Source organism: Pseudorca crassidens, chromosome 21 (genome assembly GCF_039906515.1).
Source record: "Pseudorca crassidens isolate mPseCra1 chromosome 21, mPseCra1.hap1, whole genome shotgun sequence".
Classification (NCBI taxonomy): domain Eukaryota; kingdom Metazoa; phylum Chordata; class Mammalia; order Artiodactyla; family Delphinidae; genus Pseudorca; species Pseudorca crassidens.
Genome location: NC_090316.1, coordinates 31700128 through 31824867, shown reverse-complemented (window position 1 = coordinate 31824867; position 124740 = coordinate 31700128). Strand labels below are relative to the sequence as shown.

The 124740-nt window shown below is 46.5% G+C and overlaps 6 protein-coding genes and 1 long non-coding RNA gene across 14 annotated transcripts; 6 read left to right on the top strand and 1 right to left on the bottom strand.

The window, feature by feature from the left end:
• Positions 1-13711: 13711 nt before the first annotated feature.
• On the bottom strand, positions 13712-17762 carry LOC137215993 (sperm-associated antigen 11A-like). Of its 3 annotated transcripts, XM_067721623.1 has the most exons (4): positions 17637-17757; positions 15914-16000; positions 14163-14363; positions 13712-13978 (listed from the first exon to the last, which is right to left on the bottom strand). In XM_067721623.1, the coding sequence occupies exons 2-3, from the start codon at positions 15966-15968 to the stop codon at positions 14206-14208; spliced, it is 213 nt and encodes a 70-aa protein (XP_067577724.1). In that variant the 5' UTR covers positions 15969-16000; positions 17637-17757; the 3' UTR covers positions 13712-13978; positions 14163-14205. The 3 variants fall into 3 exon arrangements, 2 of the variants coding, with proteins under 2 accessions (XP_067577724.1, XP_067577723.1); XM_067721622.1 differs by lacking the exon at positions 13712-13978 and having other exon boundaries at positions 13987-14363; XR_010939528.1 differs by lacking the exons at positions 13712-13978; positions 15914-16000 and adding an exon at positions 15380-15635 and having other exon boundaries at positions 14224-14363; positions 17637-17762.
• Positions 17763-17852: 90 nt separating this feature from the next.
• Positions 17853-37074, top strand: LOC137216130 (zinc finger protein 705A-like). Of its 6 annotated transcripts, none has more exons than XM_067722006.1 (10): positions 17853-18059; positions 21027-21181; positions 25080-25150; positions 25402-25689; positions 25971-26032; positions 31593-31679; positions 33482-33608; positions 34329-34424; positions 34915-34991; positions 35452-37074. In XM_067722006.1, exons 6-10 carry the CDS (start codon positions 31668-31670, stop codon positions 36100-36102), a joined length of 963 nt encoding a protein of 320 aa, XP_067578107.1. In that variant the 5' UTR covers positions 17853-18059; positions 21027-21181; positions 25080-25150; positions 25402-25689; positions 25971-26032; positions 31593-31667; the 3' UTR covers positions 36103-37074. The 6 variants fall into 6 exon arrangements, with proteins under 6 accessions (XP_067578107.1, XP_067578105.1, XP_067578110.1 ...); XM_067722004.1 differs by having other exon boundaries at positions 17853-18156; XM_067722009.1 differs by lacking the exon at positions 35452-37074 and adding an exon at positions 35381-35407 and having other exon boundaries at positions 17853-18156.
• An 8717-nt stretch (positions 37075-45791) lies between these two features.
• Positions 45792-72418, top strand: LOC137216132 (uncharacterized). Its single transcript, XR_010939602.1, has 6 exons — positions 45792-45984; positions 55388-55546; positions 69123-69204; positions 70869-70995; positions 71717-71812; positions 72339-72418. It is a non-coding gene; the product is annotated as an uncharacterized lncRNA (long non-coding RNA).
• Positions 72419-72451: 33 nt separating this feature from the next.
• LOC137216218 (zinc finger protein 596-like) lies at positions 72452-74891 on the top strand. The gene is made up of 2 exons (XM_067722136.1): positions 72452-72466; positions 72874-74891. The coding sequence occupies exons 1-2, from the start codon at positions 72452-72454 to the stop codon at positions 73666-73668; spliced, it is 810 nt and encodes a 269-aa protein (XP_067578237.1). The 3' UTR covers positions 73669-74891.
• A 2393-nt stretch (positions 74892-77284) lies between these two features.
• LOC137216129 (putative protein FAM90A26) lies at positions 77285-85001 on the top strand. The gene is made up of 6 exons (XM_067722003.1): positions 77285-77366; positions 77493-78823; positions 82003-82171; positions 82600-82799; positions 83238-83343; positions 83943-85001. The coding sequence occupies exons 3-6, from the start codon at positions 82052-82054 to the stop codon at positions 84630-84632; spliced, it is 1116 nt and encodes a 371-aa protein (XP_067578104.1). The 5' UTR covers positions 77285-77366; positions 77493-78823; positions 82003-82051; the 3' UTR covers positions 84633-85001.
• A 9535-nt stretch (positions 85002-94536) lies between these two features.
• LOC137216217 (zinc finger protein 383-like) lies at positions 94537-96223 on the top strand. The gene has a single exon (XM_067722135.1). It carries the CDS (start codon positions 94537-94539, stop codon positions 95305-95307), a length of 771 nt encoding a protein of 256 aa, XP_067578236.1. The 3' UTR covers positions 95308-96223.
• A 3724-nt stretch (positions 96224-99947) lies between these two features.
• XKR5 (XK related 5) lies at positions 99948-124261 on the top strand. Its single transcript, XM_067722133.1, has 8 exons — positions 99948-100005; positions 100365-100616; positions 101861-102044; positions 109079-109263; positions 110026-110235; positions 112439-112608; positions 116841-116952; positions 120491-124261. Exons 1-8 carry the CDS (start codon positions 99948-99950, stop codon positions 121618-121620), a joined length of 2301 nt encoding a protein of 766 aa, XP_067578234.1. The 3' UTR covers positions 121621-124261.
• The last annotated feature ends 479 nt before the right edge of the window (positions 124262-124740 follow it).

Here is a 124740-nt window from a genome sequence, read left to right as displayed (position 1 = left end):
TCCTTAAGCTCTTTGAGCATCTGTACCTCAGCAGTAAAGCACAGAGAGTAATCAATGTCCTGTTTAGTCCACAGTGAAAGCCCTATGAGTTAATGATATAAAATTGACTTGTAAACTGCAAATTACCACGGATCACCCATGTGGTCTGGGGAAGAATAACCAATGAGGTCTGGTTACCAATAACAAGGTAGGGCAAAGGTTGTGGCACGGGTTCCCTTGCAGGATTTCCACTCTTCTTTATCTTCACAGAGTCTAAGTGTGACTCAGCCGCTCTCCTTTGCAGCCATTTTAATCTTGTCATGACCACTGTTATTTAAGTTATATGGGCAAGGATACGCATTATCCCATTTTACAGATGAGGAAACTGAGGCTCAGAGAGGTTGAGTGACTTTCCTTAGGCCAGCCAGCTAGTAAATGGCAGTGCCCTGAGCTGTAGGGAACTGTGTACATTTCCCAGCCACTCCTGACCTCCAGGTACCATGTAGATTTGCCAAAGGGATGCACTGGTAGAAGATGAGAAGGCAGGACTTGGTGAGAAGCCGGGATATTTATCTTCCTGAACTTCAGAAGGCATCTCCTCTGTGCTTTCAATTTTGGCCAGAAAGCTACTTCATCCGTGGGCCTGGCTTGCACAGGCAGGTCCACCACGACCCCAGCTTCTGCTGCACAGTCCATATCCCAGGCTTTGGGAAGGTTACCTCCTTCCTGTCTTTGTCGCTCTAGCCCCAGGGATAGTAGTGCCTTTCTGCTGTTGCAAATGCTGAAGTGACTCACCATAGGCTTGATTTCTCAGCCTATCACCTCTGTAACCAGTTGTCCATATTAAACTCCTCCCATTTGAGATTCTTATATTTACCTCAATTTCCCTTGTTGCATTTTGACCGTCTTCCAAGTCCATGCTGTAAATCATAACACTATGAAAGTTCTGTTCATTCTTCCCCTTCTGGTGCCAATACTACGTTGTCACCAGCTAGAATACTTTGCTACACACTGCCCTCCTGTCTACTTTATCAACATCTTAAGATTTAGCATAAAATGGGAGCTTTGAGATGATGGTATAGAGTTGCTGGTTGCTACCAACTAATTGTGGCCCTTCGTTTACACATTCTCACAGTTGTGTGCTTCCCATTGTAGGTGAGGCAGCTTCTAGAATTCCAAGATATCACTGTTATCTTAGCTTAATTATTTTTCTCCAGAAGAATGTAAGCAAGAAAACAGGAGAGGGCTTCCCTGGTGGCGCAGTGGTTGAGAGTCCGCCTGCCGATGCAGGGGACATGGGTTCGTGCCCCGGTCCGGGAAGATCCCACATGCCGCGGGGGCCCGTGAGCCATGGCCGCTGAGCCTGCACGTCCGGAGCCTGTGCTCCGCAACGGGAGAGGCCACAACAGTGAGAGGCCCGCGTAGCGCAAAAAAAAAAAAAAGAAAAAAGAAAACAGGAGAGACAAAACCTTGCCTTAACTATGTAACCACAGACTGCCTTTTCTTCTGGAAGGGTGGCAAACTGTAGGCTTTTAGTTTTGGAGGTATTTTGTTTTGTCTCCGTGGAGGTTTAGAAATTAGCCTACCACTTACTCTTATTCCCATGCTTCATACATTAATATATTTGCATATTTCCTATAGGCATCTGAGCCGTTACTCCTGCTTTAAAAGATACGGTCTTCCCTTCAAACCCAAGTCAGAAAAAGCTACATTTCAACATGGGGACGTGGACCGGGAAGGCAAAGGCTGTATTTCACACTAGGTGACTGAGCCGTCTCCACCAAACCCCCTGGGTGTGGACTAATACTTTACGTCATCTTCAGGCAGCAAGTATTCGTGGCATTTCGGCATCTCCCAGGCATGAGCAAACATGGTTGACCCTTTAGCTTCCTGAAAATACTCTTGAATTGTGAACATTTTATTTGACATTTTGCTCCATCCACTGTACAAAAAAAATAGAGGAAATATCAATAGAAAGGTGAAGGGAGGAAGTGTGAAGAACAGACAAGTGTGTTCTGTGAGGGATACCTGGCTCACCATGAGTCCTGGACTCCTATCTGCTTGACCAGGTGGAGCAGAGCCAGAGACACAACTGTTCACCCCAGGAGCCAGAGCACATGGTGGGGAGATGGGGCAAGTTAGGGAACAGTGAACCGTCTAGTCTAGCCAAGTGGACAAGCGTGGGGACAAGTCTGCATTGATTTGGTAGTGGGGGTGATGAGAAGAATTCATGAAAAATTAGATCTAAGGTTTTTTTTTTAACATCTTTATTGGAGTATAATTGCTTTACAATGGTGTGTTAGTTTCTGCTGTATAACAAAGTGAATCAGCTATACATATACATATGTCCCCATATCCCCTCCCTCTTGCGTCTCTCTATCCCACCCTTCTAGGTGGTCACAAAGCACCGAGCTGTAGATCTAAGATTTAAATGATCTAAAATGCTGAACTTGGATTTCCCTGGTGGTGCAGTGGTTAAGAATCCACCTGCCAACGCAGGGGACATGGGTTTGAGCCCTGGTCTGGGAAGATCCCACATTCCGCGGAGCAACAAATCCCGTGTGCCACAACTACCGAGCCTGTGCTCTAGAGCCCGTGAGCCACAACTACTAAAGCCCACGTGCCACAGCTACTAAAGCCCACGTGCCACAACTACTGAAGCCCACATGCCACAACTACTGAAGCCCACGCACCTAGAGCCCGTGCTCCACAAGGAAGAGTAGCCCCCACTCACCGCAACTAGAGAAAGCCCACTTGCAGCAACAAAGACCCAATGCAGCCAGCAATAAATAAATAAATAAATGTTAAAAATAAAAATAAATAAATAAATAAAATGCTGACCTCTCCAACATCTCCAATAAAGACCGAGGAGAAGGGCTGAGAAAGCCGTGCTTACAATTAGGCCAATGGGCCTGGTGGTAACTCTTCCAAAAATCTTTGTGTGTTAAAGACCATTTACATAATCTACCTCCAAGTGGTGTCTATCAATGGCTCTGGGAGTGTGGCCATTGTGAGACAGGCCACTGATGCCAGGGACCTTTGCTGGATCTCGGCCACTCTGTCCTATTCCTCCACACCTCAGCAGCAAGGTGGTTCTCAGCACAGCTAGACATAGACCAGAGGGAAGAGCTCTCAGTAGAGGCAGTGTGCCTGTTTTCTCCTCCCAGGAGCTTTTTTTTTTTTTGTGGTACGCGGGCCTCTCACTGTTATGGCCTTTCCTGTTGCTGAGCACAGGCTCCGGACGCGCAGGCTCAGCGGCCATGGCTCACGGGCCCCCGCGGCATGTGGGATCTTCCCGGACCGGGGCACGAACCGGTGTCCCCTGCATCGGCAGGCAGACTCTCAACCACTGCGCCACCAGGGAAGCCCCACCCAGGAGCTTTGAATTAAGATTCAAAGACTGTTGAGGAAGGCTGTGGGCATATCTTCTCAGTGGTCTCTCACTGAGAGTCACTAAGACTCTGTATTGTCCAAATACTAAAATCACCATACATTGCCATTTCTAGTCCTCATTTCTTCATATGAAAAATAAATTAATTTGAAGAGGTGATGCTTAAGATCCTCTTTGGCTACATCACTAAGGCTTCTTTTCAAGGTTCTCTGCACCCACCACGTCTTACCTTCATACAGCCATTTCCCACTCCTCTGAACGTGGACCACTCTAAGCAGCCAGACCCATTGATGCCTCACCATTGCCTTGATGACAGACTATCGCTCAGGATTTTACTCATGGGTCCAGCAGACACAGAGATACTTCTTAGCTTTGGGAAAGGGCGAATAAACTGGCGAAGTGATTCTGTGTCCATATTCTGCACCACCTCTGCATAGAGCACTCCTCTCAGGTGCTACTTGGGTCACAAGTCCAAATCCTCTCAAATTACCCTCCCTGACTTTGCTTCAAGTGAGGACCACACTTACTTGATGTTGCCTAAGAATGTTACAGGAACAGGAAAAAAAATGAGAGCCACTGCATGGGGAACAGAACCTCTCAGGAGGGAAGAGGAAGGAGCTTGTGTTGTCTTCAGTGGTGAACGCTTGGGCAGTGCCTACTTTGTGTCTGCTGGAAGGGAAGAGTTCACTGCAGAAGAGACCTTGGGTTCACTGTATGAACGTTCATATTATACTCAGGCTGGAGCTTAAAGGGTAGACTCTTCATTTCTGGACACACCCAGGTTGACTCCTGCCAGGGGGAGAAATGTCTCCTGAATTAATACAGCTTTAAAACATTTTGGGCTATTCCCTATATTTCTCTTTGTAGCTTAGACATCTGATGATATCTTTTTTTTTTTTGTGGAGGAAGATACCCTGATGGTTTAGAGTACACAAATTAAGCAAAGATGTAAAAGACATACGCAGGGCTCTAAAAATTAATTCTTTCTCTCACCAAGTATTTTTAACTTATGGGAATGGAGGGTACAGGAGCCAACTCTCCTCAGTGAATCTCCATGTTCCAGGTTCTCCCTCAAATTTGTATATTTTTCCTGTTCTCGGTTCTTTCTTTCTGTTTTAGAGGGAGTATTTCTCTTTTCCGAGGCTCTTCTTTCTATACCTTTAGAATCCACCTCTTTTAACCATATACCATTATTTATCCTCTTTCTCTCTCAAGCCACTTTCTTACCCCCTCTTTCTCTACCGGCTCCGTTGTTATGGCCCATAATCGCACTTAATTCTCTACTTAAAAATAATCTCTCCTTGACCCTTTTTTCCCCTCAAACCATTACTTCACTGTCTTTGCTCATTTATTATCAAATTTCTCAAGAGTGGTCTATACCAGTATATATTCCCTCAACCAACTGGTCCCAATTTATTGCTTCCCGGCATCTGTCTCAAGAAATACATCAGAAGCACTCTCTCCAAGTTCAACAATGACTTTGGCATCTCTAATCCAATGGCTTCTTTGCCAGTAATCATTTGATTTGATCTCTTTGCGACATGTGACTTGTGGGGCTACTTTCAATCTTGAAACCTGTCCCTCTACTTCAACTCAACATCCAAAAAACTTGTGGATAGTGACTCTATATTAGGACCTTGGGACCTGGTGCCTTGACAGATACATCGATAAACAATATTTAGTCTCTGGGCTCTGTGCCCTTCACTAATGGTGGAAAGACACAGGCATTTGACATGGTAACACATAATATAAAAGACATACACTTTCCAATTTCCTCCTATCATTTGATTGCTATCTTTGGTTTATTATGGAATTTTTCCTCTTTCTGTTCTCCAAGGCCATAAAAGCGAACATCTTCAAGAATTTAATATTATCGCAGCAATGATAATAACGATCGTCATTATCATGATAATTGACATTTATTGAGCACAGACTACATGCAGACACCATGCCGAGCAATCTATATGCATTTATTTTATTTGAATTGTGCAATAATTCAATAAGGTTAATATAATTATCTGCATTTCACAGTTGAGGAAGCCAAGACTTAGAGAAGCTAGATAAGGTATCCCATCATCTTTATATATTTAATTCTTTCTGATTCTTCTCTTTTCCTAATTACTCAAATTCAATCAGGGTGTCCAGTCAATTCATTCCACACAGCTGTTTGCACAATCTACACAGCCCTGCTCACATACCAGTTCCTCACGATGCTGACCACCCCGGCTGAAAGTGATGCTCTCTACTCTGCATTTATGCCGGGCATATTATGTACTACACTTGGAGCTATTGCCAAACTCCTTAGTAAATGTCATATACTATCACTATTTGTGAACATTTCTTATCACCTTTAATAGATGGTGTCTTTTTACTTGCGTCCTTGTGTTAATGAGAAAGTAGATATTCATGACCTACATTGCTTTCATCCTTTGAATAATCGGAGGTATTTTCAAACTAGGAAACTTAGAAAAAAATATATCATAAAGGAGAAATAATACCAGAAGAGTTAGGAAGTAGAGAACCTCAGCAGGCAATGCAAAGTCAACAAAGGACTTACAAAGGACAACAATCTGAATGAATTTATATTTTAGCAAAAAACTTACAGCAAATATAATATGGAGGTTGGGTTAGAGGATTATGAGGCTAAAGGTCAGGAGATCAAGAGCTGAACTGAGGGCTCTTTAGTTCCCAAAAACAATGGGATAAAGAGACAGACTTGAGAGCGAGAACCAGCCAGAAGGTAGAATCCAAAGTTGGTACGATTGAGCGTGAGAGAAGGAATTAAGAGTGAGAGGAAGCAGGCTAGGAAGACCGCCAGTGTTCTGTTCAGGGGACAGGTAGATGGTGGATCAATAGGGAGAGACAATCAAGGTGGTGACCCCCGGCAGGCATGAAGGGAGACATGCTCTCGAGAGAGAGCCAGGCTGAAGACGTGACACCTTCTAACAAGCTCAAGCTATTTGAGGAATTTGAAGCCTTAGCGGTAATGTGATGCTGTGCGCATTTTCCCAGAGTCTAAAATCACACCCAACAAGGTGGGGCTGATCTCTTGACTCCTGAGGGCAAAAATCAAGGCTATTACATCAAAAATTCATATAAGGTCACCCTGAAGACCTCCTACCTATCTGACAGCAATGCTTCCATCCCAAGAAGAATGAAGTGTGCATGGCGCTTTACTCTGTTTATACTTCTACACTTTAACCAGATTCTTTGACTGCATTTCACACTCAACCCCAGTGAAAGCTCACCAGACAGCAGCTCTTGGTGCTAGCCTACACGGTCCGCTGGCTGCTTCTCTGAGCGGAATTTTAGGGCATAGGTGGCTCTTAGAAAACAGCTATGTAGTAAACTCGTCAGTGGGCCAGGGGCTGGGGTGGAGGAAGTAATGTATCCAAAGGCAAGAGGACCCCAGGGAAAAGTTTTGAAAATGTAGGACTTCCGGCACTGTTACATAATCAGAGCTGATACTTGAAATGAACCTATTGGCTGTTGCTGAAATAAGCAATGGGAAACCATCAAATGCTTTACACATAATGACTGGCATCTCCTGAACTGTTATGTACCTAGCACTGTAACTGGTGCTATAAAGCTTTTTTTTTTTTTTGCGGTACGCGGGCCTCTCACCGCTGTGGCCGCTCCCGTCGCGGAGCACAGGCTCCGGACGCGCAGGCTCAGCGGCCATGGCTCATGGGCCCAGCCGCTCCGCGGCATGTGGGATCCTCCCGGACCGGGGCGCGAACCCGCGTCCCCTGCATCGGCAGGCGGACTCTCAACCACTGCGCCACCAGGGAAGCCCCGCTGCTTCTATTAATAAACCTTGCCGCCAAGCCCGGGAATGACTCGTCCTTTGAAGGTTCATGCGGAATGAGCTAACAGAGATAAGAATCAACCCGCATTTTCTGTGGGGAGAAGAGCTTGTCAAGGGGGGAGGGCTTCAAGTCTTATCGAGGACTAACCTTTCTCACATCCCCATGAGGTAGGCATAGGGCGGTGAGAGCGCCTTCCCTCCATAGGAGGAAATAGAACCGAGCTGAAATGGTCAAGCCCATGCTTCTAGGGGAGTTTATCCACTATTTAAAAGTGACTGTTTTCTTGCTTTGTTATCAGCAACAAGATCTCAAGAGTTAAAGGGATCTGCAAGGTCATGTAACAAAATGCCTCACGTGACGGTTGAATCCTGCCTCTTCTGCAACACTTCTAACGTTGGGGAACTCAGTGTTCCCAAAAGGATCCCACTTTACTTTCAGCTGCTATGCCTATCATTTTACTTTTCTCCTTATTGAGCCAAACGACGCTTCCCTAAAACTTGTCTCATTGTTCGTGTCTGGATTCCTGGTTCTCAGAAACCTCCCTCCCCTCTTTCTTCCTTTCTTCCCTTCCTGTTTTCTTTCTCTTTTAAATTAATTAGACCATGTCCTTTTTATTTTATTTTTGACTTTCTGATTTTTAAATTTGAGTTATAATCGACAAATAAAATTGTGAGGTCATGATGTGTACGTTGTAATGATTCAAAGCATGGGCACGGGCTTCCCTGGCGGCGCAGTGGTTGAGAGTCCGCCTGCCGATGCAGGGGACACGGGTTCGTGCCCCGGTCCGGGAAGATCCCACATGCCGCGGAGCGGCTGGGCCCGTGAGCCATGGCCGCTGAGCCTGCGTGTCCGGAGCCTGTGCTCTGCAACGGGAGAGGCCACAACAGTGAGAGGCCCGTGTACTGCAAAAAAACAAAAAAACTCAGAGCTTATACCCTTTTCTCAAATGGTGCTTCGGTAGTTGTTTGGATAGAGCACTGAAGAGCTGCTCCCAGAGCAGGGGGTGGGGGCCTGTGGAGGCATGCATCACTATGCCACCAGGAAGCGGGCAGCAAAGGGAAGGTGGGACCACGGACCCACGAGACCCTTACCCTCCATGGCGTGGTCAGGGTGGGCGCTGGCACCTGGAGAGGAAAATTGCTGGAGTGGAAGATCCTGGAACAAAGCTTTCTGTCATCATGGTGCTTCTTCATCCTTCTTTTCATGAATAGCTGTCTCTCCAGCAAATTCCTTTCCCAAGACTCATGGTGTCTTCCCTCCACATGAGCGGATGCCAGAATGACAGGGAGCAAAGGGGAAGGGCGAGCCAGGCACCAGGGGTGTGAAGTCTCACAGTGAGCCAGCCTGGGGCTCCCTGGCTTCACCTCTGCCCGACCAGCTGATGGCGGAGCCGTGGTGACTCGTGGAACAGGATGTTCAGGTGTGGCGCTTGACGCCAGGTGTGGTGCAGTCCCAGGCGAGCACCATGAAAAACTGGAAAAGCTGCACGTTTCACTTTACTGTTGTCACTGTGTTGTTCCAGGGAGGACGCTGGGGGAGCAGAGATGGGGCAGCTACCAGCCCAAGTCTGCGTCTCGAAGCCAGAGGAGTGTCTTCACCCTTCAGAAACCGTCTCCTTTAGCCCTGTGGTTCTCAGTACCATCTTGGCAGCATTTAAGAATTACATATGGCGCCCAAGGCACCACCTGTAGGGATGACTGATTGAGCAGTGTGGGTCCTTAGCTAATTCTGTAAAGGGACCTGAGTGAAACTACTGTGCATCCAGAGCTGAGAACCATGGCCTCAGGTGGAGAATCGTGGTTCCCTTACATCCTCTCCAGCAGCTTCACTATCTTTTCCCTGCAGTAACATGACTCTGGCCATCACCACATCCCCCCACTAAGTAAGGCTCCGAAGGAGTGGCAGACAGAGAGGAGCTGCAGTGGATGCTGGTCATTTCACACGATCCACAGACCCGCTAACGATCTGTGAGAGGGAAGGCTAGCCTTCCTCCTCAGAGACAGGGACAGCGCTCTCGGAGGAGACATGTCACATGATGCACTTCACGTCAGAGAGGGAGGCGTATTCTAGAGGGCAAACCTCACTCGGGGGCCCGCGTTTGTACCCGGAAAGATAGTGCTATACGAGGAGAGACGCCAGGTGGGCGACACCCCGTTTCAGACAGAGAGAGCATTCCCTGAGGAGAAACGTGGGATCCTGGGCCTTGACCTCAGAGAGGTCAGCAGCTCTCTTTGCAGACAAGGCCTGGTGGCTTGTCTTAACTTGTCTTAAAGTTAAGAGCTTTCTCTTAACTTCCTGTCTTTCTTTTTGTCTTTTCTCCTTCTTCTTCTGCCTCTGAAATGTACTGGACTTGAGCTACAAGCTCAAGACAAATGGTGGGCAGGCTTCAGGCCCTGGGCTTCCAAGGGCGCATCGGGCAAGCAGAGGAGCGTGGCTGCCGGCGGGGGATGGTGTTCGCCCCAGGTGTCCTCGGGCAGTGCAGCAGGGGCCCCAGGTCACTTGGGGGCGCTGTGCCGTGTCCCAGCAGGTGCCGTGTCAGCCTAGGCCTGAAGGGCAAAGACTGGACGTGGGCGAGCATCGCCAGGGCCTCGGAAGCAGAACGTACAAAATCCAGGAGGTAAAAGATCAAAGGAAGTCCCAGAGCTTCAGGCCGCCTGGGCGGGTTGGAGCTTAGCAAGGGGACAGCTGAAGCTGGGGTCACCTGGGTTTTGGTGTGAGGGGTCTCGTAGTCCGTGTTGGAGCGGCTCAGGGCCCCATGTGAGGACAGGCAATAGCCCTTGGAGACTTTGGGGCAGAAGTGAGGGTCGGGGCCTCGGAAGGTCTGGTCTGGCTGCAGACTCCCGAGTTTGGAGGATCCTTATTTCACCCCCAAGAGAGGGATGTAGCCCGGGACCATGGGTGGATTTCTGAGCTTCCGGGGCCTTGGTTTCCCTGACTCCTCCGTACGTGATCGGGCTCTACTAGGTTCTTTCGGAGGAGATGGCATCATTTGCGTTTCGTGGAGGCGGGTTCTGTCCCAGAAGAGGAAGTTGCCAGGCTGCGCTAGTGCAACACGATCGTCAACGTGTACAGCCTGTGGCCCACTTTGGAGAGTTTTCGTGTTGTTTTGTTAAAATTCCATCGCAGCCTTTTCCTGCTGCATCGCCTCCAAGGCCGGCGTGGGTTTCAGAAGGCAGAGGATTGCTCTGGAAGTGTGAGCAGGCGGGGCTTGGCCCGAGAGATGGCCCATCGTATTAGCACAGTCACCTCCACAGCACGCGGTTGTCGCAGGGTAGGACCTGGTGGCAACAATCTCCTTCAGAGGCAGGTGAGGGAGCAAGCTTGTCACCTCTCTCTGCAGTTTACCTGTGTTCAAAGACCCCAAGACATGGGGAGGGCAAACATGTTCGTCTGAAGAGTCCAGATGAACCTGACAAAGATTATCGACATTGAACTCGGCTGAGGGACTGTTGCACCCTTGAGGGGTTTAAAAATCCACTCAGGCTATAATTGTACAGGGAAAGACCTTGTGTAAATGGGTCCGTGTGTATGCATGTCTGTATTCTGATCACTAAATTACTCCACCCACTGGTATTCAAATGTGATGTGTACTATTTCCACGTTGAAAAGCAATCTCAAATCATTCTATGTCTTACTTGAATCGAGAAGTTTCCACCATTAACTAACAAAATTAATCACCCGTAGAGGCCCAATGCTCTATCATTCACAAGGAATTTGAACTCAGCGGATACAAATATATGCCCACATTTCAAATGAGGAGCCTGACAGGCATGACGGTTGCAGGACTGGAATTTGGGGTTTTGACTCCTCAGTCAAGAGTCTTTCCATGACACTGTGCTCCTTATCGGGAGAGGGTTTTGTTAAATGACCTCTTGGGCCCCTTTTCCGTCTGCGATTCTGTCTGAGGGGCAGGGCCAGGCAGGCGAATACTTGTTGTGGAGACTCAGGGTCCAGGAGGGCTCTTCAGGGCTTCTCCCAGCCTTGTTTCTCTAGTTCTGCTGCCTACGGTGGGGGAGCAGGGAGCCCCCGAAAATGAATGGGTCACGTGCTCAGCTGTGAGGCTATGTAATAGGGCAGAGCTAGTAAGGTCTTTGTCCCACTTTCTGACCAGTTGTGAGAGAAAAGGGGGGATGCAGGCTTTAGGCTGTGACAGGGATGCGGCAATCGTCACAGTGTGGTGTCCCCAGTCCCCTGGTGGCTCCCACGGCCTGTCCTTGGGGCAGAAAGGACAGCAGTGGTAGATTGAAGATTGGTGCTTGAGGCTTGGATTAATTGATTCATTTCTTCACCTCTTTCACCCTGACTGTGCTTGGCTGGTCACTGAAGTTCCATGGAGGAGTAAGACCCAGACCTGTCCTGAGGCTTTCACAGGCCAGCGAGGAAGCAGCCATGTAAATAAGTAACAGCAGCACAGTGACAGATCCTAACATGGAGGGCACCGAAGAGCCTGTGGGGGCACAGAGCTCCAGCAATAGATTCTGCTGTGCAGTGTGCGGGGGGGGGGGGGGGGGCCGGGAGGGTCCTGAGTGGAGGGACACTGGAGCCCGCTGGAGTGGAGGGAAGGACTGCTCTGTCCTTCCTAGCTGCTACTGGCCATCTCAGAAGAGGAAGCTGAGTCTTTGAGAGGCACAGTGGGAGATAGTTATACTTAGCTCAGAAAAGGGAGCCGTGGGGGATGTATAAAGACTTTCCAGGTATGAACACTGGACCCCTGTGGGACCCAGTTGGGCCCCTCTGTCTCTCACCGGCTGCCTGGGGCCCAGGATCTCGCCACCAGGAACAGTCCAGGCCCTCCTGGGGCCAGTAGAGGGTCCCGGCTCCCAGCTCCACTTCCACCCAGAGAAGAGACCAGCCAGAATCCCAGGCATGCCCCTGCCCCCCTGCCCCGGCCCCAGCTATCCCTGATCACCGATGAGGCACTGATTCTACACCCACATGCTAAGCTGTCATGGCTCTCAGAGGTCTAGACCAGCTACCTCATTTTATTTTTGAGGAAACTAAGGTCAAGTGAAGGGACTAGAGGCAGAACCAGACACAGGTTCCCCAGCATTCTGGGCCCTGGCCCATTCCTTTGTGTGTGTGTGTGTTTTTAGTTGTTAGTGGACAGAGAGATGCCCATGGAATGACAGGACTCTTGGCTGTGTATGTGTCTGCCTGTCCTGAAGCACGAAGACCTGTCGTGTTTCACCTGGGAGCAAAAGCTAAGCCTGTTTCAAATCCCTTCCCAGGCAGGCATTCCCTCCAAGGCCGGCACTGCTCCTCCATCCTTTGAAGGGACGACAAAGGGCTCCAGAGATGCCTGTGATTAAGAGACTCCACTCCATGCAGCCCCACGCGTCTGTCTGATTCCATTTAGAAAACAGCCACGAGTAAGTTTAGGAGAGCCTGGGGAGAGGCCGAGGCATTATACCAAATGTTCATTGAAACTTGAGCTGGGAATCAAGACAGGAACCAGAAGGAGATTTTCTTGGTGACTCTTAAAGTAAGTTCAGCTTATCTGTGAGCAAACTGGACTCGGGCAGTGAACAGAAATACGGAAAGAAGGTATCTTACCACGCTCTGTAATTAGCCTAGAAAGAGCTTGGCTCCTGGTCTCCGACATCAGGACATTTGCTTTTATTATTCTTTTACATTTCTTACTTGTAATGAATGTTCATTGCTCTTTGCATGACTGGTTCAACGATATGGTATGAGTGACAACTTCCAGCAGGATTTGGAGAAACGCAAAGGACCATGGGCTGAAGCGGCAAGGAATCTTCACGAACGAGAGCCCTGCCTTGCTTTGTTCACTCAGATATATGTTCTTCAGAGGTAACATAGAACAATGGGCACTTGATTGGTCAGGTATGCCAGGAATCCACTTAGGAACCGCTCACCTGGGGAAGTTCACTTAGCCTTCTGATTTTCAGGAATCCACTTAGGAACCGCTCACCTGGGGAAGTTCACTTAGCCTTCTGATTTTCAGGAATCCACTTAGGAACCGCTCACCTGGGGAAGTTCACTTAGCCTTCTGATTTTCAGGAATCCACTTAGGAACCGCTCACCTGGGGAAGTTCACGTAGCCTCTGATTTTCAGGAATCCACTTAGGAACCGCTCACCTGGGGAAGTTCACGTAGCCTCTGATTTTCAGGAATCTACTCACGAACCGCTCACCTGGGGAAGTTTACTTAGCCTCTGATTTTCATTTCCTTTCCATCCCTAAAATGGAACTGCCTCAACCTGACTATATTCTCCATTAGACTGTGTGTTAATCAGCTGAGATAACCTAAGACTAAATGTTTGAAAATTTTAAAAAATCCTATTTACATGTGACTTATTGTTATTATTTCTTGAGGAGTCTATGGAAAGGGGACAAGGCACATTATAGTCTGGGAAGAAGTAGGATGAAGCTGGGATTGGGTTTGATGAGAGGAAAGATGTCATTTGGTGGAAAAGAGACCAAAAGATTGGCTGCATTTCTGTCTCTCTGAAGGTGAGATCAGCTTGGTTTCTGGTCTACCCTATTTGTGGGTAGGTAAGAGACAGTCCCTGGACCAGGGAAAGGAGGTGGATATTATAAAATTCTGAGACTCTTTTTTTTTTTTTTTTTTTTTTATGCGGTACGTGGGCCTCTCACCACTGTGGCCCCTCCTGTTGCAGAGCACAGGCTCTGGACCCGCAGGCTCAGTGGCCATGGCTCACGGGCCCAGCTGCTCCGCAGCATGTGGGATCCTCCCAGACCGGGGCACGAACCCGTGTCCCCTACATCGGCAGGCAGACTCTCAACCACTGCACCACCAGGGAAGCCCCTCTGAGACTCTTTAAAAAAAAAACAAACAGAAAAAGACAAAGTAGGTAAGCTTTTAGGAAAAATCTTTTATAAGACCTTCATCACTGGTACTGGAGTCATTCAACAAATATTTATTGAGCACCTACTACAAGCCACACATTCTTCTAAGCCCTTAGGATACCTCAAGATCCCATCTGCCTTCTGGAAGCTTACATTTTAGGTGCTAGATCCGCCATCCATCTCTGGTTTATTGTATTTATTTATTTTTTTCTTCCTCTGTATGTGGTATGCAGCACCTATTCCAGGGATCAGAGCAGATTTCAGCTTTTTTCTCACCAGAATAGCAGAAAAAAAGTCTGCAGGGTCCATGTTGCATAAAACAGATAACATTTCTGATTGCAGGTGGAATGTCCCCTATTGATACAATAAATTAGAGCTGATATTTAGTTCATATAGCAAAAGAATAAAGCATGACCCCAGCCCACAGGCCAACTCCACACGGTTATTATATGCTTAAAAAAATGAAGTGTCTGGACAGGTTCCAGTTTAACTGGGCTTCAGTTTCTTAGCTTTAAAACAGGGATAATAATCCATATCTCAAAATTTTGTCAGGAAGATATATATAATACGTATATTTTTATATGTTATTGTACTGTATCAGGCTTCTCAAGCTTCCTGGTGATGGATGTGAGCTAATGCAACAGGGAGAAGCAGAGAGAGTTTTGGAGAACAGAGTCGAATGATTGGATGGGTGCGTCTTGGTCTCTAGGAAAATAGGAAATCGTTCTGATTCTCAGCTTGTGGCCTAATTTTCAGCTTTACAGCCTACAGTGAAAAAAAGAAAAGAAAACCGAGCTCTCCTCACCATAACTTGTGGACTTGTAGGTCAAGCACAACTACCCAACGTTCCCATAAGGAAAGCATTTTCTATTTGTCACAAGAAAAAAAAAATGGAACTACATGTGGTGATGGCTGTTGGCTAGACTTCTTATGGTAATTATTTTACAATATCTACAAATATTGAATCATTATGTTGTACACCTGAAACTAATGTAATATTATATGTTGATTATATCTCAATTTTAAAAAAGAAAGCATTTTTTATTTGGGAATGAGATGGTTGAAAGAAAGGTCTTATGTCAGGTCTGCAAATGCCAATCTATCATGACTCAGAAAACCAAAACACCCACCGTGTTGGTCTTACATGATTTAAAAAACAACCTTGCGCAATATCTCAGCTCCAAATGGGGTGTACTCTCTGATGCCATGTCATCTCAGCTCTGTCATGGCTTTTTGGGGAGGACAGCCGAGTGAAGAGATGGGCTGCACATCTAATGAAGATCAAAGAAGCACAGACTAGGGATCTGGAGACCTGGACTGGCCTTCCTTCTTCCGGTAACTAATGATTTCTCCTTGGACAACTCATTTACCTGGCTATGGCTCAGTTTTCCTCTGTAAAATCGGCTCTCTGTGAAAGCTGGAGGAATGCCAGTGTCAGGATGAATAACTGCTATGACTGTGATTGTCAATTGCACTGCAGGACAGTGGCGTTTCTTGGGAGCGTGGTTTCCTCTCTCTGTAAAGTGTGGGGTTTCCATAGAAAAGCATTCATTCCCTTCCAGCTCTGACATCTGTATGACTGTCATTTCTTTCCGCAAACTTTTCTCAGACTGTGATGAATGCTTTCTATTTGTATCGGAACAAAGTTGACCCTTTGACTTGGGTTATGACCCTGAAAACTCATACTTAGCTTTTAAAAACCTCTTTATAGGGAAGATCAAAATGGTCCAGAGCTGAGCCCCAAAGGGGTCCACCTGCACCCACCAACAACACACAGATACACACCCAATCCCCCCTCCACGGACACACAAATCAATGAAATTCCTGTACTGCCTTCCCTAGGCTCTCCCAGCTCATCCCTCCTGGCTGGGAGCAGCTTCCTACCTTAAGCAGGAGATATTTACCTGAGTTCATTTGGACCAAACAGAAGAGAACAGCGAACAGAAAGAGGACCTTCATGTTTTAAGGTTCCCTCAGGTCTCCCCGCCCTCCTGTGCAGAAAAGCAAATCTGATGAGAGAGCCAAGTGGAGTGGAGAGGAGAGGGACAAAAATAGGACATTTATAGGTTTTTGGGAACACTACTCAGGAATGAGCACATTTATCTGGTCTACTGACTAAGGCCGTGGGCAGAAGTTACTCAGATACCTAGATTCCTTGACCCCAAATCCTATACAGTCCTGGCTCCTTAATCTGTGTCCAGTTCCCACAGATCTGACAGGAGTGAGCTGAGCTCAGGTTACGTGATCGCAGCCCTGGAGAGCTGGAGGACCAATGGGCGGGGCTTCCCACCTCTTCCCCCCATATGAGCCCCAAGGTGTTCACTGTTCCCCTGCTTAAGAGAATGTTAGCTTCTAGAAGTTAAATCCACTTGAGTCCATATATCTAATATTAAAAACAAACAAACTTAAAAGTTGAAGAAACTTGTATTAGTCACAGGAGAACCAGATGGGTTTTTCTATGGAAATAATCTTTTGAGAAATTGCTGCAGCATGAATAACTGGAATTCAGTCTTGCCAAATTCCCTCCAGCGTGAACTTCGGAATTTTCAAAGAAAATAGAAGAGATTTTAACTCACATATTTCACATTAAAAATATTAAGGGTATAAATGAGGCAACTGAAATTTGAAAATACAGTTTTACTATGCTTTCTGATGTTCACATGAGAGAACAGATATTCCAGTCAAAGGTATCTGGGAGTAATAAAAATTGATTTTTCACTAGTTAAAAGCAAAATCCACATATCTCCTAAAAAGCACACTTTTTACAAGCCTCATTATCCATACTTGACACAAAGCATTCAGAAATAGAAAATGAGGGGACTTCCCTGGTGGCACAGTGGTTAAGAATCCGCCTGCCAATGCGGCGGGTTCGAGCCCTGGTCCGGGAAAATCCCACATGCTGCGGAGCAACTAAGCCCGGGCGCCACAACTACTGAGCCTGCACTCTAGAGCCCGTGAGCCACAACTCCTGAAGCCTTGGTGCCACAACTACTGAAGCCCGCCCGCCTAGAGCCCGTGCTCCACAATGAAGCCACCGCAATGAGAAGCACGCACAGTGTAATGAGGAGTAGCCGCCGCTCGCCGCAGCTAGAGAAAGCCCATGCACAGCAACGAAGACCCAGTGCAGCCAAAAATTTAAAAAAAGGAAATAGAAAACGAAAACATAGATTAAAAGATCTCATTTTAGGACTTCCCTGGTGGTCCAGTGGTAAAGACTCTGTCTTCCAATGCAGGGGATGCCACAACTACTGAGCTCGCATGCCTCAACTAGAGAGCCCACGCCGCAATGAATGGTCCCGCACGCTGCAACTAAGACCCAACGCAGCCAAAAATAACAATAAATATTTAATATAAAATATCTCATTTTTCAAATTAAAAATACTTTCAAAACAATAAATAAAAAATACTTTCAGGTAACTGCGGTAATAAAGAAAACTCTGAAATTACAATATATTAAGACAATAACGACTTAAGCAATCTGTAGGATGTCATTCACGTCTCAAAGGTATCACAGGACTCACAGGACACGCTCCCAAAAGGGATTTTTGACTTAAATCATTTTCTATTTTTTGAGAAGGAAAGGTCTCCGCATTCAGCACCAGTGGCCTCCCAACTCTAAGCTTTTACCTTGAAGCACCGTCAACATCTAACTTGAAGGAAGGTGTGCGCACCGCCCCTCGCCAGACGCGGGACGCCCTCCCGCCCACGCGGAGAGTCAGCTTCCGTAAGCGGCTGTACCCACTGACCGGAAACTCCCTGGGGGCGGGGCGGAGGGCGCAGGTCACGGCCCCACGCAAGCCCCTCCTCCCTGGCCCCGCCCCCCGATCTCGCAATTTCCGGCAGAGCCGGAAGCAGCTCTTCTGGCCCGAAGAACCGTTACCTGGCGTGTGTTTCAGTATTTCTCGTTCAAACTCTCTCGTGGATGCCCTCAGCGCCGCGTCCTCCACACCCGGAGTCCCGGGCCCCTCGACAGCTACCGTCCCCGCCCGCGGGGAGCCCCGCCTAGTCGGGGGGAGCTCAGCTGCCGGGGCCGGACCTGAATCTGTTCCGGTAAAATCGCTGCGCGGCTGGTCCTCGCCCGACCGTTCTGCCCCGGTTCTTCCCACCGTCTCCGCTCCCCACCCCGCGCCTTGTCAGGTCCCTCTCGGTGTGTATTCTCCGGCCTTGGAGGGCGGCGTCGGGCCGTCCCGCCTCCTCCCGACCCTGCGTCCTGCAGCCCCCTGTCCTCTCCTGAATCTGCGTCCCCATCCTGGCTCCATTCTGGGGCCCAGCCCTGCCGCTCTCCAGGCGTTCCCGTCACAGTCACCTCTTCAGAGAGGCCCCTGAGCCCAGCGCTGGGGGCGTTCACCCGTCCCCGCCCCGTGACACCCCGCGGTCTCGAATCCCATCCCACCCGGCCGTGCCTGCAGGGTGTGTTTACATTCCCGGGGCCGCCCTGGAAAGCGTGCTCTTGCTGTTCAGGGGCTGCTGCATTCAATTCCTGCGACTGCAGAGGTGCGGCAGGGGGATGACGAGAAAGGAGCGAGATCAAGGGAGAACCAGGGAGACAGAGTGAGATAGTAAAAGCAGGGGTGAATTGAGGTTGGGGGAGTGGGTCCCATGGGCTTGAAAAGACCCGCTAAGAGTGAAGGAGAATGACCTGGGCAGCAGGGGAATAAATGAAAATAGACCAAAAGAGGATCAGCAGAGATGGAAGAGGGCAGAGACGGGGAGGGAGTTACGAGCACCAGTAGCGGCGGGGGGCAAGAGAAAGGTAGATCCCGGATTCATTAGTTGTGTTTTTAAATTTCCAGCTTACAGTCCCGTTTACAGGTATTGTGTCAGATTCCGATGATGAGGTCTCAGTGGTTTTCCAGTCTTCATCACATGTTGAAAATATTCTATAGTGCTTAGCAAGTAATTTTACACTATTTCAGTGTGTTCTTACTAAGGATATCGGTAATTTTCTATGTGAACAGTCAAAACCTAGATTAACCACTTAGTCTGATATTCAACATCTTTATCCCCTTTTATGAGCTTTTAACTTACTGGGCTGTGAACTGAAGTTTCCAGCCAAGTATATATTCCCTTTGTCGTGTCTCTGAAAGTGATCAAGGGTGAGCTGGATTGTCCTCAGAAGTAGTTGGAAGAGAGCCCTTCTGTTCCTGGTGAATAAATCGCTGAGCTGTTTCCATTGCTGACCTCCTTTCGTGTTTTCCAGTGCTACCAATTAGGTCTTCTTAAGATCATAAATTTCTTTTTATATTTTATTTTTGGCTGCGTTGGGTCTTCATTGCTGCACGTGGGGTTTCTCTAGTTGCGGCGAGCGGGGGCTGCTCTTCATTGCCATGCGCAGGCTTCTCATCGCGGTGGTTTCTCGTTGCAGAGCACGGGCTCTAGGCACACGGGCTTCAGTAGTTGTGGCACACGGGCTCAGTAGTTGCGGCACATGGGCCCTAGAGTGTGCGGGCTTCAGTAGTTGTGGCTCGCGGGCTCTAGAGTGCAGGCTCAGTAGCTGTGGCTCACGGGCTTAGTTGCTCCGTGGCATGTGGGATCTTCCCGGACCAGGGCTTGAACCCGTGTCCCCTGCATTGGCAGGCGGATTCTCAACCGCTGCGCCACCAGGGAAGCCCCGTGTCATTTTTTGATGGTTTTAATGTGATGTTCTTCTGGAAAAGAGGAGTCAAATACTTGAGATTATTGTGATTAAAATCGTGAAAGGAAGTGGCTCTTGCTCAGGAATAGGAAATGTGATTTTTAGGGGCAGGCAGGGGTGAGAAGGGCAAACCCTGCACTGTCTCATCCAGGCCATGTCATTCCTGTGAGGACAGACCTGGTTCCTCTCCGCCGGCCTTTCCTGCTGACCCCCTTGCCTGCTCCAACCCAGCAGGGGGTCACGAGGCCACCCGACAAGGGAGGGCCCGGACTTCACAAACTAAGCGAAGATCAAAAGTCTCTCTCCAGTGAGGCGGGAGAAGAGGGCACTCGATTCTGAAGGGAGCCGGAAGAAAGAGCAAGAATGCTGTCGAGGGCCAAGGAGCCGGGGATGGGAGGGAGACTGAGAAGCTCGGGAACAAGAGGAAGGGAAACGTCTTCCCGTCCTCACCCGAGGTGACCCTGTGCTCAGCAGGTACGGAGGAGACCGTGGGAGAGCGCTCACACTCGCTGCTGCCATGGAGTATGTGGGCTTCCGTAGGATGGGAGGGCGTTACCCATCTGCCCGTCTCCTGTGTAACTCTCTGAGTCCCTGTGGTTTCACTGGCCGCAGGGGACGGTCTTTGCCACTTAGTGAGTCCCTTCCTGTGTGTGGCTGAGGCGTACGGAGCTGGTATGAGAGGCACACCCTCCGCACCGAGGGAGGATCTCAAGGCTGATTTTGGCTGGGAAAGAAGCTTTCCACGTGTCTTTATTAATTCCTTGATTTGACTGTCAAAACTTTCATTGATTTCTGTCAAATAATCTGTTTCTCCGTTTTCGTCTTTAATCTTTTATTTAAGCTTTTGTTTCTTTTAACTTTATCTTCTTAATTTGTAACAATTTGAAATGTCAACTCACTCTTGTTTCCTTTTACTTTCTCTTGGTTTATAAAGTTGAACAAGCCCTCTCTGCGTCTATTAAGTGTATTTAAAGTTAAACACTTTTTCCAGGTAACAACTGTGGCCCTATTCTATGGAGTTGATATGTTCATTCTTCATGGTGATGATGACTCGAATTGGCAATCGTCATTCGATTGTATTGTAACCCTGTTGTTTAAACTGTCATTGTCTTTCAGACTGTTAGTTTTGTTTGTACTACCTGATTATTGTTTATTTTCATTTTCATTTTACTGTGGTAAGCATATGTGGCCTATTTGATATATTCTCTTTTGCATTTAGCTAAAATTTTCTCTGTGGCTAATTACAAAGTCAAATTTGATGCGTGCACTGGATGTACTGAAGTCTCTACGCTGGAATAAGTGGGGATAAAAAGTCTCTACATTTTGGATGTACACGCATATACACACACGTTCATTAAAGTATGTGTGTATGTGTCTTCCAGGGAATCTGGCCTCCCGGGAAGAAGGCCAGACTCAGGGACCATGCCCTGCCCACTAGCCCTGCAAAGCTCCACCTGCTCTGAACAATAAGACTAGAGCGCTTTCTCAGCCCCGTGGCGCTGCGCTTTCTGCCACTGCCCCACCCTACAGCCTAGAGGTATGTATCATTACTTTGGGATCTTGCCTCTGAGCCTGGGACAGTTGGTGGGCAACTGGATGGTCCCTCCCTGCCCTCCTGTGCTTGCAGGACTGTAGCGGGCGTGAGCAGTTGCCTGGTTCTGGGCACACTCAGAAAATACCGCACAGCCTCCAGGCAGCAAGGACCTCCTCTTTAGCTTTCCACGCGTGTTCTCTTGTACCTGTTCCAGGGCCTCCGAGGGGTCTTAGGAAGTTGTTCATTGAGCCTGGCCAGCCATGGACTCCCTCCCCAGGCCTTGCAGGCAGGCTCAAATGGTTGCTGGTCCCCAAGATGACTTAGAATGTTTTCTAGAGGCTCAGGCAGGCCAGAATGTCCTCATCTAGTCTCTCCTGTCAAAATGGCCACTTCAGGCCTCCTGAGACAAACTTGGGAAATTTGTGGACACTCGTTTCCGGAAAGGGCACTGGGAATGACTTGAAAGCATCTGTGTGTTTGTATTTTGTGGAACCCTCTGTAGTCCGCTTCAGTAAACTCGATACCCTGCATGGATAGAGAAAGCTGATTCAGTGTTTTTTAACAAGAGTGATAAATCATAATTGTTGTAATAAGTACAATCACGGTGATTAACATCAATAATGAAAATGGTCCTTATGACAAGAGCAATAATAAGAAGAAACTGAAGGAGATGGGAGAATAGACTACAGACCTCAGTGAATGAGTGATCAGATACCCAGTAGGACTTGGGGTGGTTCGAATCAGAGTCCTAGGTCTGCTCCGTGAAACGTGTTCTCTGAAGGTGAAGGACAAGCAGCAAAAGAGAAAAAGAAACACCGGAAGTGGGGCATAGGTGAAAGCAAGGGCTCCTAGGAGATCATCTGCAGGTGAGACTTTCCAGGAAGAGGAGCCCAGGTCCAGGGCCTCCCTGCTGCCCCATCCCATCCCCTGGACATCTGGCAGGAGTGGGGGTCTCCCTGGAAGGCAGGGATCCCTGCTCCCCTACGAGGAATGTTAAGCCCCAGCACTCTCAGCCCTGAGTTCTGGCTGCCTGTCTGCCATCTGCTCTTCCTGGGTCCTTCAGTATCTGTGCACCTCTGTTCCAGTATCTCTGCCTGGGGCTGCTGGAAGGTGTCATCTCCCTTCCTCTGGCTGGCAGGAAGCATAGGAATAAAACACCAGATGAAAAAGGGGGCAATAACTATGAACAAATCAGAGGATGGGAAAGATTTTTAATCATATGAGTACTTATAAACTATAGACACTCAAAAAAATCCATTCAGAGCCAGAGCTAGATCCCGTTCTACCTGGAATAGACTTTATGAAGAACTCCGTGAGATCCTCCATGGTAGAAGGATGGTTTAAGGGAAGATGCAGTAACATGTGGCACTCTGTGGACAAGAAGATAAAGTTGAGCCAGAGACTCTTCTTAAAAATGCCATGAAATTTGGTGTAACTACAGAAAGCAGGAAATTCATATTAACTTGCTGTAAAAACTCCTCCAAAACAGGCATAGCATATGAACACTCATTGCCCAGAAGTGCTCAAAGAAATGGATGTACCTCTGTAAACATACGAAGGTGCACAGACATGTAGATATGGACACAGGGGAATAGCTGTCTATCTGACAGTGGGAGGGCAAAGTATTGAAACAATGATACAATTATGTAAACATGCCTTGCTTAATCTTCTCTGACTGGTAACATGAACAAAGTGAAAAATCCTACTTCATATGATGAAAGAAAACTGGATTCTCATACGTTGCAGATAGAACAAAAGTGTGCTACATTTGGGGGTTAGCAACCAGGCAATATCTGTTCACTTTTAAAATACACATGAGCCCACAACTAGAATGCATGTTCTGCCAGTCTCCCTCAAAGTAATAAACTCATTATTAATTAAGAATGCCAAGTATTCATTCATGTTGACATCACTAAGAGGCAGGAGAAGCCAACTTAAAATCAAGCAGTGAGCAAATGGTTGATTAATTTGAGGTTCATTCCTGTATTGGAACAATAGAGAAATTTAAGGAATAAATTCTGTCTCTGGCAGAACACTCAGAGAGCATTCCAGCCTAATTTTTTTTCAGTTTTTTTTTAATTATGATAAAATACACATAGCATTTACCATCTTAACCATTTTACGTGTACAGTTCAGTGGTGTTAGGTGGTATTACGTTTATTCATACTGTTGTCCAAACTATCACCACCATCCATATCTAGAACTCTTTTCATTTTGCAAAACTGAAACTAAATCCATTAAACAATAAATAGCTTCCTGTTCCCTCCTTCCCCGTCTCCTGTCAACCATCATTCTGCATTCTGTCTCTGTTATACTGTATTCTATGTATTCCTTTGTTGTATGTTTTAATACTTCTTTATTGAATTAAATCATAACATTATTTTGTCATATCATTTCCTTTGTTATCTTTACCATTAACATGGATTTTATAGGTTGACATGTCTTTCACATCTTTCAGTTTCTCTCTAAGCCTTTCAGTAGTTTTTACTTAATCCTTACTTACTTAATTCTTTTTTCTTTTGCTGATTTTAAAGCCTGTCATCCATGTAAATTAATGACTTTTTAGCATTGTCATTTTCCTTTCTCTTATCTCCCACTGTGGTCTTTTCTCTTAAATTATTAATAAATCTTAATTTATTTTACTTTGGAAGTTTTGGAGCTCTGTCAAGTCATTTTTCTTTCTTCTGTTGTCTTATAATCTCTTTCATCTTTGTAATTACGCTTTGAAGTTCTGTTAAGGTTTTTAATAGTTTGTAGTCCATTACTAAACTTATTGGATAGTTTTTTTTAAATTAATTAATTAATTTATTTTTGGCTGCATTGGGTCTTCGTTGCTGCGTGCAGGCTTTCTCTAGTTGCGGCGAGCAGGGGCTGCTCTTCGATGCGGTGCGCCGGCTTCTCATTGCAGTGGCTTCTCTTGTTGCGGAGCACGGGCTCTAGGCGTGCAGGCTTCAGGAGTTGTGGCTCGTGGGCTCAGTAGTTGTGGCTTGTGGGCTCTAGAGCGCAGGCTCAGTAGTTGTGGTGCGCGGGCTTCTCATCGCAGTGGCTTCTCTTGTTGCAGACACGGGCTCTAGGCGTGTGGGCTTCAGCATTTGTGGCTCGTGGGCTCAGTAGTTGTGGCTTGTGGGCTCTAGAGCGCAGGCTCAGTAATTGTGGTGCACGGGCTTAGTTGCCCCGCGGCATGTGGGATCTTCCCCGACCAGGGCTCGAACCCGTGTCCCCTGCATTGGCAGGTGGATTCTTTCTCTCTCTCTTTTTTTTTTTTTTTTTGCATTATGTGGGCCTCTCACTGTTGTGGCCTCTCCCGTTACGGAGCACAGGCTCCAGACGTGCAGGCTCAGCAGCCATGGCTCACGGGCCCAGCCGCTCCACGGCATGTGGGATCTTCCCGGACCGGGGCACAAACCCATGTCCCCTGCATCGGCAGGCGGACTCCCAACCACTGCGCCACCAGGGAAGCCCTGGCAGGTGGATTCTTAACCACTGCACCACCAGGGAAGCCCCTGGATAATTTTTAAATAATGTTTTGCTCCAAGGCATAGGGTTCCTTGAATATTAATATTCAATTTTTTTTTACCCCAACCTCTCTTATGCTTTAGTCTTTTAATAGTTACTGCTTTGGTTATTTTTTCCAAGTTATTTTCATTGAGTTGAGTTCTCCTTAAGCCACATCAGTTCATGGTAATAGTTTGGAGAGAATAGCAGGAACTCCTCCTGGCTCAAAGAAATGACTTTAACACAGGACATTTGGAAAGTTTGTGGGACCTGGTATTTATTTTTTTATAGTGAGGGGCTGCTTTTATTTACAGTTCTCATCCACTCATGACCTTCTTTGATGCCTTCTGTTTGGAAGTGTGGGCAAAGCACAGTGATACCTAGGTACATTCCTTCCCACTCACAGGGCTGTTCTGTTTCATGTGCATCGTGGTTCCCTGGATGTCCCTGTATGTCCTTAGAAGAAAAATCCTCAAGGTAAAAAAAATATTTTATGTTTCAATTTAAATCTGCCCTGAAGTCAAAACCTAACGTAATCCCATGGACAGTGCCTTATTAGTCTTCCTAGATTTTCCTTCCTTGTCCTTGGATTCTCCCATATGCTCTCGATAACTCAGTAGGTAAACTGTATTTATGGAGTATCTTCTGGAGATTGTGAACTGTCCTAGATATTGACTACCTTTCCCCAGTTATCAGATCCTTGCATTAATCTGGGGTTTTCCTTTCAGATCTGATTGAAAGTACTCTCCTCCCTGCTGGGTGACTCACAGAGGAAAATAAGAAGAAACAGTGCCCAGAATCCAGCTATCACGCCACCCACCCACCCACAGACATTTAAATAACCCTCTAGATCCTCAGTCCCCTCAACTCACCCTAGAAGGTTCCAGTTCCTCATCAGAGTGCATGCATACAACGGGCAGAGAGCAAAGCTCGAGAACCACCCTGGCACTACTTGTCTCTGTGATGCTGAAGACATTCTCCTTCCTGTGTGTTACAGAGAAGATTCACATTTCCAGGTATGGACCAATGTCTGGGGGAGGGGCGTCCTCACTATTCTGAAGATCAGGTACCTCAGAGCTTGGGGTAGAGGCAGGTGTTTGAGGGGTGTAGAACATAGGACCCAGTCCAAGTGCACTAAAACGGAAACACTGGGACAAGAGCTTAGGGCACAACTGGAGCAGGGCTTCCAACCACTCTCTGGCCTTGTGGTCACGGAGGAGGACAGCAGGGGCCTCGGAGGGGAAACCATGGGCTCGCGTCAGTTTCCGAGATCAATGTCAGTTTTCTCTCTCTGCAGAGTTTGGAAGATGCTAGTTGAACATTCTGCACTATGGAGATGTGTACCTGACACCTTACAAGGTATGTATGGCCTCTATTTGGGAAAATGCTTGAGGGTCTCTGCTGTAAACCGGGCATGGCAGTTCTTACACAAAACCCATGCTGGGCTCCTTGGAGCAGGTATATATGACGGCTCAGTGAGCTTTGATATTGTCCAGGGGCCCTGAATATCTGTCATTCCACTCCCTGATTCAGGTTGAACGCAGTTGATTTTTGTCCTTTGATCATCGGAATGCTTGGGTGTTGCAGGGAGAGGCCCCGGTTGTCAGGCATCTCTTCCAGAGACACGTGAGAGCAGGGTTCCAGTCACTGAGTGTGGGGCTCTACATGATCTGAAGCATAAAGCCTTCTGAAATCATTCCAGCTTTAATTAAGGAAGCTGGGAAGAGGTACCCTCACCAAACTGAACTCTAGTTGCATGTTCTATACTTGAGGAAATTCCCGATCACCAAACTTGCCCAGTCCTCACAAGTGTGGAACTATACAACTGTGAAATTTCAGAGTCACGGATCTTCAAGGAAAGTGACTTCTCTCCACTGCTTTTCTAACACAACCTTGTCCTGGACCCTCTTCTTACCTTCCAAGGCAGGCAGATGATGAACCTGCCCAGGCTGCAGGCTCTGTGTTTCCTGGAGTTGGTGGACATTCCCCTCGTGCCTGACTAGGGGTTCATGATGGCTGTCTCTGAAGTTGATTGACTCCACAGCCTAAAACTGGTGAACTCCTTCTCATCAGGTGGATTCCTGCAGGCAGTAGCCCAACATCTTCAGAAGCTCAGTATGAGAGTGGGCTCAACAACCAAAGTATTGTCTCAACTAGAAAGGATGGATTCCCTGCTATAACTGGAACTAAAATATTCCTCCCAGCACTGAAGACTTCCTCTCTGCTTCTAACATCCTCTCTGTTGGCCTCAGAATGCCAGATTCCAAGTCCTGCAGCTCCTGGAAGTCCACACCTCAGGCCAGGGGAGGGAGGATGCCGGGGCTCTTCTGCAGGAGGCGCTGCTACGCTGTGCGGTCACTTTCAATTCCAGGCCACACTCGCCTGCCAGGTGGTGGAAGCGACGCCCCCGTGTAACTCAGGCCTATCCTCACCGCCCTCACCTGCACACCGAACCATGAGAGGACATAACTCACATGAAACTGTGGTCAGGGAACAGACTTTTGAGCCAGATACACGTGAGCGTGAAACGTAGTTCAACCAATTATATGCTGCGTAGTTTTTGTTAAGTCACATGAATCCTTTCCAGGTCGGTTTCATGAAAGGAAAAGTGACAATAATAATGGCAAATGAGGGAATTCCCTGGCGGTCCAGTGGTTAGGACTCTGCACTCTCACTGCCAAGGGTCCAAGTTCGGTCCCTGGTCGGGGAACTGAGATCCCACAAGCCGCACGTGCCATGGCCAGAAGAAAAGAAAAAATAATAATAATAATGGCAAATGAATAAATGGCAAGATTATAAGAATACTCCTGTTACCTAATATGTGATCAATATTGATGACATGTTTGGGTAAAGAGCTTCTTAGATCTTCCATAAGAGTTATCCATAGACTTTGTTGTCTGTACTTTCTGCTCAGTTTGCTTGGAACCTAAAACAACTCTAAAAAAATAAAGCATTTTTAGAAAAAGAATGAAAGGATATCATCTGTTTTCCTTAATTCCATTTATGTGATTTACCTAATTAGTGAGAAAATATTTGATTAAAAAAGGCATGCCTTGGGCTTCCCTGGCCGTGCAGTGGTTGAGAGTCCGCCTGCCGATGCAGGGGACATGGGTTCGTGCCCCGGTCCGGGAGGATCCCACATGCCGCGGAGAGGCTGGGCCCGTGAGCCGTGGCCACTGAGCCTGCGCGTCCGGAGCTTGTGCTCCGCAACGGGAGAGGCCACAGCGGGGAGAGGCCACAGCGGGGAGGGGCCCGCGTATCGCAAAAAAAAAAAAAAAAAAAAAGGCATGCCTTGATTAGATCTACATTGACTTGGCATGCAGATTAATCAGGGTGTGTCTTTCGATTTACATGATTGATGAGATTATCAGCTGCTTACAAAGAGGGCTTGCCATGAAAAGCTGGTTTATCTAGAGAGAGAAAGAAACTCTGAGTTCGTTTGGGTGGTGACTGCATCCTCAATAAAGAGTTGACTTCTTTGGCTTTTCCATGGGTTTGGGTAAGTAGTAGAGAGAATTTTTGTCAGGAAAGACAACTCCGTTATTTCAGAAGAGTTTATAATCAGGAAATGATGGATCACATGAGTGCAGCCACTTGGGGGCAAGTTTCCTTACTGTGGACATAGAGTTTCTCTGTATTTATAATTCATATGTAATGGTCAGAGGTGAACTTGCCTAATCTTACCATGTATAGGTAGATTTAGACCACTGGGAGGGCAGAGCATATATAAATATCTAATGACTAATTAGGTGAATGGCCTCAAGGAGTGGTAGAGTTCTGTGTAAGTTAGGGCAGAGGGGAAGGGAAAGGTTTAACTTGGTTGGAGTTTAGTGAAAGTCTCCTGCTAGTTGAGATTTAAACTGATGCTGACATAAATTGTGTATGGGTGGGAAGGTTGTGTGTGTGGATTGGGTGGAAATGAAGGTTGATACCAGTCCCCCAGTGTAGAGATAACAGCAGTATGTGTGTGGGCTCAGCCAGGTCATGCACACATCAATGCCAGGATGTCTGGTGGAGCCGTTAACTAAGACTAAAGACTAGAGGAGGAGTGATTTTTGTATTTGGAGGGGCAGAGGTGTTGTCCTGAGAAATATTTCGTTTTAGGTGTATGTAAGTTTGCAAGGAGAGATGATAGCACAGAAATGGAATCCAGACAAGAAGCTGGTCATTTTCAACAGAGATAGCAGTAGAAGAAATGAGAGCAATTGAATAAATGTGTGAGAGGAGAACAGGAGCTCCCATTAAGTCTTGAGACACTCCAGTAGGACCGCGGAATTCTTTGCAGAGGACTGATGACAGAGTAGATCGAAGACAGGAGAATGAGGTGTCAGTTTAGGCTAGGAAAATGTTCCGGAAAGGAGGTCAAGTTTCAACTTTTGTTTTCAAGGAAGACTCTATCTGTGGGGAGATACTTGGTGATATTAACAATATGTATGCGTGAGATAAACATTGAGGGTCTTTGCAAGTCAAGGGAGAGGAGGACATGAGGGGCTGACGGCTGTACTTCCAGCTTGATGGTGAAGGGAGGATAGATGGGCAGGGACTTGAGAAAAAATAGGTTCAGAGGAGATTTTTGCTTCAAGTAAAAAGAGACATAATGAGCTTAACTGATGAGGGGACTGATGGACAGGTGTCCGGTAAAGGAGAACAAGAAAACAGGAGAGAAAGGAGTTCAGCTGGAGACGCTAGACTAGAGGCAGCATGACCCGTCAATTTGAAGGGAGAAAAGGAGTAACCCAGGGGTAGGAATGTAGGAATATCTGTAGCGATCATGATGGTGAACCGAGTTACTTTGTCACATCATGTAATCCGTCTGTGTTATGAACTGAATTGTGTGCCCCCAAAAGTCAAATATTGAAGCCATCCTCAGACCTCAGAGTGTGATGGTATTTGGAGATTAGGCCTTAAAAGCGGTGATTAAATTAAAATGAGGTTCTTAGGATGGGCCCTAATCCAATTCGGCTGGTGTCTTTGCAAGAAGAGGAGATTATGGCACAGACATGTCCAGTGGGAAGACACAGGGAGAAGACAGCCATCCGGAAGCTAAGAAGGGCGGCCTCGGAAGAGACCAACCCTGGCTTCACTTTGATTTCGGACTTAGAGCCTCCAGAATTGTGAGAAAATAAATCTGCTTAAGCCACCCAGTCTGTGATACTTTGTTCCAGCAGCCTTAGCAAACTAATACACTATGTGTAGTAGGAAATAACCTCATCTTTTGAAACGTGAAGAGTGCAGATTCAAAAGGCATGGTGACAATTTGAAATATTTATGGAGCAAATATTTGAAATATTTCTGTTTTACTTTGCCAGACATAGTAGAGTTGCCAGATATATTTGAAAACAACTAGGAGTAGGTGATTCTGTGTTAGGCAGGGGTCAACTTAGTAGTAGTGTGTGTCGGATGCAGTCATGGAAAAGGCAGGTACGAGGAGTCACCTGCTATTGGGATTTTGATGGGGAAATACGGTTAATAATCCAAGGGACATAGAAAATGTTCTGGTCTTGGTAAGTGCCTGTTGAAATGAGTAAGTGTGGATTAAACTGAGCAGGAAAAATGTAGAGAGATGTAGCTCGATGTTTGAGAAGTGAAACAAGTACATTGGGGGTCCCCATGTGGCAGAGGACCTGAGTTTGGGGTATCAGAAGGCAGAGGGGTTGTAGTTACAGGTTGGGGCTCCTGATTAATGTCAGAGGAAGTATTCCAGGTAAAACCTGGATATGATGTGTGTTGCATAAGGAATATGAGCATAGGAGACAGGCAGAACAAAATTAAAATTATAGACGCGTCATTTCTAGCTGTGACTTTGTTATATGATTAACTTTTTGGACCTCTTCTGTGTATGTCATTTGTTATATTGGTAAACAAACTAAAATCGCCAGGTTTATTTTAAGGCCTAAATGAGTGAATATACGTAAATATCCAAGCACTAAGTCATGTTTGATACAAACTTTTTTTTTTTTCTTTTTCTGGACCTCAGGTACAAATGGGTGAGTTAATCCTGCTTTTGTTTATGATGCATTATCATCATTTTCCTGTGAAATATATTTAGTTATTGGTATTTCAGGGGAGAATTTACACTTTATAAATGCTTTCTCTGTGTGTCTCTTGCACACATTTGTGTGCACATATATATATATATATATATATATGCATGTACACATACGTGTGTTCGTGTATAATGAAATGCAGGGATATTGCAGCTAATGAAGATTAATGCAGAACATGATTTCAAGGATTTCAGCTACCCCTTTACTAAGATGATCAGCTGGAGTTAGCCCAGCCATCCTCGACACAGAGGGCTCAAGACAGTCCACGACCGGAACACTATGGCTCGTGTACCTCTGCTCCCTTCTGGAGCAGCGGATGTTAAGGACGAGACCGGAAGGGTGGGTGCCACGGTTCCTCCAAGTGGAATAAGTCCTTAAGTTAACTCCCTCATAAAACAGACTTTTAGTTGATTGACTTCCAGGTCCGTGGGGGTCAGATCCAACAGAGTTAAGGGAGCACTGCCATGAATGCTGGGGAACCCCTGTCAGAATAATGAAATCTGAGAATTCCCAGTGTTTACCTGCAGGTGGGAACCAAAATCTACGTGCAGCGTGGGTCAGGGGTCACTGGTTTGGAGTCAGGGAGAGAACTGAATAACTCTGGGTACCACAGGCTAATTAACATATGAAGCTCAATACTTTCCATGTTCTTGTCTGTAAGTTATTTGTATTTCTACTTTTTAAATCAACAACCACAGTTAAAGTCTTCTTACTTTTGACCCTGGGAGAGGAGTAGAGGCCTCTGTGTGTTTCCAGTAGGGTGTGCACTGCATGTTTGTTGGTTAGACTGGGCGTCACATCCTGGTGAAGGTTTGGGGCTTCATGAAGGTGTGCACAGGACTGGAGTCTCACGGCTTCTTCTCCATCCGCAGCTCTGCCTGCTTAGTGCTTGGACTGTCTGTGAGTGAAAACCCAGAGAAAGACTGCTCGCAGCTGAGTTACTGACAATGCAGCCATTGGTGAGTAAGCAGTGCCTCTTTCTGCTGGAATTGCACACACTGCTGCTGACAGCAGATGGGCAGGATTCTCTTACTTGCATGGATGTTCTAAGTGCAGTCAAGAAACATTCAGGCATCTGAGCTCCAATGAAATTTCCCCAGGACTCTGGGATGGTTGTCATGGGTCAAGAACTCCTTAATAACTAGTATCCTTCCTAACATCACACTCTTTTATTCCAGCCTCTGCTAAGCTTGTGTATTTACAGAAGAGGTGAGAGAAGTTTTCTTTCTCTAATCTGTCCATGGTCTCATTGGGGAATAATTCAGTCGATAATCACGTTAGTGGCTATCGTGGTCTAAGGTTGTGGTGAATAGAGAGGAGGGAGGAGGAGAACATTACAGCCCAATGGGGAGGCCAGGGTCTCATGAGGTGGGTTCAGTCAGTCCTGTCTTCACAGGTCCTGGGTGCGGGCTGCGAGCTGTGAAGGGAGCACGAGAGAAGCTGAGGCCAAAGGAGGCATGAGGGATCATTCATTTATTTTTTTCTAATTTTAAAGTTTTGATAGAATATATTTGCTCTTTTAGGAACTTCTTAAAAAGAAAATTAACGCTTTTTTTCATTTTTGGTAACTGGAATTAATGTATAGGGAGTATTATTTCCTTAATTGTGGCTCCATATTGAGGAGGAATAGAGTAAAATTTAAGACCCTGTGGAAAGTTTTAAAGAACTAGATAGATCAAAACCAGTCAAGAGGCTTCTGTTATCCTTCAGCAGAGAGACAAGCTAAAGAAAGGCGACAGTAAGGACTGGTGTTTGAGGTCCCAGAAAACATTGAGAGTGGGGGTCCTCCCACCAGAGGGACGGGTCAGGCTGGGTCTGTCCTTCAGCACAGCCACCCCAGAGTCCCCCCGGCTTGTGCTGCTGGACCATCTGACCTCATACCTTCTTATGAACGCCCAAGTTCTGTAGAGTTCAGTGAGACCACGCCTGTTGATACCAAGTCCTGTATGAAACTTGTTCATTTCTGAATAATGCTGGAGACGGTTTCAAGGTTCTCGGACATTTTAATAAGTAATAGACTAAGGCTTGTATTTAATACATGTTTACTTAGGTAGGGAGAACTTCATTACTTCATTGGATCTTTCAATACTCATAACAGGTTATTAAACCATTTAATAGATGAGTCTGAAGTTCATTTAGGGGAATGATACAACTACAGTTATGGTTTAAAAGTGGCAAATCAGGGCTTCCCTGGTGGCGCGGTTGTTGAGAGTCCGCCTGCCAATGCGGGGGACGCGGGTTCGTGCCCTGGTCCGGGAGGGTCCCACGTGCCGCTGGGCCCATGGGCCATGGCCGCTGGGCCTGCGCATATGGAGCCTGTGCCACAGCAGTGAGAGGCCCGCGTACCGCAAAAAAAAAAAAAAAAAGTGGCAAATCATTTGCCTTGGATGTGTCAATAAGTTATTGGAAATTAATCAGGAAGAGTTTTATGAATTTTCAAATGCAGCTTTTAATCACATGTCTGAACTCACAATTACCAGTTTTTTGGGCAGATTTCCAGGGTTTTTTTTATTACACCACACTTCGTGTGATATTCCTTTATAATAAAGTTTTATTAATTCAAACTGTGCATATCTGTGTGATATATTGAAAAGCAGTTGCCAGCTCAGCACTGAGAAGGAACTGATGGGAACCCCAAACTCCGTTTGATCTTTCTGTACACCCAGCTTCTCCGCCCCTTTCCTTAGTGCTGCCACATCAACCCTCCTGCTCTGGACATTAGTAGGGGCTGCTCTGTCTGAACCACAATATCCATGTTTAGGAATCAGTGACATTTGAAGATGTAGCAATCAGCTTCACCCAGGAAGAGTGGGCCCTGCTGGACACATCCCAGAGAAAGCTGTTCAGAGATGTGATGCTGGAGAACATCAGTCATCTGGTCTCCGTGGGTGAGTCTGTCAACATTTATGTATGTATGCAGGTAGGTAGGTAAGTAGGTTGGTAGGTAGGTAGGTAGGTATTCATTGATTCAGTCGATAAGTATCTAGAACAGCTTCTGCATACTCACTCCACTCCCTGTCCTGATTCTTTCATAGACCTTATAACTACATGAGAGAAAGTTGTTTAATATATTACTTACATCTAGTTTGTCACCCCACTAAAATGTAGTCTTGACCACAATTTAATGTCTTTCTTGCTACTCAATCTCTCACACTCAGAACAGACCCAGGAACCCAATGAATGTTTTTGAATGCATAAATAAATTGAGTAAATATTTTCTAAATATTCTGCTCTAGTCACTATGCTGAGGCTTGACAGCAGACTAGAGAAAATAGCAAAACCTTGATTATTCTTGTGGGACTTATGTTTACTGGCGTCTGTTTGAAGATAATATTCAACCGACTGTGGAGACATTTAATTTCTCCATTTTTTAAAAGACTGAGGATTCTGTGTTCTGTCTTCGAACTTGGCCATGGACATCAGCATCCAGAGGTCTTCACTATTTTGGTCACATGATCTGTACTTCAGTGTTTCCTCTGCTCATGGTGTTGTTGCCTGGGCTGAACTTCAGTGGTCTCCTTGTTCTTCCTCAGTAGCGTGTCCTGAACTTGATGATAATGCCCTTTTATTAGCACAGAACTCAAAATCCACCTTTTTTCCATGAACAGGGTATCAGCATTGCAAATCAGATGTGATTTTCCAGCTGGACCAAGGTGAAGAGCTGTGGATTGAAGGAAGAGGATTTTTCCAAAGCCACAGTCCAGGTATGCAGCAGCAGCCTGTGCTTCAGTATGAGGAGGTGCCTAGTCAGTGAGTGAGTATGTACTTAGAAACATCAACTGAAGATTTTGTTAAGTGAGTGAGGTTTTCTAAAACGTAGGTGAACAACATTGGGGCAAAATTCTTTAGATGTTATTATTCCTTACATATTTCAGTCACATTCATGTGTACTCCTGCCATTATCTTTTTTGGGCTTTAGGGAAAGTTAAACTTTCACATAATAACTCTTGTTCTCATCCTCCCCTTTGAAGGTTTTCCCTCTCTCTACCCAACATCTCACCTCCATTTTAATATTTTCATATTTCAGTCCTGAAAATCTTTCCTAATTGTCAATGCCCTATAATGTGTTTCTGTTTCCTAGAGTATTCCCTATTGAAGTACCAATTTTTGAAACATACTCATAAAGGTCTTGGAGCTTTTCAACACTTTCATTCCCCTAATGGCATTCTAATTTTTTTTTTTCAATTATTTTAGGCAGGGAAACTGCCCTTAAAGAAATGTTAGCCACACAGCATATCAGCAGGAAAGACACATCTACAATCATCCCACTGGTAAGTTTCCTGAGTGTTAACCCTGGTCATCCAAATTAAAGACCTGGCAATGGAATGTTAGTAATTGAGCACAATAGCCTGATTTACATTAAGTTGGGGTTAAGCTATTTCTGAGCAAAAAGTTATGGGTGGTTTGAATTTAGTGCAGAGATTAACCTGAGCTCAAAACCATAACCTCAGATCTTAAAAAAAAGGGGCAACTGTATAAACATTGCTCATATGCCTAGTCTTTGAAACATATTGCAGTCTTCAAAATTAGCCTATAACCTCTGCAGCGGGGAGGCTATAAAGAGAAAGCCTTTGTGTATGCAGGGAGTAACACATCAGACGTATGCAGGTCATATCGGAAGGATTTTAAATGGAGACTCTCACTGAATGCTTTGTTTTAGATTCACGTGTAGAGAAAAGAATGTATGTATGTGGACAAACCGTTAATAGCCTTTTATCTCCTTCCCAAAAGCAAGTATCTCACACTCCAGAGGATCCCTTCGAATGTAATGATTTGGGAGAAGATTTCACTCATAGCTCCACACTGAGTCAACATTTGTTAACTCACACGGAAAAGACACCCTGTATCAACAAACAGTGTAAAAAATCCCTTAGTGACCAATCATACCTTAATCAACATAAGCAGATCCACACTAGAGGTAAATCGTGTGAGTGCCATCTGTGCGGGAAAGCCTTCAGTAATTGCTCTAGCCTTAGAAGACACGAGATGACTCACACTGGAGAGAAACCGTATGAATGCCACATCTGTGGGAATGCCTTTATTCAGAGCTCTGACCTTAGAAAACACAATCTAACTCACACCGGAGAGAAACCATATGAATGTCATCTCTGTGGGAAAGCCTTTAGTCAGTCCTCTAACCTCAGACAGCATGAGAGAACACACACTGGGGAGCAGCCGTATGAATGTCAACTCTGTGGGAAAGCATTCAGTAAATGTTCTGCTCTTAGACGACACGAGAGAACTCACACTGGAGAGAAACCGTATGAGTGTCATCTTTGTGGCAAATCCTTCAGCCAGTGTTCTGCCCTTAGACGACATGAGGGAACCCACAATGGAGAGAAAATTATGAATGCCTTCAGTAAGTATTCTGACCTCAGATGACATGGTATTATAAATGTAACAAACGTGGACAAGACTTCAACCGTAGCTTTAACATTTAAACACACCAGAGGACTCACATCGAAGAAAACGCTGTAATCAATGGGGAAGATCCTTCGGTTATCCTTATTCAACTTGACATATGCAAATTTATATGGAAGAGAGTCCATATGTGTGATATTTATGTGGCAAAACCTTCAGTCAGTGGTCTGACCGTAGATGACATGAGAGAACTCATACTGTCAATAATAACAACAGCTCTAAACTTTAAACACACTAGGGGACTTGCATCAGGGAGGATCCAGGTCTGCCATCAATGTGCAAATGCTTTCATTTATAATTCATGGTTAAACAACATGGGCAAACTCCATTTGGGAGAGCCCCTAGGTCTAATCACTGTGAACAAACATTCAGCCAAGCACAATCTTGATGTGCACGAGAAAACTCAGTGAAGGAATAAATACCCACTACAACAGGAAGTAAGAGGATGAAGGCTCTTAAGGAATACCAAGTCATGCATCCAGGAGAAGTGATTCAGTGTAAAATCATGAGAAATCCTTTATTCATAGAGCCACACTTGTGGTACCTGTGTGGATTCAGACTGTACAAAACACGCTCAGTGTCATGAAATAAGGATGACACTTCAGTGATCTCTCATTTCATAATCAACGTTAAGGTTCTCACACTGAGGAGACAGCAGTCCTAAAATCAGTGTGGCGAAAACTTCATCTAGACTTCACATTCAGAAAAGCTAAGTTGAGGGGGTGAAAAACCCTTTAAAAGAGCCTTTAACATACAATTCAGCAAATAATTCAGAACTTTGAGAGAACTATTTATGGGGAAAAACCTGACATATAAATGCAAACAGTAAGGTGATCTGGGAATACTGAATGCAGAATTTTGTAAGAAATTAAACTTTTTCCAACAGATTATTTGTAAATATTTAAACAATAAAGTTGGTTGCTGAAAAGTCTAGTCTGTTGGTGAAGTTGTAGTTTTCTCCATGCAGCTGCAAAGACACAGATCTGGGTCTGCACTCCATGGCGTGTCGGGGAGACTCGGCCCGATTCTCTGTCTTCCCTTTCTCCACAGCCCCTTCCACACAGCTCACCTCCACTCATTCCAGCTTCCCACCAACATCAGCTGTCTCATCTATGCACCGATGGTGACACAACAGGGGCCTTCACCCCACTGGCTGGTTTCTCAATGTGCCATGACCCTGGCCTACCAGGTGGACAGTATCATGGACGTCTAGTGTAAACCACGGGGTAGTCCCCAGCCTGTCTCTGCCCCTGGGCAGCTCCGTGGGGCCAGAGAGACGGGCAGCTCTGCTGTTCCAGGCCAAGAACACTCCTTGGATTTTTCCGTGAAGCCCCTGAGTTGAGCTAGCTGGGGGCAGGAGCTCATCGTATGACGCCATCCCACATCTTATTCAGGTGAGTCCTGCTTCCCAAACGGAGCCATTATTGTGCCCTCCCCGCCAACACACACACACAGAGCAGCCCTGAAAAGAAGACCCCAGCAATATAATATCCCCCAACCTATCAGACACCACACAAGCCTGTCTTATTAATGTTCTTTTCCCCAAGCAAAATGAAAGTTCTCTCAAAGCAGGTCCGTCCTGCTTTGCGCCTAGGGCTTGGAAATGTGCTGCCCTTCAGCAGACTTCCATGCTGAGCCTAAACCTCACTCAAGAGGACTCAGCTGATCGTGCTCTTCCCAAACTAGCACAGTCCCCAAATCACAGCCTGACAGGCTGATTAAATAAGCACATCTCGGGGTGAAACCAATACATCATCATTAAAAAAAAAGTGATTCTACTGTTCAGCTAGGGTGGAAACAGTCGTGTGCGAGGATGATGACCAACCAAAATTGAACATCTTGGTGCTGTGGCTGGAGGGGTATTGGCTGTGAGCAGGCAGGGACACATGGAAGTGTGAACAAGGGTCAAGTGGAACAAACTAGTCAGAAGTTCAGATCTGGAAGACAGACCCCCCCCCCCAATGGGTTATTTCCACTGTCACAGCCCATGAGACCTTGTTACTGAACCTTTCTGTGGTTCAGTTTCCTCCATTCTAAGGTAGAAGTAAGCTTCGTGCCTCTCTCTTGGAGTTGTAGTGAGTACTGCTGAGTTGATACTGTATACACCAAGTTGTTACTGCAGGTAGTAGGCACTTTGTGTTTGCAAATAGAGAATATTTTTTATAAATTGAGATCTGGAAACACCACTCTTCCTTACCTCATTTTTATATTGAAATATTTCACATCACTTAAAAATATAATAGATTTGTATTACTATTACATTTAATCTGCTTAGGACATACCTAATTTACCCTAAAGCTATAGTTGACTTTAGCTGTGATCCTGGGCCACAGCTGAATTTGAGACTTATTTGGTGGCTTAGTCAGAAATCACTTCCTTGCCTGTGTCTCCAGGAGGGAAGGGCCTGGTGCTGCTTGGGGCAGGGCCTGTGTAGGTGCTGGGACCCCCAGGAATGATGTGCACACTCCCTTCTCGGAGGAGCTCATGTTACACTGGAGTCTACACTGACCTATGCATATGAGTGTGCTGGGCATTTTCAGTGAGATCAAGGGATTTCAGGACTGATCACATAAAGTCATGACCACAGAGGGGTGGCATCACAAAATGAGATGTATTGGGTGGCACAAAGGTGCACCTTCCCTATCAAGGATAACTCCTTCCAGCGGCTAGAGTGCGGGACCACCACCAGGAAGGGGACGATAACAAGGGAACACCTGGGGGAGAAGGTGTTTGGAAAGGCGTGGTGGTTTCATTGTCCAGTTGGGGTCTCTCCGCCCAAAGATGGGGGTCTCTTGGTCAGAGGACTACAGAAGGCCAGCAGCAGCTTAGAGGCTTGCATACCCATGGGTTAGCTCATCTATGGTCAGCTGGTCAAATGTTGGGTGCATTTTCACAGGGTATGCACAGCAGGCAGGCTCTAAATGGTTAAAAATCTCATTTGAGCTATGTTATGTTTAAGACAATTCAGTATATAAAAATTTTAATTTGGCACTGATGGGCTTTTGAGCTAATGGGCCTAGTCTCTTGTGAAGACGTAAACAGGAGGCCCAATATACAAGGACCACCTTTGACTCATTTATAAAACACTACTTGATAATCTCAGTGGATTTTTTTCTTCATATTCACTGGTTATTTATTCTGCCTGCTCAAATCTGATGCTGCAGCCCTCTATTAGTATTTTATATAATATAAAACATAGAGGTAAAAACCCATAGCAATTCTCCACTCCAGAATTCCTAGTTGACTCCATTTTATAATTTCTGTCTCTTTACCGAAACTCTTGATTCGGTGAAGCGTCATTTGCCTGCTTCCTTTCGTTCTTTGAGCATCATTGAGACAGTTGTGTAAAGCCTTTGTCTCGTCTCTCGTCAAGTCCAATGTCTGTACTCCCTCAGGTACAGTATCTGTTAATTTTTCTTCTCCCTGAGGATGGGTTGTACTTTCTTGTTTCTTTGCATGACAATTTTTGTCGAATACTAGATATTTTGAACATTATAATGTACCTAGAAATCAGATTCTCCTGGCTTCCTGGGATTTGTTGACACTTTATGTGGTCTGGGCTTAGTTGTTTATTTACTGATTTTCTGAACTCTTCCTGTAAAAGGTTTTGTCATGAATGCCACTGAGGTCTCTGTTCTATTAGCTTAATGGTCACCTTGTGATTTGAGAGGTATCTCCTTAAACACTGGAGCCAGAAAAACCAAAACCAAAACGAAACAAATAAAAAACCCACACACACGGAATACTCTGCCAGTCTTAGCAAACCTTCTCTGTGTTGGTGCTTTTCTGAAAGCTTCGCAAGGCACTTTACAACTGTCTCACCCTTCAGTAAGCTGCTTGCGCCACTTACTCTCTTACCATCGTGCACCACTGCCATATTTGACGCGACTTGTGAGTATTGATACATTATTAACTAACGCCCACGTTATTCAGATTCCCCTAGGTTCACCCTTACTGTTTCAGAACCCCATCCAGTACACACACCACATCACGTTTATTCAGAATGGTTCCTTAAGCTTCTCTCGGCTGTGACGTTTGCTCAGACTTTTTTATTTGTGATGACTTTTGACAGTCTTCAGAAGAACCAGCCAGGCTGATCTGACATGAAAATGTTTGAAACACAGGCCTGCTCGATTTACTGGACTGCACTTTATTCGCTTCACAGATGCTGAGTTTGTCACAAATTGAAGGTTTGTGGCAACGCTGTGCATTGATCAAGTCTATTGGCGCCATTTTTTCAAGCGTCTTCTCACTTAATGTCTCTGGGTCACATTTTGGCAATTCTTGCAATATTTCAAACTTTTTCATTATTATTATATTGGTATGGTGCTCTGTGATCAGTGACCTTGATGTTACTGCAGGACTCACTGAAGTCTCAGATGATGTTTGGCATTCTTTAGCAGTAAAGCATTTTTAACTAAGGTCTGTACACTTTTTAGACAGACATAATGCTATTGCACATTTAAGAGGCTGCAGCATAGTGTAAACGTCACTTTTATATGCACTGGGAAACCAAAACTTTCATGTGACTTGCTTTATTGCAATGTTCACTTTTTGCTCTTGTCTGGAGCTGATCGCACAGTGTCTCCAAGGCAAGCCTGTATCATCGTCTTAAAACATTTTTGAGAGGGAGTAGTTCATGTAACAGCAGTAAAACAAATGTCTATCACAATGAACTTGTATGCACCTTATTTCTAGGTTTCGGTTCATGTTATTGGGGAGGGCTCTCACTGCTGTTTTCCATACAGGACATGAAAACCACTCTCTCTGTCACCTACCTCTGTGTCCTCAGATGGTGCATGGGAACCAGGTTTTTCTACCCCTGGTGTATTCCATCACCTCACACTACAGTTATACACGGACAATACCTCCCAGATAAGAAAGCAGGTCCTCAAATCCTTTGAGAAGTTCCTCCATAAGACATGCGTTAAGACCTGGAGATTACTAAGTTTAAATATATAAGATATTGAGTGACATGCAGAACTATCTCTACAGCTGGTTCTAGTGTTGCCAAATCATTCGCGTACACTGCTGTGTGGCCCTCCTCTCCACAGTGCCCAGAGCCCAGCCACGGTCCTCTGAGTAAATCAGCCGTAACTGCAGCAAGGAGAACAATCAGCTGGTTTCTAGTCTTCTCCATATGGGAAGGCAACCTCTGGGTGATAACTGCACTGTGTTTAGAAGATTAATATCCCCACTACATTTAATATTCAAAGGTATCCCTCACTCAGTTTATTAGTTCCTGAAGACAAACTGTACAGCTGCCCTTTGGGGAAAACTAGCCCCGAGAAAGGTTATCCAAACGGTGATTCACGATCACATGCATGTGGAAGCGTTCTGAAAAGCATCTTTGAATTGAATGAGAAGAGCTATAGCTAAATTCAAGTTCCACTGCATTTAATAAAGAGACTATTCTTAGGGGTTTTCACATTTTAAAAGTTTTAATTAAAATGTTAGAAATCAAATATGACTGAGGTGAAAACAAAGTTACATTTCTTCCTGCAGCGCCCAGGCAGTAAGAGCCCTCAGATTTAGAATAGCAGGATTCTATGATAGGTGGACTGCAGTCATATCTGGAATTCCAAAGAAAAACCAATGAGATTTTGAGTAGAAGGGTGAATTAAAATAATAATCATTGCAGTATTGATGATACAGTAATTAGTGAAAATATTAAGTCATAGCGGAATATTTTAATGGTAAACATAAATTTCAATTTCATTAACATATAACCTGTGCTTATACTATTAATACTGAATTATGCAGTAATTAAAAGTAATGATAATTTAATATCAAATTATGAATACTGTTAATATATTCTAGTTTACATTACTAATATTATGTTAGAATTTGAAAGATATGTGATGTTAATAAAATTTTTAAAGACAGTTTTTTAGAGGAGTTTTAGGTTTACAACAAAATTGAGAAGGTACAGAGATCTCCCATTTCCCTCTGTCCCCACCCACGCATGGCCTCCTGCATTATCGACACTACCACCAGATGGTACATTTTTCACTAGGGATGAACCTACACTGAGGCATCATAATCACCCACTGTGCATAGTTCACAGTTCACTCTGGGCGTTGTACATTCTGTGGGTTTGGACAATGTATAATGACATTTATCATCATTATAATGTCATACAGAGTATTTTCACTGCCCTAAAAATCCTCTGTGCTGATTAACTTTTTAAAAAGTGTATATTTGCAAAAGAATGGGTTATCTGAAATTATAGTTTAATGTCTTTTAATTTTCCACATAATGAAATTATTATTACCCCCTTATATTTATGAAGGATTCCCAGTATTGGTTAATGTTCTCATCTGAAATGTTAAGTGATTCACACTCTGGCATACTTTAAATATATCATTTCCTGGTAAAGAGCACTTTATTTGAACGTTCACATTACTATTAACTAGACTACCTTAATCTACAATATTTGACATGTGCTATAAAAAATATTTGTTAGTACTATTGATTTTAAATTTCATAACGGTTATATTTCAATGTACATTTTTCATTTTACATGATTTTTTAATTTCAGTTATTTTGGAAGAGCTTCTTCTGTACATCGACAGTGTTGTAGTGTGTGAATGAGCCTAGCATGAAATGTTGCTAGATGACAGACCCTAAGATAGAATGTAAAATAGACATTGTTTTAGTCTTTATATGCCTGGAACATATTATCACATGAATCAGCAATGTACATCATGCAAAACTAAAAAGGCACTTTAATTTTTCCACTCTGCTGATTCTCTAGAAAACAAGCTGTAGTAGATTTCTAAAATCAACTTCTGGGTATTCCCTGGTGGTCCAGTGGCTTTCACTGCCTCGGCCGGGGTTCAATCCCTGGTCGGGGAACTAAGGTCCCGCAAGCCACGCAGCATGGAGAAAATAAATCAATCAATTAACTTTTAATACGTATTCTAAATATGATAATCCAGATTTAATAGTGACAATAATAAAACAGCACCAAATTCCTGTACTATGTTAGAGGGATCATTCAGAAGCACTTAGTAATTACTCGTATGGTTCCTTGTTATTCTTCTCCTTAATCAAATTAAAACGCTAGAGAAGTTTGGGCAATAGAAAGTTCGCCTTCCTGGAGGAGAAAATGACCATTGGTCCCCCAAGAGCAGGAGTAAAAGTAGTTCCTGAGATAAACTGTAAACGCTTGAGGCCATTTTCCTCTAGGAGACTCAGCCCACTGGGCCCAGGTGACAGTGACACAGCGCCCAGAGCGTGTGGCATGAACATGCCCACTGGTGCACTCCTGTTGGATCCAATGTGCAGTGTCATTTCATTGTTACATCACATACAGTTTACGCATTAATTTTCGGGGTAAAAGCCAAAGGGTTTTTCTGTTTGTTTTCTTTTAGTTCAACTAGTTTTTCACTGTCATGAATGCTCCATACGAAATGATTTTTGTGGTAGACATTTCTATCTTGTATCAGTTCACCTACTATTTGGAATGTTCTCAAATGAGGCATAGGGAAGCCACTGTGGCACGTGAATTAGGTCACTGATCAGCCTTTGTACATCTCTCCGCTCTGAGCTGGCATCTGGAGTGAGAGAGGCTCAGCCCCGGATCCTGTGGGGCTGGCATTGAAGCGGCTTCCAGGACTGAGCTGAGTGCAATGGGTATGGGAGTGGGTGGAGCAGAGCTGGGGGCGTGGGTAGGGAGAAAACCGACATCTGTTCCCGATGCAAGGGAAGGCGGGGGACCAACATCCGGAGAGACTGGGGAGGCACCGGCCCTAAGGGGAATGAACCAGGGCTCACTGGCTGCCTGGACCCTGCCTCACCCCTTTGCTGAGGGTCGTTCTCACCACCAGCCCAGTTCCCTTCCTCCTCCAGTCAGGCTCACTGTGGCTCCAATATTTTCCATCAGGTTTCTACTCCACTTCTGTTCTTTCCTGGGCCTAGAGTCCAGAGCAGATGCCCTGAATGCGCCAGCTCCCCTTCTGCCCTCATCTTTGAATTGCATGAGAGGAAAGCAGACCTTGTCAGCCGCAAGCTGGTCTGGTACCCTCAGCTGGGTCACGGTTGTCCGGTGAACATAACAATTCCACAGAACATCAGCGTCACTCAAGGCCATTATACGACAATGATGAATCAAGACGAAAACAATTCCACCCTGGACACAGACAAAATATGGACGTCGTCCAAGCCAAAAAATAACCACCATCCCCCTGTCTCAGCATATACAAGTGACTGCTGCTTCTTTACAAATTATAGCTGTGGTGTTGCTTTCTTCAGACCTCCACAGAGAGATTTCACAAGACGTCAGTCATAGAATTACCCCCATGTGGGTTGTCTTTCAACTTTTATTTTCATTTTGATGAAGTCCAATTTATCAATTTTTCTTTGGTTGCATGCGCGTTTGACGTCATTATCTAAGAAATCATTGCCTAATCCAAGGGCACAAATATTTGCGTCTTTGTTTTCTCCTGAGAGTTTTGTGATATTAGCTCTTACATTTAGGTATTTATCCATTTTAGGTTTTTAAAAATATGTTAGATATGGGTACAGTTTCTTCCTTTGCATGTAGATGCCCACATAAAAAAGACTCACATCTCCCACTGAATGTTCTTGGTACCCTTGTCAAAAATAAATTGACCAGAAATGTGAGGGTTTATTTCTGAACTCTCAATTCTATTCCATCGATCTATAAATCTGTTCTTTTGCCAATATCACAGAGTCTTAATTAATGTACCTCCGTGGTAAGATCTGAAACCCAGAAGTATGAGGACTCAACTTATTTTTCCTTTCAAGGTTGTTTTGTCTATTCTGTGTCCTTGAATTTCCATGTGAATTTTATGGTCAGCTTGCTGATCTCAAAAATGCCAACTGGGGATTTTGATAAGAGATTACATTTCATCTGTAGGTCAGTTTGGGAGTATTGTCATCTAATATATAGTCACCCAATCCATAATCACTTTCATTTAGGGCATTGAGGTATTTCCTTTTTTCCTATATCTTTAATTTCTTTCAAAACATTCTGTAGTTTTCAGTGTACAAATCTATTATGATAAATATATTCTTAAGTATTTTATTATTTTTGGTGCTAATGTAAATGCTATTTGTTAATTTTCCACTCTCCAGGATCCAGTCCTGGATCACACACTGCTTTCTGCTTCTGCCAGCCCCTAAGTTCACTGAACGCTCCCTTCACTCTATCCCTGCTCCAGTGACGCCTTGTGCCTCAGATGCCAGCCGCGCACCTTAGGAACCGCTGCCCCCTCACCCACCTGTGCTTTCTCCTGATCACTTTTGTTTTTCTCCTACCCCACCTTGGCCCTGGTCTCCCATCCCCTCTCTCTTCTCCTCTGACCTGTTCAAGATAGGAATGATTGTGGCAGGACAGGTAGGAAAATGCAGAAAGGTTTGACATTTCCAAAAGAGAAGTATTACTTTAACATCAAGCTTTAGTCACAAACTATATGTTTATTCTTCCATGTTTGTATTAATTTTTACCATATACATTTTTAAACACTGATATGACAGATTACATTATTTTGTATTACATTTTTCAGTTTAGATTAAGACTGAACCAAGTCTCTGTAATTATGTTGAAAGCTGCATAAAAATATAAACTGAGCAACATAACAGATTTTTTTTTTTTTTTTTGCAGTACGCGGGCCTCTCACTGCTGTGGCCCCTCCCGTTGCGGAGCACAGGCTCCGGATGCGCAGGCTCAGCGGCCATGGCTCACGGGCCCAGCCGCTCCGCTGCATGTGGGATCTTCCCGGACCGGGGCACGAACCCATGTCCCCTGCATCGGCAGGCGGACTCTCCACCACTGCGCCACCAGGGAAGCCGCGTGACTTCTACTTTGACCATCATGTGAGTGTCTCCTGCTGAAATCTTCCCCATGTTGTTTACATATGCGTTGCGTGTTATCTTCCACAACACAAAGAGATTTCCTGTTTCATAACATTTCAACTGCAGGGCTATCAAACTTGTTAAAGATTTCACTAGTTTCAAAGACTTCAAGTATGAGCCATGTTTAGGCAATTGTTCTTTTATAAGAACTCAGGTTACGGTTTTGAGCACACATTAATTTTTCCCTAAATTGAAACTACCCACAACCTTCTGCTGGGACAGCACTTACATCCAACTCAAATAACCATCGTGTCCTGCATTCTAAAGCCTTTCAGTTCCCATGTCTTTAATATGGAGGAAAGGGTTTACCCCCTTGAAACTCACCACTGACATGCAATTAGATGGGTCCTTTCTGCAGATATCTTGTACGAATATTATTTCTTCTCCCATAAGGCCACTTTTCCTGTCTAAAGTACTGTTAAAAAATGCTAGTGTGGCATTGGAGAAAGAAACCTGCTGAAAGCATGCAAGGCCTGTGTGAGTATGTTTCAAATACTGACCCTGACACAGAGCAAGAATGTGAAAAGGAAGTAAAGTGAGTTGAAACACATTTCAGGAAACTGAAAATTAGGAAGTATTTTCAGGATTGAAATAAGAGAAAAAATAAAATCAAGATTGGTAAAGAGGAGGAAAATTGTCAAAGGGAAGGGAACAGGACAAAGGACACTATGTGAAACTTTAACTCTAAAAGGACATGAACAGTCCCTTTCTGAGGCCAAAAGAAAGTACAAAAGAGAGTATAGGCCCCAGTGGCCTCTACTGCTTTCCTAAAAACATAACTCACTCAAGAAAATCTGCAGTGAGGACTTCCCTCGTGGTGCAGTGGTTAAGAATTCACCTGCCAATGCAGGAGACATGGGTTCGAGCCCTGGTCAGGGAAGATCCCCATGCCATGGAGCAATGAAGCCCGTGCACCACAACTACTGAGCCTGTACTCTAGAGCCCGTGAGCCACAACTACTGAGCCCATGTGCCATAACTACTGAAGCCTGTGCGCCTAGAGCCCCGTGCTCCGCAACAAGAGAAGCCACCACAATGAGAAGCCCGTGCACCGCAACAAAGAGTAGCCCCCGCTCGCCTCAACTAGAGAAAGCCCACGTGCAGCAACGAAGACCCAACGCAGCCAAAAAAATGAATGAATGAATAAATAAATAAATACTAAAAAAAGAAACAAAATCTGCAGCGGCCATTTCCCAGCTTCTGCTCTCCCAATATCAGGATTCCTCGTGCTGAGCACATGTAAGCTTGGAGCTCACCTGGACTCAGGCACTGCTGAACTCCTTTTCCTTCCCTCCGCAGCTCCACTCGCTGCTCCAACTGGGAAGTCACATATGATTTGCGGAGTTGATACCCTGTTTGTGGGGGGGGGGAAAGATACATTGGTTTTGCATTTTCTGCTGAGAACCATGCATGTCCTTTAATCTGAGGGCAGGACACCAAGGAGGGACAAGGTGAACACTGGAGGACAGCCCAGGGAAGAGCACCCCCAACGCTGAAACACTGTCACTGTGACAACACAGGGAGCTCTTCCTGTTGCTGGTGTGCAGGCCCAAGGTCAAAGCCAGAGTGAAGAATCCTCAGCGTTTTCAACGGAGAAATTAAATGTTCCCACAGTAGGATGAACTTTACATTTTAAAAAAGAATCCGAAACACAGAAGCTCCACCAGAACAATCTAATTTCTCTTTGGAAATAGATCACTGGTATCATTTTCAAGAATGAATTTTTAACCATCAGGTGAGTATACAGAGCAGGACAGTTATTTAGTAAATATTTATTACTTTTATTCATTTAAAAATATTCATTGAATTCCTGATTGTTAAAGATAAAGAAGAGAGAAAGGGAAGAGTGGTCAGGAAAACTATATTCTTTTGGGCTGACAAAACAGGTGTAAGTAAATAAATAAACAAATGAATTAACTTCAAGTAGTTTTAAGAACCATGAAAGAATGTGAATGAGGGTTGAGAAGGGAGGGGGATACGTGGAAGCTGTTCTGGATACTTGTTAAACATATATCAGTGTTGACAGACTCACCCACAGACACCAGATGAATGATGCTCTCCAGCATCACATCTCTGTACAGCTTTCTCTGGGATGTGTCCAGCAGGGCCCACTCTTCCTGGGTGAAGTCTACAGCTATATCCTTGAAGGTCACTAATTCCTAAAACATCATGGACATTTTGTGAAGCCAGGGCCTTCCCTACAAAGGGCCACGGGAAGATACTGGACACGGGTGTGCTGCGGTTGGGTTGCTGTATAAGAGAAAGCTCAACCCTGTTTGGGGTTCCAGTCAAATGTTTATGGTGACATGTCGTGTGTCTTTCACGCAGACAGAAATATCCACCGACTTTGAAAACATAACATCATTATGAACATGAGTGAGATAACTGTGGTGGAAATAACGTGGGCACAGATGATGGCCAAATTCTGTAGGACTGAACATCCTCCAAGAGAATGTGGATAATCAGGGGTGGCCTCTCTCATCTCTACACAACTCACATGTTCGCGACAGAGAATAAGTCGTACAGTTCAGAAGCAAACCCCAAGGGGCCTGAGACTGCTGTGCAGAAGGAGTGTCCTGGCCTGACCCTCCTGTGGTGAGGCTCTGCGTTTCCATTTTCTCTGGGACCTTCAAGCATGGGTTATCATTATTCTTCCCGTTATCACAACCCTGTCTATATGCTAACGGGAAATAGAGGCCCCTCAGTTGAACCTGATCTTTCCAGTCCTTCAAAAATTGCTACAAGAACCTAGGTTTACTCCGTTACAATCCTTTTTCCGCAATGCACAGCCCAAATTAAGAAAACGATTCCAGACATTTCTTTCTTTTTTTTTTTTTTTTTGCGGTACGCGGGCCTCTCACTGTTGCGGCCTCTCCCGTTGCGGAGCACAGGCTCCGGAAGCGCAGGCTCAGTGGCCATGGCTCACGGGCCCAGCCGCTCTGCGGCGTGTGGGATCTTCCCGGACCGGGGCACGAACCCGTGTCCCCTGCATCGGCAGGCGGACTCTCAACCACTGCGCCACCAGGGAAGCCCCAGACATTTCTTTCTGTTTTCAAATTTGAACACAGTTTAATTACAAAGAAGGAAACTGGGGTTTTGGGAGCAAGAAGGGTAAGGAGAATTGTTTTCTTTTTTCAAGTTATTTAAATGTTCAAGTGTGTTCTATAAACACTTGAATAAACTTAAAACTGGGAAAAATAAATGAATTATTCCTCATTGCTCTCCTTCCCGCTACCCCAATCTCAATGCTGCACAGCCCTCCTCTGCAGCATCTGAATCACTGGATGGACTGAACTCACCTGAAGAAACATCTGCCTCCCTGTAGGACTATAAACGTTTGCTCTTACTCATTTCCATCACCTGTGTCCACCACATGCCTAAGCCCAAAGCGGACACTAACATGGGATACATTAGAAGAAACAACTTTTCACCTTTTCTTCAAGGACATGATTAAGGGGGTGGGGAACGGAATAAAGTAGTGTAAATATTGGGTAGGGGATTATTTCTTGATCAATCCCCGACCTGCCATAAGCCTCCCAGAGTCCTGAGGAAATATGACAGGCAGTAATTTAACTTCACGGGGGCACACAGGAGATCCAGGCCAAGACGGGAAACACACTCCTCCCCTGGAAAAACAGGTATCAATTCACAAGGAAGAGCAAGTCCTACTCACCTGGGGTTGCATTGTCTGGAACTCAGTCGCCCTGTCTTCCTGTGTATGCTCACCAAAGGACAGTTCAAAAGCTCAGCAAAGCTGAGGAAAGAGAAAGAAGCCAAGAGACTCCAGTCTTTTCTAACATTCCCAGACATGCCCACCGTCCTGAATCTGCAAACCTTCACATGGTAGTGACTCCTCAACCCACACGTGTCTGCAGCGGCGGCAAGGACAAATGGGGAGAGGGCTCTCCTCTCCGAGGGTCGACTATAAGTCTGTGACGCTCATAATGCAGATATTAACATCCTCACTACATAGACAACAAAACACAAGTATGGGGCTTTACAGTTTAATTAGACGCGGCGTTCCGATGTATTATTTAACTCCATCACTGGCACCAAATCCTAAGAGAACCTGACTCCTGCCATATGGAGAGTCTCGTATGCATAACCCAGGACGCCATTCTGGAGTCGCTGATTCTATAAATCTTGGTGAGGTCCACGAGCATCGTTTTGCAACACCCGTCTCAGCTCAGTAGTGTCCTGTACTCTCGCTCAAGATAACTTGCCTTTAGTCATCTGGCTCCTCCACATGTGGAATTCAGGCAATGTCAGTGTCTCAACCCTAGCTGTATACTTCAGGGCCTTGGATACGTGACCAAGCAACTCTGGAATCTCTTTCATGCTGAGCGGAAACAATTCAGAGACCCATCCCTTGCTCAAGTGCTCAATGATTCTCCTCATGCGAGTCTAGCATATACAACCCCTCGCACAGAAACAAGCAGGAGTACAAGTGTCATAATGCTACAGTTATGCTGCACAATCCCCATAAGGCAGACAGGCTCATAAAATATAGTGAAGGGCTTTCATTCTGGAGGAAATTTATGGACCGGGATATCTCAGTGAAATGGTGTCTGGAATTCTAGTTATTTTTATGAACAAGATTATCCCTTCATTTTATAATTTAAGGATATGAAAGAATCTGTCAACTCTCAAGTACTACCTAAAACAAAGTTTACAATTAAATATATTACATCACCAAATACTGACACTGTGTCAACAGAATATGATTAAAACCCTTTGATGCTGAGGACCTGGAAACAGAAAAAAAAAATCTGCTAGTGTTAAGTGAGACCTCGAGTGGAATTCACATGTATTTACTTACATACATACGTTGTTGCATTTAATACGCACAACAACCCTGCCTTTATGGATTATCACACATTTTTCTTTTTTTAAATAAATTTATTTATTTATTTTTGTCTGCGTTGGGTCTTTGTTGCTGTGCACGGGCTTTTCTCTAGTTGCGGCGAGCAGGGGCTACGCTTCCTTGCTCCGCGGCACGTGGGATCTTCCCGGACCAGGGCTCGAACCCGTGTCCCCGGCGTTGGCAGGCGGATTCTTAACCACTGCACCACCAGGGAAGCCCTAGTCACACATTTAACAACTGATGTGCGCTAGGTTCAGGAAGCTTTATTTATATGACAAAATTGTGCGGCTAGAAATCGACAGAATAAGAATTTAAAATGAGCCCTGCCCATCTCTGAATATCAAATAACTAAATATTCTAATCTTGTGGGTAGACACCAAAACCACGTTTTACCTGTATATGTCACCAGTCAGATCCATGACCAGAGACCTCTCCCTCACAAACCTCCTCCTTTCGGCCTGTCCCTACAAATACTGCCCATGCCCAGGTTCTCCTACTACATGGGAACCTCCAGTTCACTGACCTCAATTTCCAAAATCAGCCCTCACCTCTCCTCATTTTTACGGGTCAGTGTAACACACAGTTACTCACTTCAGCATATACACACCAAGACCAACAATTCTAATGCCCCTTAGTCCTTCCCCATATCCGCTGAGACGCCAGTCCCAGATGACCCCAAATATCTCCTCTTCCCATGGCTGCATCTGTCACAGTTCAGGTTTAGGTATTGATCTGGTCTAATTACAGTGTCATATATCTCCCAAAGGCTTTGTCTAAATACCTAGCATCTTACTATGGCTTACTAATAACTCTGCCATGCTTCATTAATAGGTCAATATTCTCTGTGCCTTTCAAATCTCACAAATTCTCTTTTCCTCTTTTCAAAAATGGCTTCACTTCCTACTGCAGAGATGAATTAGATAATGTGAAGAAACAGTTCCGCTCGCTGGCGTGAAATCTATACTTATTCCTGAACTCCAACTCATCAGTGTGTCTTCTCATGTAAAAACTGAAAAGTCATCTCTATTCCTAACTAAATCCAACTTCTCCAGTTGTACCCCTTTTTCACCTACTCCCTCAAATATTTCATATTATAGATTAGAAACTGAATTTATTGTACCAGCAACCTCTTCATCACTTCCCCATCCATCTCCTTAAACTCATTTAGTCTCTACACTCTTGAAATAACAACCAGCTCTAAGCCAGTTTACATCTCATCCCTGCCACGTGACCTTTCCCCTTCAAAATAAAACTGAAAAACAGTACATACTTGGTCACAGTATGGTGACAGTACATACTTGGTCACACTCCCTCACTTGTAAAAATCACTAATGATCTCGTTAATAAATTTTGATAAGATCACAGTTATTCCCCCATAATTAAATGCAATGAGTGTATCTCAACCTTTTACTTGGAACCAAAGCATTATCTCCTTTTGGGAACTTTCTCTCTCCTAGGATTATCTGACAGCTCAAATTCCTGTCTTTAAAATATTCTAGGGCTTCCCTGGTAGCGCAGGGGTTAAGAACCCACCTGCCAATGCAGGGGACACGGGTTCGAGCCCTGGTCCGGGAAGATCCCACATGCCACAGAGCAACAAAGCCCGTGCACCATAACTACTGAGCCTGAGCTCTAGAGCCCGTGAGCCACAACTACTGAAGCCCGTGGGCCTAGAGCCCATGCTCCACAACAAGAGAAGCCACCGCGATGAGAAGACCGTGCACAGTAATGAAGAGTAGCCCCCACTCGCCACAACTAGAGAAAAGCCCACACGCAGCAACGAAGACCCAATGTAGGTAGAAACAATAAATAAGTAAAATAAAATTTATAAATAAATAAAACTTAGAATTGAGATGTCTCAGACTACTGGTGCAAGAAAGAAGAATACAAGATTCTGAAAAACCGTTTAAAAACAATCTACTGTCATTTTGAATATAAGCTTTTGTTTCAAAATCAATATTTTCCCTCCATGTCTTTTTATGACAATTTTATAAATTTGGGAGTGTCCTCGGTTTATTTCAACAATTCCTGTCACACTGAGGTCCTGCAGAAGACCTGTCATAAGATGAAATTCAAAAGTATCTAGGGCTGTCATTGGGTCACACAAAAAAAGTTAATCATGGTAATAATTCAACTTGAAAACAAGATACACTGAGAAGCATTATTTTAAATATATGAGAGAGAAGGCAACTTCCTTTAAAGCTTGCAAAGTGAAATCATAATAAATTCTGATTTGGATGTGAATAAAATATCAACATTTAAACATGGTTGGGAGTTTTAATACACCTACTCGTCTATTTTTCAATGTTTTTTCAACTACTTTCACTTTATAGAAAAACTACCCTCTAGAAAGTAATAAACACGTGTAGCGCTGCAAACACTACTTCCCTTTCACCTGGGAACCGGGTGCGTGTTGACCAGGCCCTTCCCGTGTCCCCAGGTCACTCGACCAAACACCCTGGCTCGTCGTGGTGCTTCCACCAGCGTCCACACGGGTCCCTTCCTCCGAATCTGTAGCGGGATTTCCCCTCAGAAATTATCTTGAACCCGTAAAAAATACGACAGTCTCCTGTGATTTTCACCCCAAACCCCTCACTGAACGCATACTTCTGTAAAAGAAGTCTTGCTAAATCAGTGCACGAGAAAGTGAAGAATAAAACACTTGGAAAAGTCCACAAAACGGAAGGCACTTTGCCGCTCTTTGAGAAAAATACGTACCTTCAGGTCGGGTCTGTCCTGAGGAAACAAACCGCTTGCTCTCGGGGGCAGGCGGCGTCCTCGAGGTCCGCGGGCAGAAAGCGCATGCGCCCTATGTGCGTCACGCCACGTGGCGCTTCTGCGCCCTCTGCCGGCGGCCGGACGCGGTACAGGATGCTGAGAGCTCGCTGTTCGCTGGGGAAGTGAGCCCTTCACAGGCTCTTGCGCAGTTAGCCTGGGGGTAACAGACACGTGAAGGGAGACGGCTATAACAGCCCATGTGCTAATGGATGACGGAGCTTAACGTATTAAGCAATGTTGATAGCTTAATATTATAAATATTTATATTACTATGTTAATATAAACGATTATTCCTTATAGACATGCATCTATGTCTATATGTATATATGGATCAATGGATCGGTAGATGCAACTTAGGTGGACATACATAGGTCAGAACATACAAAAACTTCCTCACACTGTCAGCTGAGAAGCCAAGAAACAAGCACTCCCCTGTAGCAATGGACGCATTCAGATCCACGTTGTTGTTGTTGTTTTTGAACATATTTGCCAATGAAAAGAAACCATGTTCCTTGGAGAAATAGGTCATTCTAGGTCTGGAGCAGGAAATGTACAAGATGAACCTGGAGACTCTTGTAGTTCCAGACAGTGAGGAAGTGTTAATTCAACAAAACAATAAACGCACACATACACACACAGGCACAGATGGGATTATGTCAAAGGAAAACAGAAATCAACTAAAAGAATTCCCAAGGGCCAAAACTGGAAGATTCTGAGCAACAAAATAATTAAGTAGTATTCACTATAACCCAGGGTACAAAGTAAATATCCAAGAGTTCATACTGATTTAAATAAAAGACTAACTATATAAATAAATTGGGGGAGGGTACAAATCTCCCATGGAGAGGAATTCCTGATAATTCAGGTGGATATCAGCAATCCAGGAGGTAGAGTAGAACTCTCCACTCCTTAAGGGCCGCACATAGTGAAATCCTTCCAAAACAATGCATTTTTTGACATGACGAAAGCATAACTTTACACTGGAGAAACCTGGTAAATAGCTGGACAGACAACATTAACATCCTAGTGATAAATCATTTCATACTTGTAGCCTTGAAATGAAATGATGAGAATGGTAGTTTACCTCTGTCATCTTTCTCAAAAAACAAATGAACAAAATAAAAATTCAACAAATAAAGAAACACATAAGCCAAACTAATTATAAGAAAAATCATCAGCTATATCCCAATTGGAGTAAATTCCATAAAATTCCAAGGTTCCCCGGAGTACTTAGAAAGTTCCGTGGTTGCTTGAGTGAGCCGGTCACTTCCTCTACGGCTTCCAGGTCAGTATCAACATTTCCTGGCCACCAGAGGCGACCCGGAAAGTTTTCATCAGCTCAAGGGGAACAAGGTAGCTGACTGAGCAGCCATTTTGACCAATGGTGGTCTCCTGGCTTTCGAGCTTAAGTAAGTTTCTGAAGAGGGAGAAGTGTTCTCCCTGCAGCCTTTCCGGACTGGTTCTTGTGTCCTTGGGGGCATCTGAGAGAAATAGCAGGAGTCTCATGCCCACCGTTCACTCGCTGGCCTTCTGTGTCATTAAGAGCTGTTTCTGGGTCCCTGAGTTGAAGGAGAAAATTCAGTGGTTTCTCAATATGTCCAAAGATGCCCTCGGGTGGCGATTCCAGCTGGCTACAAACAATTGCTGGGCTTTGCAGGGACTTGTGACTTTTTGCAGAGTCTCAGGAGGGCCCAGTACATCATCCTTGGTTCTCACATTCCAGCCTGGGAGAGCCCCTGCCTCAGAAGGGGAACGAGGAGTATCTCAGGAGCATCTTCAAGCCGAAGGTTCAGTCGGGAATATCACGAGCTGGGAGCTGCAGTATATGAGTATTTGTGTTGGGGACCCCTCACAGGCATCTTCAGAAAATCAGACACCCTTGGTGAGTAGAGAGACTCTATTCATTGTTGTATAAATACAACCAAAACACAATACATAAGGGCAACAGATATATGAATAAAAATAATCATGAATGTCACCAGTAACAAAGATCATTATCATCCTAGTGATACTAACAATTATAATACTGAAAATAGTACTCAACCTACAAAGAGGGTAGATAAGAGTACAGATTCCCTCAAGGGAACGACAGATACAGATCCTGGACTTCGCGGAGGCAGTCTGAGTCAGAGTGCTGGTTACACAATGAAAGAGTGTTCCCTGAAAGCAAGGCCTAGCAGCAGGAGGGATCAGAAACAAAAGGCCAAGGGGCTTCCCTGGTGGTGCAGTGGTTGGGAGTCCGCCTGACGGTGCAGGGGATGCGGGTTCGTGCCCCGGTCTGGGAGGATCCCACGTGCCGCGGAGCGGCTGGGCCCGTGAGCCATGGCCACTGAGCCTGCGCGTCCGGAGCCTGTGCTCCGCAACGGGAGAGGCCACAGCGGTGAGAGGCCCGCATACCGCAAAAAAAAAAAAAATTATAACATAAAATTCATGATGTGGCAGGAGATAATAGGAACTGAATACAAATGTAGAAATAAATTACCAAGTTGAGATTAAAGGCAATTCCTTTCCTGTTATGAGGGAGATGGCATAAATAATGAATGACAGTACAGGAATACTCTAAATCTAGTGGTAGAATGTATATACATCCAAAATTATCTATTTCCCTAGACTAAAATGTTAACAGTTATCATTGCTGGGTAGTAGGATTATGGGTGATTTTTAAATATAAAATTTCATTCTTTATAGGTTTCTACAGATTTCTACTATGAATAAATTACTTTTATATTGAGAAAATAATACAAAAATATCTATTTCCTTTGTGAAAGAGTTTATATACAACCTGATAAATGTGGGGAAAAAATGCGAGTCCATGGAGAATGAATAGCAATGGGGAAGGTTTGAAATACTCTTTAATGTGAATGGGAGACAGAATTGACAAGCAATTCAATCATAGGATTGCCAGGCATTTTTCTGAGACATCACTGAAATGTCCTCAGATACAATGAAATACTTATTGTGCCCCCCAGTTTAATTATTTCCTCTTGGGAACCAGGAATTTTAAGCTTAAGGAGCTACCTGCACAACCATAAGGTTTCCACTCAGATAGTTACCGAGTCCAAGCTCGCTCTGCTTGCCGCATGACAGGCCAATAAATCGGAGACGAGGTGCTGAGGCAAAGAATAGCAACTTTATCAGGAAAGCCAGGCATCTGGGAAGATGGCGGACTAGTGTCCTAGAGTACCATCTTATCGGGGTCTGGAAGGGGAGGAGGTGAGGAAGTAAAGTAAGAAAAGGCCATAAGTCTTGCAAAACATCTGGTTTGGCCAGCCTCGGGGAGGGGGTGTGTTAATTTCCTTTCTTGCAGCCGTTCACAGGTGGGCAGGGTCAGAATGTGTGAGTTGAACAAAGGCAGTTTAGTTTAATATTCAGGCAGAGGGGCAGGTTTCCCCGGTGCAGGTCAATATGTATGCTTATAGCTATAGAAAGATGTAGATTGACCCACCCTTCTCCAGCTGTAAGGAAATCGCCATCCCAAGTTAAGGAATTTAGGGCTTTTCTATGTATGGGAAGATGCAAGAGTCTGGGCTCGCTGAAATCATTCCTTTGATATGCACCTCAGCTATCTGGGGCCAGTATTCTATGTTTTAACATCCTGAGTTTCCTTAAGGCTCACCATGGGGGAGTGGCTGCTGTCTGATGGTGGCCAGATGGCAGGTATTCTGTTTCCTTCCGGGGTTCCCTCGGGGCTTCCCAGCTCAGGTTGGAGGGCTGCAGTCGCTGCTTGTGACATCCTTTCTTCACTGATATGGCAGGAAATATTCCATTTCTCAGATCCTCCCCTTGGTCCAGAATTAGACCAATATTTGGGAGACATTTCATGACTAGATATTGTCCCACAGAGCTGGGAGGCTCATCCCAGATCAGGCGAAAATTCTTGTTGATATGCCACTCCAGGTGCTAATTTCCCGATTAGGCCCTGTTGATGATTAAAGATTTTCTGGATTCTCTGTCTCACTAGCCTGTTATGAACCAGGAAGTGTTTTCCCTATTGCTTCTTCCCATACCTAGAATCACACTATTACAATTATTCTATGAGAGTCATAAATGTGATCTATTTCCTCAAGATGTTCAGCCATCATCAATTTTGTTGGAGGCCTGGTTACACACTGGGTACTGTGAGACAATTTTATAAAAATAGACAGGATAGGGCTTCCCTGGTGGCGCAGTGGTTGAGAGTCCGCCTGCCGATGCAGGGGACACGGGTTCGTGCCCCGGTCCGGGAAGATCCCACATGCCGCGGAGCAGCTTGGCCCGTGAGCCATGGCCGCTGCGCCTGCGCGTCCGGAGCCTGTGCTCCGCAACGGGAGACGCCACAACAGTGAGAGGCCCGCGTACCGCAAAAAAAAAAAAAAAAAAAAAAAAAAAGTGGGCGGTGGCCCAATTCCTGGGAATCCCCGCCCCTTCCCCAAAATAGTTGGAATAATCCTCCCGCTCATTAGCCTATGAAATGACCAGCCCATTAAAACTAACCGCACGATGTTTCGAAATCTCTTGCCTTCCGAGATGGCCTACAATCTGTCTGGATGTGGAATGTGTTTCTCTCTAAATAAATCTGATTCTTACCTATCATTTCGTCTCCGAATTCTTCCGCGGCGAAGAGAGAACCTTAACTTCACCTTGAGCTTTCGGCGAAGCCAGTCAGATGAATACGATGAGCCTCAGCCTCTCGCCTCTCTTGCGCTTGAGCGGCGCTACTCACCATTACTCTCCCACTCTCTCTCTTTTGCTTTCTTACTCTCTGTTGCCTTTTTGGACGTAGCCTCTGGCCTCTCTTGGGCCTGAGAAACGCGGCCTTACTTGCGGCCATCTCCCTCTCTCCCTCCCTCTCTTTCTTACAGTCTGTCTCATTTTCAGAGCTATTGCAGCAGAAAGGTGGGCTCCGTACAAGCATAACATCGCCCCCTCCCCGAGGCTACCCTCATAGGCTTATTGGTCCACCTATGCCTAACTATCCTTGTCTCAACTCTGCATCCCTACCTCGCTCTTACTTGCCACTCTTATCTCGTGACTTTGCCGGAAACGGGGGAAAAATCTGCCAGACATTGTCCAACCTTGCCGCTGTTACATGTGCGCAGGGCATGCCGGGGAAGGCTTCCAGCTATCCTCGCAGACAGCTAAGGACCCTAACCATAGGATCTTTGCCCTCTGGGTTGGCCTTATGCACCATTTAATTCACTAGTAACAGGTCCAGTTGTGCAAAAAGATGGACTACAGCCTTACTTAGAGTTCGTGCCCCTGGTTACTGCAGATGCGATCCCTTTGGGGTGCTCCCTCCACGGTGGGCGGTTCCCGGGGTTTCAGGAGGGGGAGGGTCCCTCGCCGCCTTGTTGGGACTTAGAGCAGTGGGTCCGTCCCTTCTCCGCCAGCCTCCTGGTGTTTGGCCCGCCCCCTCCAGGGTCCACCCTGACGGCACCCCGCCCTGTTAGGGCGGGGCAGGCGGCTCAAGCTGGGTGGGCCTTGCACCCGGCCCCGCCCCGGGGATACGTGCCCGGGCCCTGACCCGCCTTTACCGTGCTTGCCTCCCCGGGTCGAGTGATTGGGAGTGTCCTTTCAGGGTCGCGGGGCCTCCGTCCCCCCAACGACAGCCACGAGGCCTCCGCCTCAGCTGCAGATCCGCCCCTGCGCCCAGCCCCACTGCCCGCTGGCCAGAGCACGTGTGCGAAGGCGGGGGAAGCGTGGCACCGAGGCCCCAGGGGTGCCGCCCACGAAAGGGAAGGGAAAAGACAGGGTTTTTTCCTTTTTCAGAAACCATCCCCCTTACTGGCCAGTGCCTGCTCTCTGAAACTTACCACCTTTTTAGAGAAAAAGCCTGGGTCTTGATTAAATAGGTCTTAGAACCACGAGGATGTCCGGGGGAACATATCCCAGAACACAGGGATTAATCTATAGACTCTATAGAGAAACCTCGGGAAGGGCACTCATCCTGGGTACTGCGGATGCCAGGATAGGGCACGGGCCCCAGGACGCTGCGGCCAACAGGACTGCCACTTGCGGGAGTAGCTGGCCCCCACTGTGGATAAAGTCATTAGGACTAGAGAGCCCCCATGGGACCTCCTAGCGCTAGCGCTCCTCTCTGGTACAGGAGCATTCTCTCCCCGAGGGAACGACGGGGAACACCTCCACCATCCCCGAGGACTCACCCCTCGGGTGCAGTTGGAGTCACTGGGACAAGTTTTCTCTAGATTCTCTAAAATGAAAAAGCTCGGGCTTCCCTGGTGGCGCAGTGGTTGAGAATCTGCCTGCCGATGCAGGGGACACGGGTTCGAGTCCTGGTCTGGGAAGTTCCCACATGCCGCGGAGCAACTAGCCCCGTGAGCCACAATTACTGAGCCTGCGCGTCTGGAGCGTGCGCTCCGCAACAAGAGAGGCCACGATAGTGAGAGGCCCGCGCACTGCGATGAAGAGTGGCCCCCGCTTGCCACAACTAGAGAAAGCCCTCGCACAGAGACGAGGAGCCAACACAGCCATAAATAAACAAATAAATAAAATTTGAAAAAAAAAAGAAAAAAGGCAAAATTCCTTAAAAAAAAGAAAAAGCTCATTTTCTTTGGTAATGTATAAACTTAAGGACGATGAGGCCTGGCCAGAAAACGGAAGCCTCAACTATAATGCCATCCTACAGTTAGACGTCTTTTGCAAAAGACAGGGGAAATGGACAGAATTCCTTATGTACAGGCTTTTATGGCCCTAAGAGAAAACCCAGAGCTATGCAAGTCCTAGGTTAGGGAACCTTGCCGGTCGGGACCCATTCGAGCTACACAAAAGCCCTCTCTAGTGGCACCCCTGGAAGAAAAGGAGCCCCAGACAGAAGACCCAAATACTTTCGAGGGACACATTGTATGTGCAACCCACTTCATCAGCCAATCAGCCCCCGACATCCGTCGGAATCTTCTGAAGCTTACCATGGACCCCCAAACCCCTCTTAACCTTATTGACAAGCTTTCAGTGTCTTTAACAACAGAGACCAGGCTGAGGAGGGAAAGAAGGGACAGTGTGACTTAAGGAAGGAACGACGGCAAGCCAGGCTTTGGGCAGCTGTGTTGACAAGACCTAACCCACCTCCTGGTCACCCCAAAAGTACTCCCAGAAGACCTCCGCCAGGGAAGGGAGCCTGTTCAGCTGTGGGAGTCCCAAACACTGGAACAAGGAATGCTCAGGAAACAGGCCCCAGCCTGAACCCCAAATGCCATGCCCACTCTGCAAGAAGATGGGCCACTGGAAGAGGGACTGCCCCCAGCTCCGAAGGGAGTAAGGAAATTCCTCCATGTCAGTCACGGCAGTGGCTGACTGACAGGACCTGGGACCCCCCCAAGGCCCCCGAGAACACAGTCATTGTAAGGTCGGATCTTAACAAACGGCACCGCGAGAAACAAAGGAAAGCTTCAAGTGAGCTTTATTAGGGAGCTGCTCCCGGGCGCGGTCCGAGAGAAAGGGGCCAGAGAAGTCGCACCCGGGCGAGGGTTGGGCAAGATTTTATAGGGGAAGACGGGAAAGGGGTGTGGTGAATCTGGGAGGGCGCGGGGTATTCCTTATTTGGTGGTCTCTTCGGGTATCCTGGCAATATCCGGCGACGGTTGCATCAGTCTTGGGACCGTTAGTCCCGCCCCTCGAAAGGCGGGCAGGCTGGGCCGGGTGGAAAGTCCCCAGGTCAGTTCCTGGAACTGGGTGGTCCGGAAAGTTTCGGTCTGATTGTGTTCCCCTGCCTCGGGCCACTTGGCCTTACCGTCGTCATCACACGGGAGGAAACGCGGGTGACCGTTGACATGGCAGGTAAGCTTGTCCAATTTCTAGTGGACACAGGAGCTACTTACTCTGTCCTGACTTCTCACGCTGGGCCCCTTGCCCCTGTAATCTGCTCTATTGTTGGGGTCGAAGGAAAGCCAAAACTAAAACCCCTCTAACTTGCACCTGGGGAAAAATTCTTGTAACTCCCAAGTTTCTTGTCATGCCTGAATGCCCCAGCTCATTATTGGGAAGGGATTTTCTGTCAGCCTGTGGTCAACACTTAGTCTCTGAAAACCAAAGCCAAGGAATGTTTTTGGCTGGACTATGTATAACAGAAGACATGGACAGCCCAACCCAAAATATTCCCCCCCAAATTAAAAAACTTATAGCTCCGCAGGTCTGGGATCAGGGAATCCCAGAGAAGGCAAAGTTTGTCACTCCTATAAAAATCACCTTAAAGGAAACTAGTAACTTCCCTTCCAGGTGCCAGTACCCTATAAAACCAGAGGCTCAACAAGGCCTCCAACCCCTAATCTCAAAATTCATTAAATACAGGCTTTTGGTACCATGCCAATCTCCCTTTAATACTCCAGCCCTACCTGGTCTTCTCCAGGAACCCTTATCTCCATCATCCTTTTAAAATGCAATTTCAGACTTTCCTGGTAGCACAGTGGTTAAGAATCTGCCTGCCAATGCAGGGGACACGGGTTCGATCCCTGTTCCGGGAAGATCCCACATGCCGCGGAGCAACTAAGCCCATGCACCACAACTACTGAGACTGCAACTACTGAAGCCCACGTGCCTAGAGCCCGTGCTCCGCAACAAGAGAAGCCACCGCAATGAGAAGCTCGCGCACCGCAACGAAGAGTAGCCCCCGCTCACCGTAACTAGAGAAAGCCCTCGAACAGCAACAAAGACCCAATGCAGACAAAAATTTTTTTTAAATAAAATAAAATAAAATGCAAATTTCAAAGAGAGTAAAGCAATTTAGAACTTGACTTGTGAAGGATAAAGGACACTTAGAAATCCTAAGTGTCTTCTGTAAACATTAGTAAGAAGGGTTTAGCCATCTAGACAGGTGACGTTGATTTGTTCCATCTGCCAGAAGTCCAGTTTGAATCCAACCCCTTGTCACTGATGGGTTTTACGTTGTACCTGACAGAGCTGAAATTTTGAAATGGGATCTATGAAGTCTCTGTCTGTGTGTTCGTTGTAGGTGCATGGTACTGCCAAAATTAATTCATAAAAGAGCTCTATTTAATTGGCTTAAAGGAAATTAAGTGCTTATAGCTTATATAAATACTCAAAAATATGATCTGGCCAGAATGAATTTCAGGTTTATGTCATCTGGAAAATATTCGATACTAAATTAATATCTGGCATTGAAGATGGCGTAAGCTTGTTGGTGTAATTAATATAGACATGTCTTTCGAGTCATCAATGTTAAGTATAATATTTCTGTTGTACCGAGGTTTACTAGAGGTGAAATAAGACCTCATTCTATCTGTTAAAATTTGTCAACGAGGAAAGTAACTCGATGTGAAAAAAACTTTTAAGGAAAGTAAGGTGTGTGTTTTTAGTAAAGAAGGTATGAGGAATGGAATTGCATTTTATGAAGGGAAAAGAAAGTAAGTCTGAATGGTTTTGGAAGGAAAAAATAAAGGGGTGGATACAGAAAGTGATGGAAGTTTTGTGGAAAATGAACCCTGAGAAAAGAGTTTTGAGCATGGTCAGGATTGACTAGGTTTAGAATAAATTTAATTGAGTAAATGAATTTTAAATGTAAGCTGGTGCAAAACCTGAATTTGGCCTTTCTCTCTGTTAAAAGGACAAGTTTTCTTAAAATGTTAAACTGCCTTTGGTAACAGGTTTTAAGTTCTTTACCTTTTAAGTGATCTGTTATGTATTTGCCTTTAAAATCTTTTATTGTGGGGCTTCCCTGGTGGTGCTGTGGTTAAGAATCCACCTGCCATTGCAGGGAACATGGGTTCGAGCCCTGGTCCGGGAGAATCCCAATGCAGCCAAAAATAAAATAAACAAAACAAAACAAAACCAAAAAAACCCCAACAACAAAAGAACTAACCATGCCCTATTTTGAAGTCTCTTGCCTTTGGTGGCCCACACTCTGTCTGTGGAGCGTGTTTCTCTAAATAAATCTGATTCTTACCTATCACTTCATCTCCAAATTCTTTCATGACAAAGAAAGAACCTGAAATTCACCAGGAACACTAGGTGCAGTGAAAGTATTATACTCAATAATGATGACTCTAAAGACAGGTCTATATTAATTAGATCAACAAGCTTAAGCCACCTTCAATACCAGATATCAGTTTGATGCTGAATATTTTCTAGGTTACATGAGCCCAAAATTCATCCTGGCCAGTTTTGTATTCCTGAGTATATAAGTACTCAGTTTTGTTTTTCTTTTTTAGTCAATTAAGTAGAGTTCTTAACGAATTAATTTTGGTGATACCATATATCTACAACACACATAGACACATACAAACACACAAACAGACCTCATAGCTCTCATTTCAAAATTTCAGCCCTGAGTCAGGTACAGCAATGTAAAACCCATCAGTTTACAAAAGAGATTGGATTAAAATTGGGTTTCTGGCAGATGGAACAAATCAAGCTCGCTTGTCTAGACGGCAAAATCTTTTTACTAATGTTTACAGAAAAGACACTTAGGATTTCTGTTTACACCTTGCCCTCTTTTAAAAGGATGGCAGAGATAAGGGTTCCTGACAAGACCAGATAGGACCTTTGCATCTCAAAGATACAGGCAAGTTTCTCCTGGGATGACTTTCTAAGATAAGTGAGGAAGGTTTGGGGAGTGGTGAAAGGATTGGTGGGCTTTGGATTATTTCTGGAGCCGCACCTCTGGTCCTGTAAAGACTAGATGTGGAAAACAAGGGCAGTTTTTTTTCTTTTTTTCAAAGAATTGGGTGGCTACCTCAACGATATGGAAGGGCTGACGTACCCATTTACCTATGTTGGAATGTTTTACTTTTAGCTGCTGTGATTCTTCCGCAATAAGAATGCAGAAAAAGGCATCTCTTAAGTCTGGGACTGAGAACCAGCCGTATTCTCCCGGAATAGTTGTGAGCAGAGTGTATGGACTAGGTACACAGGGTGTGTCTTGGACTATTTCATTAATAGCCCTCAAATCTTGGACAAAGCAATACTCTGCTGAGTTTGGCCTTTTTCTTTTTTGTGGTACGCGGGCCTCTCGCTGTTGTGGCCTCTCCCGTTGTGGAGCACAGGCTCCGGACGTGCAACAGGCTCCGGACGTGCAGGCTCAGCGACCATGGCTCACGGGCCCAGCCACTCCGCGGCATGTGGGATCCTCCCGGACCGGGGCACGAACCCGTGTCCCCTGCATCGGCAGGCGGACTCTCAACCACTGCGCCACCAGGGAAGCCCGAGTTTGGCCTTTTGACTGGGAGGATAGGGATGTTATATGGGGACCTGCCAGGTTTAATCAGTCCTGCTTTCAAAAACTTTTCCAGAATTGGCTAAATTCCCTTTGGGGCTTCTTGTCTCAGTATATTATTTTAGATTAGGTGTCCCACCATCCACTTTGCAAAGGAGATCTCATCCCTAAAGGGGGATTGGCCACTCTGGCATATATAAGAAGCTATGTTTCAATGTGAGTTCCCCTAGTTGGCATTCCAGAGGTTGTAAGAACAAACAACTCCCATGACCACGATAGACTGAGATGTTTTCTGTGCAACCTTAGTATTTACCACAGAGCATGTGGCACCCGTATCTACTAGAAAGTCAATCAACTTGTTCCCCACCTGTCAAAGTTACCCGGGCCTCCAGTGGGGAAATTAGAATCGGATGCCTCAAGTCCAAGGGAGTCCCCCGGCCTCTTCATTCATTATCAGAGTGTTCCTCTCTTTCCACCATATGAGAGGCTCCTGTCTCCTTTTTATTATTCTTCTTATTCTTTAGTCTCGGGCAATCTTTTTTCCAATGCCCTTCCTCCTTGAAGTAAGCACATTTTTCCTTCCCCAATGGTTGCTTACCATCCTTTAGGTTACTCGCCTTCCAGGAATTCAGTGCTGCTGCCAGAAAAGCTGCCTTTCAGTTTGCATCTTCTTGCTTCTGTCGTCATTCCCTGTTGTTGAATACTTTAAAAGCAACATCTACTCATTGAGAAGGGCTCATTCCACATACACCATCTAACTTCTGTAATTTTCTTATATACGGGGCGCTTTGTCCAATGAAGGCCCCTTACGTCCTCAGGGTCTGTATCTGTGTAGTGCCTATAACCTTGATAAATCTTTTCTAGAAACTCCGATGGATCCTCATTTGGTTTTTGTTTTATCTCCTGAATTTTGTTGAAGCTCTTTTGTCTAGGTCTGCCCTTGGGTTTCCTTCCGACCGCTGCACTGTAAGGGTGCAGCCCTCTGACTCCTTTCCTCCTGATGCAATAGCATAAATGCTTCTACATATGGAATCTCGTCTCTTTCCCCGGTCTTTTGCAAAACACTTCTAATTGCGAGATCGTACAGTAATTGAGTGGGCCATTCAGGAGCCATCGCTCCTCTGAGCCTAGCATATATTGGGTCCACACCCCATTACAATAGTATATCACCTCTTTCTTAGTCATAGGCTCATGGCTATGTTTTGCCCATTTATCTAATATACGCCCCAAAGGGCTCTCCTTTGGGATACATGGAATATTTCCCATTTTTTTATAAGTTTGATAACACCAAAACACAAAAGATGCAAACAAATTCCAACATCGATGCAGGCAAATGAACAGGTTCCCAGATCAGGTAGAGTCCAAGAACAATTCCCTCTCCAAAAGGGTAGCCCAACCAAATGCAAAACAAATTGAGGGGGGGAATTTGTTCACAGTAGTACCAGAGCTACATACCCTGCAAAGAGCGAGTCTCGCAGAAGTTTGTTGATTCCTTGCTCCAACTGCCAAGTGCTGGGGTAGCCGGTGCCACTTCAGGGAATTTTGAAGGGAAGATCCTCAGGAGAAATAGTCCCAGAAGCTGCTAGGGCCTTGTCTCAAAATTGCTGACCGGGGCCGGCTAACCATGATCAGCAAGGCTCTTGGCTGGCTGAGCCAAATTTGTTACCGAGTCCAAGCTCACTCTGCTCGCCACGTGACAGGCCAATAAATTGGAGATGAGGTGTTGAGGAAAGGAATAGTGACTGTAGCCGGCATCCAAGAAGATAGCGGACTAGGGTCCTAGAGTACCATCTTATCAGGGTCTGGATGCTCGTTTCTTTTATAGAACACAGAGGGGGAGAAGGTGAGGAAGTAAAGTAAGAAAGGCCATAAGTCTTGCAAAACACCTGGTTTGGCCAGCCTGGGGAGGGGGTGTGTTAATTTCTTCTTTCTTGCAGCCATTCACAAGTGGACAGGGTCAGAATTTCTCCCTGTGAGCTGAACAAAGGCACTTTAGTTTATCATTCAGGCAGAGGGACGGGGTTCCCAGAGGCAGACTATTATGTATGCTTGTAGCTACAGACAGATAGTAACAAAAACAATAGAGAGCAAAGGTTAAAGTGAAAGAAACAGATCCAACATGGAGTCAGAGTTTGTTCTTCCCTGTTACAAAATGTATAAATCAACTGCGAATGGCCTGGAAGTAAAATTATTTACTATATTTTACTATGTAGGGACATTTTTTATTGATTTCTCCATTAACCAAGAAATAAAGTCTAAAATTATCTTCCCATTTTCTTTGGACAATTAATAAATTATTAACATGTTCTTGAAAGTTCTACGTAGCCAGTGCTTTAAGAGTCAAGTTCTCCATCCACTAATATAACTTATATTGTCACCTCATTATTTACATTTCAGCTTTTCATATTCTCTCATCTTTCATTTTATTTGTAAGTACGTGTTTCCTCCAGGGAACTCCAGCTTCATGTACATAGAATTCCGTTATGTCTGATGTCCTGCTTTATTTCCAAGACACAGAATGTTTCCCCATACATAGAATGCACTCAAAAGTATTTATGGATGAAAAAGGATAAATGGACTTTCCTAATATCCTTTTACAATGTCCTTTCATCTTTGCTCTCCAACTGTGTGTGAGGGTTATAATTTTATATCAGTCTGGAAAATCCAATCCAATTGAACAGGGTGTGTGGCTCACAGACTGAAGCCCTATTAGAGTCTAGTTAGGGTGTGTCCCTGGAATGTAGCCAGATTAGGATTCCAGTAAAAGGAAAGTCAAACAGAGGAGACATTTGTCCCCAGAAAAAGAAACAGAACAGGAGCAGTTTGGGATGGTGGAGGAAGAAGAATTGGCTGCTTGCAGCAGAACTTGCCTCTGAATCTATTTTAGCTTCACTAGCTCCTCTGATTTGGGGTTCTGGTAAATTCTCCAAACAGTGAGTTGTGAGGTGGCTTCATTCCCTTAAAATTGTCTAAGTCGTATCTGTCTTTAGACTTTTGTCCTATCAAAGCAGCTTCTTGTGGTCTTTAAATTTTATTGTGCCAAGATTTATTTTATCACTCTCATAATTCTAGATTTGACTATTTGTGTCTTTTTTTTGTTGTTTTTTGGTCCCAACAATACAGTCACTACCAGCCACATGTGGCTATAAAATTTAAATTAATAAAATTAAATAGCTACATTTCACTACCTCTGTAGTGTTACTTAAATTTCAAGTATTCCATAACCACACGTGTGTGGCAGTGACTGTATTGTACAATGCAGACACAGAGCACTTCCTTCACCTTGCAAAGTTCTATTGGCACATTGATCTATATCTTGTGTGTTATTTTTTGTTGTTGTAAATACTTCATTTCCTGCCTTTCTGGATTAATTTCCTTTTATGGGTTTTGTCAAGCGATTTTCTTCATTTATTTATTACATGTCTTGAGATAGATATTTTAAAATAAGTATCTCAAGATAAAATAAATCTCTTGAGGTATTTATTTTAATTATTAAAAAAATTCATAAATATTAACCTTTGATTCTTATTACTTGAGAGCTGGAGTTGCACAGGGATTTCCTAGGTATATTGGTTCTGCTTAGAGGGATGCCCTGTTGCACATGCCTGGGGATTTCTTGCATAACAGATAGGGACTTAAATATTTCTATCTATCTATAGAGTAAATAACCTGAGAGTAAAAAATAACAGTCCACTTCACTCTGAATTTGCCTTGATGTCAAAACCAAACATAATCCACGGCCACGTCTGAATTCGTTTTCCTAGATCCTCCTTCCCTCCTTGAGCACTCCCATGTTCTCTGGCTAATCCAAATCCTACACAGTATTTCCTGGGGGTCCCTAAGGCATAGTGAATTGTCCTGGGTAAATGAGTTACTTGGTCATAATATGTAGTTTATCTGTGGGTGCATGAGGCAAGAGAATGATCTGAGGAGTTGCAGAGTGTTTCCCTACAGGAGGAAACCACAGTCTACATGTGGCATGAGTCACGATTCCCGAGAGTTTAAATTAAGGAGGACATTGAATCATTCTGGTTGCCCTAGGCTGCTGAACACACAAAACTCAAGGCTTATCATGGCTTATTTGTAAGAGGTCTGTAGTTTGACCTTCTTTATTAGCATCCACGTCTGTAGCCTTCTACCATGTTACCCTGCATCGAAGATTCTTAGAGTGCATCAATTATTTTGGTTTGAGGGGCTGGGGGTCATGCCCAGGTGACAGTTTGGGGCTCCATTTCAGGTGGGTCTGGAAGTTGTGCACAGGACTGGAGTCTCATGGCTTCTTCTCCATCCTCAGATTTGCGTGCTCAGTGCTTGGATTGGCTGTGAGTGAAATCCCGAGACTCCTGGCGACTGAGTTGTTGACAATGGAGCCTCTGGTGAGTAGCGACACCTCCTTCTCCTGAAGCTACACCCCGAGTGCCATTAGATGGATGAGTTTTTCAAACTGGCTTGTATGTTCTAAGTGTAGTCAGGCAGTGTTCAGTCATCTGAGCTCAAATTACTTTGCTCTAGGTGTCTGGGATAGTTATCATGGGTCAGGACTAATCAGAAACTAATCTCGTTCTTTAATTAAACTTATGAGAGCCAGCACGAATCATATGTATTTACAGAAGAGATAAGAAAACTTCTTTTAACTTGTTCAACCCTTGTCCTGATTGGCAAACAAAGATTAACTTGTTGACCATTTTTGGATGTGCTAGGCTTAGGAGTTGGTGACGGCAGGTAGCAGAGATGAGGAAGGAGCAGACCTTCCAGTCCCTGGAGAGTCAGAGGTTACAGCCTGTGATGTAACGAATCCAGTGTTACACCACGTGGTGTGAGGCTGTTCAGTGTTGACAAGAGCAGAGCACAGGTTTAAAACTAAAGGGGAATCATTTTACTTTTTCTCCATTTGAAACCTTTCACAATTATTCAGTATATATGCACTACTGAAGATTTCTGAAAAAGTCACCAAACTGTCATTAGCATTCTTCCCCCAAATCACACATTTTATGTACGTGTTAGTAAGTAACCGTTTATTCATATTTGGTAACTGGAAGGAATATGTAGGGAGGAGTATTTTCTTAATTGTTCTAAAAAGAAAGGTGAAAGACTAGAGTAGGTAGAATAAAATTAGGTTCTTTTATAGATTTTTTAAAAACTGGAGAAAACAAAACCAATAACTAGGCTTCTTTCATCCTTCAGCATGGAGACAAGATTAGATTACAAGAGAAACCGTAATAACTAAGGTCTAAGTCCCTGAGAATGTAGAGAGTGGGAGTCCTCCCGTCACAGCGATGGTCAGGCTAGGTCTGTCCTTCACTCCAGCTACCTGAGTCCCCGGCTTATGCTTCTGAACCATCTGACCTCAGAGTTTGTTATGAACACCTGTGTCCTGTAGCGTTAAGAGGAAACACCTCCTCGTACCTAGTTCTGTATGAATCTTGTTCACTTCTGAGGAATGCTAGGCATTCCTTCGTAGGTAGGTCTTGATTGATAGAATAATGTATTTCTTGTAGGTTTGCTAGACAGGAACCACTTAATAGAAAAATACTTTGGATGTTTTAAAGCTCATAACAAGTTATCAAAGCAGTTCATATTTGGGGAATGAAAGGTTCCCTTAGGGAAATAACTTAAGACAAAAGTCATGTTTTCAAAGTAGCCCATCATGGTTATTGTTTGTCTTGGCATGAGTCTGTAGAGTTCCTTGAAATTATTAGGGAACAGAAATTGAGTTATGAATTTGCAAGTGAATATTTTATAATCACCTATCTGGAAGTCCTAATTCCCAGGTTATTAAAAAAATGTCTATGTCGTATTATAACACACTTCAAGTGATATTTCTGTGAAATAAAGCTTCATGACGTCAGAGTGTGTAGGTGTCCGTGAATGTACCTGAAAGGCAGACACCAGCTCAGCGCTGGCAGAGAACCGAGGGGAACCCCACACAGAGCGTGATCCTTTATCCACCCAGACCCCATCACCTCCTCATCTCAACCCTCCCACCCTGGACAGTGGTAGGGACTGCTCTGTCTAAACCAGAACATCCCTGATGTTTTAGGAATCAGTGACGTTTGAAGATGTAGCGATCAACTTCACCCAGGAAGAGTGGGCCCTGCTGGACACATCCCAGAAAACCCTGTTCAGAAACGTGATGCTGGAAAATATCACCCACCTGGTCTCCGTAGGTGAGTCTGTCAACACGGATGTACGTGCACGTGTGTTCACTGCATTCATTCACTCACCGAACAGGCATTTAGATCAGCTTCCCCGTGTCCCACTCCAAGTCCTTCCTGCTTCTTTGATAGTCCTCATAACTACTTAAAACGAAGACGTTTCTTTTCACGGCACTTTTCATTACTACACTGGAAAGTAATCTTGGCCACATTTCATATCTTTGTGGCTACTCAGCGTTTACACTCAGAACAGAACTGGGGATTCAATGGATATTTTAATGCATAAGTAAATGGATCAAATATTTTTAAAATGAGTCTTCTGTTCTAGTCACTCCATGAAGGCTTGAGACCAGAGTCGTGTATATGACATAATTTTGATGATTCCTGTAAGGCGTATCCTCACTGGCTCCTGTTTGAAAGTAATATTCAGCCCACTGTAGAGTCCTTCAATCTTTCCCATTTGGAAAACACTGAGGATTCTGTAATCTCTCTTTGAACTTGTGCACAGGCATCAGCCGCTAGAGGGCCTCACTGTGTTTGCTGCTGCTCTGGATTTCCTCCTGGTCTGCTGAAGGACCTTCACTGTTTTGTCTGTTGAAGATGTTGTTGCCTGCACTGACCTTCAATCATCTCTGTATTTTCCTCTTTCCCTTACCCTGGACTTGAGCACAGCAAAGGGTAATTAGCCCAGACTCAAAATCCAACACTTTTTTTTCTTTTTCAAATCAAACAGGGTATCAGATCAGCAAATCAGATGTGATTTCCCAGCTCGAACAAGGAAAAGAGCTGTGGAGTGAAGCAACAGGATGCCTCCAAGGCCAGAGTCCAGGTAAGAATCAGGGGCCTGTGCTTCACTGCAAGAAAGTTTCAGTCAGTGTGTTAAGTCCTTGGAAACACCAAATGAAAGTTTTATGAAGTGAGCGATATGTTCTAAACTGGAAGTGAGGAACTGGGCTGAAATTCTTCATGTTGTTATCACTCTTTGCATCTAGCAATGAAAATTCATATTACTTCCTGCCATTTTCTATTCTTTAGGGAAAAGGGTGCTTGTGGACTCACTGCAGTTAAACTTTCACATAGTGATTCTTGTCCTGATCGCCCCATTTAATGTGTTTTCCATCATTTGCTGACCCAATGTCTCTCCACCACATTACATTTTTATATTTTAATCCTGTTTTTATCTAATAGACAATGACTTTTAAAGTATTTCTACTACCTTGAGTATTTCTTTATTATACATTGTTTCTCCAACTAAGTGCCAACTTTTGAAAGGTACTCACATGGACGTTGGTGTTTGTTTACATTTCTGTTTCCCTAATGCCATTCTAAAATCTATATTTTTTCCATTTCTTTAGATGGTGAAAGTCCGCTTAGACGAGAAATGATATTCACGCAAAGTGTCTACAGGAAGCACATATTTGCCACCATGCCAATGGTAAGTTTCATGGGTAGAACAACAGTCATCTAAATGAAGGACCTGGCAGTGAGATAAGTTGGCAATTGAGCACAATTGCTGGTATGTAATTAAGTGGAGATTGAGCTCTTTCTGGGAATAGTTTTGGATAGGCTGAAATCAGTTAAGAAATTAATATGAGCTCAAAACGACAACATGAGACCTAAGAAAAAAAGGCAGTTGCACAAACGTTGCTCATCTCATAGTCTTTACAACAGACTGAAGTCTTCAAAATTAATCTGATATCTGGGTTGGGAAACTATAAAAGAGAACGTTTGTGCCTGCAAGGGAGTAACACAACATGTGTATGCAACTGACACTGGAAACATTTTAACAGGAGACTACAACTGACTGATGCTATAGGGTGTAAATGTAGAGGCATGTCTGCATAGATGTGGGCAAACCAGTAACAGCCTCATATCTCTTTCCCAAAGCAGGTTTCTCACACACAAGGGGATCCTGTTGGATGGACTGATTTGAGTGATGAATTTACTCCTAGATCTTCACCTCAACTTTCACCAATTCCCTTAAGAAGGAAAAGTAATGTCAGCAAACAGCATGGAAAATCACTTAGTCAAGGGTCATTCCTTGATGGACAGGATCACATTCACACTAGAGCTAAATCGTTTGAATGTCCTCTATGTGGGAAAGCCTTTAGTACTGGCTTTAGGCTCAGGCAACACAAGATGATTCACACTGAAGAGAAACCATATAAATGTCATGTGTGTGGGAAAGTCTTCAATCAAAGTTCCCTTGTGAAACGACATGAGAAAACTCACACAGGAGAGAAGCCATATGAATGCTGTCTATGTAAGAAAACTTTCAGTCAAATCTCTTACCTTAGAAAACATGAGAAAATCCATCCCAGAGAGAAGCCCTATGAATGTCATCTGTGTGGGAAAACCTTTAATCAACGTTCTGGACTTCGCACACACAACAAAATCCACACTGGAGAGAAACCACATGTATGTCTTCTGTGTGGGAAGGCCTTCACTCAAACTTCTGAACTGACTCGGCACATAAGGACCCACACAGGAGAGAAACCCTATGAATGTCAGCGGTGTGGGAATGCCTTCAGTCAGCATGCAAACCTGAGAAGACATGAGAGAACCCACACTGGAGAGAGGCCCTATGAATGTCAGTGGTGTGGGAAATGCTTCAGTCGTGGCTCTTCCCTGAGACGACATGAGGGAACCCAGCACTGGAGAGAAAGTCAGGAGGGCCCTCAGTAGACGTCCTGACCTGAGATGACATGGCGTCATACATGTGAGGAATGTGGATGGAACACCAGCATAGCTTTAGCATTTAACCATACCAAGGTTCACGCCCAGTAAAGAAACTCTGTCTGTAATCAATATGGACACTCGTTCAGGCACCACACTCCTTAGTCCAGACAGGCATCACCTGTGGATGTGAATCCATACGTGCGTGCCCTCTCTCTGTGGCAAAGCCTTTAATCATTGGCCTAATTTTAGGTAACTTAGTAGAACTCACTCTATAAATACAATATAGGTGTTTTCAGCAACAGCTCCCCACTCTAAAGACCCTAGAGCAGTGGTCCCCAACATTTTTGGCACCAGGGGCTGGTTTTGTAGAAGACAATTTTTCCACGGGCCGGGGGTGTGTGGAGTGGCATGGGGAATGGTCCAGGCGGTAATGCAAGTGATGTGGAGCAGCAGATGAAGCTTGGCTCTCTCTCGTGCTACCTCCTGCTGTGCGGCCGCGTACCTGACAGGCTGTGGACCAGGTGTTGGGGACCCCTGCCCTAGAGACTTGAGCAGAGGATAACCGACCCCTAGTTCTTTCTTGGTAATTATTCTTCAACACGAGCCAACTCCAGGTGGAGAACCACTAAGACTGTAATGACTGTTAACAAACATTCAGCTGATCACCAGGCTTGATGTGCACAAGAAACTCCTCCAAGAAATAAACACTAAAACAAGAACGAAGATGTAAACTCTTGAGAAATACCCAAGTATGTTGAGCAACACCAAAGCATACTTATAAATAATTCATCCTGAAGAAGTGAATCAATGTAAAGTCATGAGAAATTCTTTCTTCATAGAACAACCTGTCTGGAACATGTGTGCTCAGACTGTACAACACATCCTCAGTGTCGTGAAGGAAGGGAAGTCTTCAGTGATCACTTAATTCTTAGTCAACATTAAATTCTCACACTGAGGATGTAGCAATCCTAAAACTCAAAGTGGAACTACAGCTAGATCTTGTATCAGAAAAAACTGACCCTCTGAGTGGGAGGGGAGCCTCTTAAAGAATCCTTTAACACACGTTCAGGCAAATTGTGATTTGCGGAAATACCTCTTCATGAAAATGTAGCATAAAATGGAGAGTGAAGTGATCTAGCAATATAGAATGTAGAGTTTGGAAGAAATTAAAATTTGTGTATAGCGTAATAGTTGCAAATATTCAAACAATAAAGTCTGTGGCTAAAGGAGCCAAGTGTTGGTGTCTGGTTTTCTTTGTGCCCCTGTAAACAGAGATTCAGATCTGCACTCCTGGAAAGTGGGTGGAGACTCAGCCCCACTCTCTGAGTGTCCCCTTTCTCCACAGCTTTTCCACACAACTCAGCTCCACTCATTTCAACTTCCCTCAACCCCATCTACCCTTTCAGGCCCTGGTAGTGACACAGCTCTGATCTTCAGCTCCACTGGCCAGGTTTCCCAGAATGTCATCAACCAGGTCAGGCAAGGTCATGAGGAAGTCTCAAAGACATCTGTCTAGTCCTACACTTTTTGAGTTCCCTCAACATATTTCTGCAGATGGAAACCACCGGGGGCTAAAGAGACAGGCATCTCTGTCCTCCCAGACCTCAGAAATCTCTTTTGTTATTTTCTCCCAAAACCTCTGAATTGAGCTAAGTGGATGAAGAGTTCCTTCCAGGATCGTACTCTCTATCTTATTCAGCTGATTCCTGAATTATGCACCCAGCAGTCTCACTAAAGAGGAACCCAGCCTCGTTACCCACGCATAAGCTCATGGAATAAGCCTCGAGGAATATAAAATGCCTAAAACTATCAGCCATCATGTAAGCCAGTTTTTAAAATAATTAGTGCAATGTACTTTTCCCCAAGAAAAAAATGAATGTTCTCACAAAGCAGATCTCCCCACTTTGTCTGCAGGACTTGGAATTTATCCTTCAACACAAACCAATATTGAACATAAATCTCAAGGGAAGTTATTCCAGGATATCTACTGGGATGACTTGTGTTCGTGTAGCACAAAGTAGCACAATTCCCAAACCACAGGCCTGAGTCCCTTTACAGGAACACATACAAGGATGATACTGACCCATCATTACTTTTCAAATCTCCACAAGGGATTCTGGGGAACAGTCAGGGTGAAAAACAGTCTTGTGTGAGGAGGATGAGCAACCAATTCTATTGTCTTATCAATTGTGACAGATTTCCTTCCCTGGGTACGAAAGGCTTCACAAGGTCCTGTGAGCTTGGAGCAGCATAAAAGCTCGGAAAGAAAACTTGCCCCATGGACCCTTCCTCAGCCACCTTGGAAACTGCATCTCGACCGGTGGGGTTTGTCCAGCACCCACTTTTCTGAGATTCTACTGACAGATAGGAGGAGCACGGCTGGATTTCAGGTTGGTTTGAAGTAAATTTGGTGTTCAGTTAATCGCCCAGAGAAATAGGACAGTGGTCAACATATGTAGTGATATGGCTTTAGGCAATGGGGTAAAGATTCTTTAATTTTTTTTAATTTACATTTCTATTGTTTTTTTTTTTACTGAGGTATCATTCAGTTATAATATTAGATAAGTTTTATGTTTACAACAATATATTTCAACTCCCGTATACCATGCACCTGCTCAGGACAAAAAACTTAGTTTCTGTCTTTTACCATCTTGTGGCATTTTACAAATTGGGCCTTCCACCTGCCACTTCCCTTCTGGTTTCCAGTATTCTGTCTTGTGCATCTATGTGTTTGTTTTGGTGCCCTTTGGTTTCATCATTAATTTTTTCTTTATTTTTTCTTGTAATTTTTTTATATTCCACGTATGGGTAAAGTCATAAGGTGTTTGTTTTTTCTGCCTGTCTTATGTTGTTAGCATGATATCTCCAGGTCCCACCATGTTGTGGAAAATGGCAAATGTCAAGTGTTTTATGACTGAATAGTGTTCCATTAAATACCTACTACCTCTTCTTTATCTGTTTTTCCATTGATGACCACCTATCTCAAGGAGTGTACTGTCGCTGTTTTCTTCTAGCATTTTTACAGTTTCAGGTCTTATATGCAAGTATTTCATGTGTTTTGAGTTCAGGTCTGTGTATGGTGTGAGTTCGTGACCTTGGTTCTTTATTTTTAAGGGTAATTCTGAAAACAGAAACTGATACAATACATCGTTCTTCACACTATTTACTACAAGAAGATGAAAATTCAGAGGGCATGTAAATCAGCATTCTGGTTTATGTAGGGAACTGAAACAGCAGTTATCAAAACAAGGTGGGATTTTCTATAGGCATTGAAAGCCTAAATAATGGATTTGTTCATTCTTAGCTGAAACCTCTTTGTCTTCCATTAACAGAAACTAGATAAATAAGAAACACTGAGGGCTTCCCTGGTGGCGCAGTGGTTGAGAGTCCGCCTGCCGATGCTGGGGACACGGGTTCGTGCCCCGGTCCGGGAAGATCCCACATGCCGCGGAGCAGCTGGGCCCGTGAACCATGGCCGCTGAGCCTGCGCGTCCGGAGCCTGTGCTCCACAACGGGAGAGGCCACAACAGTGAGAGGCCCGCGTACCGCAAAAAAAAAAAAGAAAAGAAACACTGAAGAGAAAAGATTTAAAGCTCAGCTGTGAAGCTTCTAGTTTAATAGAGGAGGAAATGTTTTTCCTGAGTGAATTTGTACTTGATAATGGCCTGCTCTGATGTCCGATGGGAAAGTCGAATTTTCAAGAAGTAAGCATCGTTTCCTTTGATTTTCAGTTGCATGTACCACAATATTAAATGCAGCGTTCTCATCGCATGATTATTTGGTCCATGTGGGGAAATGCTGTCTTTCTTTTTCCGTCTATTTTTTATCAGGACATGGATGGTGCTGATGGCTGCAGGATAACATGAGTGCACTTGATGCCATAAGACTTGACACCTCACTGTGATTAAACAGTAAATTTTGTGTCATGCGTGTTTTACCACAGTAAGAATTGTGATTCTCAGAAAAAATAAGCATATGCAAAAATGTTTAATTTTCTTTCAGATCATGATTATTCTTAGAAGTTTGTACAGGTGTCCCTCTAGTTTTAAAATGCATGATAACAATAAATCACAATGTATAAACCTTCCTTAGAGACAAGGTAAGAAAAAAAGGGATAGATATCTTTCCTTGGCTACAAATGTCTTAACAGGGTCACGTGACCTGGAGTAGTATAACAGCAAGCAAGAAAAGGACCCTTCTCCCATGGACCCTTCCTCAAGCACCTTGGAACCCACACTGTGTCCAGTGGGGTTTGTCCAGCACACATATTTCTGAGGATCTACCAACAGGAAGTACCCAGCTGGATTTCAGGTTGATTTGCTGTGTAGTTGGTGTTCATCTTGTTCCTCAGGTAACAGGGCAGTGGTAAAAATAAAGATGTGGCTGTGGGCAAAGGATACGGATTCTTTAATTTCTTTTCAATTTATTGTGCAGTAGACTTTTTTAATGAGGTATTTTTTGGTTATAATATTAGATACGTTTTTTGTGTATGAAAATATATTTCAACTCCTGTACCAGCTGGATTTCAGCTTGTTTGATTTTATTTGGTGTTCAGTGTATCCCCTAGAGAAACAGGACTGCAGACAAAATATGTATAGATGTGGCTTTATGCAATGACTCATGGATAATTTAATTTTTAATGTAATTATTTATTTTTCTATGGTATCATTGGGTTATGATAGTACATGTTTTATACGTATAAAAATATATTTCAACTCCAGTATGCCATAAAACTGATCAGCACCAAAAACTTAGTTTTTTTCTTTTGCCATCCTGTTGACCCATCTTACTCATTGACCATCCCCCTGCTGCTACCCTCTGATATCCTCTACTCTGTTGTATGAATATATGTGTTTGTTTTTGTGTCATTTGCTTTCTTCTTTAAATTTTTTTACTTATTTGCTTTTTCTTTGTATACAGTATTCCACATATGAGTGAAGTCATAAGGTATTTGTCTTTTCTAAGTGTGTCTTCAAGACATTATTAGAGTGAAGGTGATACGTAACCTTGATTGGTTAAGAAAAACCTCATCAAGGTCATGTGACCTGGGAGCAGAATCAAAGGCATTGTGAAAGTGAAATTCCCCCACTGACCTGTCCTCAGCCCCCTTCAAAGGTGCACAGAGTATCCAGCACCCACCATTCTGAGCACCTACTGACAGGTAAGAGGTACACAGCTAAGATTCAGGTTGTTTGATTTAAATGTGGCGCTCAGCTCAGAGAAATCTGACAGTAGACAAAATATGTACTGATGTGGTTTAAGCAATGGGGCGCAGACGCTTTAATCTTTTAATTTAATTATTTGTGTAGGGTATCATTCGGTCAAAATGTTAGATAAGTTTTATGTGCACAGAAATATATTTCAACCCCAGTATACCATTAAATTGCTTAGCACCAAAAACTTGAGTTTTTTTGTTGCCATCCTGTGGACCCATGTTACTCATTGGCCACCCCCCTGATCCTACCCTCTGATATCCACTGCTCTGTTCTGTGAATATATGTGTTTGTTTTTGTGTCATTTGTTTTCCTCTTTAATCTTTTTGTTACTTATTTGCTTTTTGTATTTGTGTTTAGTGATCCACATATAAGTGAATTCATAAGATATTTCTCTTTTCTAAATGTGTCTTCAAGACATTGATAAATACAAGGTGACATATAATGTTGATTGGTTAAAAATAAACCTCATCAAGGTCTTGTGACCTTAGAGTAGTATAAAGTCAGCATGAAAGGGAAATTCCTTCCTCAGCCACCCACAAAGCTGCATCTGCTCAGGTGGAGAGTGTCCAGCACCCACCATTCTGAGCATCTACTGAGAGAAGAGGTATCCAGCTGAGGTTCATGTTGTGTGATTTAGATTTGGTGTTCAGCGAGTCCCTCAAGGAAACAGGACAAGAATAAAATTACGTAGTGATGTGGCTTTAGGCAGTTGAGTATTGATTCTTTCATTTCTTTTTAATTTAATTAAACTTTTTTTTTAACTTAGGTATCATTCCATTATAATTTTAGTGAGTTTTATGTACACAGCAATACATTTCAGTTTCTGTGTACCATACACCTTCTCAGCACCAAAAATGCAGTTTTCCTCTGTCAGCATCTAGCTGCCCCATTTTGTCCATTTTGCCTCTGCCCGTGGCTTCTTCTCTCATTTCCACTACTCAGGTCTGTGTATCTTTGTATTTGTTATCGTGTCAATTGTTTTCTTCCTTAAAGTTGTTTTTACTTATTTCCTTTGTGTTTGTTAGTTTTTTGTGTTCCACACATGAGTGAAATCACGAATTATTTCTTTCTCTTGACATGTCTTCAGACGTGGTCAGACCAAAGGTGACCGACGATGTTGATTGGTTAAGCAACCCTTAACAAGGTCATGCGACCTTGGAGCAGTATCAGGTCAGCTAGGAGAGGAAATTCCCCCTTGACCGTCCTCAGCCTCCTTCAAAGCTGCATTCCTCCACCCACCTCCCTGATACTCTCCTGACAGAGAGGAGGAGCACAGCTGGACCTTAGGATAGTTTGCTTTAAATTTGTGTTCGGCATATCCCTCAGAACAAGAAGTCCATAGTGAAGATATGTAGTGATTTGGCCTGGCAATAGGGTAAGGTGTCTTTTTTTTTTTTTAATTTATTTATTTACTTTTGGTTGTGTTGGATCTTCGTTGCTGCACGCGGGCTTTTCTCTAGCTGTGGCGAGCGGGGGCTACTCTTCATTGCAGTGCGAGGGCTTCTCATTGCAGTGGCTTCTCTTGTTGTGGAACACCGGCTCTAGGCATGCGGGTTTCAGTAGTTGTGGCACATGGGCTTCAGTAGTTGTGGCTCGTGGGCTCTAGAGCGCAGGCTCAGTAGTTGTGGCTCACAGGCTTACTTGCTCTGCAGCATGTGGGATCTTCCCAGGCCAGGGCTCAAACCCATGTCCCCTGCACTGGCAGGTGGATTCTTAACCACTGCACAACCAGGGAAGTCCCAAAGTGTCTTTATTTTCATAATTTTATTTTTTAAATTGCATTAACAATGGGTGTTAATATTAGATGTTTCATTTGTACAGCATTACATTTCAAATTTTGTAAACCTTAACACAGGCTCACCACCAAGATTTTCCTCTCCCACTGTCCCTACACATTTGACCGCCTTTACCATTGTGCCTTGGCCCCTGACGTTTCCTCCCTGGTATCCACTGCTCTGTTCTGTGAATCTATATGTTTGTTTTTGTCATTTGGTTTGTTCACCAGTTTGTTGGTTTATTTCCTTTTTGTTTGTTCTTACTATCCTACGCATGAGTGAAGTCCTTTGGTATTCACCTTCAGCCTCTGACTTTCTTCTTTAGCATCATAACAATAAGTTCTATCCATGTTCTGGAAAATAACAAGATTTCAACATTTTTTATGGCTGAATAGATTTCCACAGAATATACATATTATTGTTTCCTTATCCCTTTTTCCGTTGATTGGGAACTATGTCAAGGAGCATATATCTTTTGTTTTCTTCTAGGAGTTTTACGATTTCAGGTCTTATCTTCAAATCTTTCATCGATTTTGAGTTGAGTTTTAAGTATGGTGTCACATAATGATCTAGATCATTTAACATCAGTAGCAGTTTTGAGAACAGAGGCTGAAAAAATATATCCTTCCGAATGCTCTTATTACGTGAAGATTCCAATTCTAAGGGATTTAGCATGCTAGCATTCTGATTGATGTGGGGCACTGGATGAGCAGTTATGAAAACTTGGTGGGATTGTCTGTAGGCATTGAAAGCCTAAAAAGTTATTCATTCATCCTCAGTTGAAACATGTATTTCACATTTTATTAACTAGGTAAAAGTGAGACACTGAAGGTGAGGGATTCAGAAAACAGTTCAGACCCTGCGTTGTGCCCCGTCTAAGCTAGCAGAGAAAATAATTGTGTTACGTGAATTTGTATTTGAGAGTTGCCTTCTCTGATGTCAGATGGGAGAGCCCAGTTCTCAAGGAGTTCTCAAACCTCTGTTTGGTTTTCAAGTGCCTGGGCGTCAATATTAAATGTGGCCTTTCCGTAGCGTAAGTATTTCTGTACGTGTGGGGAAATCTTTTCTCACTCTTATCTATTAGACTGTGATACATGTAACCAAAGTCTCTAACTTTAGTCTTTCAAGGATGCAAATCCAAATTCACCGTTCTGCCTAAAACTTCTAACCAAGTCAGGGTCCTCATCTGTGGGTAGGTATCTGGAGAGAATGGAGAAATGTCTGGGCAGGGAAGTCAAAGTATCAGGAACCTGGATTTCCTTAGTGGTCGTGAGCTTTCATGACCCCATTTGTGTGGAGGGGGCAGGGGTGACTGCTAGGAAATGACAGTTTTCTCTTTCTTTATACAGAGGAAATCCAGAAAGTAAGATTGGCGAGAAGCCCCGAGGAGCGGGGAACATGGCCGGTCGCTGCAGACAGCTGGGTCCCTGCAAACTCTCTCAAGCCCAGCAAGTGAGGAAGCAAAACCCGGGTGCAGGGAGGCAGGTGGCTCCCCCGCCAAGGGACGAAGACCCCAGGGTAAGTGGAGGCATGGATTCCGGAAACAGGGTTTGGGCCTGGAATACCTGGGTGCATAACTCCCTTGCCCAGCCCCAACCAAAGACAGCTGCCTTGGGACCTCATCCCCAGGGAGACCGGGCCGTTCAGAGACGGGGGCCACCTGACCCCTCCTTAGTGTGATGTCTGGCCTGCTTTTATCCAAGTCCTTCAATCGGGGTCTTGCTGTGCACACTTAGAGCACCAGCCCTTCCTCCTCTGATGCTCCCTGGCGAAGGCTTTGGGAAGCAGCACAGTATCATAAATATCCTGGCAGCTAAGGGGCCGCGTGCTTCTGTCCTTTCTCCAGAACCAGTGTTCATCCCTCTCCATCTGTCCTTGTGTTCGCTTTGCACATATGCACCTGTGGGTTCCGCTGACTCACTGACCTTGTTCCCCTCCACCCACAGGTGAAGTGTAGGGACTGCGGAGCCTTTGGGCACAAAGCGAGGAGCCTCAGGTGCCCCATGAAGCGCTGGCATGGGGCCCTGGCCCCCCAGCCCTTGGGCTCCAAACTTGGCAAGGAGAACCTGGAACCACAGAAGCTGCAGGACCTGCAGACCCCCGGGACCCCTAACACGGCTGAGAGAGAGAAGGGTGACAGGCAAAGGTGAGCAGTGGGGTGGGTGGTACCCGAGCTTCGGGCTGAAATCGCTGGAGACGGTTCGTCTCCTTCTCTACCCTGGGTGCCGAGCCATCTCTAGAAATGACAGGGAAAATGGGGGAACAGGGGCCATGTCCCGAGGGGGCCACACTCAGGAGCTCAGAATATGCCTTGCAGTCACTGAGGGGTGCGGAGAACACACGCAATTTTGCACCTGACAGGCCCCAAGGCCATAGGGACAAATAGACAGGACTTCCTGGGAAACCCAGGAGGGAACCCTGGAGTCGGGGGAAGGATATGAGCGGGGGAGGAGTCTTCACAGAGCACAGGGATTCAGGTCCGGTGTCCCCCCCAGACTCGGAAAGGGGCTGGGCCACAGCACCGTTGGTCCCAATTGTGACAAGGAAATTGGGTTTCTGCCCCTTAACGTGGTTTGTTTTGCAGGAAAGAAGAGCAGCAGAGGAAGCTACTCCAGAGATTTCCCAGGAAACCCCAAGGGTGGCGGCAGCAGTACTGGAAGGAGGGGACAGAATCCTGCCACTACCTGAGGGTCAGTCTCCTGGTTCGCGCTCTTTCTTCTTCTGGGGTAACACAATTGGCCTCAATCCCCTTCTGTGGGAGGGAGCGGGTCCCATTCTTTTCCAACCAACGTGATCACTTAGAGTACTTTTCAGATGCCGTTTTCCTCGGTTTCTTTGATTTTGCATTCTTACTTGCGTGGCTGGCAAGAATATGCTGCTTGGTAAATGGAAGTGATTTTATCAGCAGCATTCCGTAAGCAGAATCCTTTAAGTTAGAACACGAATCTGTAAATCGTGATTCATCCTCCAAAACTGGCCATCAAAACTTATTTTGCCATCAAAGTGCCCGCAAAACACCAAGCTGTGCACAGCCCTCGGAAGGGGGTACACAAAAAGCTTGTTCCCACTTACTTAACAAGAGACATTGTTAAACTCTTTCTATTTGCCTATCTGATGTAGAAATGTCTCAAGGTGATATTGTAACTTTCCTTTTCATGAGCACCACTGAGGTTGAGTATCTCATCACATACAATTAATTCCTATGAGATGGTTTTTGGTTAATTTTCATTTTTCCTGGATGGAGAGAAGATGCTCATGTCTGGCCTTTCTGTTTGGTCTACTCCTACAGCATCCAAACATGCCCACACTCACCCAGGCATCGAAGAGGAAACCCCTCCGGGATCCAGATCTCCCCAGTAGGTCCCCTGTCAGGAGAGATGACAGGAAATGCACCCACCCTGCAGTGTCCCTCATCAGCAGAAGTTTGGTCCAGGACTCCAAAAGCAGCACCAAGGCCCCAGGCAAGAGGCCTGCCCAGATCCCCATCCAGACATGTCTGAACCCCCCAAAGAAACCGAGACTCAGCCCCATCCAGCCTCCCCAGAAGAGCACTCTGACAGCAGACCTGGGGGCTTCCCAGAATCTCCCTCCTCCACCCAGTACAACCGGACCCACAGGGACCCCCCCAGTCAGCAGGAAGACACCTGCCCAGGGGCAAAGCCTTGCCCTCAAACCTCCACTGGACAGATCTCGCCCCAGTAGTGTCCAAGCCTGCACCAGACACCATCCTCCACCCACCAGCCATGTTCCAGGCCAGCCTCTCAGGATGCTCTTCGTGAGAGTAGACGAAGGCCGGTGGAGCTGCAGGTACGTGGCGCCTCCCCCCTTGCCTCGTCCTGAGCAGTCAGCCCCTCCTCCCGCTGGCAGGAAGCCTGAGCGACACTGGGCCCCTGGCCCCCGGAGTGTCCTCTACGATGACCTCCAGGTGTCTTCTTCCTCTGAAGACAGCGACTGGGAGGGACGCGCCAATGGCATCTAAGGCTTGTCCTCCAGCCCCAGGTGCCCTGGAGGTGACTGTGCACCTGACGAGGGGGAGTCACGAAGAGCAGCTGCTCCTGGAGAAGCAGCGATTCCGCACCCCTGCTGGGCGAACGGTGCTGGAAACCCAGACAAGCCCCAGCGACACACACGTGCACGCACTGCACCTTCTCCTGATGGAACTAGAGCCATCTGTCAAACGGTGCTTATCATGCTGGAATGGCAAGTCGTTTGTCAGTCTGAATCTATTTTAAGTACCTGAGGCAAATTCCAGGAGTAACTTTTAACTATTGTGTAAATAGGAAGCTGTGGTAGTAATCTACATTTGGTGCAAATGTCTGAACTTTTGGAACCTGGCTAAAGGGCCCAACGCTGTGCTTTGCAGAAGGTCAGCAGTGCCCTGTCCTGAGATGAGACTCGTGGACTCTGTGGAGTCGTTAACTGTAAATCACGGTGGGGACAGTCCCCCGGCTCTGCTTCTTATGTTTCATTAAACGTTAGTATAAAGCTTTGTTTTCAATTTTTCTTTCAATTTTAATAAAGTTCTACCATATAAGACATGTTGTACATGGTTTTTATCTCTAAGCCTTGAAGATCATCTTAACGTCTGTTTTTACTCAAGATAGAGTTTGTGGAGACTTCCCTGGTAAGCCAGTGGTTAAGACTCCCTGCTTCCAATGCACGGGGCGCGGGTTCGAGCCCTGGTCAGGGAAGTAAGATCCCACATGCCGTGCGGCCAAAAAACAACAACAGAAAAGAAAAAGTAAGATGGATTTTGTAACTGAGGAAAAAGGGAGCTTGGGAGGACCTAAGGCTTATTAAAAATACAGGATCTCCGGCCCTCCCAGATCCACGGGTCTACATATGCACATTAACAATGCACCGTGTCAATCCCCTGCGTGGACGATGTCATAACGTGTAGGCTGCCTTATTCTCACACTGGGCCACACTGGACTCAGCTGGTGAATATTAATAGGTGCATAAGCCTGAATCCTACTTCAAAAGGTACGAGTTCATGTTGTCTGTTTTGAGGCCCGGGCATTGGGATTACAGCTGCTCTGGAGGTGATTATATTATCTGGTTTGAGAACCACTGGAGGTGGTGGCAGTGATATCACCTATGTCACATGCTGCCTCTGTTCTCTAACAGGACACAGAACAACTGTTTGGGGAGAGCATCTTCACTCCGCAGAAGCCTGTACGTCAAGGGCAGCTGCTGGTTGAAGGCACAAGGTTGTTAAAATATCGGGAAAGCAGAGCCGGCACACTCGGGGCCGTGCCCACACCTACGGGAACTTCTGGAATGACCTTCCTCTTTGTGACCCGGGTCTGACCTTATTCCTTATATTCCCTTATCTCATGACCTCAGTCCTGTCCCAGCACTTCCTTACAGATTCTCACAAAACAAAACACCACTGATCCTTACTTCTGTCATTTCAAAGGGTCTGAATAGGCCCTGACATATGTTCTATTTTATGGAATCCTCTGAACATCACAGGATTAAAGAAGAGGAGTCTGTCATCGTAGCCATCTGGGATTGGAATTGTTAGGGATGGGCTCGGTTTTCTTGGACCTGCAAATACAGGGGACAGGGTTTCAGGACACAGGATGGATTTAGTGAGACAGCATTGATCTGGGGCTCAATAGAAACACGTGCTGTCACTTTTGAGGTGGTGGCGTACCTTCCATCTACCCAGGTGATGCCACACAGTTCATTAACCATACTCGACCCCAAATATTCAGACAGAGTAAGCAAAAAGAGGTTCAACAGTCTCCTACTTTCAAAATAAAAGTAATCTTTCAAATAGTCCAGGGAAGAAAGATAATGAAAAATGTGAAATGACAATATATTTAGAAAAAGTGAAAAAGTATGAGATACATCCAGATTTTTAAAAAGGTATTTGAATTTATAACTTATCTCAAGATCTGTGAAATAGAACACGTGACAAATAAAGAATGATAAAGAATATATACAGGTGATATTGTATAGATATTAGATATGCACAGTAGCACGTGTTCTTTTCAAGGAATTCCTAAGCCCTCCAGTCTCACTGACCATGTCCTGGCCCCGTGAGGTCCCCGGAGCTGAGCCCTGTGTGGAGTCTCTGCCTCCTGAGGGAATGGACAAAAGACATGGAAAATACGTTCTGAAGTCTTTAGTGTGAAACAGTGCATTCCTTCCAGGCCGAGAAGGAGTTTCCCATTAGTTTCCATCTAAATAAAGGTCTCTAATTGCTGGAAGCAGCACAGTCCTGGAGCCAGAATTTCCCAGATCCAGGTATAGATGGGCTTGTTTCTCCCCAAGGCCTCTGTCCATGTCGAGCCGAGGGGAGCTGACTTACTGTCCTCACATGGCCTTTCCTCTTGCTCAGACCCCTGGTCTTTTCTCCTATTTCTAAGAAGTCCACGCACTGCAATGAAGAGTAGCCCCCGCTCACCAGAACTAGAGGAAGCCCGCACACAGCAACAAAGACCCAATGCAGCCAAAAATAAATAAATTTAAAGGAAAAGAGGTATTGATACAAACTGCCATGCATAAAATAAGTAAATAAGCTACAAGGATATATGGTACAACACAGGGAATCCAAATTATATTTTATAATAACTTTAAGTGGAGTATAATCTATAAAAAATACTGTATCACTATGTTGTATATCTGAAACGAATATAATATTGTACATTAACTATACTTTAAAAGTTAAATGAAAATAAAATAAAGTGTATTTGATTTAAATTATAACATACATTCTGACGTGGCAGGAAAGAATAGGAAAGAGCACAAATCTAGAAATAAATTCCTGAGCTGAGAGGAAAGGCAATTCCTTTCCTTTTTTTTTTTTTAAATGTATTTACTATTATTTTATTTTATTTTATTAACATCTTTATTTCTTTCCTTTTATACAGGAGATGGCATGAGTAATGAATGACAGTAGAGAGTTCTTTAAATCTTATGGTGGAAAGTACCTACATCCAAAAGTATCTATTTCATTTAGGAAATAGGTTATATATAATCTGAGGGATGTAGGAGAAAAGGATGAGTGCTTGGAGACTGAGGGGTAATGGAGAAGGTTTGAAATACTCTTTTTTTTTTTTTGCGGTACGCGGGCCTCTCACTGTTGCGGCCTCTCCCATTGCAGAGCACAGGCTCCGGACGCGCAGGTTCAGCGGCCATGGCTCATGGGCCCAGCCGCTCCGCGGCATGGGGGATCCCCCCAGACTGGGGCACGAACCCGTGTCCCGCGCATCGGCAGGCGGACTCTCAACCACCGCACCACCAGGGAAGCCCTGAATTACTCTTTTAAAAAAAAAAAAAATTGAAGTATAGTTGATTTACCTTAATATACTAGCTTCAGGTGAAATATTCTTTAATGTGTACGGGAGACGGAATTGAAACGCACGAGATAATAGGATTGCCAGGCATTGTATGAGATACAAGCAAAATGTCCTCAGATACAATGAAGTACTCACCATGTGCCCTGGTTTAATTTTTTCCATTTGGGAACCAGGAATTTTAAACTTAAACAGCCATCTCCACACCCGTCAGATTGCCACTCAAATGTATAAATCAATTGTGAATGACATGGAAGAAAAATTATCTACAATAATTTACTATGTAGGAACTTTTGTATGGATTTCCCCACTAACCAAGAACTAAAGTATAAAATTGTCTTCCCTTTTTCTTTGCATAGTTAATAGATTCTTAACATGTTCTTCAAAGTACTACGTGGCCAGTGCCTTGAGAGTCATGTCCTGCATCCCAGCAATATATCTTATTTTGTCACCTCATTATTTATATTTCACGTTTTCAGAGTTCCTCATCTTGCATTTTATTTTTAATTCCAGATTTCTCCCAGGGAATCCCAGCTTCATTTCCACAGATCCCAGTGTGTCTGATGCCCTGTTATTCTGAAGATACATAATGGTTCCCAGTATAGGGAATGCACTCGACAGTGTTTACGGATGAAGAAGGGAATGAATGGATCTTCTCACTATCCCTGGACATGACCTTACATCTTTGCTCTCCAGCACTGTGTGAGGATTACACTTTCCTATTAGTCTGGAAAATCCAATCAAATTGAACAGGGTGTGGCTCACAGACTGAAACCCTATTAGGGTCGGTTACCTTCTGAGAGGGTGGATCCTGGAATGTAGCCCAGATTGGGTTATAAACTGTTATCCAGGTTTAAAGGAAAGTCAGACAGGCAAAGGGATGCATTTGTCCAGAGAAGAAGAAGCTGGACAGTTTGGGGCTTTGGAGGAAGAGAAATTGGCTGCTTGCTCTGGTACTTGCCTCAGAATCCATTTGGCTTCACCAGCTCCTCCAATTTGGGGTTTTGGTGAGTCCTCCAGACTGTGAGATGTGCCTTGGCTTCACTCCATGAAAATGTTGTAAGTCCTATCTGTCTTTACACTTTTGCCCTATCAAAGCAGCCTCTCATGATCTCTGAATCGTATTGTGTCAACATGTATTTTGCCACCATCATTTCCTACTCTTGACTGTACATGTCCCTTTTTTCAACTCTAACACTGTTGTCTTGAATCTGTTTAGTTATTTTATCTGCCTAACCTAAGATTGTAGCCTTGTGCTCTCCCAGTACAGTGACGACCAGCTGCATGTGGCTAGAACATTCAAATTAATGAAATTAAATAACTAAACTTCACATCCTTGGTAACGCCAGTCAGATTTCAAGTGTTCTGTTACCACGTGTGTGTGGTAGTTTCTGTATCATACATTGCATATGTAGAGCATGTTCTTCGTCTTGGAAAGTTCTATTGACTGTTGATCTACATTTGATGTTTTTTTTTTTTTTCTTTTTTTTTTTTGCTGTACGCGGGCCTCTCACTGTTGTGGCCTCTCCCGTTGCAGAGCACAGGCTCCGGACGCGCAGGCTCAGCGGCCATGGCTCACGGGCCCAGCCGCTCCGCGGCATGTGGGATCTTCCCGGACCGGGGCACGAACCCATGTCCCCTGCATCGGCAGGCGGACTCTCCACCACTGCGCCACCAGGGAAGCCCCACATCTGCTGTTTCTATTAATTTGTTACTAAATACTTCATTTTCTGCCTCTGTGAATTATTTTTCTTTTATGGGTTTCATCAAGTGATTTTCTTCATTTCTTACGTGTCTTGAGACAGATTTTTATGTTGAAATAATTATCTCAAGGTAAAATAAATCTCTTGAGATAATTTATTTTAATTCTTCCCCCAAATTAATACATATTAACCCACTTTGATTCCTCTGACTTGTAATCTGGACGTAGACATGGTTGCCTAGGTTCCGTCTTCTTTCTACTTGTAAGGCGGCTCTCTTGCATATGCCTGGGGTTTCCCTGGATATAGGGATTTACATATTCCTATTATCAAGAGAAGAAAAATTCTAACTGTAAAAAAAGACATTTCATTTCACCTTCAAATTTGCCTTGAAGGCAAAACCAAAGGTAATCCGTGGCCGACTCTTGATGGGTTTTCCTAGGAAGTCCCTCCCACCTTGGATTTCCCAGGTGCTCTGGAGAATCCAAACGCTAAACTTTTTCTTGAGTGTGTTTTGGGCATTAAGAATTGTCCTGGACACTTGATTCCAATCCACAATAAACAGATGCCGGCATTAACCCAAGGCTTCTCTTTATTTCTGATAGAAAATGATCACTGCGCTTTCACTTTGATTGTGGCGGGAGTTCAGGAGAGAAGGAACTTGACAGCAAATACCTTTAGAAGATATTTCTGTTTCAAGATAGACAGGATGTAATGAGGGGATTGATTGTGCATCATACAGGGAGGTTTCCCCCAAAACTGGGCGATAAAAATGAAGACATAAATAACAGGGAGCTTCTTCTGATGGTTAATGTTAGCGGTCATATTACAGGTAAAACCTAGGTGATCTCTGTTACCCTAAAGGAATTTGAACACAGGACACAGACTGAACAAAATTAAATGACAGCTGATCCTTCTTCTAGATGTGTAACTCTGTCATATACTCAAGTTTTTGGAACCTTTGTGTGTCACTTGTAAATTGGTAAATAAACCAATTTCCTCCAAAACCTCAGTCATTTTATATTTCTGAGCAACCTTGACACAGAGGGTTGAGACAGTCCACGACCGGAACACTATGACTCGTGTACCCCTGCTTCCTTCTGGAGCAGCGGATGTTAAGGACGAGACCGGAAGGGTGGGTGCCACGGTTCCTCCAAGTGGAATAAGCCCTTGGTTTAACTGCATCCTGAAATAGGTCCTCGGCTGATTAATATCCACGTAGATGGGGGACAGAACTAAAAGTCAGGGTTGAGGGAGAGCTGGAAGGCAGTGAGGTTCCAGCGGGCTGCCAGGGGTGTTGGAGGACCATTGTGGGTGCATAAGGGAAGAGAATGATCTGGGGATTTCCAGTGTTTCCTACAGGAGGAAACCAAACTGTACTCCGGCATGAGTCAGGGTTCCCGAGGGTTTGAATCAAGGAGGACATTGAATGCTTCTGGATGCCCTAGGCTGCTGAACACACAAAGTCAATGCTTAGCACATTCTTATTTGCAAACTCTCTGAACTTTGAATTTCTGTCTTAGCAACCACAGCTCTAGCTTCTTACATGGGATCTGGGAGAGAAGAGACTGCACCGTGTTCTTAGGATGCACCGCTGGTTTCCGTTTGCTGGGCTGGGGTCACAGCCAGGTGGAGGTGTGGGGCTCCATTTCAGGTGGGTCTGGAAGTTGTGCACAGGACTGGCGTCTCATGGCTTCTTCTCCATCCTCAGATTTGCGTGCTCAGTGCTTGGATTGGCTGTGAGTGAAATCCCGAGAAAGACTCCTGGCGACTGAGTTGTTGACAATGGAGCCTCTGGTGGGTAGCGACGCTTCCTTCTCCTGAAGCTACACCCCGAGTGCCATTAGCAATCGTTCCCTCATTCACACCTTCCACCTCTTAGTAATTAAACTTTTATTCATATTCGATAACTGGGAGGAATATGTAGGGAGGAGTATTTTCTTAACTGTGCTGCATAGAAAGGAGAAACAGTACAGTAGGTAGAATAAAATTAGGTTCTCTCATAGATTTTTGAAAAATTGGAGAAAAACCAATCACTAGGCTTCTTTCATCCCTCAGCATGGAGATGAGATTAGATTACAAGAGAAACAGTGATAACTAAGGTCAAGGTCCCTGAAAATCTTGAGTGGGAGTCCTCATGCCACAGCGATGGTCAGGCTGGGTCTGTCCTTCACTCCAGCCACCCGAGTCCCCGGCTTATTCTCCTGAACCATCTGACCTCAAAGTTTGTTATGAACACCTGAGTCCTGTAGTGTTAAGAGAGAGAACACCTCCTGGTACCAAGTTCTGTATGAACCTTGCTCAGTTCTGAGGAATGTTAGACATTTCTTCATGATCCTCTGACAATTGCATGATCAGTAGAATAGTGTTTTGTATTTAGCATAGGTTTGCTAGAACAGAAACACTTCATACAATTATATATTTGATGATTTCAACACTCATAACAAGTAATGAAAGCAGTTTCTTTTTGGAGAATCAAAGATTCCTCTAGGGACATAATTTAAACCAATAGTCATGTTTTCAAAGTAGCCCATCATGGTTATTGTTTGTCTTGTCATGAATCTGTAGAATTCCTTGAAATTAATAAGGAAGAGAGATTGAGTTATGAATATGCAAGTGAATCTTTTATTATCAACTGTCTGGAAGTCCTAATTTCCAGGTTATTGAAAAACTTCTACAATGTATTATAACACACTTCAAGTGATATTTCTGTAAAATAAAGCTTTATGACGTCAGAGTGTGTAGGTGTCCGTGAATGTACCTGAAAGGCAGACACCAGCTCAGCGCTGGCAGAGAACCGAGGGGAACCCCACACAGAGCGTGATCCTTTATCCACCCAGATCCCGTCACCTCCTCATCTCAACCCTCCCACCCTGGACAGTGGTAGGGACTGCTCTGTCTAAACCAGAACATCCCCGATGTTTTAGGAATCAGTGACGTTTGAAGATGTAACGATCAACTTCACCCAGGAAGAGTGGGCCCTGCTGGACACATCCCAGAAAACCCTGTTCAGAAACGTGATGCTGGAAAATATCACCCACCTGGTCTCCGTAGGTGAGTCTGTCAACACGGATGTACGTGCACGTGTGTTCACTGCATTCATTCACTCACCGAACAGGCATTTAGATCAGCTTCCCCGTGTCCCACTCCAAGTCCTTCCTGCTTCTTTGATAGTCCTCATAACTACTTAAAACGAAGACGTTTCTTTTCACGGCACTTTTCATTACTACACTGGAAAGTAATCTTGGCCACATTTCATACCTCTGTGGCTACTCAGTGTTTACACTCAGAACAGAACTGGGGATTCAATGGATATTTTAATGCATAAGTAAATGGATCAAATATTTTTAAAATGAGTCTTCTGTTCTAGTCACTCCATGAAGGCTTGAGACCAGAGTCGTGTATATGACATAATTTTGATGATTCCTGTAAGGCGTATCCTTACTGGCTCCTGTTTGAAAGTAATATTCAGCCCACTGTAGAGTCTTTCAATCTTTCCCATTTGGAAAACACTGAGGATTCTGTAATCTCTCTTTGAACTTGTGCACAGGCATCAGCCGCTAGAGGGCCTCACTGTGTTTGCTGCTGCTCTGGATTTCCTCCTGGTCTGCTGAAGGACCTTCACTGTTTTGTCTGTTGAAGATGTTGTTGCCTGCACTGACCTTCAATCATCTCTGTATTTTCCTCTTTCCCTTACCCTGGACTTGAGCACAGCAAAGGGTAATTAGCCCAGACTCAAAATCCAACACTTTTTTTTCTTTTTCAAATCAAACAGCGTATCAGATCAGCAAATCAGATGTGATTTCCCAGCTCGAACAAGGAAAAGAGCTGTGGAGTGAAGCAACAGGATGCCTCCAAGGCCAGAGTCCAGGTAAGAATCAGGGGCCTGTGCTTCACTGCAAGAAAGTTTCAGTCAGTGTGTTAAGTCCTTGGAAACACCAAATGAAAGTTTTATGAAGTGAGCGATATGTTCTAAACTGGAAGTGAGGACATTGGGCTGAAATTCTTTATGTTGTTATCACTCTTTGCATCTAGCAATGAAAATTCATATTACTTCCTGCCATTTCTATTCTTTAAGGAAAAGGGTGCTTGTGGACTCACTGCAGTTAAACTTTCACATAGTGATTCTTGTCCTGATCGCCCCATTTAATGTGTTTTCCATCATTTGCTGACCCAATGTCTCTCCACTACATTACATTTTTATATTTTAATCCTGTTTTTCTCTAATAGACAATGACTTTTAAAGTATTTCTACTACCTTGAGTATTTCTTTATTATACATGCTCTCTCCATCAGAGTGCCAATTTTTGAAAGATACTCACATGGACCTTGGTGTTTGTTTACATTTTTATTTCCCTAATTTCATTTTAAAATTTATATTTTTTCCATTTCTTTAGGCAGTGAAAATCCGCTTATACAACAAGAAATGATATTCATGCAACAAGTGTACAGGAAGCACATATCTCACACCATGCCAATGGTAAGTTTCATGGGTGGAACACCAGTCATCCAAATGAAAGACCTGGCAGTGAGAATAGTTGGCAATTGAGCACAATTGCCTGTATGTAATTAAGTGGAGGTTGAGCTCTTTCTGGGAATATCTTTAGATAGGCTGAAGTCAGTTGAAAAATTAATATGAGCACAAAACCACAACATGAGACCTAAGAAAAAGTCAGTTGCACAAATATTGCTCATCTCCTAGTCTTTAGAACAAACTGAAGTCTTCAAAATTAATCTGATATCTGGGTTGGGAAACTGTAAAAGAGAACGTTTGTGCCTGTAGAGGAGTAACACAACATGTGTATGCAACTGACACAGGAAACATTTTAACAAGAGACTATAACTGACTGATCCTATATGGTGTAAATGTAGAGGAATGAGTGTCTGCATAGACGTGGGCAACCAGAAACAGCCTCCTATCTTTTTCCCAAATCAGGTTTCTCACACACAAGGGGATCCTGTTGGATGGACTGATTTGAGTGATGAATTTACTCCTAGATCTTCACCTCAACTTTCACCAATTCCCTTAGGAAGGAAAAGTAATGTCAGCAAACAGCATGGAAAATCACTTAGTCAAGGGTCATTCCTTGACAAACAGGATCACATTCACACTAGAGCTAAATTGTATGAATGTCCTCTATGTGGGAAAGTCTTTAGTAGATGCTCTACACTCATAAGACACAAGATGATTCACACTGGAGAGAAACCATTCAAATGCAATCTGTGTGGGAAAGTCTTCAATCAAAGTTCCTCCTTGAAACAACATGAGAAAATTCACACAGGAGAGAAGTGCTATGAATGTCATCAGTGTGGTAAAGCCTTTCTTCAAAGCTCTGGCCTTAGTTCGCACAAGAAAATCCACAGTGGAGAGAAACCACACGTATGTCTTGAGTGTGGGAAGGCCTTCAGTCACAGTTCAGGGCTTAGTTCGCACAAAAGAATCCACACTGGAGAGAAACCACATGTATGCCTCCTGTGTGGGAAGGCCTTCAGTGAACATGCTAAACTGAGAGAACATGAGAGAACTCACACTGGAGAAAGGCCCTATGAATGTCAGTGGTGTGGGAAATGCTTCAGTCGTGGCTCTTCCCTGAGACGACATGAGGGAACCCAGCACTGGAGAGAAAGTCAGGAGGGCCCTCAGTAGACGTCCTGACCTGAGATGACATGGCGTCATACATGTGAGGAATGTGGATGGAACACCAGCATAGCTTTAGCATTTAACCACACCCAGGTTCACACCCAGTAAAGACACTCTGTCTGTAATCAATATGGACACTTGTTCAGGCACCACACTCCTTAGTCCAGACAGGCATCACCTGTGGACGTGGATCCATATGTGCCCTGTCTCTGTGGCAAAGCCTTTAGTCATTGGCCTGACCTCAGGTAACTTAGCAGAAATCACTCTGTAAATACAGTATGGGTGTTTTTAGCAACAGCTCCCACCTCTAAAGACCCTAGAGGACTTGAGCAGGGGATAACCAACCCCTAATTCTTCTTTGATAATTATTGTTCAACACGCACCATCTTCAGGTAGAGAACCACTAAGACTGTAATGACTGTTAACAAACATTCAGCTGATCACCAGGCTTGATATGCACGAAAAACTCAGCGAAAAAAATAAACACTAAAACAAGAACAAAGATGTGAACTCTTGAGAAATACCCAATTATGTTGAGCAACACCAAAGCATACTTATAAATAATTCATCCTGGAGAAGTGAATCAATGTAAAGTCATGAGAAATTCTTCATAGAGCAACCTCTCTGGACCACGTGTGCTCAGACTGTACAACACACCCTCAGTGTCGTGAAGGTAGGGAAGTCTTCAGTGATCACTTATTTCTTAGTCAACATTAAATTCTCACACTGAGGATGTAGCAATCCTAAAAATCAAAGTGGAGCTACAGCTAGATTTCGTATCAGAAAAAACCGACCCTCTGAGTGGGAGGGGGAGCCTCTTAAAGAATCCTTTAACACACATTCAGGCTAATTGTGATTTGGTGAAATACCTCTTCATGAAAATGTGGCATAAAATGGAGAGTGAAGTGATCTAGCAATATAGAATGTAGAGTTTGGAAGAAATTAAAATTTGTGTATAGAATAATAGTTGCAAATATTCAAACAATAAAGTCTGTGGCTAAAGGAGCTAAGTATTGGTGTCTGGTTTTCTTTGTGCCCCTGGAAGCACAGGGATTCAGGTTTGCACCCTCGGAAAGTGGGTGGAGACTCAGCCCCACTCTCTGAGTGTCCCCTTTCTCCATAGCTCTTTCCACACAACTCAGCTCCACTCATTCCAACGTCCCCCTAACCCCATCTACCCTTTCAGGCCCTGGTGGTGACACAGCTCTGATCATCAGCTCCACTGGTCATGTTTCCCAGAATGTCACGACCCTGGTCAGGCAAGGTTATGGGAAAGTCTCAAAGACACCTAGTCCTACATTTTTTGAGTTCCCTCAACATATTTCTTCAGATGGAAACCACCGGGGGCTAAAGAGACAGGCAACTCTGCCCTCCCAGACCTTAGAAATCTCTTGTTATTTTGTCCCAAAACCTCTGAATTGAGCTAAGTGGATGAAGAGTTCCTTCCATAACCATACTATATTTTTCAGCTGATTCCTGAATTATGCACTCAGCAGTCTCACTAAAGAGGAACACATACCCCTGCATAAGCTCATGGAATAAATCTCCAGGAATGAAACTATCAGCGACAACACATTCCAGTTTTTAAAATAATTAGTGCAATATACTTTTCGCTAAGAAAAAATGAATGTTCTCACAAAGCGGATCTCTCTACTTTGTCTGCAGGACTTGGAGTGTTATCCTTTGACACACATCAATATCGAACGTAAATCTCGAGGGAAATTCTTCCAGGCTATCCACTGGGATGACTTGTGTTCTCGTAGCACAAAGTAGCACAATTCCCAAACCACAGGCCTGAGGGTGAGGATGTTAAGGGGTGAGGCCTGTGCAGGTGCTGGGACCCCCAGGAGTGGTGGTGTGCACACTCCCTTCCCAGAGGCGTGCACGTCCCACTGGGATTTATCTATGCTGACCTATACCTGTGTCTGTGCTCGGCATTCCTAGCTGGACAAGGGATTTCAGAGCTGTTCCCCTACAATGGTGAGCACAGGGGGGCAGCATCTCACAAGGAGGTGTGTTTGGGGGCACCTTGGCCGCTTGTCTGAGTGGCAGAGGGGCCTGGAAGAAACCTCTCTGAAGCTTAGTCACTGGGGGGAACTCAGGGCTCTCTTGGTCGGGCTGACCCAGGCTTCTTCACAGGCTCGGGTGCTGAGAGTGACAGGCCCACGGAGTCAAAGTGAGAGGCGGAGGCAGAGAAACTCCCAGAGAGAGAGACAGAGACAGAGAAGCAGTTGCAGGGCCACTGGGCTCGGCTTAGAACTCCTACCACATAAGTTCTCCCACATTCTGCTGCTCAGGGCAAATGGCAGGCTGGCCAAATTCTGGGGGTGAAGAGAAAGGTCCAGCCCTTAATGAGAGAAGTGGCAAAGTCACACGGCAGAGCCGTGGGCCCGAGAAGGTGGAAGGAATCTGTGGGGATTTGTTTCAATCGAACTCAAAAGGCTTAGATGTGGGGTCAGGTGTTTACACTTAGTGATACATGATTCTCCAGTTTCCAAGATTTCTGCAGATTCCTCCCCCTCACACCATATCACGATCTCTTTCATCCCATGGCTCTGATGCAGAGTGGGAACCACTATTTTCTGACCTGAGGCTATTCTCCTGGGACAGTATAAACCCCTTTCTCCATGAAGTTTTCTATTTTCTACCTTTCCTTCCAAAAACCCTCCCATAGGTTCGAGGCAGAAGACATCGACTGTAGCTCCTATTCAAACTGCTGCTGTCCAAGGAGAAAGACCCTCCTCCTAACCTTTAAATCACTGGGTTCTTTTTTAACATATGAAAATGGGCTACATGTTTATTCTTCAAAGATACCTAGGGGGCTTCCCTGGTGGCGCAGTGGTTGAGAGTCCGCCTGCCGATGCAGGGGACACGGGTTCGTGCCCCGGTCCGGGAAGATCCCACATGCCGCGGAGCGGCTGGGCCCGTGAGCCATGGCCGCTGAGCCTGCGCGTCCGGAGCCTGTGCTCCGCAACGAGAGAGGCCACAACAGCGAGAGGCCTGCGTACCAAAAAAAAAAAAAAAAACCCCAAAAACCTAGGAATTCAGGAAACATTTTTTTCTAAAACTTGAAACTTTGAGCAAAGTATGGAATACCACAACGATTCCCCCTTTACTCTCAATCGCAATTTCTGTACGTGACTTCAATTTTCTATTCCTTTACTAGTGGAGGAGGGTCCTTCTCCCAGTGGGTCCACATTATGACGTACTCCCTTCGCAGGACAACCAGGAGAAGAGGGTCTGGGGACTGGAAGTCAGTAAAAATGGAGGCTGTAGTACACCAGAGGGAGTGGGCCTCTTAACAATGAGGTATGAACCTGAAGGTATGGAAACCCAGACCTTAAACCTGCTCCCTTGTATTGATGTAGAGGGAAGAGACTCAAAAGGTTTACAGGGGGTTTGATCATCTGTATCACAGAACTGAGACTCTGAAATGGGGAGAGATGTGGAAGATCAGAATTCAAAGTTCTGACCAGAAAACCAGAAATGCGTTGAAAAGTGAGTGGAAAATTGGTCGTGGGGAAGGGAGGGAAGGAAGCCTCTTAGGATAAATCAACATTACCTTCAATGAAATAAAGCATTTTGTAAGAATCACATCGAAAATGCAGGGAAGAGCCAAAGATGTCTGACTTTGAGGTTTTACTTTGGTAAATGGAAAATAATCATGAGTTTTGTAGCTTCACTTGATCTATAGGGTCACCCAACTCTATATATTTTCCTTCAAGATGTAAGTTCTTCAACTGTGGCTCTTTCTCCTGCAGGGCTTTTGTAGGGAAGGAGGGGGGTACTCCATCTCATTAAACTAGTGGGATCAGCGCAGCAAGATGGTTTGGACGTGGCAAATCCTTGATGGAGGTGGAAAACTCCCCCCAAATCAAAAGGAGGAATAGTTTGGATAACTGTCTGCTTTAAAAGTTAAAGATCCCAACTTCATCTCAGCATCACCATGACAAATACCACTTCTCCTTTATACCATAGTTAGATAGATGGATGGATAGATAGATAGATAGATGTATGTTCTGGAAGAAGGTGTTCCAGTGGGCAGGTTTACTTCTTGTGCATGGGAATCTTGATTAACCCTGAAGCCCAGGTGGAAAAAAAACCTTTTGTGAGGACAGAGATTGGGATGGAGTTGAGAGTGAGATACAGGAGAAGATATCAGTTTACATGCTCTCTAAGATTTTGAAAAGACTAATGAACGGTTCTAACTCAACTCCTTCCATAGACCCACATGTGCTCTCTGCCTAGTGGTTGACCAGACTGCCTTTCAGCGGCTCCGGAGGCGGTGGCCAATTTAACTTCCTGCTGACCACCGACCTGCGGTCCTAAGGTTCACGTAGTACTTTTCCAGGGCCCGTTATAAGGTTGGGGGACGGCAGAGGAACTGCTTTTGCGCACATCTAGAGGCCGCGTGTAATCGGTACTTTCCCTGCTTAGGAAGCAGACAACTCTGCCCCCCTCCCTGCCTCCCTCCGACCCGTCTAGCTACTCGGGAAAACCCAGGACGAGACACTCTGCGCCTAAAGGCTCAGCCGAAATGCATCCTGCAGTCGGGTCTCCGGCCGGAACCCTCCCCGTCTCGGGGCGGCCGGAGGGGAAGGGGCGGGGGCCCAGGAGGCAGGCCAGCGGCGCGGCGGGCGCAGAGGATGCACGCGGGGGTCCTGGGCCTCTCCGCCCTGCTGCTGGCGGCCGAGCAGAGCGCGCGTGAGTGCCGGGCAGGCCACGCTCACCCCTCCGACCCATCCTGACGCCCGGGGACCCACACGCCACCCCGGCCACGGCGGCGGCCTCTCCCCGCCTGCGCCCAGCACTGCGCGCCGGTGCACGCACGGTGGCACCCCACCCGCCCAGTCCCTGGTAGATCCCCGCGAATGCACGACCCTCCCGGGGATGCGTGATTGCCCCCGAGGATGAATGCCGCACCCCTCCGCCCCCTCCCCCTTGCATGCGTGGTCCCCGTGTATCTGAGGCCCCTCCGCGGCTGGTGCACGATCCTCCCCCCCTCCTCCAGCGGGTGCATGATCCTCTGCAGGAGTCGCGGCACACGTGCCCCGCCCCCCCAGAAAGGCCTCCAGGACTCGGCAAAGTGCCGCAGGTGCCCGAGGCGCTGCACGCGGGCCTGGGGGCGCCCTGCTCTCCCCACTATCCGGCCGGCCTGGGGGTCTGGGCGGTGGGGGAAGCCGCTTGGGGCCAGGTTGTGGTGGGACTGGGCTCGGCTTCCGCGGAGCTCTGGAGGGAGGACCGTCTACAGCTGGACCGGAGGCGGCGGGCGCGGGACTCGGTGGCCGCGTCGGGAGCGCGGTCCGCTGGGCGAGGCGGGGTCCGAGGGCGGGGCGGTTCAGCGCCTTTCCAGTTTGAACTTGTAACTCCTTCGGTGCCGGAGCGGAGGCCTCCGCCCGCTGCCGCCCGGCTCCCTGCAGCCGCTTCTTCCTCGCGGGGCCCCCGCAGATGGGGGGAGGGGTGGGGGAGTGGAATTAACGGGGCTTCAGCATCCAGAGCCCCCAGCGTTCCTCGCCACTCCCCAGCTCGCAGGCACTTGGGGACCCCGGCGGGCTCTGGCTCTGCACTTTTTCCTGGGAGGGAGTTGCCCCCGCGCCGCGTCGGCGGGTCCCTTGTTTGAACCGCGGTCCACGAAGGCCCCCCGGGGTCGTCCCCGCCATGAGGTTTCAGAGGCGCCCAGAGGAGGTCCCACGTTGAGATCGGCTCCAGAGCTCCGGGTTCCAGCGCCGCCACTGAGCAGGGCTAAGATGAGACAGGACCCCGGGTCTCAGCACCCACCCCAGGTGGCCCCGCGGACGTGGGGTCCTCCTTCCCTCCCAGCTAGGAACGCCTGGGCCTCAGCGTTCCTCAGACTGGGCAGGGCGGTGACTCCCCCAGAGGCTTCTGGTGCCTGGGGCTCCTGGTTTGCCTTGTGTGCCGGATGGTTAGCGCAAGAGGCAGAGCCTGGGCACCAAGGAGTGACTTCTCGGGGAACCTGCAGGGTTCCCGTCTGTACCTGGGGCAGCGCTCTCTTACCGCTGCAGTTCACAGCTTTACGTGCCCATAAATCCATGTTAAACTCTAACACTGGGGAACCCAAGCAACAGTCCTGTAAAACAATTACTGTGAGTCCCGAGCACCTGCTAGTACTGGACAGAGGTAAGCACCCACGTCTATTGTCATTCATCAGGAAGGGCGGATCCTAACCTAGATTTATCGAGCTCTTTCCATTCCCTGACCCTATCCTACAACCCTCGAAAATAAAATAAATGAAGCCGCCCCCAGAGAGGACGTTTTACATTTTTGAGCCCGTACTAAGTACAGGTGTTTGTGGGGTTTTTTTGCACGCTGTCCTATGCGATCCAACAGTCCCTTTGTACAGCTATGGTGTCTGGCCTTTGGGATCCTCTGGGAAGCTCTGGCGCTTTCATTCGACCTCATTCCGGTCTAGACTGCCCGCGGGCTCTGCCCACTCCAGGCTAGGTGTAGCAGGCAGCACTGCTGGCTGTAGGGACACAGCGTTTGCTGGTCCCTCCCTCCTGCCTTCCACTAACCCTCTGGTCCTTCCTCTGGTCCCCAGGCCTCTGCACCGTGGTTTACTACTTCACCACAGGCCGGCTCCTCTGGGGGTGGCTGGCCCTCTCTGTGCTACTACCTGGCTTCTTGGTCCAGGGCCTGAGCTACCTTTGGTTCCGAGAAGATGGACATCAAAGTCGCTGCTCGTTGGTGGTGCTACACCTCCTCCAGCTTGGCGTGTGGAAGCGGTAAGGCAGCCCCTTTCAACCCTGAAGCGTGATTTCACACGCGCGATAGGAGGGTTCTTCTGCGCATACGTATTCCATCCTTAGGGTCACAAAAGTGCAGGCTTGGGAGAACGTTGGAAGCCGCCTCTTTGAACATTTGCTCTGATATTGGTCACCTCACCGAGCCTGAACTTCCTTGAACATCCTCAAGGGGCTCCTGCCAGAAGGAGCCGTGACCCTTCAAAACCTTTTTCTTGTCTTGGGCCAAATCCTATGTGCTCGTGTTTAATTCAGTTGGTCTCGCCTTTAGAGCCATGGAAAGTGACTCAGTTAGGGCCGGTCCCTGTAAACACCTACTCCCTCACTCCAGGAGGGTGACACAGATTTAAGCAGACTCAGCAGTGGGGTCGGCCTGGTAACATTTGCATTAAGCCTTTATTGCGAGAAGAAGCCATCTGGGTGCCAGGGCCACATTTTTCCGTAAAAAGGCATCCTGGGCAGGCCTAGCACTCAGCAGGCTCGGCTGTGGCCCGCCAGTGCAGCAGGTAAGGTGTTATTTTCCCTGGGATACCTGGATTCCTGGAGGGTCAGGGGAGATGCGGCAGTGAGCTTACACTGGGGCAAATTTCAGCTCTCAGCAGCCTCGTAATCCCATAGAGTTGCCAGGAATTTTAAAAGGGAGAAAATTGGGAGATCAGATCGGTGACGGCCTCCGGCTCAAGAGCACATGAACTTGTAGACACTGAGGATAGAAAGGCTATCAGGAGTCACGGCCAAGTCTCAGATCTCGGGCTGCGCTGCTGGCTGTCCTGGGTGGTTTATGCCTTCAAGCCATGCCCAAGGCTTTCTTTGGAGGCGCTGAAGTGAGTTTTCTGATTTCCCAGCTGCGTCTGAGGAGGGAATGAATCTCAGCTTGGAGGCAGAGGGTACTTCTGATAAAGACATCACCCAACCACCCGAATTTCTCTGGGCCCCTCGGAGCTGGAACCCTACATCTCTAAAGGCAGCAGAAGCATTTTCAGCTACAGCAGTTTTGCCTAAAGCTGAGCCTTTGTGTTCAAGCCATGTGGTTCCTCTGAAACGATAGGACTCTGACCAGTGGGAAGAGAGCAGAGCTGGCTTTCCTGTTGGACTCAGGGAGGATCGGAGCCTGTACTGGGCGCTACCCACATGTGCTGACCCTTCCGTCTGCCCAACTTGGTATGAAAACCATTAAGGGCTCCGGTCCTTCCAGGGACCACGTGGTACGTTATAGTCATCAAGTTTGCGACCTCAAGGACAGAGCACCTATTGAAAAAAAATGAATCAACTCTCCCCTAAGCAAACATGTCATAGCTCAAAAGAAGATTGAAGTCAGGGCCAGTCACTTGAGAGAAGCCTCCTGAATAACTGTCAGATAGATCTGTCTTCTGGGGCTCCGAGGGGACCCTTGGTCCCATTTGATCCAGTGCCTTCTTCAGAGATGGGGCAGCGTCAGGCTCACATGTATCCACTTCCATGCTGGTGTCCAATACTGACCCCCACTCATCTTCCCCAAGTTTCTCAGATGATGCCATGAATACTAAATATATTTTTTTAAAAAACTAAAATGGGTAAATGAAGAGAGACAGGAAAATTAGAAATTAGGAAAAACAACTAGTCATCTATATCTCTTCTTATTTAAAAAAAGAAGTTAGTGGGACTTCCCTGGCAGTCCAGTGTTTCAGACTGCGCTCCCACTGCAGGGGACACAGGTTCGATCCCTGGTCAGGGAACTAAGATTCCGTATGCTGCTCTGTGCGGCCAAAAAAAAAAAAAAAGTTAAGGTGACTAAAAATATATATGTATAATTTAAAAGGACAAAAAAAAAAAGGCATGAAAAAAGAAAAGAAGTGAGAAGAGTCAGGAAACGGAAGGGGATGTTGGAAATGAAGGTAACGCCAGAAAATGCACAATTACCCTTGCTCACGGTGAACCGCAGATTTGTCTCTCAGTTTTGTAACAAGCGCAAGAAGCTACGTGGTTTTGCAATGCTTCTGCGATAGAAAATAAACCAAACAAATGGAAATCTACTTCCTTAGAAGAAAACTTTGAAAGTTAAAGTAGAAGACAAGAAATCTATTCCCTATCCTGCAACCAGCTTATTGGGCTTTCACAAAGAAGACACTGGGTAATGGAGTGTCCTTCAGCACATCCACACGGAACTTCGCAAGACTGATTCCCAGTCAGGGCCAGCAAAGAAGCCGCTCAGAAAACTGCAGTTCAGCGAAAGCACCTGTAGGAGGAGCCAAAACAGTTCTGTTTGCACAGCCCTATACAAATAGCATTTAGAAAGGGGTCGTAACGCAATGCAGAAGAATCTACTGACAACAAAAAAACAATTAAACGCAAACCTCATGAAGTGGCTTGTAAAAAAGGCAAGGACTTAAAACATAAACGTAAGGCTTCCCGGGTGGCGCAGTGGTTGAGAATCCGCCTGCCAATGCGGGGGACAGGGGTTTGAGCCCTGGTCCGGGAATATCCCACATGCTGTGGTGCAACCAAGCCCGTGCGCCACAACTACTGAGCCTGCGCTCTCGAGCCCGCGAGCCACAACTACTGAGCCCACATGCCTAGAGCCCGTGCTCCGCAACAAGAGAAGCCACTGCAATGAGAAGCCTGTGCACCGCAAGGAAGAGCAGCCCCCGCTCGCAGCAACTAGAGAAAGCCCCTGGGCAGCAACGAAGACCCAACACAGCCAGAAATAAATAAATTTAAAAACAAAAAAACAAAAAAAACACAGGGCTTTCCTGGTGGCGCAGTGGTTGAGAATCTGCCTGCTAATGCAGGGGACACGGGTTCGAACCCTGGTCTGGGAGGATCCCACGTGCCGCGGAGCAACTAGGCCCGTGAGCCACAACTGCTGAGCCTGTGCGTCTGGAGCCTGTGCTCCGCAACGGTAGAGGCCGCGATGGTGAGAGGCCCACGCACCGCGATTAGGAGTGGCCCCCCCGCTTGCCACAACTGGAGAAAGACCTCGCGCAGAAACGAAGACCCAACACAGCAAAAATAAATAAATTAATTAATTAGGTACTGGAATGATTGCATAATCTAAGTTCCAGATAACAACAACAAAAAAGTTCTATTCAACATCAATCTGTTTAAAAAAAAAACCCCAGGAAACAAGTGTTGGCAAAGATATGGAGAAATTGGAGCCCCTGCACACTGACGGTGGAAATGTAAAATGGTGCAGCCACCGTGGAAAACAGAATGGTAGTTCCTCACAAAATTAAACATAGAAGTACCAGATAATCCAGCGATTCCACTTCTGGGTATATATCCAAACAAGTTAAAGCAGGGTCTGGAAGAGATCTTTGTACACCCATGTTCCTGGCAGCATTATTCCCAGCAGCCAAAACATGAAACAAACCACATGTCTATTAACAGATGATGGATAAGCAAAATGTGGTCTGTACATACAACGGAAAAAAGGAATGAAATTCTGTAATATGCTACAACGTGGATGACTCTGGAGGACATGATGCAGTAAGCCACGCAAAAGACAAATACATAATTCCACTTACATGCGGCACCTAGAGTAGTCAGGTTCATAGAGTCAAGTTCATAGAGACAGAAAGTAGGATGGGGGGGGTGCCAGGGGCCGGGGGAGGAGGGAACGGGGACTTATTGTTTAATGGGGACAGAGTTTCAGGTTTACAAGATGAAAAGAGTTACAGAGGACGATGGTGGTGATGGTGGCACACCGTTATGAATTACTGCAAATTGTCAATAATCTATTCAATTAGGAAATTTAAATTATTAACGTCACTGAACTGTACTCATGAAACGGTAAAGATGGTACGTTTTATGTTATGTGCATTTTACCGCAATTTTAAAAAGTTGAAAAAAAGGTACAGTCCTAGCGGAAACCTCCACCGTTCACTGCCTCAGCTTTCACGTCCCCATAAAGTGTTAAGATGGAGAGGAGCATCACTAATTCTTCACCTTGTGGGGCTACGATAGACTATTCCGGGGGAAGCGGATACGTTTGGTTTTTTATTTAAGCTGTTCAGTGGAGCTTGCTGAGAGACATCATTCCAAAGACCAAGTTAGTTTAATTAAACGTGTTAACAAACGTCAATTTTTAGTGCATGTTGTCCTTAGTGCAACGAGAAATCTTAGACCATCATCAACACAGCTCAGTATGCTCGGTATTTATTCGTTCATGTTTACTAACCCTGTGTGACCAAAGGGACTGGAGACACGTGATTAAGGCACAGTCTGAGGCCAAATTGTGAACAAAGCTGGAACAGTGAATTAGAAGAAGAGAGAGATGTTCACAGGATGCTGGGAGCCCCAGGGTTTGCCACGGTGCATCTCTGGACCAGAGACGTCTTCATCACCTGAAACTCGTTAAAAACACAAATTCTCGAGCTTCACCGGGACCCACTTGGCATCACGGCAAACGCCTCATAATTCTCCAAACGCGTCTGTTTAATCAGAAATTCTAGGCCTGGGGCCGGGCAACCTGTCTTTCAACAGCCCACCTGGTGACTCTGATGGTGCTCACGTCTGGAACCGCCGTCGGACACAGGAGCCGTCGTGGGAGGGCTGAAGAATGAGGTGGACTTGGAAGCACGTGGGAAGGGGAGGCACTTCGGACCCAGGCAACAGCAAAGCTGCTGCAGAAGGAAGTGCTGGAAGTGGTGGTTTTGGAAAACTAGAAGTCTGTTGTGCTGTGAGTGCGGGGTAAGGATTTTCTGGACGAGAGCAATGCGGATGGAGACAGACTGGGCTGGACCATGAAGGAGCTTGTCCACCAGGTAAGGGGTTTGAGAGCCACTGGAAAGGTTTAAGTAAAGGAGTAAATGGTCAGATAAGACCCTTAGAGATGGCACAGGAAAGGAACTGAGAAGGGAGAGTCCGAGGGCCAGGCAGGCGGCCAGAAATCCGGGCAGGAGCTGGTGAGTACCTGGAAGGAGAGCATCTGTTCCCACCTCCGCCCTCCTCCTCCCACTCACTGCCCCGTACCTCCGCTTTCACCTGGGCCCCCCGAAGCCCCCTAACCAGTGATCTCAGCCTGAGTCCCTCCCCCTGCAGCAGGTTCCAGAAACGCGATTCCGAAAACCAGGTAGATCACATTCCCACTGGTTCTCCATTTCCCACTGGTCCAGGAGGGACACCCAACTCCTCAGCTGGGCCAGAAGAGGCCTCTGCTGCCCCAGGATGGACCGCCGTTTCAGTGGCCCTTCTCCTGCCCCCCCGGCGCCACCGTGCTCCCTCAGGCTTTGTCCCTGTCCTGAGTATGCCCGTCCCTCCTTTCCCTGAATATGTTTTCCTCTCTCCCCGGGACCCCTTCCGCCCCTCTCGTTTTCACACGTCTTTCTTCCTGCTTAAAACTTTTCGCGTGTCTATGGCTTGCTTTCCACAACTGAATCTTGGGCTTCCGGAGAAGGTCTTCAATTTCGTTTGCACCCTCTGCAGTCTCCAGCAGGTGGGAGCAGCCCAATAAGGATGGACATGGAATGAATGGAGGCGGCTGGGAGGGTAGGAAGGGAGATTGGCACGTCCCCAGAATGGAGGATTCAGGACTGAAAGGGAAGCTCCCGTATTCAGCTTCATATGCTTTTTTTTTTTTTAAATAAATTTATTTATTTTTGGCTGCGTTGGGTCTTCGTTGCTGCACGCAGGCTTTCTCTAGTTGTGGCGAGCGGAGTCTACTCTTCGTTGTGGTGCGCTGTCTTCTCATTGCGGTGGCTTCTCTTGTTGCAGAGCACGGGCTCTAGGCACGCGGGCTCAGTAGTTGTGGCTCACGGGCTCTAGAGCTCAGGCTCAGTAGTTGTGGTGCATGGGCTCAGTAGTTGTGGCTCGTGGGCTCTAGAGCTCAGGCTCAGTAGTTGTGACACACGGGCTTAACTGCTCCGCGGCATATGGGATCCTCCAGGACCAGGGCTCGAACCCGTGTCCCCTGCCTTGGCAGGCGGATTCTTGACCACTGCGCCACCAGGGAAGCCCCATATGCTTTTTCTTAACATTATATTTGGGTCAGAGATTACGGCTTCAAAGACTCAGTAAGAAATCAGTTCACTCCAGGATCCAAATCATGAAAGAGGAAAGCTGTCTTTCTTAAGTGTCTTTCCTGGGCCCTGTGTACCCTGAACAAAGCCATTTCAAAGAGGACCCCCTTCTGCTCTGGCCGTAGAAATGTTGGCCGGAGATCAGAGGTGGGGGCGTTCGGGGTAACTTGAAAGGCGCACTCAGCTCTCTTTCAGGAGTCGGTAAATTAAAACGATTCCCAGTTTTTCTGAACTTGGACAGGACAGAAGTTCGCAATTGCACATGGACTTGGCAGGCACGCCAGCCCCTGCTGCAGGCAGGTGTAGGGATCACCGTGTTCCTGCTTCTGGGCGCGTGAGTGGGAAACTGCTGTGAAAACCCGAAGTCCCCAGAGCCCACACGTGCCTGGGGAACGGTGTCGTTTTTATGCGTGCGCGACCCTCCTGGGGGCGCGGGACAGCGACCCATGGTACCTCCAGACGGCTTTCGTAAGATGGAAGCATCAGAAAGGTTTCTAGGGTGGGTTTGGGGGAAGTAGAATGAAACAGGCGCACTTCCTCCTTTTTCTTCTCTTGCACTGACTCCCTTTCCTGGACGTGTGTCCCTGCAGCCAGGGCAGCCCGTCCTTGCACACCCCACGATGGTGCCCTGCCCTTCCCGCTGTCCAGCGGAAGTGGATTAATTCCCATCCCGAGAGGCCCTGGGGCCGGGGAGGTAGTTCAGGGTTAGCTCTAAACTTTGCAGGCTCAGAGAGAGCCCGCAGCAAACCTGTGTGGTCCAGGCTCCCGGCCTAGCACCCCTTCCACGTGTGGCCAGAGTGTGTTCCGCTGGCCGGGCCTTGCTGGGCAAGGTCACCTACTGCAGCACTTGGGTCAGACGTGCTACCTTCACTCTGGAGTCAGAGCTCAGGGACTTGGGGTGTAGATGTGATCAGTTAACCCCTGGAAAGCTATCGGTCTCTACGCGATAAACCAGAGAAGGGGGTTCCTGTTTAAGCTATCACGGTGTGGTTCTGAGTCCTGGGCTCTCCTCTTCCTCAGGCACTGGGACGCCGTGGCCCCTGTTCTCCGAAACGAAGGGGAGGCCCCCGCCTCGGACCAGCTGCGGATGCAGGAGGCCGACCTGTCGGCCCTGCGCCTCCTGGAAGCCCTGCTGCAGGTCGGGCCCCACCTGCTGCTTCAAACATACGTCTTTCTCGCCTCGGACTTCACTGGTATCGTGCCGGGTGAGTGTCTCCTGCCACTGACCTCAGACTGTCCGACTTCTCAAGGCGGACAGAAGGAAACCCCTTATTTAGCAAAACCTGGCAACCTAAGATCTCCTGTTTGGGAGAATTAGGGCAGCCCAAGGGAATGGTTAATACTGGCTTTTGTTTGGGGCGATGAGTTCCCGGGGGTCAGCTTCCTTCACGGGGCTCAGTCCATGGGACAGAAATAGTCAGATGACCCTGAAAGCACCTTGGGAAGGTGCAGCGTGCTGCCTCTTGTGAAATCAGGGTGTCTGTTTCCCCCGGGACTAACTCTGCAGTCTGAGCCTCACACCTCGAGAGCCATGGAATCAGAGCAACTCGGGTCCCAGCAAACGTGCATCCTCTGCTGGCTCTCACTCCAGGGTGCAGGCTGGAACCATTGGATGTCCTGGTCTCATTTCTCTGATTAAACCTCCTTTATATGGATTGAATGGCAAAGTGCGTTTGGGATGAAATAGCACGTTCAGAGCCGTTAGGATCTGCTTCGTCATAAACCAGAGGTGCTTGAGGAGCAGTGACTGGGATGCTTTTCTTAAAGGGTGAACACGGAGAGCCCAGCCCACCTGAGGGGACAAGCGCCCATGTGTTAAGCAGAGGAAAGCTCTCCCGCACGCCCTCATTTCTTCAGAGAAAGACGTGCGTGTTCGCACGGAGGGGACGATGCCCTCTGAGAAGTCAGATTTTGTTAAGGGTTAACGTCCTGTAAATACTAGGCTGTCCTGTGCGCTTCGCTTCCAGGGATGAGTGCGCTGTGCTCCTGGTCTGTGCTGTCCTGGGCCCTGGTGTGCTATGCTCGTGCCATGGGCGCCATGAAGCCGGGTCACCTCTCCATGCCGTGGACGGCCCTCGGCTGCCAGCTGCTCTGGAGGATGGGCATGGTGGGAGCCCGCGTTCTGAGTCTGGTTCTGTTCTTCCAAGTTTACCGCGTCTGGGTTCTGGTTGTTGCAGGTGAGCTGAGCATACGTTCCGACTATCTATTGGGGCCTGACAAACCACCCCGAACTTAATGCCTTACAAGAACCATTCATGGGGCTTCCCTGGTGGCGCAGTGGTTGGGAGTCCGCCTGTCGATGCAGGGGACGCGGGTTCGTGCCCCGGTCCGGGAAGATCCCGCATGCCGCGGAGCGGCTGGGCCCGTGAGCTGTGGCCGCTGAGCCTGCGCGTCCGGAGCCTGTGCTCAGCAATGGGAGAGGCCACAACAGTGAGAGGCCCGCGTACCGCAAAAAAAAAAAAAAAAAAAATATATATATATATATATATATAACCATCACGTTTGTTTTAGAAATTGTTGTGCATTTTTTGTTACCAGTCTAAAGATGGGTTTTCTAACATAAGAATGTGATAGTTCCTTGTATTTATTGAGCGCTTATATTGAGCACAATATAACTCATTTATTATAATTATTAAATGTTTTTAAATTATAAAGTATTTGCTAAAATTACAGATGATAATGTAGCAGACCACCATGTAGTTTTCACCTAAAACCAAAGTAGACTTGACTTTCTTATTCAACCTTTTACTTAATCGTACTTTGCATGTGTCTATAAAAACAAATCAATAGGGCTTCCCTGGTGGCGCAGTGGTTGAGAGTCCGCCTGCCGATGCAGGGGACACGGGTTCGTGCCCCAGTCTGGGAAGATCCCACATGCCACGGAGCGGCTGGGCCCATGAGCCATGGCCGCTGAGCCTGCGTGTCCGGAGCCTGTGCTCCGCAATGGAAGAGGCCACAACAGTGAGAGGCCCGCGTACCGCAAAAAAAAAGAGAACCATTCATGATCAACAGCCCCGGTTCTGAGGGCTGACTGGGCTCCGCCGGGGGTTCTTGCCCGGGGCCACTGGGCTGGCCGTACAGACGTCTGGCACCCAGGGCTCCTCCACCCTTTCTCTTCGGCAAAGTCATCTGGATTCGGACATGTCAGCTGAGCATTCCAAGAGAAAGGGGGTGGAATGGCCCGGAACTGGATCAGCATGGCTTCTGCTGTATTCTGCCTGGCAAAGCGGTCTCGGCCAGCCCAAGTTCAAGAATGTGGAGGAATAGATTCAGCCCACGAGTGTCCAGGGAGAGGAGGAATGCATGCAGGGTCTCTTTGGAGAAACGCGCCCGCAGCTCAGAGAGCCCAGCGCTCACAGGACCAGCCAGCCCCAGAGCGCAGCCTTAGCTGCTGTGAGGGCTCCACATTCTGTATCATGGGCTGAAAATCCTTAGTAAAACTGACACTTAAACAGGAGGGAGGCACAGGGTCCCACGTGCCCTGACGCAATACAGAAACGTGCAGTACATACTGTGCTGCTACTCATAGCCTCCCAAAGCCCTCCATGTTATTCAAATGCTGAGTTTTAGCCGTCTTCTCTGTTTCAAACAGGACATTTCCACTGAATCCAAAGCCCCCCTCAGCCCTCAGTCAGTCTAGCCGCACCTGGTTTGACCAGTGATGACAGGGAGTCTGCCTGATGATGCAGGATGCCTGCAGGGGGCCTGTGTGTCCCTGCCCAGAGAGGAATCTCTTCCGGTCATCAGGGAACACCCTCTACAAGAAGGAACAAAAAGCACTGAGAGATATTTAGACTTGAGCCTAGAACAAGCACGGATACATTTATTGGCAGAAAGCAGAAATCTATGAAAGAAATTGTGTTCCTAAAGAGACATTAGCTTTTTTTTTTAATTAGTTTTTTAAAAAAATTTCAGTTCAAACGCCAGTATGACATTCCTCCTAAACTATAGGAACAAATATCACAGCTGGACTGCATAGAGATCTTTCCTTTGGATGTGGAGGGTTTTAGCCCTTCGAGCAGGGATTAAAAAACAGTGAGCAATCAGTTGTGTCACTGGCTCTTTAAACACTTTCTGGAACTAAAAAGGCCTAAGTACGCAATATTTAGTGAGTGTTACCGAAGCTAGTTTTTGTTTGCTCATCCCCAAATTAGGTCAGCTACCCTTTATGAGGATCAAAATTAAAAGTGTGGGTTTTCTGTGGCCCTTGAATCTCTTCTGGGTTTTCATTTGTTTTCTTGGGTGCCGAGTCAGATGCAGTCAGAACAGAGAGGAGGGCTACAGGCCCTGGTTTCCGAGTTCCTGCCCTACCCCCGCCCCGTCTCCTCCCTCAGCCCCCCCCACCCCGAGGACCCTGACTTCCGAGGCCGCTCTCTGCAGGTGCCCACTGGCTGGTGATGACGTTCTGGCTCGTGGCTCAGCAGAGTGACATCGTGGACAGCACCTGCCGCTGGAGGCTGTTCAACCTGCTCACGGGTGCCGTGTACATCCTCTGCTACCTCAACTTCTGGGACAGCCCTTCCCGAAGCCGGATGGCCACGTTCTACACGGCAAGTGGTGATGACAGTTTTGTTTAATCCCAGCTTTTACTGTATACGTAGCACGTGTGCGTGCATGCGTGTGTGTGTGTGCGCTTGAGCACACATATCTATTAAGAAGGAATAGCTTAATTTTAGGAAAAAATCTAAAGGGAATTATAGTCTTGAACAGAGATGATGGGCTCTGAAAATAGCAACCTGACGTCCAGTCGTTTCCACGTAGTTACTGCGGCAAGGATTGTGGCGCCTTTGGCGATGTTTTTCAGCCGCTCTCTACGTCAGCCCATCTGATAAATACAATCACAGTTCTATTCTGTGTCATATACGCGATGCCCTTGTTAATCAGCTCAATCACTGAGTTACAGCTGTGGTCCTAGATAGTGTGAAAAACACAAAGATGACGTAATGCCTGTCTGCAGGCCGCTTCTGGTCCCATGGAGGAGATAAGCTTCTACCCAAACAAGTTTTTAAAAGAGGCAGAATGTGGACAAATTCTGGCAGAGAAAGCAGCGTCTGAATTCCACAGGAGTGTCACTTCCTACTGGGATGACCGGGGATACTTTTGATGAGAAGGGGGAAGTTGAACTGCATTGCAAACGGCAAAGGAGAGAGGACCAGCCAGGGCTTCGGAGCACAGGCTCTGGAATCAGACGGGCTTACGTGGGACCCTGGCTGTACCATTAATTGTCACCAAATGACGTGGCCAAGAATTTAAACTCTCTGGACCTATTTTTTCATCAGCACATCAGGACATAGCCACCCACGTCTCGGTGTCCCTGTGACAGTGATATAAGACCTACCTGCTTTTCAGGGTCCCTGGGAAGATTAAATAATAAACAACTTGGGCTGAAATAACCAGCAAATAGTGGCTGTTACTAATACAAAAAGTTGAAGAGACTTTCAGGGGTGCAGGCGCTCCAGGATGGAGGGGGGAACAAAGAGAAGAGCCTGGAGGTGCAGCTCCTGTCTAGCAGCAGGTGGGCGGCGTTGCTCACCTCCTGGTTTTAGGAGAGCGCCGTAGAGCTTGGTGACCCCATAGACCACGGGACCCACAGACCAAAGGGGACCTGTGATGTTGAACGAGTCACAGAGCCCCACCAAGCCTCAGTTTCCACATCTGGAAACCGGGAGTAACAAGGCCCATCTCACTGCGGGGGGTGAGGGCTGAGTGTGTGGCAGGGCCCCGCCCCCATGCACCGTGAATAAACCTGAGGGTCACTTTTCCATCGTCCGTTCACCGGAGCAGCGTGTTCACGTGCCGATGCCCATGGGCGGCCTGAGAAGCAGTACTACGTAAGGAGACGTTTCACAGTTGCTGCTTTTCTTTCTTTGTTTTTGTCACGTTCACACCCTTGTGCCAGGAGTTCTGGGGGCTGTTACATAAGGAAGGGAAACAAATGCTTAATTCTTTGCAGCTGTCCTAGTCACCGGACCACTGAGTTCAGAGTGATCGAATAGGAAAAGACAGAACTTAGACGCTACAGAAGTTTCAAGTGTGGAGTGGCAAAGACACAGAAGCAAAATGAAGGCCACGGGGTGCGGGGAGGCCGTAGGAAAGCCAGTGTGGACGGTACCGAGTTAGACACACCCGGACGCCAGTTGACGGCGATGAAAACGGATTCTATTAAGTCAGTCGCAACAAGGAAAGGGGTCCAGCGTGGACTGACGCTGACCTCAATTTGTGCAGAGGTGACTGCGTATTTTAAAGGGAGAATGGCGTGGGACAGCGTGGGCTCCAGCAGAGTCGGGGAGTGAAGGGGTGTGGTCAGTGCGACCTCACCATCTGGGGTGTTAGTTGGCACTTTCGGGATGAGAAACACACTTCCCGTCTCTGTCGTGAAGAGTGTTCACACACCTTAGAGCAGGGAGCTCACAGGCTGGGAGAGTCGTCTCCTGGGATGTGTGGGTTTCAGAGAGATGGTCCTCAGGTCCTGGAGAAGACAGCTCTGGGTGGTAAAAGATGTACGTTTCAAAGGGACAGAGAAAGGATTTATAATTGCAGATTTTCTGAGGTAACGCCCCCTAAGAGGAGGTTCAGGGCCCATCTGCCTGTGACCAGATGTTGGCTGGAATGAACGGTAAGTTCTCCTGGCAGCCCTGAGCTTTCTTAAGTAGGGACTTAACTGCAGCTGGGGTCATCATGCTAGGGGGGCAGCCTTGAGCTGTTAGAAACTATGGTAGTGTTGCTTCGGGTCTCTTAATGTGCAGAGGTGGGCAAAATCGTTTCCGCTACGAGTCTGCAGTTTTTATAGGCCAAGGCTGAGGCCTCGTCCAGAAGAGGGCTTAGGGGAGCCTGTCTGAGTCGTTTGGTCAAGAAGAGGGTCTTTGTCAGTGGAAAGTCATTGCATTTGTCAGCGTCCTCCAGACAAACAGGACCAATGGGATGTGTATGGATGGGTAAGAGCAGATTTGTCATAGGAATTCGCTCATGCAGTTATGGAAGCTGAGAAGTCCCACGGTCTGCCATCCACAAGCTGGAGAACCAGGGAAGCCCGTGGTAATTTAGTCCAAGTCCAGAAGACCAAGAACCAGGAGGTCGGTGTCCAAGGACAGGAGAAGGTGGATGTCTCAGCTCAAGAAGAGAAGGAGAATTCCCTCTTCCTCTCTTTTGTTCTATTCGGACCCTCAACAGATTGGACGGAGCCCACCTGCATGGGTGAAGGTGATGTTTACTCAGACTACTGATTCAAATGCTAATCTCTTCCCATCCTCACGGACACACCCAGAAGTAATGTGTTACCAGCATCTGAGCATCCCTTGACCCTGTCAAGCAGACACATAACATCAACAGTCACAGTCCTTTAGGGGGCAGCCTGTAGGAAGGTGACCCTGGACCGGAGAGTCGGGACACACTGTCGAGAGGACCGCTGCCTTGTCAAGGAGTGGACACGTGACGCTGGGTGGAGGTGGGGCTGTTTCCAGGTGTGTTAGGGAGGATGACAATGCCTGATGTGCAGGTGAAATGGGTCACCCCGACAATGGTGGGGAAGAGAGACTGCAGTAGAACCCTGACAGGAAGTAGGAAGTTAAGAACTGTGAAATGGCAGTAAGGACGGGAAAAAGGAGATGGATTTTTTTTTTCCACAGTCTGCACTACCAGTTTTTTTGTTTTGTTTTGTTTTGACATATACAAACTTAAGAGTTTGTATATGTCAAGAGGGCCAGACAGCTGATGAGATGTAGTTGATTTGAGGAGAGAGAGTACCTCCAAGTTCTGCAGGCTGGGCTGCTGGGCAGTGCCGTTTAGAACCGAAATAACATCTGCTGGACCCTTGAAACACAGCTGCCCAGAGCCTAAGGCATGGGGAGGTGGGTATTCTTAGGATTTTTAAGCAGCCCCTAATATCATTTTTTATTCTCTCCTTATCTGACCTTTCTAGAGTTAAAATGATGCCAGTGAATGGCTATGCCAAACCTTGGAAGACTTTTAGCATAATAGTATGACAATTCAGGGTTTTAAAAAAATGTCTCCTACAGTGTTTAAATACATCATCTTTGAATTACATCCCGTTTATTTACTTATTTTAAGAAATATATTTTGTATTATATTGATATATTTTATATTAAAATATTTTTATATTAACTTATATTTAAAATTATTAGCTTTGGAAACCTTAGCTAATAAGCCCGCCTGGACGGGAGGTACGGAGAGCCTTCTGTAAGAGCTGCCCTTATTTCAGGCCCGGGAGGAAGGCTTCCTGTTCAGCCAGCAAGAGTACCTCCCCTGCTGCCACCTGGTGGCCAGGGGCCAGATTTACCTTTAAAGAGGTAAATATTCGAAAAAAAAATTCTGAAGTTGTTACGGAAGTGTGTTGAGTATGGCTTACTGGAATTCAGTGTCACTGTGAGCTCTGCAGATACTTTTAATTATTGCATGGTAAAGCCAACAGGTGCATACAGTTAATGTAACATGAGAATGTGCAGCATATAACGTAGGAAATAAAAGTCGCTCTCAGCCCCACCTGACTCACCGGAGGGACTCCCCCGAGCCTCGTGAGCTGTGCCCTTACATTTCCTGTGCGTTTATGATCCTGCAGACATTTTAATGAGCTGCACTGAGAACAGGGAGAACACCCCGTTGCTAGGGAGGCTCACTCGACCCTGACCCTGCTTCCAGGAGGGCCCCGTGGGCACGAGGACAGAGCCCCCGGCCCTGAAGGGAGCTGCGGCGGATCGCACAGGACGGAGCGTCCCGAGGCCACCTGCACCGACCAAGCGTGCTGACTCTGCTTCTGGTGCCCTAGGTCATGCTGCTTCAGAACACCATCCTCGTGCTGCTGGCCACGGATTTTCTCCAGGGAGCGTCGCGGACCAGCCTGTGGACGGTAGCCGGAGTCTTGTCTGGATTTCTGATCGGTAAGACCCCACGTCTCCTTCCTAGCCCCTCCCTCCCTACCCCAACTTGCTTCTTTACAATAAGCTCCCTCCAAGGGTAGGAAACGGTGCTCAGAAGCAGCTGGATGGAGACCAGGGAAGCTCCCTGCCCTGCGGGCGGCAAGGCCGCTCCCACAGGGGCACGAGAAACCGGATCAGCCTCCGTCTGCCTTGCTTGGCTGTGCTCAGAGGAACTGCTGGTGAGGCAGGGGCTGCCTCGGGGGTGGGACCCTCTCTGGCGCGCTGGCAGGGGTCAAGGACGTAAGCTCCCGCTCTTTTCCCAGCATCGAGGCAGTGGGTGCGCAGGGGGCAGAGCAGGGGCCTTCCTGGCTCCACACACATGCGGTGTCTCGACGAGAACCCTAGGAGAGGGGCTGAGCTCCCCCCAGCCTGGGGTGAGGCAAAGGTGAGGTTAAGCGATGCCGCGAGGTCAGGCGGTCTGGGAGTGGCAGAGCCATAGGGCCTGGCGGTTTAAGATGATCGGTTACGTCTCGTGATGAGGGAACGGCTCCAAGGTCCACGCTGTGCCCACCACGCTAACCCGGCTTAGCAGATCGCGTGTGAGCTCCTCTCCTGCACTTGGAAAATAACAGAAGACGCACCCCTGCTGTCGGCCTCCTCCCCGCACTCCTGCCCCAGCACGCGCTGGCCCGGCGATGGCGGCGCCCTCATTCTGCAGCCTTTGCCAGAGCTTCCAGGACAACACCCGAATGTCCCATGCGGGTCCTTGCGCTTCTGAAACACGGTCCAGGGCAGAGGCTTCTCCTGCTGTTCGCAACAACTCGGGGCCCGAGCTCCCGCGCGCGCCCCAAGGCCTTGCCTCTGGCCACCCACATCCCGGGGGGGAGCGCGTGGGAGTCGGGGCACCGCCGGGCAGCCCTGACCTCTGACGCAGGAGGATGGGTGGCGGGGAGTAGGGTCCTTTTACCTGGCCAGCAGCCGGGGCTTGGACTGGCCCGTCGGGGTAGCACTGACCAGGGAGAGGAAACGCCCCGGAGCTTCCAGCGTTTGGAGACATGAAGATGACTCTTCCAGGGACGGAGCAGATTCATAAACGTGGCCATAAAACAAGTATTCGAGGGCCACGAACCAGCGGTGGCCTTTAAGCTCGACCCCCTCCGTTGTCAGGAACCAAGGCTCGTTAGAGATGCCGGTGGCCAAGTCAGCCCTTCTTTTTCAAATTAAACTTTTACCTTTGAGATGATTGAAGTTTTCAGAAATAATACAGAGATCTCCACATCAATAACTGTTTTTTAAAAAACATTTTAAAGAGTGTAAAGTGAGAAATGACGCCAGGACGGCTAATGTGGCTGGAGATGCATGAAAGTAATTCACCGAGAAGATAACTTGAGAGTCGGATCTAGGAGGATGGATGGAAGGTATTATGGTAAGGAACAGGGAGAATTTTCAAAATTGTGCATGAAAGAGAGAGTTTGAAAGAGAGAGGAAGGAAGGAAAGAAGGAAGAAAGGAAGGATAGCAGGGAAGGAGGGAGGGAGAGGAAAGAGAACGCAGAGAGATCCCTGCATCCCTCCCCCATACCCCAGTGGTGGCTTCCCGCAAAACTACAAGCAGAACGTCAGAGCCAGGATGTTGACGTGACACATTCAAGATGCAGAGAGAACTCTTCTGTGGCCATAAGGACCCTTCTGTTACTCTTTTAAAACCATATCCACTTCCTCTTATCTCCACCTCCTCTGTAACCCCCGGCGACCGCTAACCTGTCCTCCATTTCTATGATTTGGTCACTGCAACAATGTTATGCAGCTGGAATTGTACAATGTGTGGCTTTGGGCATTGGTTTGGTTCACGGAGCGCCATTCCCCGGCAGTTCTTCTGAGCCCTCGTGTGTGTCAGTATCCCTTCCTTTGTTGCTGAGGACTGGTCCGTGGTTTGGATGAAGCTCAGTGTGCCAACCACCTGCCTATCGTAGGACAGCTGGTTGGTCCTTTTTAAAATAATAATATCTATGCCAGGCGCCAGGGTGCAGGGAAGTGCCCGGGGTGCCCAGGCATGAAGCGGCCGGGCTCTCTCACACGGCAGCTCCCAGCACTGCTCGAGCCATCCTTCCTGGGGGTGTGGGCACCGTGACACTTGGGATGAAGGGACGGTGAAGCTGGGCAACCCCACCACTCATTCGGATTTTCCAGTTCTCACTGAGTCCTGTGAGCACAGCGGGGTCGGACGTAAAAAGGTCCCCCCCGCCCAATCTGCTTCACGCTCCAGTTGGAAAAGAGATGTCGGACACCATTCCTAAAATGTGTGGGGCTCCTGGGGCAGCCTGAGCTGATTCCCCTGTGGTGCTGGAGGGAGTCCTCAGTGGGAACACGGGACATGAATTATAGTCAGCGGAGCACAGGCTATAAAGAAGCAACTCTGGCTGCCATCTTGAGCTCCCTTGATAAGCATTTATTGAGTACCTACTGCATGCCAGCCTGGGGCTGCAACCAGGAACCCGGTGAAACACGCTGCCTCAGGGAGAGTCTACCTTCGCTGAACACATGTACCTGGGACTTGCAGGATGGCGGGGAAGGGGGTCAGCTCCCATTTCTTGGTCTCGGGTGGCTCACTGTAGAAGGAGAGTGACAATACCTCCCTCACGCTGGCTGTGAGAACTTGGAACAACGTATAGAAACGGCCGGAGCCGAGCCCCCTGCAGAAACAACACTCGGTCACATCCCACAGGAATTCTGTCTCCATTCCCCCAAAGGTACCCTGAGAGGATGCAAGGGGGCGTCTCTTAGTCTCCTTCTAGCTCCATCCTTGCTGCGATTTCCTGGCCCCTGCGATGCTCTCCCCCCTCCTTCCCCGCCTATGTCAGGTTTCACGCTGTTTATACCGAGCGCCCTGAAACCAGGCGCCTGGTCCAGTACAACAGGAAGCTGGAAATAACGTGGGAGGATTACTGGAAAGCTCTGTTAAATGAATTATTGCCGTAGCCAACACTTCTGATCAAAATAAATGAACCTGACAACAATGTGATTAAGATGTTTATGCACAAAGGAAGTATTGTTGCTGTTCATGGAAATTCCTTGATACGAGGTTTTTGATGCGTATGTTTAACCTCTGCTTGGGTCTTGTTTTTGACATGATTCCTTACCTCCCCCTCCCCTCGCTTTGGAATCCATCAACCGGTGAGTAGATGGTTGAATTCTGAGTATCTGACCCAGTTTTCTGAGAGTAAAATGATCATTTCTACCAAACCTCTCTCTGTCTCTCTCTCTCTCACACACACGTCTAGAGGACTCGGTTGGAGCATGCCTCAAGGACGAAGCCATAGAATCCACAGGACGTAGACTTTGTTCTTAGATTTTCAGGTGTAGACGCAGTTGCAGCTTATGGGAGCTGGAGAAGACTTAAATTCCCCCCAAATATCCAGTTCTGGTGCTCCAACGAGTCCTGTTTTGGATCCCAAGTTGTATGACTCCACTCAAAATTGCAGAACCTGGAATTCTACAAACCACAGCGAGGACGCAGGACTTCAAAGAAGCTAACCTTGTGCTCTTTTTCTTCTTTTTCAGGCAGCGTCTCGCTGGTCATTTATTACAGCCTGCTCCATCCTAAATCCACAGACATCTGGCAGGGCTTTGTAAGGAAGTCCTGTGGCGTTGCAGGGGGTGATAAAGCAGAGGGAGACTCTCCTCCCCGGGCCTCGGGGCCAGCTGGGGAGGGGCCGGAGAGCCTGGGGACCTGCCAAGAGGAAAGTGATGTGCTAACAAGCCTGGGGAAGCCCCCCAGCCCACAGTGGGGTCCCCCACAGGCTGGGATGGAAAGCCAGATGGCTGGGGAGGCCTCTTTCCTCAGCCATCACCACTGGCTATTGGTGAAACTTGCCCTGAAAACGGGAAATATGTCAAAGATCAACGCACTCTTTGGAGAAGACAATCCTGGCTTCTTTTGTTCCCCTCCATGGGGGTTGAGCCAACACTGCAACCAGGAGAGGAAGCCCCCATCCTCCCAGCAAGAGCCCCCATTGTCACCCCACAAACCCCTAACCTCAGAGGAAGGCTCTGAGCTTCGAGTTGTCCCCAGAGCAGAGGCTGACGAAACTTCAAATTACGTCTCTTTTGCCAGCGATGATCGTGACAAAACTCCTGCCCAGAAGCCGTCAGCTATGCAGCAGGAGGGCAGCCCGAAGGAAAGAGACGGGGCTGCTTCTGGGGTGCAGGGGAGGGGTGCAGGGGGGTGGCTGGGTGGAGGGGAAGGACAGGAGAGCTCCACACTCTACTTCAGTGCCACCACTGAAGGGGCCATGTCCTCACACCAAGACGGTGGGAGGGCAACTCTGACGATGTCCGTCTCTGGGAGGAGATTGGGGGAGGGCAGCCCTGCCCGGCCTGCCTCACCTCTGCCGGCCACCAAGCCCTTTCCCGCCACCATGGCCAACATCAGCCCGATCTTAGGCACCGGCCCAGGTAGAAGCTTCCATCCTAGTGGCAGAGCCCTGGGTGGCTCAGGGCATGGGGGTCAGCAGGAATCCACGAGGGACCAGAACCATCCTGCCACTGCTGGCACACAGATGCCATGGCCGAAGGTGAGCCCGAGGCCCGCTGTGGAGCCCTGCCTCACGTCCACCCCCAAGTCTGAGTCCACCCACAGGGACAGCAGCTGGAGGGAAAGGCTGAAGACCGAGACAAGTTTCTTCATCTGACCACAGTCACCGTGAGATAAAGCAACAGACCAGCTAATCAAGCTGGTCATTGGCGTCGGGATAGGTGGAATCCCACTTCTGACACCTACACCCTTGCGTACATCACATCCCCTCTGGACTTCTGTCCACACAGCTAGAGAATGAGAGAACCAGATTAGATTAGATAAGATCCCCTGCAAACACCACATGCCACACATATACACAGGAGTCATTCTCTAACACAGTGTAGAAGTTGGTAGAGATAAAGCTTCCAATCAAAATTGACTGCTGGGCTTCCCTGGTGGCGCAGTGGTTGAGAGTCCGCCTGCCGATGCAGGGGACACGGGTTCGTGCCCCGGTCCGGGAAGATCCCACATGCCGTGGAGCGGCTGGGCCTGTGAGCCATGGCCGCTGGGCCTGCGCATCTGGAGCCTGTTGCTCCACAGCAGGAGAGGCCACAGCAGTGAGAGGCCCGCGTACCGCAAAAAAAAAAAACGGAAAAAAAAAATTTTGACTGCTTCCATTTACAGACTCTATGGTCCTTTTGTGTCTCCCACTGTGGTTCCTAGGAAACTCAAAGGTAAAACCCAGAGTCCTATTTTGTTCTGGGTTTTCATGATACACCAAGCTCCTGACACTGGTTATTAATCCAGTTTTTTAAAATGTATTTTAACTGCATTATTTTATGAAATTCCTTGGTAAACTTCAGGACATCTCAGGCCTCTGCCCAGTGGAAGGAGAGCCAGAGAAAAACCAGAGCTGGACAGAGTTAGAGTGGTGAAAACAGATTTTCTTCAGGAGCTACTGCAATAGAGAAAGAGACCTCAGTATAAAACCGGCACAACTCTGAACTCATCGTGGACAAGTGGGGGTTTATAGCCAAGGAGCAGGTGGAGCTCAGTGGATGGAAATTACTAAGAAGAAGCATCGGGGTAAAGGGGGAGTCTGGCTAAACTGACCTAACAGATTCTCTCTGAAGGCAGGCCAGGGAGATCAGACATCACCTGCGGGCTGGAAAGGGGTGAGGAACCTAATCAGATAGGGAAGGTAATCAGATGTGGAGGGTGAGGGTTTCTGGTTAAAACTGACTTAACAGGATTCCTGCTAAAGTTGGACAATGCACGGAGGAAACGTGGAAGTAGACTTGGTTGAAAAGTTCAAGGGAGCCTGAGCAGGGTTTGGTCAAGGAGAGACTCTGTCAGGAGGAATGGAGAACGGCATCGGTGGCTCTGACCAGGGCAGGAGAAGAGCCTTGTCTGACCAGGACGTCTGGCCTTTCCCCTCCACGCCAAAGGCTCACCAGCAACTGCATGCTCACTGCACCCTTGAGAAAATGGTTATGGGATGAAGCATCCACATTACTCCTTGTCTGAATCTCCATGGCCGGGACCCTCGGAGCACAAGGGTGACATTTGGAGATGACAGTGCCAGTGACCACTGGGAACCCACTGAACTTGAACCAGTTGGGTTTATGACATCACAGCGAGGGAGAATGCACCCACGGGGCGTCTCAGGACGAGGCTGTGAGGAAGGACCGAGGACGGGGACAGTGGGGGGTGAAGTTGGAGAGGACCTCGGGCAGCAGGGGCTCGCTCTGGATTGGGTGCAATTCTGTGCTGAGCCTCACAATCGTTCTCACCTGCAGAGAGGGCGGACCAGCGTGAGAAGGAAGCCCTATTTGCTAACAGCAGCCATTGCCCCTTTGGGTAGAAGCGGGTGTGGGATGCGAGGTGACCTTGCTTTTGTCTCTATCACCATTTCCGCGTGGCCTCTTCTGAGGATATTCTGCGAGAGCCTGTGTCCAACAGAACACATGGCCTAGCTGTGAGCATCAGATGAGTTCCCAGATGTCAGGGGCTGCTCTTTCCTCCCTCAATATTAGTAGTAGCTGAATAGCTAGCTGTCTGTTAGGCTAAGTGTCATTATGTCAGATCTATGCTATTGATGTTACTGCTTCAGTAAGTAGCCTTCACCCAGAACTTCAAAAGTGTCTGCTACCCGCATGGTACTTACTCTAAGGGCGTTTATCTTATATTTGCTGTCACACCTGCTTTTCTTAATTTTTTTTACGGCTACCTCACTCCCTTCTTCTCCCATGAAGCTACATAGGAGGCAACGAAAGGACTCCTGGTATCCTTCAGTGCTACAGACTGTCCGCACATCGCCTGCAGGCCATTGACACAAAAGAGGGAAAGCCGGCTGGCCAGCGCCGGCAGGACATTAGGGTCGGTTTCCATGAACGTTTCTATCATGATTTTTCGCCCCTTGCGGCAGCCTATTTTCTTCAGCTGTTTGCCTGGCGAGGCCCGGCTGACGGACAGCTCACAGCAAACTCTCAGTGAAGACGCGTAAGTGGAATTGCAATTCTGGATGTTTCTGAATGACTAGGGGTTTTACCTCTCATGAGCAGAGCATCTTAATAACCGTTTGGGGAGTGGGTCTTTGTGAGACAATTGCACATGCCTGCCTTTTTAGCAGAGGTCTCTGAGATCTCAGCACCTGCGCGCCTCTGTGTCCCGCTCACAGGGTGATTGACAGTGACAAGGAGACTGTTGGCAGCATCGTGGGTGGAGGTCCAGGAACCAAGGAGGGGTTGCAGGGCGCCCCAGCTTGCTGTCGCTGCCCCTCAGGGCAAGAGAGGGGGGCTGCCACCAGATCCAGGGGGGACGCCACCAGATCCAGGGGGGACCTGTAGCCGCAGTGGGGTCCTGGGTCTGCTGTGCTGTGGGTGAGGACCGATGCCAACCCGCAGTGACCGGGCAGGAGGAGGCCCAAGGGACGAAGGCCCCGCCCCCACTCTCCACTGGCACTGCCAGAGCCGGACCCACCGGGCAGGCAGCGGACTCGGACTCTCCGTGCAGTCTCTAAAAGTGGGCGCCCCTAGCCCGACAGCGAGGGAGGCCAGCCTTGGGGGGGACCGACCATAACCGCCCGGTTGCCCACAGCAATGCCCTCAGCTTCTTTCACAAGCTGTAGAGCACCTGCCTCTAAACCCAGCACCCCCGGGCTGTGACGTGGCCATTTTAAATGTGCGTCTGCTTTTCGCTGTTTTCCTCACTCCTCATGCAAAAGAAAATAAAACAATTTATTTTTCTATGTCTAGTTTACTTAGACTCTGGATCGCTGGTTAATATCTTTCTA

Bases quoted from the DNA above. Each gene is read 5' to 3' on its own strand.
- LOC137215993 (XM_067721623.1), bottom strand. From the start codon at position 15,968: ATGAAGGTCCTCTTTCTGTTCGCTGTTCTCTTCTGTTTGGTCCAAATG. The intron at 14,364-15,913 runs GTAAATATCTCC...TTGTATCAATAG, and splicing joins TTTGGTCCAAATGAACTCAG to GGGACATTCCACCTGCAATC.
- LOC137216130 (XM_067722008.1), top strand. The intron at 33,609-34,328 runs GTGAGTCTGTCA...TTCCATGAACAG, and splicing joins CAGTCATCTGGTCTCCGTGG to GGTATCAGCATTGCAAATCA. The intron at 34,992-35,451 runs GTAAGTTTCCTG...CCTTCCCAAAAG, and splicing joins CATCTACAATCATCCCACTG to CAAGTATCTCACACTCCAGA.
- LOC137216129 (XM_067722003.1), top strand. From the start codon at position 82,052: ATGGCCGGTCGCTGCAGACAGCTGGGTCCCTGCAAACTCTCTCAAGCC. The intron at 82,172-82,599 runs GTAAGTGGAGGC...CTCCACCCACAG, and splicing joins CAAGGGACGAAGACCCCAGG to GTGAAGTGTAGGGACTGCGG. The intron at 83,344-83,942 runs GTCAGTCTCCTG...CTACTCCTACAG, and splicing joins AATCCTGCCACTACCTGAGG to CATCCAAACATGCCCACACT.
- LOC137216217 (XM_067722135.1), top strand. From the start codon at position 94,537: ATGAGTGTCTGCATAGACGTGGGCAACCAGAAACAGCCTCCTATCTTT.
- XKR5 (XM_067722133.1), top strand. From the start codon at position 99,948: ATGCACGCGGGGGTCCTGGGCCTCTCCGCCCTGCTGCTGGCGGCCGAG. The intron at 112,609-116,840 runs GCAAGTGGTGAT...CTGGTGCCCTAG, and splicing joins GGATGGCCACGTTCTACACG to GTCATGCTGCTTCAGAACAC. The intron at 116,953-120,490 runs GTAAGACCCCAC...CTTCTTTTTCAG, and splicing joins CTTGTCTGGATTTCTGATCG to GCAGCGTCTCGCTGGTCATT.